The 144,179-nt window shown below is 39.9% G+C and overlaps 3 protein-coding genes across 4 annotated transcripts in view; 2 read left to right on the top strand and 1 right to left on the bottom strand.

Annotated features, from left to right (window-relative positions):
* LOC132978164 (rho GTPase-activating protein 40) overlaps window positions 1-2,096 on the bottom strand; it is a 19,602-nt gene extending 17,506 nt beyond the window's left edge. The window contains exon 1 of the mRNA XM_061043264.1: window positions 1,925-2,096. Within this exon, the coding sequence (XP_060899247.1) occupies window positions 1,925-1,998 (74 nt within the window). The 5' untranslated portion in view covers window positions 1,999-2,096. The remainder of the gene's footprint in view (window positions 1-1,924) is intronic.
* Window positions 2,097-22,915: 20,819 nt separating this feature from the next.
* On the top strand, window positions 22,916-116,526 carry ppp1r16b (protein phosphatase 1, regulatory subunit 16B). Of its 2 annotated transcripts, none has more exons than XM_061043259.1 (11): window positions 22,916-23,064; window positions 54,685-55,129; window positions 84,121-84,191; window positions 95,846-95,991; window positions 98,313-98,416; window positions 104,361-104,485; window positions 110,042-110,167; window positions 110,392-110,467; window positions 111,538-111,667; window positions 112,082-112,229; window positions 113,072-116,526. In XM_061043259.1, the coding sequence occupies exons 2-11, from the start codon at window positions 54,862-54,864 to the stop codon at window positions 113,534-113,536; spliced, it is 1,659 nt and encodes a 552-aa protein (XP_060899242.1). In that variant the 5' UTR covers window positions 22,916-23,064; window positions 54,685-54,861; the 3' UTR covers window positions 113,537-116,526. The 2 variants fall into 2 exon arrangements, with proteins under 2 accessions (XP_060899242.1, XP_060899243.1); XM_061043260.1 differs by lacking the exon at window positions 22,916-23,064 and adding an exon at window positions 53,213-53,410.
* An 8,554-nt stretch (window positions 116,527-125,080) lies between these two features.
* Window positions 125,081-136,984, top strand: fam210b (family with sequence similarity 210 member B). The gene is made up of 3 exons (XM_061043258.1): window positions 125,081-125,766; window positions 131,361-131,560; window positions 136,014-136,984. Exons 1-3 carry the CDS (start codon window positions 125,257-125,259, stop codon window positions 136,228-136,230), a joined length of 927 nt encoding a protein of 308 aa, XP_060899241.1. The 5' UTR covers window positions 125,081-125,256; the 3' UTR covers window positions 136,231-136,984.
* The last annotated feature ends 7,195 nt before the right edge of the window (window positions 136,985-144,179 follow it).

The raw sequence follows: 144,179 nt of genomic DNA, 5'->3' as shown, positions 1-144,179 counted from the left end.
GCCTGATGGCCATCTTTCTCTCTGTTTCAAACAAGAATGTTCATCAAGAATGATACTATAGGCTACATAAATTAGTTAAAACAATCTGGTATCAACACAATATCAGTTCTTGTGTTAGTCAAGAGGACAAGAGCGAGGAAGCTTCTGGCCAAATAAGTGAAATGGAAAAATATGACATTATGACACTTTAGGCACTTTATTGGCCATTTTAAAGAAAGCTACACAACTCAACTTGAGTTGATTAATCAAGTGTTAAGTGTTGAAAAGGTGAGACAACTCTTCAACTCTTTAGTTTGCTGTTACTGTGCCAGCCGAGATTTAACTTAATCAAACAGATCAAAGGATGAAGACAATTGCTCGAGTTTACACTGCAAAAGGAAATCCCAAATCAAACAGTACATACTTGTTGTGTGGATTGCAAATCAAATCATGCCTTATATGCTGAAAAGACGGCAACTTATTGCACCATTCATGCCCTTAAAACTACAGTGCTGGTTCAACTTCATACCTGATGGCTGACATACAGTAAATACCTGTCAGGAGGCTGAGTTAGAAGCACATTTACGTGCAGTAAAAGAAAGCGCAAGTGCAACTGGTTTGTCAACATTGCCTGTGAGCCCATTACCCAATCAATCTGACTCATCACCACTGTTTCATTCTTTCTTGTCATGCTGATGACAGGCTATACATCAGCTGAGGATGTAAACAGAGACGGTAACACCACCACCTTGTAATGGAGAAGTGAGAAAAAACTGTTTTTCTGTGATTCTGGTTAAACCCATCTGAAAACTGTTTCCCCTCAACTAACATATGCATCTTTCAAAAACATGCAAATCTGACTCTGTTAAATGTCTTTCTTTCTCTTTGAAAAAGCTATATGAACAACTTAGAAATTAGTAATCATGTAGATTTACTGAAACCTTCCAGCTAGGAAGTCCCTAGCCATCTAGTTTATTCCATGCAGTTTGAGTCGCTTTTTTACCTTAAAATGTGATTGAAACTTCAGTGCAAGACTCAGAGCAACTCAGATCATACTTCCTAAAATTACCTTTACTAAGAATACCAGAGCCCTTACTTACTAGATTTTCCTCCAAGGGCAGGTTACAAGCAGGAAAGAAAGCTTTGAATCTCTTTTCCCGGGCTTCTTTGTTTAGCCTCAAGTACAATGAGGAAAAGCAGCATTGTTTTGTTCTGAATCTTGCTTATAATACTTGCCAGAAGGTTAGCTCAGCAACAAAACAATTCACATGCTCCATCCTACTACTGATCATTAGTGAAAATAGGCACAACTGTGAATGTCAGACTGATTGTTTTTCTTTTTGCTCAAATTAAAACAAAGAATCAACAGGAAACTATCCACTGTGAGAAAGGAATGGGCAAAATATCAAACTTTTCTCTTTATATTCAGCAGCACTGTGGGAAATAACACAAAGTAACCTCGACCAATGACCATGGGGAATGTCTAGAGTAAGCTACTTGAAAAAGTGGCTCCTGTTGAAAGCAACAATGTTTAATCCTCGTGGTTGGATCCAATTGCAAGCCTCTTATCTTGCAGGGAATGCGACAAGTTTGCTCATTCAGCTCTTAGAAAGTATTTCTTAAACTCCTGTCATTGTATCAATAATCTGTCCTGTTATAAATCTAAACAGGAAGGTATGTTTTTGAATCACAGCATGTCTACAATGACCTTAAATGGTATCAAAATAAAGCCAAATATTGACACTCCTTGTCCTAAACCATCACAGAATGAAACTGTTGCCTGTAAAACTAGCTTCCCGAAGCAAATTATGGAGTCACACAATATTTTTCTTTAACAGCTTTGCACAGAACCCATCCCCAGTTTAGTTTAAGAGTAGAGGATAATCTAATCCACATCAGCCTTAAACCCCCTAAAACCACAGCAGCAGCAGAGGCCTAATCCTACCTGGCCTTGGCCCGTGAGATGACTCTGCCCGAGAGCAGCAGCAGGGCCGCGGAGCCAGCTCTCCCCCACGGCATCCTGCTCCAGTCCCCCCAAAACGGCCACGAGCTGTAGGAAACAGCAGCTGCCTGCCCCAGGCAAGCTGTTTCCTTGTAATCTCTTCAGTGCCCAAATACATTAGAACAGAAACAGTCTCACTGTGAGGGTAGGCACGTCACTATATCACATCCTGGGGCAGGAAAGGAGGTCTGCATGAGGAAGGGGCCGGGAAAAGAGAGGAGCTGAGGGGATGAACAGCTGACTGGGATGGTTGTTTGACAAGGCTGGAGCTGGGTGTTGAATGTTTGAGGCTAAGGACACAACAGCTGCATGCCCGGCTGGCTGGATGGCCTGCCTTACTGTTAGGATAAAGTTACGGTGTGGCTTCATCATTTCCATCATTTGTAAAAGGGGGAGGGGAAAACATCCTTTATATAAGTGGCAACATGCTAACTTATTAATTTTCAAACTACTACTCTGGCCTTTTTCTTCTTTTATTCATTATCTTCCTTTAATAACTGAAGGTCATAGTCAAATTCTCTTTCTTTTAAACACTGGGTAAAATACAAAGTATGGCAGCAAGAGCTCAACTTGGTCTAATTAAAAACAACAGAGATAAAAATGAAACAAAAGTAGCTCTTGAACCTTTATCAGGCCCATAAGAGTAAGAACACAAAGCAGACGGTGCCCAAAAGGCCACAGGGTGCTGCACTGAGCTGAGACAGATGTTTTGTTTGTTGTGACGTCATAATCTGCTTTAAAGTAACATTTGAGAGAGATTTACAAAATTTGTCTCATTAGGAGAGCGTTAAGAGCTCAGCATAAAGGATTGGACTTTGTTACATGGCTGTGCTTGGTTGAGCTTACAACAGCAAATCTATACAATGTGAGCTATGGTGCAAAACTATGTTAGGCACGGACATGGAGGAGGGGGACCTTTTTTTTCTGAATCGTCACAAATGTCATGACATCAGACAAAATCTACCTTAAGAAGCTACTTTCTGTTTATGGGGGCAACATAATAATATCTATTGTGATAAATGATATACTCTGTAAATATGACCCATGTGCTTTGACAGCTAACTACACATTAGCTTTAACATGTTCAGTTAAGGAGCTTTGATAATTTCCTCCTTGTCCACATTGTAATACGTTTATTATGCATTGGCCTGCCAGAACCATAACAACACATTAGACATTACTTCAAACACAAACAAACCCACTCTTTCCCAAATTACTCCATTTAAATTAAAGCCTTCATTGTGCCTTCTGCCTAGTTATTGCTTTATAGTCAATCTAATCAGTAAGAAAGGTTAAAATAAAATTAGGTTCTTCTCTAAATGTTCTGTGAAATACTGTAAGTCTGATGGGATTGGTGGAGTCTCTGTGGCAGGTGTCAGCTCTCTGGCGTTTTGCCCAGTCACTCCATCCACTCTCTAACCAGATCAACACAGATTAGGGATACCACAGGGATCCCTCTTGGGATTTCGCCTTCGTTGCCAGCTCTCTCTTTCTACTCTTTAAATAACTTTACCTCTCTGAGCTCCATGGTTTAAGACAATTACATGAATACATCTCTGAGGTCTTCTTAATGTTTTGACTAAAGTCTTTAAAACACTCTCTTCCCCCAAACCTTGAAAATCTTCCTGCTGAGTCCAGGTAAACCTCCAAATCTGCTCTTCTGTAATTTCATGTAATTGTCAATAAATCAACAATAGCCCTTCTCGCTCAATTTTCAAAGGTTCTGACATTTTCTCCAACCATCCCTGGAGTCAAGCCCTCCCTCGCCTTCCGTGACAATCCTCCTTGGCCCATATATGCCTGGAGGAAAAAGTAGAGTGTAGAACGTGACTGCATGTCACTTTGTGACACTGCAGATGGCTTGTGACAGCCAGCTTAGCCTCATGCCCTGCCCATCCAGATCTTAGCAAACAGTACCTGTGTGCAGTGAAGGAGCAGCAGAGGTGAATAGAGAAAGTGGAGCAGAGTAGAGTACAAGAGACAGAACAAAAACAAAAAGATAAAGGAGGTCAAATGGTGACAGAAAAGGATAAGGCAGGAGAGGAGGTAACAGGAGAGGAAGGAAGATGTGGGGAGAGGGGGGGCTGTGGCTTCTAGGGTATGGTTATAAAACATCTATAGAAATTAAACATGCTTCCTTAATAGTAAAAAACGTTATAACTGTATATAGAAGGGCAGCAGTCAGGTGGTCTGCAGTTTTTTTCCCTACATGTGAAGTATAACATGGAGTTCACAAACATTTGAAAAGGGGTTAAAAATATGACTTATGATTTGTAGTTTTTTAAAGCCACAGCACTTTTGGATACTATTAACGATTCAAAAAGTAGTTTTAAAATGTGTGGTACCAAAAAGTAAAATAATATCGAAAAATGTGATGACTTTGCACCTCACCTCTTGTGCCTATTGAAGAGCATCGGCTAGATACAAATATTTTACTTTAAGCAGCTTATTTTCATGTCTTAGGCAATTTTGAATATACTAACTTTAAAAACAGATTATAGCCTTAAAATGTTAACACATTAACCATATGTTTAACTACATTATCAAGTTACACTAATTAAGTGTCTGAAATCTGGATTCCTCAGGCCTTTTTCATATGGATATAGCTCTCAAATTGGCAGCACAATCAAATTCAATTCAAATTCAATTTTGTAATAAGTGAATTTGCTAAAATGCCCAGTCATTCCTCATTCTAATAATGCCAAGTAGAACAAGTAGTAGTGGAGAGAGAAGCTGCTAAATGTTTATTGTGCAGAAAGGGAAAGAAGGAAATGTGAAATGTTTCCATGGCTGAAGTGATTACTGACACTTCATGATGGTTTGTCTAACAAGCAAATCGTGACAGAGAGAAATGATGCAAAATTCCGCACACATGCCAATAATGCACACAGCTCATTTCAAGACAGAGTTGAATACCAGATTATATATGCTCACACATGGGTGCACAGAAGCACACAGAAACAAACCCGGCGTATGTCATGCAGTGAATCATCAAATGCTGAAGCTAACTTAATACAGCTGAGGCAAGCTTGTTTTTTAAATGATCGCAACACTATCCAAACCAAACTGGTGAAAATAGCGTAAAGTGCAAGTCAGTTGTGAGCAGTAAAGTCACGAGCACAAAATATTTTTATGTGATGAAAAAACAAGTCATGCACGTTGGGGATATTTCTCTTACACATGGACATGGCTGTGATGTAGCGATCAACTTCCTGCACCGTTCCCAACACAACATGGGTGGTTCTGCCCATCGTTATTTATGGCTGCAACGTTTGGTTCATTAATTCCTCCGGGAGGTGTGGCTGAACCTGTTCTAAAAGCACAGATAGGTAATTAGAGAAAGCGTCATGGATCTGGTCATAAAACAAATTGATTCATTGTTTACAAGTTACAACCCACAACATCCATCCCACCTTGGAGCATCAGTAATATTGACCTTTCATCATAGATGGGAGGGTGAATTTAATTTTATTAGTGAGAAAAAAAACACTCCAAAAAGGTTGTTCTTGCTCAGCATTCTATAGCAACACTAACTAACATCTGCCACTAAGAACCAAAAGATAAACCTGCCTGATATGTGTAAGAATGAAAAAGTAAATATCTTACAGGCCTGATATCCAAAGCTTAAATTCACAACAAACAACGCAGCACTTGACAATGAGATCTTTGTTCTATACCTGCAATCCACCTCTCATGCCACAAATCATGACTGCCACACCTCACTTGACATTTTAAACACTGTATAAAACTACTGACAATAAAAAGTAGGCAGTAAAGCAGTGATCATGTTTTCCATTGAAGAGCTTTAAATAAATGCCTGACCTTGAAATGTGACACGAACGTGATCATAACAGGCATTTCAAACGATTGAAACTGGATCTATAGTATGTAACCATATCTCTTCAAATGATCAGGTCAAAACAACTTCCTTGACCACATCTCTTTCAACGAGCCGTTTCACAAATACTGTCCTTCCTTTCTCATTAATTGATCAGAGGGACATCATAGATTATTTTTATCATGTTATCATTGACATTGTTATGTACATGTGTGACTCAAATTCCCTCTTTTGGAAGAGATGGCATGCTGCATAAAACCAAAACAAACATGTCCTCACCAACTACAGTTGTCACCTGAGCAGTGCTGGGTTTAAGCTGCTAACGATGAAAGCTGACGTAAACTAACTTCTCTTCTCTCAACCATATGGCGCAAAAGTGGATTACAAGAGCAGTCCTGCTTTGCACTGAATCTTATCGTGGGACTTGGAAGCACACAACCCTGGCTCTCATGAGGTTAAGTTCTACTTTCTCAAAACAGTCAAATTGGCCGTGTATCCTCATCAACGTACACTGAAGGTTTGCTGAAAACCTGAGATTCAAAATTCAAAATTCAACAATAATTCCAAAAGGCCTGGCCAAATCTGCAGCCTCATTATAGAGCATGGATGCCCAATAATTGGAAAATAACAGTATCAAACAGTAATACTCAAGTAGGCCTATATTTTGCAGAAGATAATTATATGACTGAAAAAAATATATCCAAAATCAATGACATGAACTGAAAATGTACCTTGAACTAATCATTCATTTTAAACAATTTAATTTGCTGACATGAATTAAAATGATTTTTTTTCTGAAACAGATAACTCAGCCAAGTGACAAAATGGCTTATCTGTGTACATTTACCATTTAGTCAGAAATTTAATTGCAGATATATATTTGAGGTGATTTAGAAATTTCAACATGAGTTCATAAGTAAAGAGCTCAAGTGTCATGCCCCACATTTATTGGGCATACACCTATAAAAACTAAAATCTAGAGGTTATCCTGAAAAAAACATGAAACTAGTGGAAACAATAGGCTAATATCACCCCGTTTATTGACTGTTAAATATCAGTGTCTGCACTGCAAAAAGCAAACATTGGTCGGACATTTACAAATATCTAGCAATATTTCTTCTCTAATCTGCTGTAAAATCTGGGGAAAACTCGCTTTCCTTTAAAAACAGCAGACAATGCGCACAGCTTCACGTGCAGACACGCCCATAGCAACTTTACCCTAGCAACCACAAACGCTTTCAACACCGTAGAGCAGAAACACAAAGCCAACCATTACACAGCCTACACACAAAAAACTACACTTTAAATTGTGTCGCCTGTGTTTCTATGGCACCTCACATGTCCATGTTTGTCACATTTATCAGTATTTGTCATTAAAATGTTAAAATGTGACACATTGACAAATAGCATAGAGTAGCTAGCTAACTGCAGACAAAGACCTAACGGAACCACTGTACTTACCTGGGGAAACACCGCCGGAACCCCTGGCATTTGAGGACTCGACTGAGCGTAACAAAAGGAATTTTCCATGTAGCTACAAGAAGAAACAGCAGGGATGCAGATGGCAGAGAGATAGAGAGAGAGAGAGAGAGGAGCCCTGCTGCCTCCACAAATGACAAGAGACAAGCTGCTCTACTCCGCTATCCGTCCACGTTCCATCTTCTCACCTTGCGTTTGACGTCATCACGCAGGCCTCCACAACAACAGTACCATATGACCAGCTAAAGGTTCTGCAACATGTTCATCTTGGGTTTTGGCTGCACACAAACAGGAAACTCAAAACTTCAAAAGCTGCCACTTATATTGCCTCGTAGAAATGATTCATCGAACTAGAAGTCTTTGATGTAGGCCTGGCCTACCTGAAATGTAAACATAATTTACACACACTGCAACTTTCACCCTCGAATTGAGGATGATCAGTTTGACTTTTTTTAAATATATTTTCTATTAATCAATATTTCAATTAAACTCATTCGAATATTATTTCCAAGAAATACTTTACCATTGTTAGGAGTATGTATTTTAAGCACTTTTAAGACATAATAGAAATTAATATTTTTGTTGTGTTAATGTGGTTATCTATGAGATCGATTCCTGTCATCTTACACACTTTGACTCATAATAAATCTAATCCGAAAAAAAATCGAAATGTGTTTTTATATTCCAGATGGCATTGCAAAATGTTGAGTTTCAATGGTTTTATTAAGAGCTATAGCAAAGGCACCTCACCGCTTTTTCATAATCACCTATCTTAATGAAAGACTTAAGCATTTTACTTTGAAATACAACAATTTGTACAACTCTTGATGAAGCAAAGGCATACTTGGAGAGCAGCCTAACCCCTTATAGCTGTGCATTAGCCTTTAGGGTGTAAATTAAACCACAAAGAATGAATACAGTGTTCCGTACACAGTATCGCATTCCCCAATAACAGGCAGGTTATGAAAATGTAATCAAAAGAAAGTCATGATGTCTATCCATTTTAAAAAGTCATTTCATGAACAGAACGTTATTTTTTTCATATTTCCCTCTGGTGTAGAGAGACTGACAGTTCTCAAAAAACAGAAAACCGTCCAGACTCAGATCCAAACTTTAGATAGGCCTATAGGTGTTTTCAGTTCTGTACAGCTAATGCAAATTACAACCAGAGAGTGTACACACAGTACTTCAATTCTGTAGAGCAATTAACAAAACACTGTTTAGAAAGTCTTGTTACTTACTGTAAAGCCAGGGTCTGCCACAAAAAGTCAGAAAAACTCCAGTATGTGTTCATTTCGTTAAGAATTTCTCACCAGGCTGCTATTCCAATGCCAATAACGAACCTTCAAGCTCACAATCAACAACGAATCAAGCATTTCAAATGGCACAAGACCTTGCAAAGCCTTCTCTGATATTCATTTAGACTGCCGCCGGATTGATTTTCATCTCACCTGAGGGATCCCCTTACTCTTCCTGTAGCACCACCAGGAGCTCTTGTGTTTCATTCATTTTGTAAAATGTTTCATATCATGCCCAGTTTTAATTCAAACACCACTTTTTTTTTTTTGCCAATCATTACAAAATGTTTAATCTCCTTATCCAGCTCAGCTTTTCGTGTGTGTTACGAGCTGATAATACAAACAAGCTAACACTCACACCAAAGATGTGTTAGCATTTAGCTCAATACACCTCTGTGCATAAAGTACATCCTCCTCAGGTTGCTATGTCCCTTTATCTTGTTTAAAATAGCTGGTCTGTAGGCAAATGGATCATTTGTTTATGGACTTATAAATCAAAATAGAGTACAATGTGAACAACTAAAGGAAATGAAATTTTCATTGAGTTTAAGTTGTTCACATTTTCCTATAATCACTGATATCAAACATTATCACCATATCATTTCTGCTTTCCCATGGCTCTCATATAACTCTTAAAAATAAATCCACACATAAAGCAGTGGGAGTTATTTATTTGTAGATATCTAATGCCCAGCTCAGTCAGTCCACCCCTGCATTGTGTCTAGTTGCAGCTTTCGGGTGGAAAGATCATTCCTCCTGGACAGATAAATTCTATCTGGCATCCTGTTTTTGTTTTCATTGTCCTCTCAGCTTTTCTTGCAGACAGGCCGGTTCATTCCAGGGCTGCGGCGTATGAGCACGTGTGTTTGGTAAGTGCGCGTGGGCGGGAGATAGAGAGAGAATGTGAGGCGGGAACACACACACACACACACACACACACACACACACACACACACTGATCGACAGAAAGAGACACACAGACACAGGAGAGCACAGAGGCCTTGTAAAGCAGCCCACTCTCTTCCTGCCATTGTCTAATCTCAGGGACCCACATGAGGCTCTGCTGTCGCGAAAGCCTCATGGACATCAGCTGGCTCCCCCTCCTGTCAGCCCACTCCTCCTACGGCTGCACTGCGTTACCATGGAGACAGAGAATATGCCTGCAGATGATGCATCCCCTGCTGAAAGGCGTTCATGCAGCCGATTATACAGAACAAACTGCAGCAGGCTGTTTTACATGCGACCAGCAGACAGTTCATGTGTCCTGTCACAAAATAAATGTTAGAGCAGTGCCGTTCTACTCTGCGTGGTTTAACTGCTAAATCATAAAGAAAGCTTTGATTTAAAATGATAAACTTTTCAATTTGGCAGTGTCACTCACTTCTGTCATGTCTATAAATATATCAACGATATGTTATATGGATTGCAATTACATTTTGAGGATGCGTTTAGGTCCACAGAGATAGATCAGACAGATACATCTTTGGTGATTCCCTGTCTTTTCATCCAGCATCAGATACTCAAAGTCCTAAATAATCGAGTGAAATATCTCAGCATTAATTTGATCGAAATGAATACAGACATCCATGGTCCTCAGAGGATGAATCGTGAAGTTGGGTATAATACCATGAATAGCCTACTTTCTCAAAAAAAAAAGTTTTTTTTTAATCCAATGCTATTATTGGCCCAAATTTGATCCATCCAGTACTTTGGTTTGTGAGTAAATACCTGCAAAAGTATAATGTCATTGATATAATTCTCAGTTGCACGTTGTTTACAGTGCTGATTTAGGCACGGTAGAGCACTAGCTGAGATAGCTCAAAAAAATCATATTAGCATTTGTCATTGTGAGCATGCTAACATTAGCATTGCCTCAAAGCACTGCAAGAAGTTTAAGCATGGTTAAGACTTATTTCTTAACCTCAGACATAGGATAACTGTGTGAAACCACATTTAAAAAATGAAAACCTATTGAGTAGGGAGAGGCATTTGGTTCCAATGGACAGTAATTGGCTTTAATGTAATTCTAGGTCAAAGGCAAACACATTGATCGATACCGAATGCACTTTAAAGCTCACATGAAACTCTTCTATAAGCATCTACTTTTAAATATCTTTGGCATTTGCACACTGTTTTGCATCTGTTCACTGGGAGTGTTGCTGTCCATGCCTGCATGACCTCATTGCAAGTTTGACAAATGGCCAATGAAACTGTCTGAAGCAAGAAACCCTATCTGTGCTGATTATCTCGTTAACTTCCTTTAACACGGCCAAATTACCTTTGACAATCGACTTCACGCACGTGAAGCATTGCAGCTGTCACCAAGTTTAGGTCAGTAAAAACATAAAACAATAGCTTGTTTGCACTGAGCTGAAAAAAATGTTGATGCACAGGTTCCTTTGTTTTGTTTTACACTGGCTTAGACACAGACATGTGTGTAATAAACAAGATTTTTAAATTCCTTAAGGCCTTTAGCTGTTGACAGTTGTAGACCTGGGAAAAGGGCCAGACACCTGCCGCCTTGCTTTCTCTGTCACACTTCACAACTGCACGTGCCAACATGCCCTGCTTATGTTATCTAGCAGATTCACTGAATTAAGGCTGTTTGTGTCAGTGCAAAGACTGAGTCGACAGTTTGCTGCCTTTTATCAACAGCACTTAAAGTCCTTATAATGAGCTTCCTGCGTTTCACAGGTTAACAACGCACAAAATGAAGAGGCAATATGACATATTGTGTGTTTTTTAATAACACTTCTGTTTAACAAAACATCTCCAAATAGAGTCAAATATAAAACGGATACTGTTGAATATCATTCATTTCTTCTTTTTCAGATTGTGAGCACAGCTTTAATGACTTAATTGTGGATTTATTTCTGCTCTAAGTTTACACAAAATAGTTTTAACATGAGTGGGGCGATTACACAAATTCACAAACAATGACCACTATTCAAGCAGGGCTTAAGTGGCTAGCTATTTTTAACCACTTCTCCCTATTTCATGGGGATATCCTGCTTTGGGATTAACCCTGATTTGGATAGGGAGACACAGGACCAGTGTTGGGATGTGAGCTCAGCAGCACGAGTTGTGATGACGTTTGGTCGGGGAATTAGATGACGTGAAAAGGGGAAAATAGAAGAATAAAGTGAGTAAGTAATTATATAATGTTACAAAGAATTACATTGTTTAAATACCAGGACCTGCTTGCTTCACCAAATTTACAGAATTCTGAATAAAGTCAATGATACAACTAATTTATTGACAAATATTCATATCAAAATAATAGCATAAACATTCACATTTTGGTCTTAAAATATGCAACTTTTTATGGTCTACTATCCTGTTGCCAATCTTTTCTTTACCCTTGGAGTATTTTTTTTTCCAGTAAATTAGTAATATGTGTCACTATGGTGGATCTATGGCGCATGCTCTGCTGCGACAGCACCACTTGCAACTTTGGTTGGTATTGTCATAACAGCAAGAAAGAATGTAAGGAACATTATGCAGCAAATACAAAGAACCTTTTAAGTTTTGTGTTTAAGTCCATTTCATATGAATGGAAATGTTCACTTTGACCATTGCAGCAGAAATCACAGCTGCCTGTGACAATTACCACACAGTGTAAAAATGGCTGTGGTCTGTGCTAATTTGGGCTTTAAAAGCCTTTGAAAAAACACTGGTAACAAGAGAAGTAAAACAAGAGCACATGAAAGTTATATTAAGTCTCATTTTCTTGTATGGCAGAGATCTGTAGGCATGCATGTTGTTCTTTCTGAACCATATTCAGTAGATTTAAAAAGTGGTCTTAATGGGTGATAATGGCTTCTGTCCTTCCCAACATTATCAGTGTACTTACTGAAAAGAGGAAGTCATGTTATCTTTATGCTCAGATCTTGCTGAGGTAAGTAGAAATTTTATGAGAGTGTATTACCACCTTTATAGCCACTTTATTTTTCCAGGGTAGATGGGAGTGCAGTACAAGGTATAACACCATAACAGTGCCCCTCTGTGTCATAATGAGGGTACTACAAAAGACAACACATTTACGGTAATTTTTTTTTTTTAGTTTTATTTTCCTGCAGGATATGAACACACAGTGACATTAAGACAGGCAATTGTTTACAGTTCTAAAGATACCTATTTTTATTGTTCAACTGTCTATAGCATTATTTTGTCAAATGTTGTACTTGTAATTGCCTCACTACACCACGAGAGGGAGCTCCGACCTTTCTGAATGTAGTGTTTCAGAGGGTTCTTGGAGGAAAATCAGGTTCAATAGCATCTTGTTAATTAAAAGGGACAGTCTTCTCCTTGCAATAATGTTATCTTGCATTAACTATCATTATGTAAACTCAGTAGATGTACTGACTTTCATGTCATTTATTTAAATTAGAGTGTTTTCTCAGGCTTATTCTGTTGAAGTGCTTGCTTGATATAGCCTACTTTTCATCAAAGTAGAGCTGATTAAAGTCTCAAAGTCTTCAGGCAGTGATGTAGAGACCAGATACAAATATAAACTGTCTAACTTTGGATCCAATTTAAGTGTCTTGATGGCATACACATTTCCAAAGTAAAACTTTGACCTGCAGGAATTAACCTATTGAATGAGTAATGCAAGACCAGCTTGAATTATTTTAGAATAACCTTTCTCTGCCTTGCTTAAAAATATTTAGATTTTCTTTTGGGAGATGTTTTCAATTTTTCTTGCAGTTTTCTTCATTTCCATGTCAGTGATCTGTCAGAGTCAAAATAAAGTTTTCTAAGCTTGACTTAAACTGCACTGTGAGGCATGCTCACCATCTCAAACCTCTGTGGAAATCCTTCAGTGGCTCTTCTGCAGAGTCAGACCGCAGAATGCCTCCAGCACAGAGTGAATTACCCCTCTGCTGGTATACGGTTGTCGAGGCTTATTGAAGATCTGGAAAGCTGCTGAGTCATTCATTTTTAAAGAAGCAGAATTTCCCCCCTCTATTTACTTCCAAAACTGCATAGCGTTAGTTGTTATTATCCATAAAGATTTTGCATTTAATGCATTCACAGTCACTGACTGCACCAGCGATAAAATGCCAAAAAGAGAATATATGGATGAAAGAGACTTTTTTTGTTGCTGCCAGTTCAGATGAAAGAGGAGGACGGTATGATGCCTAAAAAAAGGAGTCACAGTATAATCTGGTTTACTGTCAGATCCTTGGAAAGAGCCCTCAAAGCTTCAGGTCTTCCTTCAGAGCTGTGTTATTGTTCCTCTCAGCGTGACGTGTGTGCGATAATCATTGGCTGCTATGAAAAGATGGAGAGGAGCTCAATACTCTGTTTGAGTGGCAGGATGCAAATGACACACACTGAATCACTTGCCCGCAGCAGCCGCGGATGGAAAGTACATTTACTGAAATCTCTAGAAGAAAATTAAGGTTTTAATAAACTAAGCGTTTTTTTGTGCTACTTTAAGACATCACAGTAATTTAGAGAGAAATACAAAACTTTTACATCACCATACTGTTATCATGACCAGAGTCACTTTTGAGATTCTTATTTAAAAAAAAAAAAACATGATTCACTTATAAAATAGAAGGTTATAAACAGTTTCCAGTCGTTGTAGTCTGTGACCTCTTAATGAAAGCATCATGTAGTTTGGTTTCTGATCTCTATGAAGACATGCCCCCCTCTAAACCCTTTCGGAAAGTTTCACTCAAATTATTGTTTGAGCTTCAGCATCAAAAATCTTGCAAAGAAACAAGTCAAATATTATTGGTGACCTTTTGCATGTTTCCTTCTCCAGGTTTTAACAAAGTAATCATGTAATCTTGTTGTTCACATTTGTTTTTGTGTTTTTTAAGGTGTAAATAAAATAAATACATGAAATTAACTACTTTGAGTAATTAACTGCATACAAACACTGTCTAAGTCAAAACTCACTCCAACTTACCTATCTCATAGAGAAATTAATTAAAGATACTAAATGCCACAAACAATCATTACTGTCACAATAATGTAATTTGCTTTGATAATAAAACTGGTGTAGGTTTTTTTTTTTAAAGCTCCACTGTATGACGTCTCTATTTTTTTTCTTTAATCTGTCCACCTCTGTTCTTGTGTTTGCATTGATGTTTGAAACAGATTTTTTTTGTGCTTATATGTTTCTTAGCAGCTGCCACATCCAAGTTGCCTAACTTCGACTTTAACATCAACAATATGCAAACATCCTGGAGTGAGTATAATACTCCCAGCAAATCCATGTATCTGTGTCATTCCTTGTCCTCCAATCTAATAATGATGAGACAAACTTCTCTACTGTGAAGAATGGCTTGCAAAGCACAAGTCTTGCACAAAAAGGAATGCACTACATTTGGATTTTTGCCACTGAAAATGTAATTTGTAGGTGTTCAGGTTTTTTCAGGTTCAGGCCTGATGTCATTTTTCTTTCTGCGTCTTAGCAGAAAATTGTGTGTAGTAAATCCTCTCTCCACTTTTATGCCAGAGCTGAGAGAGTAGGGGCGGCCTGGATGAAGTGAATGTAGAGATTTATTTTCAGACATATAGAAATTTTCAGCAACCTGCAAAGCCATGTTGAACACACATATTGAATGTATATTTCCCATCACGGTGCATTGCAGAGTATGCGAGGGTAACCAGAAATGAGACATGGGTTTTATATATTCATCTGCTTCCATTCTCCTGCTTTCCCACTTTATTCAACTGCCTCTGTCTGTCTTCTCCTGAAAAGTGTTGCTGTCCCCAGGAGATGCACCCCTCATTGGACCCCCCAGCAGCAATACAACAGTGAACACTATTTCAATTTCCTGTGCCAGCCAAGTGTTCTTATTTCCTGGCTGAATGAAGCCCGAGACAACAAGTGTCATTTCCAACTGTCACATTTGCATCTCTATGACGCGTATGTTCTCTTCAAGTGTGTTGCTTTGAGGGTCTTTGCACACTTCAAAGTCCCTCTTCTCTTAAAAATGTGATTCATTTGTTTCTTCACTTAAAGGTGTGACCTTCACTGTGTGCTCAATGAGTTATGTGCAGAGTTTGAAACTAAAATGATGTTTTTGTGGGAAAGCTTGTGGGAAGATTTGTGGGAAATCTCTCTGATCCTCTTAAAGCTCTTGTGTGGAGTTTTTAGCAGGATATGAACAGAATTAAATTCATACAGATGACTCTTGGTGAGTCACAAATGCAAATGAGACCATCAGTGATGAATGATTATTTCTATATGGTTATTTTGAATGCCTATAACTGCTAATGCTGAGTAGGTATCAGACAAGGTGATTCACACCATGCAGCACAAACAGCCTTTGTTTACAGTTTTGATGGCAATGATTCCTAATCAGTGGTTTGACTGTTGTAGAAAACAGGTTGTAGGTTTTTTTATTTATTATCTATGCATGTTACAGAGCAAGATCAGCAAACATTACAAAAAAATGCTTTGTCCACAGGGGGCGCCAAAATCGACACCAACCTGAAATTCTTCACAGGAGCTTTAAATCTGAGTTTAATATTAGTTCATACGAGCATGATTTGTGACATCAGCACCAGACTGGATTACACCTTACTGTAGTTCAGTATCCACTTTACAAACCAGATGTGAAACCTGAAGCTGTGAACACAAACATACACAGACAATGAACTATTCCTTTCAACACTTTTGCCTTTAGGACACACCTTTTGTTTGCCTGAACATCCTTTCTTATACATAGATTCTGTATTTATCATAAGAGGGAGTAGATGAAATTAATATTATTTATGTGCAAAAACAAACATGTAGGCACACATTGTTATTCTGATGATTTAAAACTTCACCAGTCGTAGACATTACATTTCTCAATCAAACTACTTACTTACAAATTTCACAGCATAACAGGCAGACTTCTCTTGCTGAAACTAGATTTGATTAAATCATGATCATGCACTCATTCTGACATTTTTGAAGTCTTTCAAGTCTGAAATATCAACAGAAAATATGAATTCACAGACAGAGTTGTTTTGGATGTCAAAGGATGCACATATTGACTGACAGAGTCAAGAAAACACCTGTCTGGAATGATATGAAGCACAAATATGATTAAAAAAAAATATCATAACGTACACTTAACAACATCTCTGTAAAAAGTAAGAGTGGTGCATTAAAAATATAACGGCAAAGAATAAAAGCATCATTGACTAAATTGTCTTAAGATTAGTGTTAATTATTCTCCTGTATTATGTAATGGCTTATTGGATTATTGCTCACAGTATATTGTGTAAGCAGGATTTCTTAAATCTTCATTTACAAAGGGATAATTTCGCTCTCTGAGAGGCTCTGAGCTGTCCGTTTGTTCATATGGTTAGGAATGCCAGAAGGATGAAGATGATAAATAAATAAGGTTAAAACATACAACACACAATACAATACATTAAAACACAAGAACAGTAAAGGAAGCCAAAAGGACAATGTGTCTACTTTAAGAGTAGTAAAGTTTAAAGGTGCACTATGGAGTTTTGGTAGAGAAATGTGAAAGTTGGATAAATGTACAGATTCTGTGGTTTATGTTCATAATACTAAACACAAACTGTCCTCAGAGGAAAATGTGGTCCTTGGGTCACTGTTTGAAGATAAAATGTTACGCGAGAAGTTATGGTGGTGGGCCCGCAACAGTAAAAACATGACTCTCCTGGTAGCTTTTTAGCTCTTATCAGTGTCCAGGGATACATTTTTTCCTTTGAATAAAGTTTGTGTATTTACTTCAGAAAATATAACATAGAATTGTTTCACTTCTCCAACTTTCAAATGTCACTACCAAATCTCCATAGTGCACCTTTAAATAAATACACAAATACTAAACCTTATTGTCTTCATGCATTCTGTGATACATACAGACACTGGTGTATAGGATAACAGTGAATACTTATATGTTCTGAGGTTTTACTGAATCCAAATAGGAAACACGTTTTGCAGAGAAAGTGGTAAAAAAATAAACTTCTTGCACAACTCAAGTAGTCTGTAGAAAACAATTTATATTATTGATGGGCATGGCTGTTCAATCAATACTGTTAACCACAGGATGCAGCTCAATAATACAAGCTGCTGCTGCACCTTGACATCATGAAGTTTGATTGATTTAGGGTTAGGGTTAGTGGTTTGTAATAAGCTCATACTCCATCCTGTTGATTTGCTTCTATCTTAATGTGAGGATTTCACAACATGGACTCGTTTCTGGTAGCAGCACATTGGTGCTGATCCAGTTTTTTTCCAGCACAGAGGGATGAGCGAGACAGAGATGAAGGAGAGGGTGGATCAATGCAGGGTGGGAAGACACGCTGCGTATTGTGGAGTAGATTCATAATACAGTTTTTAATAGCATCACACAAAGACAGATTGTCTCTCCTGAAGGGGGAGGATATTTTCCGTCTGTGTTCTCATCTCGTTAGTCACAAACACTGAGTCTTTTTGTCTGCTCATTTCAACCATAAACACTGATGATGGAAAGCTTCTGAATTTTAAACTCACTTTCAAATCAAGCATTTAACGATCAGATCAATCATTTCCATGCACATTGCAGTCAGCATCTCGAGCTTCTCCTGGTGAAAAGTTAAAGGAATATATTGAATTGGAAACGCCCATACTGTGCTCTCTTGACAAGCCTCTAATGAGAAAATGAATACTAGAAGATTTATTTCAAGTCATAAGAGACAGAGCTACAGCCAGGGGATGTTTCGCTTAGTGTAGCATAAATAATAGACAGGTAAACAATAAGACCGCTCTGTTCTAAGGTGACATATTAGCAACTCCTAAGGGCACTTTCATGCTATATTGACTTAGTCAATTGTTTATTTTCAATACAAACAACAGAAGTGTAAAAATGATTTATGGTACTTCATGGCAAAGTAATGTTTAGAATAAGATCTTATTACTGTTTCAGCATGTCTCTTAGACAAATATGATCACCACTTAAGACCAAAAGCAGATTTTGTCTTAGATCTTAGACAAGATCTTAGACAAATGACACTACAGCGGGCTCACAGCTAAGAAATAGATGAGTCCAAGGTTCTTTAAATTGTCTTTCGGTTGTCTCATTCATAGATCTGAGCTTAAAGAAAAATTAGGGAAGTGTGAGAACTCAGTTTAGTCTCAATATGATCTGCTCTATCCTCAGGACCCACCACTCACTCCTCAATGAGAAATCACTACCCAAATGTCTTTTATTTTTCAAACAATCAGATTTATTTAATAAAAAATGGTGCAGTTTGGACCTTGGACGGTACAAAACATCTGACAGAACAAAATAAACTGAACAAAAAAAAGGGCGTCTCATAGACTTTTTGATGCAAGTTTTTTGCAAGGCACACAATCACCACCTATTGAAAATAACAAAGTCCATAAAGTTCACTACAGAGGCTCTTTAAAGCGACACAAAGAGCAATGATTTTAATTTTATCTGCATGTTGCGGCTTGCCTTAACTTTGCTGTGTCTCTGAACAAACATGAGAGAAGGCCCGATCCAATCTGTGGAACTACTCTTCAAATGTCTCCAGACTCAACACAAGGGTCAGAGTGAATGACCCTGCAGAGATCTTAGCCTCACTTTTGAAATGTTACTTGAGGTCTTTGTTTAGTTGTGCCACTCCCAGCAAAAACAACGACTCCTTTCTGCTCCTCAGGAGAAGTGGGGCAAGTGCAAATCCATGAAATATGTAAAGGGTAAGTCTTAAGCCTGCCTGTCATTTCCAACTGCCTTGGGACCAATGAGATTAGGGTTAAGAGGAGAAAGAGTGTGTATGAACAAATACTCCATCAGGCTTTACTGCTGACCCAGATTCTCAGGTCGTGAACTTATGTTTGAGGCGTTGTCATTTTGTGCACATTAGATATCATTTTGAAGTTGATATTGTAAATCTGGAGACTTGAATTCTGTATAAATGTTATGATCATTAAGTTTCCCAAGAGGACAATTAATCATAAGAATTGCAGATGGAATTTCCTACTTGTCGTATGTTTGAACCTCGGCCATATCTTCATTTCGAGTCTTTTTTACTCCGACTGAAAGCAACTTGAAGCGCACAGTTCTTAATGATCAACATGGCTGGGAAATACGTTTCTTCAGAAGCCTGCAGGGGAAAATAAAGCATTCCTCTATACTTGACAATAATTGAATCATTGAATGATTAATAATTGAAAAGAGACAAGACGAGTGAGGCAGCGTCTTCACTGACTCAGACAGCTTGAGTTATTCAGAGTCTCTCTGGGGCTCCTAAAGACCTCTGGTGCTGTGGAGAGAATTTTAACAGGAGGGATCATGAACTGGTCTGAGAGCTGCTCTGCTGGAATTATAATTCAATCAAACTGAAAATCATAGCATATGAATGTAATTTGTAATTTAATTTCTCACAGACAGAGTTGAGAGTTTGGTGAATCATTTGCACCTCCCTTTATTGATTAAAATGTACAGTATAGTTTGCCGTACATAATCGACCCATTTGTTTTTTCTATTCTTGTGTTTGACTCTTATCATTCTTTGTTAACCCCCCCCCCCCCCAACTATGCCAGTCTGCATTTTTCTACACTTGAGTTGAGACAACACAACATTTCAATCCTAATCCTTAATATTCTTCCTTTTTTTTAAAGAGTAGTCTCATCTCATGTCTCATACATAGTTCAGAATACAGTGAAATATCAGGTTTTCCAGCTGAAGCTTCAATATTTCAAAGTCATCATGAGTCATTAATAACCTTGAAGAGATCAAGAGGTAGATCACTTTTTTTCAGTGGGTTGGTGATTGCTCGAGGTACAACAACGAAAAACAGACAGGAGAAATGGGAGTAAAACCAAGAAGGGGATATAAATTACAGAAAGAAATGAGACTCGAGTAGACAGAAACAAGAGATACAGAAAGAAAAAAGGAAGAGGAAACCCCAAAGAGTGTCAAAGAAATCTCAGAGATTTAGAGACAAACTTTCTTCCAAGGTCTGCTGTCTCACCAGAGAGGCAGTACAGATACAGAACTCATTTTATTTTCAGCCTCAGTTTTTTAAAAAGCTATAGTGAGTATTAAGATGAAATAAGAAAAACTTAATAAAATATGACAAAGAAGGTCTGAGAAAAAAACATTCAAGAGGAAAAGTGTTCAAAATATTTATTTCAATCATAATGGCAGTGGCAGAACAAGAGTTGGAGTTATTAAATCTTTAACCGCTGGCTCATGCAAAGCTATCAACATTATGTTGATCATTTAGAAGGGCTTGTTGTTTCTATCCCTTATGGTTTTTTTATACTGCAATTGTCTTGTGTGGGATTCTTCTTGAAGGTGACAACCAAGTGACTTACCTAAAATCCAACAGGTAGTTGTCGTTGCTGTACTTACCCATAGGAGTTGGGAGTCTATCCTGGGAGAGACAGAAAGGTTCAACAATCAGGAATGACAACATTTGTCCCCAAATGTATTCTTTAAGTGACCGGTCCAGCAGAGGATAAATGGGCCTTTTATATTTGCACATTAACACTTAACCTCCGCTGCTTGACTTAGGGGAGTATAGGGATTGTTATGAAATGAACATTAGCCCCAGAAGAGGAGCATATGTGGGTAACTAGCCAACAGACTAATGGCTGAGACAACTACTGTACATAGGTATGGATTTTGAGTGAACTATTTCTTATTAAGCAGTGTTGGGGGTAATACATTACAAATCAATGCACTAGTGTCTGATTACTCTTTTGTTGTAACCAGTTACATAATGCATTGGTTTTTCACTTAAAGTAATCAGTTATTATTTAAAAGAAGGTAGGCCTATACCCTTATATGGCAGTGGTTCCCAAAGTGAGGGTCACGAGACACTGGGAGGGGGGATCACAGGATGCCTTCCAAAAACAAATACAAATTTGAAATGACTTAAAATTGCATAATACCATTATTGTGAGATAGTCATTAAGTGAGATTTGTGCTGGAATGAAAGTTTGACTGTAACAATGTAGGCATCTGTTGTGCTCTTTGTAAATACATACAATACACACAGCACTTTAGTGTTGTTCTAAGGTCAGTGTTTGGATAGGCCTATTAGTGTGTGCTGCTGTGCATAACCACTTCCAGGGACAGAGGCCGTCTCTCGCATCGTTATTTTGGGGTCGTGGGATGTAAAGTTTGGGAACCCCTGCCTTATGGAGACTGAACACCTTAAACCTGTGTGTAGGCCTACCCTGCACTACAACTGGTGTTTCCCCTGGCAAAAGTTGGGAATGGTACCAAAATAATGAATCCATACCTTCCCACTTTTTTGCTACCATTCTGTTGCAATGCCAAGCATATAGATCCGAACCAGAGTAATTTCAAGGCTGTTATTGTTTTTTGCCATCTGCACAATGGACAAGCTCAGAAGTGCAGACCTCTGCTGGACGTTCTCCATTGTTGTCCTTTGTTTACTGTATCACGATATTTCTTCTTCTTCGTTGGCGGGCAACAATGTGTCGCGCTGCTTGAAGTCATGCTATTACGTAGGCTAGCTGACGCAGCTATCGCCATCTGGCTTAATGGTGTTCTCTGGTTACCATGTAGCCTAAGTGTACGGTTGGCTGTGAAAAACGGAAATCGCAAGCAAGATCAGGGTTTACCGTTCCAAACTAAATTGAACCAAACTGGACCACTTGGCGGAAACAGAGCTATGGTCTACTGCAGTGGTTCCCAAAGTGGGGGTCGGGACCCCAAGGTGGGTCGCCAGCCACCAAGAGGGGGGTCGCAAGATGCCTTCCATAAAAAATTGTGCATAAGTATATCTTTTTACCATTTTTGTAAATATACAAAAAGTAGTCCAATGTCATATAAGACAGTATCATTAAGTGAAATGGAAATGACATTTTTAATTCTTTTAGGCTGTTGTATAATTTTGAGTTACTAGTTTTTGGATAGGTTTATTAGTGTGTGCGTGGCCGTCGCTACGTTATATACCTAACTAACCACCTTAAAGAATAGTGGGGGGTCCCCAGTTTCTGTCACCCTTATTTTGGGGGTCACAACCTGAAAAGTTTGGGAACCCCTGGTCTACTGTATGTAGAAATGAGATAGCTATTCTCGGCTCATCTCAGTTTCTATCCTAAATAGCCTTTTGCAGACACAACATTTTTGAGGTAAAAGAAAATGTGATTATATGCCCCCCCCCCCCCCCCCCCCCTCAATATGCTAGTAAATTACATTTATAAAGTGTTCATCTGATAGGGTGACCGATGGGGGGGTCTGGAGGCCCCACTTTTGAGCACTCCTGCCAAACACATTGCGCTTCAGTCTCCTCCTCCCGCTCTCAGCCCCGCCTTCCAGGAGTGACTGGAGAGAGAGAGAGAGAGAGACTCTGCAGACACACACACACACACACACACACACACATACACACTCAGCTTTTCTTAGCAGCCCTGCTGGCTCTGTACTAACGGGACAAGTTTAAACCTCCGGGATATCTCTGTAGGTTCTCCGCTTTTTCTCTTCCTTCATGTGATCATCTCGATCCGGAGTGAGGTGAGTGCAGAAATGTGGACGTGTTGCCAGTTTTGAGGGCTGAGACGCCGGTTGGTTGAAACTAAACGCGGGGCAAAAGGGGATTTTTTTTTTTTTTCCTCAGCGGAGGAAAAAGCGGCAGGCAGAAGAAGGAGGAGGAGGAGAGGCATGTCCGACTTCTGTTCTTTTTGGAGCAGTTGTAGCTAGCTTCCTTTGTACGGTCACTGAACCTGTGCGTTAACCCGGTAAACGCGGTTGTTTCGGTGCCTGCGTAAAGTCAGCTCCACGGTTTGAGATTAACAGAGCGGCTTCTACATCCTCCCCGGGATGTTGCCATTACACCGCTGCTCTGTTACACACACACACACACACACACACACACACACACATGGCTTTTCCTACATCCGCTACAGCATTTCTACACCAGACACTTTTGGCCACTTGAACACAGTTTTGAAACATTTGAAAGCTGCAGTGATTTACTTTGTTGATACTTTAAATGGCACTCTGCCGATTTGACTCGAGTTCAGTGAGGCACTGAATATTCTCAGTTTGGTAAACTCATTCAAACTTTTGAATGCAAAATACTTTCTGAAAATAATTTCTGAAGAAGTTTGATGTGTTCAGATGCGTGGATGTGTTGTGGAAGTGCTGCTGACTTGTAGTTTTTTTCAGTCTTGATTGATCTGGCCATCGATTATTTGATCAACTAGTTGGTAGGAATCGGATATGCTGATACAAAGTTGTGGGTACAAAGTGCTTGCTATATCTGACAATGACATAAAACATAGAAACAAGTAACAAGACACGACACATTAATGGATAGAACCATCATGACCTATCGATTGACAAATGGCTCATTGATTGTCTAGCTGTTGTCCATCTGTCAACTGGCCAATAGTCCAAAACATAAGAAATAGCCTATTGATTAGAAAATGCCTGAAAACAGCAAATTCTCACATTTGAGAAGTAGGAATGTGCTGAAAGGATTCCAATAAATCTCAAGTCCAGGTTGATTGTTAATCGGTCAAAAGGTTCAGGAAACATCATTCAAATGTCGAAGATGTTAAACTAAAAATATTAAGTAGCCTATATGATGTGAAACAGGGATCAGCTGGGACCAGCAAAGAGTGGTTGACCAAAAATATGTTTCTTGATTAATTTGTTTAATTAACATTTTTTAGGTAATGGGTTTAAGACAGTTTAAATCAGTGCAAAGGCCTACTAAGGAAAATCACCTTCAGTGAGATACAACATCTGAATTCATGCCATTTACTTGCTGTGGCTGCTCCAAATCTCGTGCCCTGGTGAGTCTTTCATGTTCACTCACTTAGAAGGCGGACAACAGTACTGGCTTGTTAGTTTCACTTTGTTAGTCTGCCAGAGGTACACTTTGTTAAGCTAGCTGGTGTATCCCTGCCTGGCTGTGTTGGCCTTTAAATGTTTGATGTGTGGAGACATCCTGGACGCTTTCTCCTGCTGTTCCTCTCAGAAAATGCACCCGGCTGTCAGCTCGTGTTGGAAGAAATGAGCCATTAGAGAGAGACGGTTCAATCTGTCTTCACACACACACACACACACACACACACACACACACACACACACACACACACACACACACACACACACACACACACACGCAAGTGCACGCACATGCACAAACATACACAGGCAGGTACAAACAAAGTAGACAAGAGAGGAAGTGTATATCTGTGCATGCAAACATGCATACGTGAAATCATCCTGCAGGCCTGCATGACAAACGAGCATCCAGACTGTAAGTTTGATTACATAAACCTTGAGTTGAATGCCCAAGGCTTTGAGCTATACTGTGTTTGGTTTCAGCTTTGTCATATGATGTTCATAAGTGAAATCATGACTCTACACATAGAGAGGAGTTGGAGTCACCAGGGGCCCAGAAAAAATGTTTTTTTCCCATAATGCTTTAGTCATATCACAATATTTTTTTGATTTCCCAACAAATGGGAAAGCAAAGCACACCGACCAATCGACCAACTCGGTTCTAAAAACCTGCAATAACTTAATTTGTATGTAGATGGCCCAACATTAAGGAATGTAACTGTTTGGTCTACTATAATCTCACAGGTATGTTGAACAATACAACTTAATACAGTTCAATACAATACAGTTCAGCAGCCCCTTCAGCAGCTCAGCAAAATAGAGATTGCCTAAAGTTTTGTTTGTTCCAACTCTAATACCTCTCCTGACCTCACCCAAGAAAAACTCAGCATATCAAGTGAACTCAAAAGCTTTACTTTTGATCATTTATGCCATAAATCAAGTGCTAATAGTTACATTGGTTTTTAGCAATATTACTTTAAAAGATCATGCAGTACAGAAATGTAACCCAGATACAATATTGCCTACTTTAACATTAAACACAACATTTAACAATTAGATTTTTTTCACCTCAAATCAGTTACTAATAAGATGTGTCAGCAAACTCTAAAGCTCTTTACACATTTAAAATGATCTTTGGTGCATTGGCTTTACGAGATTAAAGGAAGAATGTGCAACATTTAAATCAAGTCAATCCTATACAGGCCGCCCCCCTAATATAATGGTAGGGGAAACACTGCTATATGTATCTGTGTCTCTGAGTCATGACAGTCAACAATGGGTGAGAAGCACGAGTCCTGTCAGCTGTGTTGTTGTCGGAGCCGTGTTTACATCAAGTTTAAATCGACAGGAAGACCGACTCCACCCCTTGCACATAAAAGCTGTTTATGTCAAGGACGAGAGAAAAGTCGTTTGATGATCACGGTCATTCTGTGTCAATTTATATGCAATATGAATGTGAAGCTACGAGCTAACCAAAGAATAGTAACATTAGCTATGCGTGCCACAGGGAATTGCAGCTTGAGTCAAGAACAATTTTGTCAGCCGCTTGCGCTCAACTCCTTTGTGCAAACGTGAATGGAGGAGGGTTTAAGGTGTGTCACTTGAGAAGCAAGAAGGCTTCAGAATAGCCGAGGTGTCGCCAAACAGCAGTTTTGTTTGTTTTGTTTTGGTTTCATGCTGGGACTCAAGGGTGACATCTACCGGATCAAAAAGTCATACATTCTTCCGTTAAATGAAAAACAGGAGAAGAAAAGCAGCAAATATTGGCTGTTGAAGTTTAAGCTCGCCATCTGAAGGTGAAGCTATTAGAAGAGCCGCCGTTAGGGTAACATTTTAGCAGGTATTCTTCACCATGTGTGCTAGGTAGCAGGAAGGCTAAGAGACTGTTTGGACTGTAAAATAGGTATTATTTCCTCATTCAGAGAAGTAAAACTTGAACAGAAAAAGGGCTTGGTTAGATTAGAGGTCTCCACATCAAAGAGCCCATATTATGCCCATTTTGGGGTTCGTATATTTAATCTATGTACCTACTAAAGTATGTTCACAATAGCTAAACTTAGAAAAAAGTGTATGTTTTCATGTACTGTCGCTCCATGCACCGGCTCGCTTCTGACTCTCTCTCTAAGGCTCTGAAGTGCCCACGTTCAGAGTCCCCACGTGTGCCAAGTCTGCTCTGATTGGTCGGCCTGACGGCTCTGTCGTTATTGGTCAGTTGCTCAGCACGGTTCTCGGAAATGTCCCGCCTCTTTTACCATATTGGGAATGCAGCCACTTTGGCTCCGTCCGAGGGGAGCATAAACATTAGCACCTTAGCACCTTAGCACTACTGTGCTACTGCAGGCTACGGCATATCGTGGGCGTGCTACAGAAGTTAATGGGCGTGCAACATGAGCTGCTGGGCTTGCCACAACGAGCCAATGGGCTTAGATCAGTGATCTCACACTGACAATGACGTCGGACTGACAAATTTTTATCGAGGGGGGCTAGAACCGAGCGTTACATGCAGCTAATGCTACAGCTAACACTTGGAAAACACACTAAAGGGCATATAAAACCAGAAAAAGCATAATATGGGACCTTTAATTGATCTTCACATATTTATGTTTCTTGACATTAGCCTGGTTAGCTAATATAGCCAACAATAGTCTACGTTACTTTTGAATGAAATTGTAACGTCTTTAGCAAGTTGTCAAGCTAATCGTTGGAGGAATCATATTTAGCTGCATACAAAGCTAAGTCACTGATTTTTTGTCATGCATTGCAAAATATTTCACTCAAAAACATCGGCATTGTCTTGTTCCCCTGAAGTTTGGAGCTATTACTCACACATTAACACACACACACACATTAACACACACACAGCCAAATTACCACTCCTTCACATTACAGCGGGCCGTTCCTCCGACAGTAAATCATTAGTGTGTGTAAAGTGTGCTGTTAAAATGAGACTCCTGTGTGTGTGAGTGGGCTGCTGGTGATCTCTGAGGAGCCCCTCTGCTCTCCTTCACTTTTCCCTCTTCACGACACGCCGCCTCCAGAACATATTCTCTGTAGTTGTGTTTCCTAACTGATGTTTAATTATTCCGACACGTTGATCTGGCTGAGGCTCATAAAACAGAAACGGCTCAGGAGGCGCTCTGAAGACATCAGCTTCATTTTATCCTTAAAAACGGCCGGGTGCTGTCTGTAACAGACATCAAAGCAACGTACAAGTTCCTTCATGATATTTCTGTTTGAATAAAAAACAACCTCTTTCCCGACCCTCAGGGGACCCAAGTTTCTCATGTTTGGAATTGGAAATCTGTCTGTGGACCCCCTGCTGGTAAAGATGTCTCGCCTAAAACCAGTGTGCTTGTTTACAATCGGAAAGCGATTACACTAGATCAGCGCTGTGATTCCAGCTCGCAACTGGGCAGCGCCTGATAATCTGCACTCTTAAGACGGAGACAGGCAAATCTCAGGGCAGCTATCAAGGCTACTTAGGTGCACTTTAAGTCCAATGTCCCATTTCTTCACCATTTTGTGATCAGGTTTCTCACACTTGTTGAGTTCCGCCTTCTTTTAATGTGGAATTTCATATGAAGGACGGACTTCTGAATTTCCTGATTCACAGTTGCTCCAGTAAACCCGGTTTCAAAAAGTCACAAAATTCATTTGGGGAAAAAAAATTGTTGATAAGATGAACATCGGCCTAATTCATATGTTTCACCTCTATGGATTCATGTGTTTGTGCTCACAAGGCTGTTTATTGTAACGTGTAACATTCCTTGCAGGTAAAATCTGCAGTGCTTCTTAACTGTTTTGAAATGTTTTTAAACTAAATAGTTGGCTTGTAAGTTATTCTTCGTAAGGTCCCTGAAATGGATTATTTAATACTTAAGTGATCAGTGGATCTACAATGTGAGGGTTTATCCCCTGCTCATGGATGCTGGGATATCTGATCCCCCTGTGTGGCTGCTCACTGAGAGGATAAAACCACAAACAGTATTGTTTTCTCAAACAATTGTTTGTGTGTGTGTGTGTGTGTGTGTGTGTGTGTGTGTGTGTGTGTGTGTGTGTGTGTGTGTGTGTGTGTGTGTGTGTGTGTGTGTGTGTGTGTGTGTGTGTGTGTGTGTGTGTGTGTGTGTGTGTGTGTGTGTGTGTGTGTGTGTGTGTGTGTGTGTGTGTGTAGTACTCAGTTAAAAGCACTTATCTCCGAATAGTTGACTTAAAACGTTTCAGATAAATTCAAGGATTACAGCCTCCTTAATGACTTCAGACAGTTTCCAGACGAGGCCCAGTGAGTCAAAGTATTTCTAATGTGAAATGCATTCAACATTTAAAAGCATCTGATACAGTACATAAACATCAATAACACATCTCAGTGGAACGTCTGTACTTCTGTGATCATGGGATTTGCTGCAATTTTTGTGCTGCTTTTGCAGAGTTCAACTTGAGGGATGTGATTTGCAATGCAGATCAATAGAAAAAACATCATACATAACCAAATCTGAACTTCTCTCAGATCATCAACCATCAAAGCTGACATGACAGACCTGGACACTGGTCCAAATCAGCAATTAAGAGAAACAACAATTTGTAAAAAAAAATAAAAAAAAATCGATTAGTTTAATAATAATACAAAATAACGGCATCTTATTTTTTTTGGGGGGGGAGGGCATGGAGTAAAAATAGCATTCCCTGTAAGAAGTTGTTGTTTACATTATTTAGTGCTTTTCACTGTTTTAGAGCTCAGTAGAATGAATCTTTCACAACATTTAATTTGGCATTTCGAGGTAGCATTACTAATCTAATGTCTGTACTGTTTGATTTTTACGGCGGCTGTGGTTCAGTAGTAGAGTCGGTCGTCGCTCAACCAGAAGGTGGGGGGTTTGATCCCCAGCTCATGCAGCCACATGTCCGATGTGTCCTTGGGCAAGACACTAAGTTGCTCCAGTCTGCAGACTGAGCTACTGCCAATAACTGATTTAAAAAAAGCTTTACATGACTATTTGTCTGCACATATTTGCACACGCTGTCCAGAGGTGTAGTTGTATTATTGACATCTCAGACTACGTGATGACATTGTGGGTAATTTTGTAAGACTATGATGAAATCTTTTTTACTGGCAATAGTGTATTTTTAAAGGATTTTGGCAATAATCTGAATAATCTCCTTTAATTAAGAAGGAACCTAAATTCACCCTTGTTGTGAAGTTATCAACACAAACTACCTCAATTAGTTTTTCATAACTGATTTCATGTTTTTTCATATCACAGTACAGTTTGAACAACCCATGGCACTGAAGTATCTAGTAATCTGTATTTTGTGAGGAGGAAGAATGAACTCTGCTGTTTTCTGGTGTTACTCTGCACTTTGGATTTTACAATCCTTGAATCCTTGTTGTATTGTTTAATAAGTGTAACCAACACCACCAAGCAAAGAGGAAAGCTTTCCTTTTTTAGTTCAGGTTTGCATTTTGATTCGACATAATGTTCACATTTCTAATTGTAATCGAAAAGTGTGCAGTCTGATATCAAAAAAGCACAGTATGTTGTTGTTCAAGCAAAAGTCGCTCATAAACAATCGTCTGTAGATTCGTTCATGCATACAGCGACACATTACGGCCATGTGCTGCATGTTTCTGTCTGTGTTAAAACCCCACACCTTGTTCAGACCGTGGCCCTTTCCGAATATCCACAGTTCAGTAGGCAGTACGTACTTTTCAGTATGGAGTTTCAGTATACTGAACTTTCGTGGTCATTCAGTATGCATATTTTGGGTCCACCTCAGTATACTGAACATTTCAGTATGGATACTAACTTCCGGGTTTCATGCAGTATGGATCGGATGCGTGCTTACAGGAAATGAATTGTATTTTACCACCCACGAAATTAAATTAAATCGTCACGTCCGCCTCCAAATCAAAACAAACGAGCGTGGATTAATTGAATCAATTTTTAATCTAGAGTTAAAGTCCCGACTGAAATCACTACTTTTAATTAACAACAGAAAATATAACAATTGTCTGCATTATTATAAAACCTTTCCCCCTCTATTGAAATAATGATTTCACTATTTAAATGCGTCTTTATTGGTTTATTTTATATTCTGTATATTACTGTCTTTCATTTGTACTTTTCTTTATGTACTGTATGTTATTTAGTTATTTAATCTGTCTTTTACTTGATTTACATTGTGATATTGTTTTGTTTACCTGACTGTATATGAGCATTACTCTTCTTGAATAAAGCTAAACAAAAAAACAAAAAAAAAAACAGGTGAATGCGGCCGGTTCGGGAAACGTAAATGACGTCACTTCCATACTGAATGAATCAGAAGAAGTAGGGACAAATATCTGCCTACTGTGTGTGCATACTGAATAGTAGGTACTAACAGTATACAGCACGGATAGTACGTACTGCCTACTGACAGATTGAGTAGGTACTAGGCAATTCAGATACAGCCCGTGTCTCCACCTCCAATCAGAGTCAGTGAAGTGTTGTGAACAGGAAGTGAGCTCATAGAGTTTGTGCTCTGTCTGCACCCTGTGTTCAGGAAGGGGTTTGTCTCAGGACGAGGAGGGGGCGGGGGTGGTATTGTTGAGGCTCTTTCCTTACATTGTTTTGGAAAGCACACTGAGCCTCTGTGATTCTTTCAAATTCAGCACATGGCTACTCATATGTACACCAATGTTAAAGAGTTATGGTTCTCATCATATTGTATGTAAGCATGTGCATCTGTCCTTCTTACAGTGTTAAATATTCTCTATAAGACCTGTGAAATTTAACGAACCTCTGAGGACTCGTGCGTTTATTCCTCTCTCAAAACCTCTCTGAGATTGGACCAACACAGCTATTGAACTTCAAAGGCAAGATTCAGGCAACATTGAAAGTGTGTGTGTAGGTGTGATTGTGTGTGTGTGTGTGTGTGTGTGTGTGTGTGTGTGTGTGTGTGTGTGTGTGCTTTTTTGAAAGCTCTGCTTATGAATTCTGCCTCAGCTGTTTGAGATGAGGCCTTTAATGTCTGCTTTGCTGTGTCTTCCATCTCTGCCTGCGCTCTGCTATCATTGGTCCACACACTCTCGTGCTTGGTCGTGCCTGGTCGAGCCAAGGCTGCAGTGTGTGTGTGTGTGTGTGTGTGTGTGAGTAGTTTGTGGTTTCCCGTTGTGTTGCTCCTTCTGTATAGCTCCTTCTGTGTACACAAGGGAGGGCATAGCGATGTCTTCGAGTGTCATTTGTTTGTGTGCCCTTTTATGAATTTGTTTGACTCTTAAAAAAAAAAAAATGCACACATGCACACATTCCTGTCAGGAACACACACTCCACTTTCTGTTAACCACTAATGTTTTTCCCATGAAGGTTTTTATAAATGAGTGAGACCTGATGCTCTTCAGCTCTGACTCCGTCAAAGCTTTTACATCTGTTTCTGTTTACATGATGAGCACAAGTTAGTCTGACAGATTACTTTGAGGATTCCTAAAGAGAGACAGCATGTTTGAAGTGTTTTACTGTCTAGACACGAGGATGGTGGTTCCCCCTGCCCGTTGTCTTTGCTGATCTGCACTTGCAGCATTGACTTAAGTGGATACGGTTGTTACGATCCAGAAACGGATGCAGTTTGTGGCTCTCTGTTGCACCAGTTCTGAATCTGTTTCAATTACCCGTCTGAAAGAGCGTTTGGTTTTTGGTGACTGTCAGGAGGATGTCTGATGAATCGTGAAATGGTTTCATAACATTGCACAGTGAATCTCCTCTGTGTTTTTCTAAAATGTTTATCATGAATTATTGCATGTATATTCAAATGAAAAGTATAAAGTAGGTTTATCCCATGGCTATATGTGACAGTGTTTAAGGCAAGCAGGAGATAATATGGAAATGAGACATGGAAATGATACGTTTTTCACACACGGTTTGTTTGATGGTAACCTTGAGTTGTCCCAATTTCCCTCCATCCTGCTAGTCTGATGTTTATCCACCGCTGTTCCAATCTGTGGTCTGTTTGTATTTTTCTTTTCTTAGCTAAGTGCAGGTGTTGACAATGTGTTTACCAATTTATGTAGCAATCGACAGGAGATTGTGTTTGGCAAACGCAAGAGGTGGTGCCTGTATAAAGCATGCAGAAAGAGGTTTTGATTTGTAAAGAGATATGAACGCTTAAATGATACCATTTGATGCATTGTACCAGAGTTAGCGTTTTGCATTTTCATCTGCAGACCATTAGTGGATTTCAAATACCTTGGGTCTTTTTGCCTCTATTTGATAGGACAGTGGATAGAGTATAGGAAACAAGAGAGAGTGGGGAATGACATGCAGGAAAGGAGCCACAGGTCGGACTTGAACCAGGGCCGTCCACCTTGAGGACTTTAGCCTCCTAAATGGGCCGTGACCTGACCACTGGGCCATCTACGTCCCAACAATTATTAATTTTATGTTGATTTCCAATGGAATATGTATTTGTACGTACCCAGGATGTCAAAACAAATGCATACAGGCAAGCAGAAAAGAGTTAAGAGACTGCAATCTGGGCAATGATATCAACAGATTTCTTCAAGAGTTTGGCCAATTGATGACAAAAAAACCTTCATTGACAAAACACATAATGTCTTTGTAAAAATAATCCTATCTGTTCAAACATTGGCTCAAACAGACATTGCCTATTTTATTTCACAACAGATGGGGGAAATGATAAAATCTGTTAAATATTTGATTCCAAAGACATTGACACTCGAACATAACGTGCCGCTGAAACATGCACTCAAACCTTGAACGTATCAAGATGTTACTGCAAGCGTATTTTAAGAGCAAGTGCCAACCTTGGTGTTAAAGGCGGCCTCCAAAGGCCAAGGAATCCCTTTAAGTTCCCATGTGAAAAAGCCCAGAAAGAAAAGTTTACTACCTGGTTCAAAAAGCAGGTTTGGTCTACTTGGCTAATTTCTTAATTGGTTAACACTGAAGGAGGTTCAACATTTTTAATATCGCATCTGGTTTGATTATATTGAGGACTTGTGCATAAAGTCGCATAATCAGAGACAGGACTGAGTTGAGTGGAAGGTGAGCTCATTGTAACCTTTTGCCAGGAGGCTTAAGACACGCCTCTACACCATCTCTGTGCCTGTTTCTAGATTGATCAAAGGTTATATGGAGTCAACGTTTCCAATATGGTGACTGCCATTGTTCAGCTTCAGATCGCATCTTCAGAACCCAAGAGGCTACGTCCATATTTAATACAGTCTATGCTAAAGATGAAAGGAAAATGCTCTGCTTCCACCACTCTCTTTAGATGACAACACTGTGTGGCATCAATGTGGTCTTGCATCATTGGGCTTAGTGAAACATTTTCTTGCAAAATGTGCCATAACTGATCATTATATTTTGACTTATGCTCTGGAGTCTGGACTTATTTCTACTGCGAGAACAGATTTAATTTTCTTTTGAATCAGGAACTCATCCCAACCACTTACGACATTAGATTTGAAAGAGGATTTCATACTTTATATGAACTGTCCCAGATTAAACTGCAGTTAAAAGTTAAAACTGCATACGATATGAAAATTTTAATTTGTTGAAAGAAAATTTTAAATCCACTCCGGAGTTTGTGTACGAGTTGTCAGTGTTGCGTAAGTGCAACTTTTCTATTTGACCTTTCCTTTTTTTTTTTTTTACGTGAACTGAACCTCGATTGACACATAAGCCCGCTAGGCTTACGCTCAGAGAATCTCCAAATTGTCCTGCAGGAAAAAAACAGACTGTGGGGATCTACTGTTCCCTCGTCTGTTTTCTCCCTGCTTTAGCTTTTCTGACACTAACAAACCCACACGGCTCTTTGTTCCGTCGTGTAGTAGTAAAATAGCTCTAACTCTGCCGACGCCTGAAGAAAACTTGGGACAGTGCAGGGCTCACTGTGCACTCGTCTCACTGTAGTAGTGGATTAGAAGTGACACTGACTGCAGGCTGGCTGAGTCTAAGCCGTGTTTACTCCTCCTGGATCTTAGCCAGGGTCTCAAGCCATCATTAGGCAGCGAAATGACTCAACTGTAGGACAGAGCTGCAGACAGGGAGAGCAAGAGAGCAGACGGAAGAGAGTGGGAGGAAGAGTTCAGAGAAGAAAAGGAACACAAGAACAGAGGATGTTTCTGAAGGTTGCTGGAGATACAGAGAACCGGATGACTGCAGTCAGCTGGGTAGTTAGGAACCTGCAGGCGAGGGCGTGCTGTGGTCAAACCTTTTTTTGTAAATAAACGGAAAAATGGGTCTAAAATAAACATGAAGCGCTCGTGTCAGTGCAGAGCAGATGGACGAGTAAACCCCACCCAGAAGAGGGACAGGACAGCAGGCTCTAAACATGAGCTGCTGCTGTGCAGAGAGGCTGCAAGCCAAGTTTTACCCACACGGAGGTTAGGGCCCGTTGTAAAAAAAAAACCATGTACACAAACCAGGTCACACATGTGCAAGGCTCTGGAGCTTGTTTGAAAGCGACCCTTTCGCAACTTGACACTGAACATTTCTGGTCAATTTCAGGATAATGAGGTCCCGGAATCACCCATCACACGTGCACCACACAGCATGAGATTGTCAGGTGGCCGTTTCATGCATGCACACAACTCCTGCAAAAATTGCCCCAATTGGTTTTGCATTTGTGAACGAGCATCTCGGGAAGATTTCAGGGGCAGACTGGTCGAAAGTCTTCATCAGTGCATACATGTAAAGGGACAGAGTCTCACACTATCCCACAACTCCAAATACTCTGTTTTACTAGGTGAGGCTGAGTAGAGAATGCAGGAGGAGGAGGAGAAGGAGCTTTCCGTGATCACTGTTTCAGTGTTAATATCACAACAACTTGTAACAGGACTTTCCCACAATACAAACCCAGCTGAAGACAACATGATACAGAAACATGTGCGAGCAGTAAAGAGTATAAAGCAGTGAAACTCTGCCTGAACGAAGTCATCAACTCACCCTCTTGCTCGTGGTTAAAGTTCCAGACAATTGCTTGCTGCGTTCACACTCGGTCTCGCCTCTACTTCATGCAGACTCTTCTGCTAGAGGACTGACAGGATTTAGTCTGCATTAAGTCAGTGTAAACAGATTCTGCTGCTTGTGTTCACACATGCACCTCTCCTGGACAATGTCAGGAAAGGGCAGTTCATGTTTGAAAAGGACTGCAATCATCTCTCCTTAACCTGCGCACCGCTCTGCTGATGTAACAGAACGCAAAAGGCTCACGGTGGCACGGTGAATTAAAAGCCGTCGCTTTCTATGAAAAAGCATCCAAAGGACTACACTCGCATAACAACAAAGCAGAGGCAGACGAATAATTAAACAGGTTTTGGACATGGCAGGGCATGAATCTTTGCAGCACAGTGCCTTCTGGGGAGAAAAGGTGAATAATATGTCTTTAAAGTCAGCCTAATGGACTGTGAGACAGGAATACAGATGACTGAGTCTAAGGGAGGAGACATCTTACACACAGGAAAACCTGCAGCTGGGAAAATAAGATGTTCACATTAGTCCAGTCGCATAGGTCTTCTTCTTTTGTGCGCCGTTTCATGTCTTTGACCACATGGTGTTTCTGTGTTGGATAGATTACGCAATACATGTGCAAGAAGTGGTATGTGGCTCGTGAGACAAGGTAATGCGAGAGTTTAAAGGTACCCTGTGGAGGTTTTGAGCACCAGCAGCTCAGTGAGGCTGTGCTTTTTAGAGCTTCCTTGTTTTTTTTTTTTGCATTATGAAAGTGTGAGCACATTCCCGCCGCTGGATTCATGCTGTTTTTCTGAATGGAGTAGGGAAATGTGCCTGCTAAGGAAATGAAGAAGAAAGCTACAAACACTGATGTAAACAATCCAAAAGATTAGTCTCAGAATTGATCGGTTGGGATGGCACCATTTCCCCATCAGGATTTGAAATTAGACAATGGTTAGTTGTACCAATTGTCTGGTTTCAGCTTCTCAAGCATGTATTTTTTCTCTTCTTTTTGTCTTCTGTCTTCTAAAGCCCCGTTTCCACTAAGCAGTCCGGGTTGGTTCAGTACAGTTCGGTACGGTAAACCCTGAGCTTTCTTGCGTTTCCAAAGCCAGACGCACCCTTATTTGGTTAGCGGAATGTAAGTTAGATGGAGATAGTCGCGTCATGTAATAGTGTGACAACATAGCAGCCCAACACGGTGTAGCCCGCTATTAATTAAGTTCAACGTTGAAGAAGAACAGGGACCCTTTAGGGTTGGATCGGTACCCTTGGCACCCCAACAGAACATAGCAATTAGAAGTTTTAAAGTCTTGACTGCTGGTTGGTTGAACTCAGACATTCACATTTTTCACAACTTTCTGACGTTTTTCAAACCAATCAATTTGTCAACTAATCAAGAAAACAGTCCTCGCACAGCCAAACATGGAGATAATCAAGGACACACAATGTGTTGAATTGAGAAACAGTAAAACATTTCTTTGACATGATTACACGACAGCTATACTTGAATTCTCATATCAGTGGCACACTTCTGCAACATCAAAGGAAACCATGCAAGAAAAACCTACATTTCTTCTTGCATGCTTTGCCCGGGGCTTCTTTAGCCTCCACTGAGCTGTAAAAGAAGACTTGTGGTATTTTCTACAAGGTCTTCAACTATATAATCAGTGGTGTGTCACATAAAAAATGCAACTTCTGTTAGCACATAAGGCAAATACATGGAAATATAACAATAGTAGTATGCAAATTAGAGGCAGAACATCCCTAACATATCAAAAAAACTTGACAGGGTTTCCTCCAGATTTTGATCAAATGGATGATTAGGGTTATCTGGTCGGTCATCTTGGGTTTGCAAAATTCTGTTTTACTCTCTATCTTGATTTATCGTCTCTGAGGTAGTGTTTAATCCCCGGACTTGATAGGACAGACTCTGACCTCATGTCCTGCCTAAAGTTAATCTCTGACTGGTACATTGCATGACTTAAACCACTCTAAAGGCAAGTACTATTTATGTTACATGCCTCTTCAGCTGATAAGACTCTCCCTGTGAGAAACCTCAGTCTACACGTGCAAGATAAACAAGAAGCTTACGAGGTGTAAGAGTGCTCTAAATCCTTCAGTTTACTCGCAGTCTGCGGCTAATCTGAGGCTTCGGCCTCCCTCTGACCTGCTATGACTCTATATGCTGGGCCTGGTCAGGGATGAGAATGGTGTCTTTACGTTGGAATTATTTGACCTAGATTTAAACCATGACATCATTGATGCTGACTTCATTGGCAGCTCGGCTAGCAGCCCCCTCACCGAATGTCCTGTGTTGGCCGAGGAGATTTTTTACTCGATGCTTTAACATACTGGGCAAGTATGGCTAAGTGAAGGTGTCAGATCATTTCTGCTGTTGTGTGTGTTCCCGTGTCTTTTAGGATGAAATATATTACGCGCCATTTTTCTCTGCCGCTTTCTCCTTGATGCAGCAGGAGAAAAGAGAAGCCTCACACAGGACCTTTTACAGAAGCCGGCTGCAACAAGCAAAGCTGAAATATGTGATGACGTCAAACAACAGATTTTGTTTGCTGGAGTGTCAAAGCTGCTTCTCTAAATAATTAAGTAGCTTTATTAGAATTGGCCAAATACAGCACAAACAGAGAATCACACATGCTGCCTCTGCTAGGATACAGTTAACATGAGAAATACTCAAAAAGAAGAGGAAATATGTCTAAAGATATGCAGTGTGAATGTATTATTTTAGACTTCTTAAATCAATTGCAACATGTTTGGCTCTCTAATAAGGAAAGGGCTTAAATTGGAACTAACATTTTGGTTGCATCTTCCCTATAGCGACAATGATTTGTCGTTGAAACCCTCCGTCTGTTGTTCGGAGGCAAGTTATCTTTTTTCCATTTTTCCTAAATTGGAAAGACACATGCAATGGCGGGACTGCTGGTCCTGCAGTGTTGACATGGCTGGAGGTTAACAGTTATAACATGGACTGTGCATGAATGCAGGGCCTACAGTGTTGTGTATAGTAGTGACTCATATGTTGGACTTGCAGAGAAAAAAAGGTAACATTTCTGGCTTACATGCATTAAGTAGACAGTAAATCTATAATGTAACACATGTTGTTAGGAGCTAATGCTATTTGTTTATCACTCTGGTATGGAAATAATGACTTTTGGGCTACAAAACTACAACCAACAGTTCTGTATGCAGCCGGTCATTCGTAGCATCCTTTAGCACCCCGGCCCTTCCCTTGTGTCAATTTGTAGTCTTCTGCCTAACACCGCCCTGGTTCATTACGACAGGGGAGACAATGACCCAGAATCAAGTTGACCTGAGTGCTTTAAATCAAGGCTCCACCGGAGGAAATAAATTCTCTTCGCACCAGCACACCCAGAGCCAACTAGGACAAGTAATCCAGACAGAATAAAATCGTCATCTAAGAGGACACAGGGGGAGAGAAGTATGTAGCAGTGAAAACAGTGGCAGGCTAAGAAACAAATATTAAATAGAGAGAGCGAGAGCAGCTGGATTGTTGACCGTATCAACATGGAGAAGTGATGTTCTGCTGCATCAACAGAAAGACAAGTTATCTCAGGGGACACAGACTGGAGTAGTTCCATGGAAAGTAAATAAGAAAGTTAGATGAAGATACGGCACACTTTTTCATCAATGCACAATTATTGTAGGGCTGTTTATCCATACAATGTAAAAAAATGCAACAGGTGGTACTGAATATCTGTGCACATCTGTCATCTTGTTCTTCTTGATCTTGTAGATCCTGATTCAAACCGTACTTGTGGAGTTTCAAGACTTGTATTCTTTTGGGCTCTGCCTTCATTCTTAAGGGCCATGTGAGGCAGAAAAGAAATCAGAACAAGAGAGTTAGTGGACCTTGAGTTTCATAGGCTATGATTCTTTAGCCAACTGTTGTTTGAAGTAAAGAATGAACAATGAAGCTAAAAACAACAACATTTGAAGTTTGAGGCTGTTTAATGAAGGCCATCGTGGGGATTAAACAAAAAACATAGAAATGTGTTAATTGGTGAGCTTTGGAGGTGATGTAACGAGGATGTTGTGACCTTCGGACTGAGCCAGTCTTACTACTTTCACCCCAGTTTTTATGCTAAGCTAAGCCAACCGGCTGCTAGTTGTAGCCTCATAACTACCATGAGAGTGGTACTGATGTGTTCATCTATCAAAGCATTTTTTTTCAATTGTTTTAATCAACAATCTGTTAATGTAGCATTTCAAAACTGAAGCTTTAATCATAACGTTTTTTTATGACTCTCATAGTCAAGATGTTGTTATTGCACCATCAAACTGTGAAAAACACAGTGTTAGTCAACTCCCTGTATGAAAATGGTTTAATTGAAAGACAACTAGTTCACTCAGGAATCTTGAGTAGTGGGCAGCGTCACTACAACCCCAAAAATGTCATGTTACACAAGAGTGTCAGAGTGTTGAAATAAAATGCCTCATCTGTTTCTGTCTTCATATACTGTGTTCAATGTCACACACAGCACATGTATTTGGTATTACATTTGTGTGTGTGTGTGTGTGTGTGTGTGTGAGAGAGTGAGAGATTAATGAGCTCAGTGGCTCAAAGAAACCATTCTGTGTTGTTTATCTGTTTTCATACAGCAGCAGCTGCTACTCTGCTTGTTTCTTTTCATTCCTTTTCTCCCCTCAGCTGCTGAATAAGGCGTATTTCTTTTTTCCCTCATTTTGTAAAAATAACACAGCATAGTACTTATTCGTAATAGGTCATTCACATTTAATTTAATTGATATAATAGTAACATAATAAAACTTTAACAAATTAGTTATATCTCAGTGGAACATGATTGAGAAATAAAAGGACACGTTCTTGAAGAAATGTCATTTAAAATGTTCTTATTTGAACTTGATGCTTCTCCTGGTGTGTAATAATGAGATGAAGGAGAATGTTTTATATGAAACTCCCTGTAATTCATTTGATTACCACTTCCATTAGATAAGAAAACAGGAAGGGAGATGTGAGTTAAACCATCTATATGATTACTTAAGTGAGCGGCATAATTATTGCGTGATAGGTGAATATTAAAAAAACATTAATCTGATTTGTAGTGTTTGAAAATGTGTATTCAGTTCAAAATACTTCACAGGAGATGACGGAAATCATATGCAGCATTGAAAAGGCAACAAAAAAAAGGCAAATGTTCTGAAGGGAGTTGCAGCAATACTTCAAGCTCTGCACAGCAAGGGTTAAATCTCATGTAGCACGTGTGTGTGTGTGTGTGTGTTCTGTCAGTCTGACTGCACTGTCTTTAGTCTGACTTGGCTGTGGGGTCGTGTTTAGGTTAATGGCTATGGCTGTCAGAAAGGTCAAATGTCACATCTCCGTTTAGCCATCAAAACCAACTGCTTCCTGTTTTAATGACCGTGTGTGCAGCCGTGTCATTAGCCTTTTGCGCAGTGTTTCTTCAACACTGGCTCAAGACCCAGAAATAATTGCTTGTGTTGGATAATGAGGACTTTCGGGGTGAACCTGAAGCTCTGACATTTTGGTCTGCAGTGAAGTTACTTTAAAAGCTTCCGACCGGTTCAAGATCATTCTGTTTTTGTTACTGCTAAGCTCTTTTTTCTCGTAGTTTGTCTTTATGTGGGATAATGGTCTTCAACAGGTGATGAAACCTGAGCAGAGAGATAGATGATCATTGAGCTTTCAACAATCCAACAGGTTAAACAAATGTTCTCACAGGAGAAAAACCAAAGCAAACAAAAACAGGAACTTCATAAAGAATGACAAGAGTTTGTGTAATGTATCATGACACCAGGATTCAAGACAAAATAAGTGATCCGAACTGCCACGGTATGAGACGAACTGCTGCAAGTATTTTAAAATGGAGATAAAAGGACAAATGTATAACCTGAAAGTTATTTATGAGTGTGCATATAGTTTTTCACACTGAAAAGTGTGTCTTAAAAGACAAATTCAAACCATCGCTCGTTTCTCACCTCCTGAGTAAATGCTGGTAGAAGTTGGCGCGGACATCTTGTCTCATTTTTTGTGTGAAGTGGGAAAACGAAGTGTCCAATGAGGGGATGTTTCATACTCCTTTAGCAACATTTCAGGTCACTGTGTTCACTTAGAAAAAAAACGATTTATATCTAAGGTGTTTCAGCTTTATCACATAAACTCAACTACACCTGAAGTCACCAATCGTGCAAAATGTATTTATCCAAATCTATTGTTATAAGTGGGTGTTTAATAGCAGGGTTAGTCAAGATGATTGTAGATATTATCTTGACTTTGGCAAGCACCATTTTATCACACTTTAAATAGAAATGATGACCCAACTTGCAAAAAAAGGAAAAATGATCCAAATAAAAAGCAAACATTTTTTAAATTAGATCCATAGCCTGAAATAACAAATAATCATTGATCTGGTAAAAGTTGCCTGTTAAGAATGATAGCACATTAAACATGGAGATATTTCCGTGTTCTTCATTCTTCAAGCACCTATTAGCATGTGATAAATAGCACACATTGTAGAACTATCTCTGGTATGCACAGTGAGTGGGCCGTGCATTGATTTCTCCTTGAGTCAAATAGCTCTGTTGACACTCTGTCGTCATCTCAGCACCAGTGACACAAAGTATGAGACTATAAAGTCCACAGTCTGATGTCATGTGCTCAGTTTAGTCTCTGTTTCCCTCATCAATTTGCTGGATTATCAAATCAGAGCAGGCCTTCGCTGAGCAGTAGCCTTTATAGTTTAACCAACCCATGACATAAGAAGAAGTCATTTCATTTTGTTGAGAGAGGTTTCTCTTTGCTCATTTTACACATCAAATTGGATTGAGCTCTTTCATCGCAAATGTCTTGACAGAATAATCCCATTGTGCTGTTACAGAAGTGGTATATGAAGTCCAAATAGATTGAAAGTGCAGACTCACACAGCACCATAATCATTTTTCAAAGAAGTCTTGAAATATTTTCCCATTTTTGAATGTAATTAACAGTGAAGTTGACTTCTGTGATTCATAACCTTTAAATCCCTCACTGCACACGCTCAACTCTGTGGTTGCATGTGGGAGGACGGGGCGGAGACTTCAATCATGGTGACTTGTTTCTGTGAATCCAAAATACCAACACAATAGTTGGAAACAGACAGGCAACTGAGGCGAGAAGTAAGAGAGAAACAAGAAGCAAAACTCTGCCCTATATGAACGTCATCAACCTTCACCCACTCGCCTGAGGGGAATATATTCCAGACTGATACCTGCTGCATTCACACATCTGCATACACCGACCTCACAATCGTTTACTTGGGGGCTGGCTGGAAAAAAGTTCAGATAAAGTTAGGATCCGGTTACACAAATGCATTCCTGATAATTTGTAGTACATTTCAGGCAGAAATCTTCTTGACTTGGTTGTTCACAGTCAGACACCTCACTGCGGACAAGGCTACAGAGTGACACTATGATGACACTAGTATATCAGTGCTACATGTAGTTCAACATGCCCATTAAATCTGTAGTCATCCACCAGTCCCAGGATATGAACATCACCCCCCCCCCCCCCCCCCCCCCCCCTTCATGCTCGCTAGCAGGGAATTCTCCTGAATATTTCCTGCTGTGTTGCCACATCAGCAGACCCCTACCTCACATGGAGAATGAACTATCGGGGCTGGTTGGAAAAACTGCAGCTAAATTTAGAAAAAGGAAACACTCGGCTGTTTTCGTTCACACATGCAGCTCACTGCAAATCTCTCGTGAAGTTTTCTGGAGTTTTACTGTTCACCGCTCAAAGAGCATGTTGTGAGATTTTTCAGGATGGCTGTGCGTGTCTGAAAGGAAGTATTGAGGTGACAGCGAAGACCAACATTGCAGTGCAAGCAGAGAGTGTAGCGTAAGTCAGAGCTAACAAAATGTCAACAATCTGTTTTTCCACCAATGTTATGTTTCTTTTTTTTAATCACACTTGTGGCACAGGGGGACTCTGTGTTGGCACTTAAGTCTAGATATCAGAATCAGCATCAGGAAGGAAAAAAAAAAAACAAGTCTTATCAGAATATCTTCAAGCACAGCTGTATCTCCTGCTCCCATCAGGCTGGATGGTTATGGGGGGCTTTTAACCAGCTGCTTGGCCCGTCCTCCTTATTAGTAGCTGATTAAATGTATTAGCAGGAGCTGGGAGTATTAGCACTAGAACAAGGGGGTCTCAGGGACTAAGGAGGTCAGGATTGGATAAGGGTGGTTATGAGAGGGGGGGGGGGGGGGGGGGGGGGGAGTGGATGTTTTGTCCTTGTGCTGAGGCCACAGTTTAACAAGCGGGCATGCATTGCATACAAAGTGTACACATCACACTTTCTCATGGCATTGAGAGGTTTGTACAGCTCACATGAGTGCACACACATGTTGATAAAATGCAGACACACACACACACACACACTCTCTCTGTCAGACACATGGGCCATTGTGTGTATCACTGCAGCCACTGTCTCTGTGGTGCGTCCTGACACAGCACACTCCTCCTTTACTGACTATAATGGTGGTGCAAAGCTGTGTGAGTGTGTGTTTGTTTATTTTCTGTTGTTTAAGTTCTGCATAGTTTGCAGTTTGACTAATAAAAACAGGACATTTTTGAGAAGTTTAACATGTTTTGGCATTTTTATAGTTTGCTTGTATTTTGAAGATGTGATTCATTCATGTACAGAGAAAAACAACAGCAGACATTTGATAATGAAAATAATGTTTAACGTGGATGATAAATGGACTCGAGCTTGTATAGCGCTTCTCTGGTCTTCTGACTACTCAAAGAGATTTTACAACACCGCGTGTCACACCTACACATTCACACACTGATGACCATCATAAGTAACTAATCCCATTTATACACATTCATACGCCGCTGACGTATCAGCAGGAGCAACTTGGGGTTGTGCATTGATTTAGCTGCAACTGGCTATAATTTTTTTCAATTCATAAATGATCTAGTAATCAAACATTTTATTTGATGGTGTGTTTCATCTCTTTGTACCAAAGTCTGTCGTTAATGCTGAGATTTTGAGTTTTGAGGATTGATAATGAACCGTTTAGTCTGAATTCTCTTCGTCGATCTTCAAATCTTCACTTTTAATATGCGTGCTGAATGCGACCTTCACTCTTAAAATATATACTGACAGAGAATATGAAACAGAAAGTTCAGTTGGGCACTTTTGCTTGAATAATAATTCTAACAGTCAACACATCATCCTGTAACTCATTAACTCTCTATCTTTAATAACTCATCATTTCAGCTCTGTTTATTTGTAGGCCTCTTCTTTCCCCTGATGTCTCTCCTCCTGCTGCTTGGTTGTCAGTCTCTGACTGATTTTTGTCTTCACATGCTTCTTACAGACAGAGACTGACCGCAGCATCAGATGTCTCCTCTTCATAGTGTCAGATGATTGAACTGTGACAGAAACGGAGAAAGTAGAGCAGCAGCACACGAGCAGAAGACATTCACTTGTTTGTGCATCAGTGTCTGCCGCCTTCTTCCTGTACCTCGACTACTGTACTATCTCATTTCTTTTCTTCTCCCTCTTTTACTATTTCTACTTGTGTACCTTTACTATGCATTCTCATGTCTTCTTCATCCTCTTTCCATTTACTTCAAAAAATTTTCTCTACTTCTCCTTCTCTTTACCTCCTCATCCTCCTCCTTTCTCTTCTTCTCTACCCTCTTTTTCTTATTCTACTTTTTCCTAACCTTCTCCTCGTCCTTCTTCTTTCCTTTTCCTCTTCTGCATTGCTTCTTCTTTCCCTTTCTTCTTCTCTGTCTTCTCTCTGATCTTCCTCTAATCCTTCCTCTGCCACTTCTTCTTCTTTCTCTTTTGCTCTTCTCCTCGTTTCTTGATTAATGGGGTCATCATCATGGGTTGGCGTCTTCTACATTTGGGCATCTCGCTCCTGCTGGCTGTAATAGCTTAGAGGGTAACTGTGGCAATTCTTTAAACCTTTTTATCCTTGTCTTTTGTCAGAGTCAGAAGTTGAACAGCTGTAGTGATAAGCTGTCAAGGTGATGATGTCACCACTATTGTTGTTATGAAAAGCATATCAAGAAAGGGTTATTATGACAGTTCTAAAGACATTTGACATTTTAAATGGGATTAAAGTGAGTGAATGGGAAGTTTTAAAAAGATATGCTCTTTAATGAAGGTGTCTTTTGTCAGCTGCTGAATAGACGGATAGCTGGGATTTTGTAATTGAACAAAAACAAAACGTAATTTAACTTTTTTTTGTCAGTTTGGGGTCGAGCTCTATCGACACAGCTTCGGTTATCTTTTTTCTTCCTCTTATGTTCTCCTCTTAAAGTAAATGAGATTAAATTAAGTGTTTTTATGAGGCCATGCCAGGAGTTCGAGAGGTAACATCAATTTGAAAGCTTTTTGATGTTTGGCAATTTTTGTGCCTCATTTTGAGCTTCCTGTCTTATTAGTTTTAATGTATTCACTCTGCATGAAAAACACTCGCTCTGTTGGCTCTCGGACAGAAATGTTAAACACAAGTGGTCGACTTCTACTTGAAAACTCAAACACATAGAAATGCAGTTTTAAATGCCGAGGATCTTAACAGAGGAGGCTGCTTACCTTGCATTGCTTTCATGCTCGGGGAATTAACTTTGTGTTGACTTGTTCAACTCCTCTTGAACGGTCTTTATTGAACCCATAATGACGGTTTGGTTAGTGGGACTTTTTCTAGAATAAGAGAAAGTGAAGAGTTTAATTAAACATTAAGCATACGGTTTGTGACCAAACCCTAACCCTACCACTGTAACCATTAATAAATAAATGTAGGATAGGACCCGGAGTGGGGTTGCTGTTTTGTGGGGCAGCTGTCGCTCAGCTGGTAGAGTTGGTCGTCTTTCAACCGGAAGGTCAGGGGTTCGAACCCCAGCTCCTGCAGCCAGATGTCCAAAAAGGTGTGCACAGCCTATCACCTTATCCTCCTTGTTCCATCACTCGGTCATACTGGACATAAAAGTCTAAACTGCACAATATGTTTAAAAATCCTTAAGTGAAGCAGCTTGTGAAAAAAACAGGGATCCCGTCTTTATTGATTTCTTCCTCCTGACATTATCTCATTATTTCTCTCTGCTCCCTCTCTCACAGCTAATGCCAGATAGTGCAGAGAGTGTGCTGATCGTTCCGTTAAAGTGCTGTAGTATCTGAATGAAATCATAAGGCACATTAACATAAAAGTCCCCTCTCGTCAAGTGACAAATGTCATCACCGTAACAGATGCTGCAGAAGTGTTAAATATTCCGTCTGAGAGTGCTTCAGGGAAATATCTGTCATCGTACCTTTTCCAGAGCTTTTGAATGTTCAGCAGCAGTTTAGTAGATACTGCGCCCGCATGTCATCTAACTCATCCTCATGCTGGCTGCTTGGTGTTTGCCAAGTGAAAGGACATTTTATTCTCTGTGTGGTTGAACAAACAGGTTATTAAACAAGAGAATAATGTAACTTTGGAGATGTTTTTGCAGGATCACCTTTAGTGTTTAGAAGAGCTTTCCATGACATCTTGTCTGTTTCATAAACTATGGTGTATCTATCCTGTACATGTGCTATATTGTTATCTCTGCCAAACCTCCTTGGCAATGATGATGTAAGGTTCAGACTGACCTCAATCCAGCAGGCATGTGGAGATATTAGTGAATTAAAGCTGATTAAGACCTTTCTCTGTGAAAAACAGTCTTTTTGTCCTGTATATTTTTAAGATGCTAATTGGAAGCATTAATGTCCTGAGCAGGATTTTAAGGGTTTATTTTTGGGCTTTTTAGAGATAGGACGGTTGATAGTCAGAAATGAGGGAGAGAGGGTGTGGAATGACATGTGGGTCGGAGTTGAACCTGGGCCGCCGTCTGCTTGGAGGACTATAGCCTCCGTACATTGGGCGCGCACACTAACCATTAGGCTACCAGCGCCCCCTTTCCTCCTGAGCATTTCATTCCCTTCTTTAACTTTCCTCAATTTTTCAATCTCCAAGCTCATTAAAATAAGTAAAGATCTGCAAATCCGTCACAGTTTGAGTTTAATGTTTGAGGTTCCGTTAAGTGTGGAAGCTCAGGGACGCACAAACAGCTGTGTTATAGTATTCACTGAGGTGGAGAAGAAAAATGGGCCCAATATACCCAAACCTGGACCTAACACAACCTGCATAGCGATCTGTAAGGCAGCGATGACGGGAGAAATGTCCAAAATGTCAAATGTTCTGAATTCTTTGGGCTGTCAGAGTAGTGACATACAGCAAAAGGCTACGAGCAGGTAACAATTCATTCTGAAAGCTGAGGTATGAACTTTATTTTTGAAGCCTTCTCTGGCAGATTTGTTGAAAATCTCTTTACATCATGAGAGGGATCAAAAATCTCACACTCTGACAAAAATATAAAAGGGAAAAAAAAATCAGATTGTCGAGGTGCTCACACATGACCACAGTCTTCACCAAGGCTAGCCAATCAGCCATGTAATAAATGAAAGCCATCGAGCTAGTTGTACATGATTAGTAGGGTTGGGAATCTTTGGCTGTCTCACGATTCGATTCAATTTGGTTCTTGGGGTAACAATTCCATTCTGAATCGATTTTCGATTCAAAACTATTCTGGATCCAAGGATTCAAAGTCTAGTTTTGAATTAGTTCATACTTCAGGATCTACTCCAGTCATCTGTGAGACTGGCTGAATTTCTTGCTGCTCCATTTGGCGTTCTACTGAGTTAAAGACAGGCAGGGTTCAGGTTAATAATATTTGGGGATTCTTTGGGTGTTACATCCTTTCTGAATGAAAGTCAAATGTGTTGGTTTCTTGAAAGCAGCCTAAGTCTGAGTCAACAAGTTCACCTCAGACGGTATGGACTGATTTGATAGCATATTGTGATTGTTATCTGTAACATTTAAGACATAGCTTTTTAGTCATTTTCTGGTTTAGCTGCAGATGATTTTTATGTATTTTTACTATAAAGTCATTTTGACTGGAGGCTGAAAGGTAAATGGAAAAGATGCTGTGTCTGCTCATGTGTCTAGACTACTTATATTTTATTCATATGTGTCTGAGTGGAATTTATTTTACCTTGTACCTACAAAAAGCAGGTTTTATTTAAACAACTGCCATTTTTGAAAACTTAAACCTGAATACAAAGTAATAACTAAAGAGTCATTGTTAGTACGTTGTGTTGTAATTCAGATTCTTGTTCTTAGCTGCACCTGCTCGATGTCCAAATGTCTAACCTACTATTTCAACCAATCCGTATAAAAGTTCCTCTGTGCCTTTTTCTCAGAAAACGGTGAAATGTGGGAGAAGTGAAACGTTCTTATCTTCAGCCGGGGAGCCGATTGAGGTCAATCTGTGATTTGCTGCTTCGGCCCCGGGGACTGGCTGTGATATCACCAAAGGGCTTATAGTTTCCCCTTAGCTGCCTGTGTTGTACATATCTTCAAACAGTTTGTCTTTTCCTCCTGCTAGGACATCATATCAAGTGTTGATATTGTCTATTTATCACACACTGTGGAAAATGAGCGAGACGATCACCCCTCGGGGCTGCACATGATTTTTTCTTTTCATCTCCAGCTGTTTCAAAACAGAAAACACTGCGCTAATGGGGTTCTACTGTTCACCTGGTGTGATGTTATGGAAAACGAGACTACCTATCGGCATGAGGCCTGCCCCTGCTGTAGCGTCACGATCATCTGTCAGAGGGTTGTCAGTCGATATGTCAATCATGAAGTCGGATGGAAACTTCTTCGTAATGCCCCTCAGAGTGATGCATTTCAGAAGCGTAAGATGGCAGTCTGTGAAACCACTGCATGCTTGTTCAGGCGATAGTTTCCCATCAAGAGAGAGGTGTTACCCAACAGTTTGTCGGCCGTCTCTCACGTGTGGTTTTGGGGATTTCAGGGGCCTCTGAGAATGTAGGAAAATGCAATCAGCCTAAAAATTGGAGCTGTTTATGCTGAACCGTATCTCAGTCAGAGCAGTGCAACAATGCTGCTATGGAAGGCCTCTTCAGATGAACAACCAGACATGCGCCCTTTAGTGTAACTAAATCAAGGGGATATCACAGACGGATCCCTTTTGGCTATAACTTCCACGTAGATTCATAATAGACTAGTTCTCTCTCCAGTAATTAATACAGCTTCCAAACCTAAAAAAAAAAAAAGGCTAAGATGCGTCATGTTCTGTTGGTGAGTCTTCTCCATTTCTCTACAAGACAAACAAACAGATTCTGGCTCCCAGGTGTGTCATTGTTATCAAGTGAAGCCGTGAAGGGTACTAAAAGACGGCTGCAGCATCAAGACAGAAGGGTAACAACGTTACCAGCCGCTGATGCAAATCGAGATCATTCACAAACCTCACTGTTTCATTTCTTAGTGTTATTTCATTATCAATTCATAGTTTATTCTAAACTGAAACCGAAATCTTTGAAAAATGTTGTCACCACATTATGGAACATGGCATTGACGTCACACGTCTAACTTTAACAGCTTAATGATCCACAACCTCAAATATTCCATTCATGAAACTGTAAGACAAGAAGCTGTGATTCCTCACATTTGAGTCCCTTAAATCACAAATTGTCATTGGTGATGCTTTATAAACAGTTCTTGGCTTCTGTTCTGCCTTTATGTTAAAGAACATGTTTCATATTTAAGCCACCCAGATGAATGTTTTTATCATGTAATTGATTCCCTCATCAGAACAACAGGAGCCTAACAGTCTTAGGACACATGTGGGTAGACTTTAGGGAGTAAATAAAAGTAAAAGTATAAAAGTAGAGGAGGCCAGTTGGGTACAAAGGTAACAGGATTTTTCTGAAGTGCAGCGGTAGTAATTATTCTACATGGAACACAAGACGCCTTCAGTCATTCATGTTTGTCCAAATGTGTTTATGTGTCAGTCATCTCTTTGACAGAACATGTTCGGCATGATCTGCTCAACAGCAGCTCCTGGGTTTCAGATCGCCGCTCTATCGCCATCGACCATGAAAGACGGCTGAAGAGAACAGTGGGCAGTGTTCCTTGTTTGTCACACATTCTGCCTGAAGATAATTCACTTTTACCTGCTGCACTCACATCTCATCGAGAGAGACAGGGACATGTTGTGCCTGGAATCATCCAGGAGGCATCAGAGGAAACTGTTACCTTGTTAAACTCAGCCTGCTGGGGAAAAAAGCATTTTATGTAAAAAGGAGATTGTAGATGTTTCCAGTTTGGTCATCGTTGTTGTCAAAGCCAGTTTGCTCAGTGGCCTTTTTCTGGATTGACTCATTAATGTGATATATTTTTAAATGGAAATCATCCGGAGGTAAAATGTGAAAATGTCCCTAACTTCACTTTTATAATCAGTCACCCTGTGTCCTCAGAGAACACTGTACAACATTGATTAGTCAGCTGGCGCAGGTGATTAGATCTGACTGAATCCTCAATTGACAAATCAATTCATCGCTTTGAATAAATAGTTAAGAAAAAGGAAAAGGCTCTGATTAGAGCCTCTTCTCTCTGTAAATAATCCCTGTTTTCTATACTCCTCGAGGACAGTAGCCGAATAAATTCAGGTTGGGGAAAAAATAAGACCTTTCCATCACGTTCAATGATGATATATTTTTTCCATCCTTTGTCTTATTACAGACTAAAAAAACTAATTGATCAAACCAGAATCAGATTCACAAATGACTCATAAATAAAAAGAACAATTAGTGTAACAAACTATGTAGGAAAAGTTCGAGACAATAATAACTTCCGCGCTGTAGCGTAGTGGTTGATGTGCACGCCTCCATGTGCGGAGGCGGGCAGCTCCGGTTCAAATCCGACCTGCGGCTCCTTTCCTGCATGTCATTCCTCACTCTCTCTCTCCCTGATTTCTGACTCTATCTACTGTCCTGTCTCTCTAATTAAAAGGCTTAAAAAGCTAAAGAATAGTATGGTAACTTTCATGCACTAAGAACACTTCAGTTCTGTCTGTCTGAGTCTGTTACTGCACATATCCTCAACTTTACAAGTTCTTTAAATTGACTATATCTCTTTTTGTGAAATGTCCTTTGAGACTTTTAGAATATTGTTTTTCCATGAGCGTTTATCTCTTACGGCGGCAGCAGTGGTTAAGTTGTGGCCACCTCAGTTTAGTTTGTGAGTGTGCATGAGTGTTTTCGACTCGGTAGAGCATTTATTTTTTCATCAGTACCTTCAGTAAAAGCTGCTCTTAGAAACCACAGAGAGGAGAGGATGACTTTTTGGCTGCCGTTCAGCCAAGTGCACTTTCCCTCCTCTGATAAAATAAGGCAGTAAATATTTTACAACTAAACCGTTATTAATCGTAAACTTTAAAGTATTTTTATGATCTTACCAATCAGGACTGCAGGTTTTTTCAAATGTATAACAAAAAGTTATAAGTGAAGTAACAAATGCGCTCCTGAACATGTGCTTCTGCACGTAACCTTAACTTTACTTCACACATCATCCAAACAGTGTTCATTTACTCCGACAGGTGTGTCCCCTGTTTTATCTTTGATGGTGCATTAAGAGGAGCGGAGGCTCTGTTTCCTGTCAGGACCTTAATGGATGTTCTTTTTCTGTTAGAGGGTTCAGTGTAAGGAACTGGTGATACTTTCAGAACAAACTACATCACAGTGTTTATGACCCTGGTTGATAATACCCAACTATTCTGAGGACATCTAGCGTATCACAACATATTTACCTGCAAGACAGTTCAGTATAATGAAGGTAGATTTGTTTTGTGCTTGTTTAAATGGTGGAATTTCCCTTTAATTAACCCTGGACGACCAGGGAGAGACAACATATGAGCTGGACTAAATATTTGATTATATTATAAATATATTTAATAATCCTGTGTGATGTGTGTATCTGTTCTCTATTTAAAACATTTCCTGTACTAAATATTCATAAAAAATACATGGTTTTATTTTTTATAAGTGATTTTTTTCACTTTCTTTTTGAGAATTACTTTGAAACAATATTTGAACTCAAAATAACCTAGTGAAAAAAAGTTTGATCACAATTGTGTTTTTTTTCCCCTTTAAAACCTCAGCAGTTTTTACAGAAACTGGGTGTCACTTGTGATGAACAAAATCAAATCAAAGTTGATTAAAAAGCTGAAAAAAATAAATGAAAAGTACCACATTTCAACCAAGTCATTTGATGAAAGAGCTTAAACAACACAACACAGCTTGATACTGTAAAATCATCAGAATTGAGGGAGTTTCAAAAAGTCCTGTTGAGTTCTGAGAATCTTGAACATCTCACTGCCATTCCCAGAAACATTTGGCACACATTTTCTTATCACCCCAGAAGTTATTAAATATTTACAACCCATCATGCAAATCAGCAAATTAAACCGTGCTGAGAGTGGGTTAAAAACTCCACACTTGTGTGTCTGCTGTCTGTCTTCCTGAAAAGTCTGAGTAGGGGAAAAAAAAAATGTGCTGACAGCTTAAGTCTGAAATGGGTCCAGAATAATTTGAGACCCTGCTGCTAATCCTCTTTGTGATCAACCTTTGGATGCTGATCCAGCCTTTACAAATCATTAGTTTTAAAGCAATTTACTTTGTGTTAAAGATGTTTTTAGCTTGTGCCTCTTTTCACACAAACTTTATAAAGAGCTTATGTTTGAGAGAAAATGTACTTAAATCCTTGTCTTGTTCCGTTTGATGCGTCTAAAGGTGTCAAAATCAGCAGCTCAGAGATTTAAATGTATGTTGGGTGCTTTTTTAATTTTTTTTATTAATCATGCAACTTGAAACAGACGAGTTTCAACGGACATCCTCTGTTCACACACACAGACACGCACTGCTCGAGTGACGCGAGGACCGAGAGAGATGCTGTCGGAAGTGATTATTCCGCTGGTTTCCTGTCCATGTTTTAGCAGTTATGAAGTCGTCACAGCTGCAGGGGAAATGTAGCTTAAGGTCGGTTTGCAGACAGACTGCCAGTAGCAACAGGTTGATTAAGCGAGGCGTTTTGTAAGGCCATGCTGCTCAATGCCAGGGAGGCAGACCTGAGGAAACATTCCCTGGCATTTACCAACGAGTAAGTAAGAACATGCTTCATATATAAAACATGCAGATCTAAGTCTTTTAAACTATGGAGCTGTGTGTATGTGCATCTGTTTGCATACTAAGTGGTTTGAAAGGGCTCGACTTTTACCAAAAGGTGATTTAGTGTTTGTAGCTGTAATACAATAAATGTACATTGTTTAGTGCTTAACAGAAGTGGTCTGAATGAGCTGAGAGGCTCAGTAGATGATGTCCTAGAAACTACACAGTACATCTTTCATAGTTGGTTTCACATGTATACGTTTCTGCTTTGGTCGTGCTAATTGATCACCGTTCGTTTTTTCCTCCTCTACGAGTTCATTTTTTAAGAAACTGTCAGTGAGTCACGTGTGCTGCATTCTCATTGGACGTCTACAAAAACAACAAACTAAAGGGGGGTGTTCTTGCTTTTCTAACAGTTTTCTGACGCTTTCAATTGTAAGAGGGAAATAGAAAAAGCAGGGTATTTGTTCATGTTTTAAGAAAGCGTGGCTTCAGTACATCAATGTAACAGTGACATAAAAAAAAAAATCCCCGCCTCAGTTTCTCACCGGCTTGCTGCTTCTTTCTCTCCTCTTTATCAGCGGCTCGTCACGCTGGCGTCTACCAGTAGCATTCAGGAAGCGGTTAACCTTGTTGGAGGATTTGAGAGAGAGCACACACAAAGCAAATGGAAAATTCAGACTGCAACACCTGTTTGGACATTTTAATAAATAAATTGAAAAAATGAAATTGCCTCCATTCTTATAGAACCGTAGTTGTCCATTTTCCCCTCGAACACTCAAAGGCATCATTTTGATGGAGTTTGCATCGTGTGAACTGAAGAAAGTGGAGCCGTTATGAAAATGACATTCGCTTTCATTTCTGTGTCACCTTATTGTGAGGAACAGAAATGTTATTTTATTGACATCTTTAGGTGCTAAATTGAACTCACATGAGCAGTATCGGGTTCAAAGAGTGGAACATTTAACGAGAAAAAGCATTCATTCAGTGCTCGGTTGGTTGGTTGGTTTTATCTCCTGTCTCTTAAACTAGGCCACTAAAACACATCTCTGAGCACTTTGATGTGGTGCATCACGATGATGCTTACTGTTGAATGTCAGTGTTGCCTCTGTGCATCTTTCCAAGGATTTACAGGAAGTTTTACACAGCATGAAACTACTTCTGCACCACTTTTTATTGGCTGATGTATTTATTGAAGTTGCAGGTCGTAAAAGTTTGTGGCTGATATTTTACGTACCTTCTCCCCCTCTCTGTCTTCTTACCCAGACTTACTGCAGCTAACAGGATGATGAAGAAGATGGTGATGGGAGGAGGCCACTTCGGAAGGTGCAGCCCTCGCTAGACTCCTGATCTCTCCCCCAACACCCCCCTTCCTCCCCCCCCCCCCCCACCCCTCCAACCATCATCCATTCTACTACCCCTCCCCCTCCTCTTCCGGGCTCCATGGCCAACCACCTGGAGCTGATCCAGGAGCTGCAGCAGCTGGACAAGGTGCCCAGTCTGGAGAGGCTGCGGGCTGCCCAGAAGCGGAGAACGCAGCAGCTGAAGAGATGGGCCGTGTACGAGAAGGAGATGCAAAACAAGAAGCGGAAGGCCGACAAGAAGGGACGCAACGCCAACAACCTGCAGCAGTCGGACATCAAGAGGCGAGTGTCGTTCGCTGCCAGCGTGGCTCTGCTGGAGGCGTCGGCCAGGAACGATCCGGATGAAGGTAAAGAATGTTTATGGCTCTGGCAAATTAGAAAAACTCAAAGGTAGATTTATGGACTCGCCAAGTTCTTTGTACACAAGTGACCAGTGCACAGAGAATATAGCCACTGTAGATTTATACCTGTGTAACAAGGCAACGCAGTGAAAGTATGTGCCCGGGGTTTCTCTCATCCACTCAGAGTCAAACCAAGTACAAAGCTCAGTGACGCCACACTTGAATAATTACTCTAATTTCAGCCTCAACTCTGCTACTTCAGCGAGATACAAAATGCCAAGGTCAGGGAAACGATTAGCACGGCCGGTGTACTTACACCGCCGCTGGAACTTAGTCCATTGGAGCCGAGTCCATTTGTTCTGCTCGGAGAATGTTTTATCATCGGGAAATAATGGAGTTGTCACAGGGAGATGAAACTCTGCCAGTCTTTTAATTAAAATTTTTTCGGATGGTGCCCCCCCCCTCCAACCCTCCTATTTGGAGATAATAATTGTTTTTCTCCAGTACAAACAGTCCCTCGATGCTGTGCTGTGCTAACAGTGTGTCAGTGATGCAGGAGTGATAACAGGCTGCTTATCCTGTTGATATGACATCTAATTTATCTTCGCTTCAACTTCAAATAACAATGAACTCTTTTCATAGGAACAAATGGAGCCCTTGGCTGTGCTGCTGTACTTTTGTTGGGTTTGCAGGCTGTTGTTGCAGATATAGAAGCAGCCACAAGGCTTAAATATGTTCAACTTATTCTTACTGAGCAGAACCAGCAGAAACACTTGCGCACATGGGAAGTGAACTTGCTTGTTTTAAAAACCAGCTGGGAGTGAGAGTCAGTGGAAGTGACGGGATCTGTGCCTTTTTGGATTTTACCATAAGGACTTAACTTAAAAAGAGTCCAGCAGGATGTCACTTAAATAGGTAAATATGAAAGCTGTTCTGGTTTTCGAGACTTTTATCAGTGATGCGTCTGCTGCTGCTCATTCTTCACGACACTCTGAAGGACGTGGTGTTCTGTTGGAAGAGTTGTACTTCTGAGAAAGTCTGCTAAGCCACTTCTCAGACTCAGGATGTTGAAGCCGTTGTTGATCATGAAACTGTTAAGATCTCTTCATTAAATCACATCCAGTATCTGTCATTATGCAGCATAGCGTGTTTTATATACTAACTGTCACATCCAGGAAATGTGTATACAACAATCTCTTATCTCATGACAGGATGCTGATGAACTATTTGTCTCGAGTACTGTCACTTTGGTGCATTATTGTCAACATATTATCTTATCGTCTGCATATTCAGGATCAGATGAGTACTTAAATGTCGGCAAGGCGTTAATACGTGCGTCTGCTTTTTTATCCAGTTATGAGAATACAGGAAGCTTGAGTCTGCAGTCTGCAGGAGTGCATGGAATCTTTTTGACCTTTACAGCAGAACAGCAATGTCTTTGCATCTTACAGGACCATCTGGCCCTGAGATTACTGATGACATCTTGATCATTTTCTTTTCTTTTATTAGGATAAACACTTTGAGATGCACCGTCTGGTTTTTCAAGAGATCCTTACAGTAATCACAATCAGTGTAAGAGTAGAGAAGGGTTTTCTGGCACAACTTCACCAACTACCAAGGTGCATGGAGAGTGAAACCAATACTCAGTGTAGTAACTAGTTATAGTTAAAGTTACTACTATCAAAAAGTTACTGAGTTTCTAATGGAACTACTGCTTCATAAGAGTATCTTGTTTCTGGGGAAAGTAACTCGAGCATTACTTTTTTTTTGCTTCAATCCTCATATGAATGTTCACATTTTCAGTATTTTCTGCGGCAGAATTGAGACAACTCGCTCTGTCTGACCACTCGCAAATTTCAAATAACACTGTCGTCATTTTTCACATGAAGGTAATTTACCAGTTAGATCTCTGAAGGCAACAGACTCAACAGTTGAGATGAAGCACATCGCCATCAACAGACCAGTCTATCGGTCTATAGTCCGGCCGACACAACGTGGAGCAGGCGGTGTTTTAAATCAAGCTGGCTGTCTGTATGGAGAGTCTCCTCCCCGGTCTGCCGAGCTAACGTGAGCTGAGGTCTCCAGTGTTTGCAGCACGGGGCTCTCTGACAGCTAGTTTAGTAGAAGCGTGTTGTTGTGTAGCTCGCCGCTAAAGAGACGTTTTCCTTCCTGCGCATAGACGACAGCTCACTGCTATATCATTGCCGTTAAGCTCGAGCAAAGGAAAATGAGTCTGTATTAATGAGACAGAAAGCTCACAGCTCAATGATCACCTGTGTTTGTTTACAGCGTTCTTTCTACCAGGATGCTACTGTGCTGACGTCAGTGTAACCTCGCCCGCTTGTTGTTGGCTGACATAAAGTAACGAGTAATAATACAGTCTAATAAAGGGAATAAAGTTGATATTTGTACTAGAAATCACTATTTCACTATTGTTAACCGTTGCCACACACTACAAAATTTTACAACATGTTATCAAAATGACAAACAAAGTGAAAATAGTATTAAAAGAAAAACACATTGTTACCAACATGCAGACAGACAACAGTAACAACACACAGATAACAAATAAGAAATTACATATTTTGCAATCACAAGATGGCCACTTGCAAAGTGCAACACTTTCCAATGATTCAGGCAAATATCTCAACTGTTGTTTTTTCAGTCTGCAGCATTGTTCAAAAAGAGCGATATGTTAAGTATGATAGGAAGATTTACACAGTGAACAGAAGGCTAAGCAAGGAGAAAAGTTCTACACGTGTAAAAAGTGTAGTATAAATAATACTGACCCAGAGAATGAATCATATTAAATTGATCTTCTAATATCATTGACAGTTCAGACTCAGAGGTTCATGTCTTCGTACCTGCACAAGTAATCACATTCACCCTTCTGTCAGCTACTGTGAGCATGTGAAATTAAAATGTAAACTTTACTCATGCTACGTTATTTATATTCTACCTTCTTCTTTGTGATCATGTTAGCATAGCGACGGGAAGCCTCACAAAGCTGCTCGTATGGCTGTGGAATCCTGGTCTTGTTTCCATGTGGCTGCATCACATATGATAACCATGATTATTTAGTGTCGGCGTGACTGTTCACTTTAGGGAAATTTTCACACACCTCTATAAATAAACCAACCAGTTTTTTTTTTTTTTTTTGCAGTGCATCACTGGACACATTGAGGACACATTTCTTTACCCTGGTTTGAGCATGACTGATATGCAGAAGCTTTGCCAGTTTTGCTCTCACTGCAGACAGTGCCAGGGCGCAGAAACGTCAGCATTCAGGGCTGTTTAATGAGGGTGACCATGAAAGGGGCAGAGAGATAAAAAAAAAAAAAAAAAAAAAGAGAGTGAGTGCAGGGTGTAGTGTTGCCCACACAGCTCCAGTGGCAGCTGGAGTCTTATAATCTCCTCTCTCACTCCCCCTGGTCCCCAAATGCTCCTTCAAGCATCATGACTCCACACGCTATACTGCTCCAGGCACACTAGTCACACTCTGTGGGCTTCTTTCACCAAAAATGTAATGTGACATCATCATGCACTCTCTGTTATAGTCATTCTAAAGGAGGTTATGTTAAAACAGAAACGAAAATAGAATGAAGACATTGGGAAATAAATCTGAGCGTCCGACTCCATCTCCTAAATCACAGCTAAAGTTTAGACCCAAAATGTGCAAAAACAATTACTTGCAAACACAAAAGGAAATGTTTTTTAAAATCTAATAAAGGGAGCCATCTATGGATTCTTTTTTCCTACATGAAGAGAAAGTGAAAGAGCCAGGGAGAAGTGAAAACATAAACACAGAGACAGACATTGACTCTGACCTGAGGCTGACTCTGCCGGCCTCCAGGCTTTGAAAAAAAAAAAACGAGAGCCGGACACTCTGCACTTTCTCCAGCTTAATCCCTGAATGGCTGTATCCAATGAGAAGTGTCCTGCGTCTTCTCTGTGGTTACAGTCAGCATCACGCGGTCCACTGGAGGCAATGTGTGTGAGCTGTGTGTGTGTGTGTGTGTGTGTGTGTGTGTGTGTGTGTTCATGTGTTCATTGGTATGCATGTTCTCCAGACGGAGTGTTTGCTTTTAATAAGCTTTTAATGGTGTCATTGAAACTAGGATTCACATAGAACAATGCATGTGTGTGTGTTTTGTATCTTGTGTTTGAGTGTGTGTATATGTTGTGTGAGTGTGTGACTCCTTCCTCTCTGAGGCTGGAGCATCCCTGTCATTATGACTTCCTCGCTGGGAGCTGTGGGAGCAGACTCATCAGGCCGTGAGGAGATGCAGATATAGTGAAGCCGCAGAGGACACTATGTCTACTCGAGCTGAAGTTTGTGTGTATGTGTGTGTGGGTATTTCATGATGGAGTAAGCAAAAAGAGTAACATTGGCTTTTATGAATATTTGAGATTGCATGATAATTGGGATAATTTTATGGAATGTGATAAAAAAAAAAAAGAGAACATTTTTAGTTTTACAAATTAGTCACAACGTTACAGTTTATCAGTCATTCTGCTGTTGCACCGTCTTTTTCACCTGAATCCAAAATAATTCCAAATAATTCAGCCACGGGGTCTTCCCCCGATTGGCCAAATTACGTGTTTGCATGACCAGTGTATGTAGGGTCCATGCATAAGCTGTCGGATTGGTCAAATGTCCATTGATATATTATTCACTGTGATTCAGGCAGCCTGTTCCAGTGGTTTCATTGCGACTGTTAGTTTTCTGAAGAGGATAACAAAATAAGATTCATTCTTGAGCCTCAGTAGGTTGGAAAGGATTAGACGGAAAGGATCCATTCCTTTACCCTCCGGCTGCCTCCGTCATGAACCCTAGCCCCGTCACTGTGATGAGGGTTGATGGCTGTGAAATTACAGTGAAGCACCTCAGTGTCTCTCTCTGTGAACGTCTCGCTGCCTATTGAGACTGATAGTTTTCTCTTCCCCGGAGAGCTGCTATTCTGCAGAGAGGAGCAGCCAGTGGGTCAGGAAGGACAGCCAATATACACACATGGACACACACACACACACACACATACAGACACACACACAGAGTATGGACTGACCTGACACTTCCTCTTCACGTCGCTGTGTAATCTGATGAAGTTGTCAAACAACTCGGATATGATTGAAGGAGCAAAGAATCCCCGTGGAAAACTGATTAAAGTGTGAACAACGTCAGTGTGCTGAAAGTGTCGGATAGTAAAGTAAAAATCATCATCTCTTTTTGTTTCTTGATGTTGCATTTGAAGGAGCTTTACTGTGTATATGGTATATGTTGATGTTTATTGAATTCTTGCAAATTTAAGTGCACATACTCTGGCAGACTCCCCTCTTTAAGTAAACACCAAGTTGACATTGAATCATACAACTTATCAGCACGACTCTAAGTAGGCTAATGTAGTATTGATGGAAACATTGTTCAGTAATCTTAAATGCTTGGCAAAGAATTATTGAGAACAGCATGGAGTTCAGGCTGCTTCCAGTGAACGGCATGGATAGAAATGGATTCGCTTCTAATAGGAGCCCATTTCTTTTCCTCCAGCAGCGCCAGCCTTTTGTCAGGGTCAGCATTAGCCAGAGAAGAACTGGTTTGTATGACTAAAGGTAAAAGCTTTGTTTTTTCATGGCCACACTCAAAGTCAGAGTAAAAAGCTTCCTGTCACAGAAAATGGCGCTATAACTGTTTAAATATGGGGGTAACAGCAGCATAGTCTGTCCTAGAAGATAGTAACAGAGTTTGACTCTGTTGTTCAGAACGAGTGACAAAGAGAGCTAAAGAGAGAATGTCAGACCCTGGCTGCTTTCGAACCTTTACAGCTGACTAGTCGATTTATTAAGTGGGTTTTGAATGTTGATTTGTCATTTTTTTGGAAAGCAAAAACATGGTAAGACACTGCTACATGTTGTTTCTGCATTGTAAAGGGATTAGTTTGGGGTTTCAGCAGCACTTAATTCATCCAGTAAGCCGCTCTGATCGAGTATATCTGTGCCTTAATGCTTCACACAGCTCTTATTTAAATGGCCCGTTATATAGTTTAAGTTTACCAAGTAAAATAATTATTAAGGTTGTAAAGGGTGTGCCACGTAATCATACTTCTACATCTCTACAGTAACACTTTGAAATCTTCTCTTCTCAGACTGTCGAACTGAATCATTTTGTCGATGTTTAACTTTCGACGCTACATCCTTTTTTTTGAGGATTCAGAAATAGTTCAAAAGATAAGATCATTCAAAAGCAATTAAACACGTGCAAAGGGAAGTTAAGACACCGACATAAAAAGAAGGAAGCTGCCTTTTTGATCGGACGTGATTAGCTATCCTAACTAGCTGTCCGTGTCAAAGCTCTTCATTGAGTCAGACCAAATTGAATCAGTAAAGATATGAATGGCATCATATAAAACTGTGATTCACAGTGTTGTGAAATATCTGGAATCTGGTTTTAACTAGTTTCAAATATAGGTCTGTTACAAAACATTGATAACGCCTCTTGCACCAATGACAAAGTCCGTTATAGCTGCTCCTCCTTCAATCTGTCTGTTGTTTATAGCTCTGTGTTTTTCCCACCCGTGGACTCTATTTATCCTCCCACTCGCATGGAAACACCCTGCACACTAATTGCTGCTTATTCCCCCCTTAAAATCATAGCTTGTAACTTCATGTTTGAGAAGCCTAGCTTCAAATCCTTGTTCCATTTTTAGCTTTGTGGCTTTTGCTTTCTGTTCACCGCCTGTTTTTCTGCCGTATCATCACCATATAAACACAAGGGAGGAATAACTCCTGATTTCAGGACAGAAAGATTTCTCTGGCAGCGATGAGTAACGCCTCTCAGAAGGAAAACTCACGTGGTTCTGTCTCCTTTTCTTCCCTTTCTAGTTATCTGTGTGCAAATTAGGTCTCACAGGAGCTTTTGTCTTCTTCTGCTGTCTTATTAGAGAGGTAAGGCCTTCTCCTCAGAGGCCTCAGATAGGCTTAGCTGCTGCCAGGCATATGGCAGCAGCAGAGTGGCATTAAAGAGACACACGAGAGCAAAGACAGAAGAAGAGACGTGCAGCACAAACAAAATGACATCACAATGGTCACCTTATGTTGTCCGGAAAACACTGACCTTCAATACATTGTTCTAGGTCTCTTTATTTCACGTCCATCTGTTCATTTAGACTCCAACTACCTTAAGCTGGAAACATATTAAGATCAAGTGTGTTAGTAAACCTTTATTCTTAATAACAAATGCCAGTGACTGATGTTGGGTTTGATTGGAATTGAGATTGACAGTCAATAGGACCAATAGTGTTTGTCTTCACAGTCACTGTGTCTTCTGTGTATTGAAGGTATTCTGTGGATGTTAGAGGTAGTCGTAGAACTTAAACACCATACTGCCTTTGTGCTATAGCAACACTTATAACTAATTATGATTTCTGAAAAAGAAATAACTAGGCTCTGGATTCAATTTTGGTATTTGGAGTCTCACGTAGGCTACACAGGAACCCCTGAAATATTTTATTTTGCCCACAGCAGTAAAATTGTTACAAGACAAACTCAGAAAAGTGCAGTGATTGACACACAGACTAATGCATTTTTTACTATGTGTGGTTTTAATGGTAAACAACCTGAGGTGCAGCTGTGGTTTTCTCATCTTGCAGTTGACATGTTTGTGGACATTTTCAGCAGCTATGGGATGGATTGCCATAAAATGCATTCATGTTTCCGAGGCTAAGATCCATCAGGTAACATATTTGTCTGAAATGTTGATCATGACCAAATACCTGCAAAACTGGTGACATATCTTTGGGCCTGAGGGCCAATGTTAATATGATAGCATGCTAATTTAATATGGCATGACATGGTAAAAAGCCCCATTGTCCATTCTTAACCTTGACATGTTAGCAATGTCATTGTTGATGTGTAAGCACACTGTCACTAGTGTTTAGTTTAAAGATAACCTAAGTAGAGCTTCACAGAGCTGTAGCGTGTGGACTTTGGCTTCCTCCAATAGTCCAATGACAAGCTTGTTAGGTTAACTGGTGACTTTAATTAACCCATGAGGGTGAATGGTTGTTTGTCTCTATGTGTCAACCCTGTGATTGACTGTCAACCTCTCCAATGACAGCTGAGATTGGCTTCAGTCCCCGGTAACCCCAAACAGAATAAGCAGTATTGATAATGGCCTGATGAAGGGATGGAAAAGGATGTCATTTTTCGTTGTATTACATCTAATTTAACTAGCAGTTTTTGCTTCAATGTCCTTTTTATTAGTTTTATAAGACAAAACATACAAAATCCTAAGTGTTAACCATTTATAAACAAATTACCATCTTAAACAAACTAGCTTCTCTGTTGCCATGCTCAGCAGAGGCGGTCATGTTTTTCAATACAAGAGTAATGAGCTCACACAGAAAACAGGCGAACTAATCACAGGTTACAGAAATTAGATCAAACCCTGCTGTGCAGTGATGATGATGAAGATGAAGGTTGCTCTGCAACATAATCAGTGTCACTGCTCTCTATGTTGAGCTGGAATAATATCTTTATACCAAGACACAAGAGAATTGTGAAACTCTGTAGAGTTTGCTCTTGCAGACATAAAAGGAGAGACATTTTCAGACAAGAAATGGTGCCTGACGCTTGTTATCCACCACTTCTTTCAAATTCTGTAAAACATCTGATCTGATTGTAAGACCAGTTATATGTCAACATATTCAAAGACTTGTTTCTGATATGCTGAATTGAATTTGAACCCGGCCTCCCTGTTCCTTTTTATCTTTCCTTTTTCTTTTTCTTTTTTTAATGAGTAATCTGTTGGTGAGAAAAGAAGCACACCAAAGAGACAAAAAGGGACTCAGCTCTTGTTGAATCATTTTTTGACACCAGTATGTCAACACTATAAAAGCAGACATATTGGTGTCAGAAATGATTCAACAAGAACTGAATCCCTTTTTTGACTTGTTGGTAGGCATATTTATTTTCTGACCAACAGAGTGCAGTTCATCAAAGTGAATAAAACCCTCTCATCTGCCTTCACGACTAATGTTTGGGCTCCCCAGGATAGAGTGAATTTAGATGCACAAAATCAGTACATTCTGAAGTATTGTGTCAATACAGCTCTGATATCTTTAAGTAACGTTGACGGCCCTGGCCTGCACCAACATGCTGTGAACAAAGTGGTCGAGTGCAGTGATACTAATGCATTAAAGATCAATACAAAGAAAACAGAGGAAATTGTGTTTGGTTTACCATCTGACGCTCACGACGCCCCTTTTGTAATTCATAATGAAACAATCGAGGAAGTGTCATCTTATACATATTTGAGTTTAATGATCGACTATTTGACTTTCTGGAAAGACCACATTAAATATATCTGCAAAAAACAAAACAAAGAACTTATTTCCTCTGCCGGCTGAGGTCTTTTGGGGCAAATAAATCAATTCTTGTTTTTTGTTGTTTTTTTACTTTCATGATTCTCAGTGTCCTACAGTACTGTAACACTACATGGTACATATGTCTGTCCACTACATTAAAGTCTAAGCTGCTCCACCAATTAAAAATCTGCTCACAGATTGTAAGACAACCACTTTATGAATCAGCCTACAAGAACAACATGTTAAGGATGTCTAACAGCATTGTATCTCACCCTTAGCACACCCTGAACGGTGAATTTGAAATATTACAATGAAACCTGAGATACAGGGTCCCATGCTTTAATAAGATCAGACTGAAACACTCTTTTGTTCACCAAAAGTGAATATGGACCTGAATCCCAGATCAAAGCACGTTGAATGCCTCTGAATATTTGTTTGGTTTGTGAATAAAGTGATTTTTGTATCTTTGTATCTTGTCTTTACATTTGAAGTTGCAAATGGAGCCGCGGTGAAGAAAGACACATTTCAGACTTTGGCTTACAATAAAGTCCAAACAGTCAGTCAATCAAACAATCAAACAATCAATCAATCAAACATAACACATAATCTGAAAACTACTGCTGGATAAGTTTTGTGAGTGACTGAGCCTTAACTTGTCTTTATAACTGAACACACAAATATCAACCTCTGTTTCAACCAAAGCATTTCTAAAAGCCACCCATTGGTACAGAAAGAGATTGTTTTGCTCTGTTCGTCAGTACTAACCGGTGTGCTGTGACAGGGGGTTGTTTACTCACATGTTCAGCTAAGCTGATGTGGGCTCTGACCTTTGACAACTCTGGTGTAAGCTGGGCCAGACTCTCTCGTGCATCATGTGTTGTCACACAGATCAAAACAAGGGTGAGCAGTCTGTTAGAAACCAGGTATGTGTACAGATCTGAAAAAAAACCCACTGCAAATACAGATGACAAATTCAAATACAGAAAGGCTGGAGATTACTCCGAACAAAGTAGTAAATATTCAGGGGATACAACTATTGCAGAAGAGATCATACATCTTAGTGTTGGGTAAATCAAACAAGCAAAATGTCTGCAGCTTCTGCATTTATGTGGTTTTATAGCATCTGCCTCTTTCTGCTGTAGTCATTCAATCAAACTGCCAAAGGTGAATGCGATCGGTTTTACTTTATCTCTGTCTCTCCTGGTGACAGAATTAAGCTGCTTCACTTCAAATCAAGGCTCCTTCTCTACAGTCTCTTTAGAGTTCTGCATTTTTCCTCTTGCTCTATCAGCGTTGATTTGATGCAACATCTCAGAGCCGCTGATTACTTAAGTGGGATTTGTCATTTCATGCCCTGAGTGGGCTGCAACAATGACAGGGTGAAGAACTGCAGATGAAGTGTATCCTTGTACGGGTAGTATCTTATCAAATCATTCTGTGATGACGAGGACTACTCTTTCTCTTCTGACATCAGTAGGTTCAAGAAGCTTTTTTTGTCTTTTGCGATGCTAATCCCCACCCTTGCCAAAGCATCTATAGGCTACACCATATTTACATGGCGTCCATTTTTATCCGATGTTATGCTCAGCATGGGAAGCTAATTTGCTGTTTAATCTCCATTGGACACTAAATCAATGTTCAGCTGCCCTTGACTACGGCTTTTAGCTAGCATTAAGCCACTTCCTTGCTATTGTTTTGTTTGCTAGAAAGTGGTACAAAAAGTCCTATTAAACATTACGTGAGCCAGGATGTAATTTCCTAGATATACACTAGCTACAGTAACAAACACGTTTGGTGTGTAGTTGGTTAGCAAGTGATTTAAATATCCTGTAAACATTTCATTAGCTACAAAGTAACTTTCTAACCATCACCATGCTAGCTTCTTTACATCCCTCCTATTGTTTTGTATGACACTATCAAATGGTATAGTTTTAACGTACTATATGTCTAACGCTAATGTTATTTAGTAATGGCTACATGCTAACATTAGCTATTTTCTGACTGTAGCTTATTGTTGAATATTATGTTGTTTTCCAATGTTCCTCCAGATTTTTTCTGCTCATTGTATTTTCAGCTGCTGATCGAAAGACAGTTCATAATATACCATAAATCTATATGACTTACAACCTGTAGCCCAGCAGCACGACATTATCACAGCATTTTAGCATCCCACCCTGGGCAGAGAATCAGAGGAAAATGGACCGACATATGAATGTAATCATTTGTTATTCTTCTGTCTTCTCTCCCCTGTCATCCTTTTGTGATAAGTGCAGTTTTCATTGAGTCTGAGGAGACCACCAGGTCAACAAAACTATTTTCCTGTCAGTCTCTTTTTCTTCCCTCTCTCTTGCTCTGTCTGTCTAAATTAACATTCCTCTACGGGCTCGTCAGACTCTCCTCCTCCTCCTCCTCCTCCTCCTCTGAGCGTTTGCTGCTACTCTGCCTGGCACACACTGGCACTGCTGTCTCTGTCTCGCCATGCTGGTTCTCGTGCTCAGCCTAGGCAGAGGGGACTGACTCATCCTAACCATGTAACATCTTACTGGATTTGTGGAAACACAAAAGTGGAATTATAGTGAAAGGAAAGACTTGTTTGTACAATGTTTAGTGCAGCTTAAAGTTTCTGATATCGTGTAACGGGTTGGTGTATTCTGTTGAAAGAACAGGATGCATTGGACTGTGGAGTAATCAGGTTGTTGGCTTGTTTCGCTTCATAATTGAACACATTTTTGGCCGTGTAACCGTCTCACAAATACAAAGTGATCTTTTATTGAATTTGAGCACTTCACTTCCTATCACTGTTTCATTTTCTGCTCTTCTCTCAGTTCTCTCATTTCCTCTCTTAGCCCCACCTCTTTCTAGCGTTCTTTCTGGCTCATATGTGCTGTTCGTCATTCTGTATAGCGTTTGTGATATTTTTCAGTGACGGCTTAGTCTTTAGTGAACCATGAGCCGGCAAAGATCTTCTCCCTCTCCTCTCTTCTACATCAGTACAAATATCTTGGTGAGCCCCGACTCTCAAGTTAACTCCCATTTCCATGGTTACTGAGGCAGACATGGGGAGGTCCAGGCAGCCTCGGCCCAGAGCTACTCGGCTGCAAAGGCACAAACTGAGCATGATCCTTGCTGCATCTGCATGGGACAGCATGTGGGAGACTTTATGATGTGGGCTATCTCGCAATCATGTAAAACTTTAATGAATGGGGAAAGACAAGTTTGTAACAAGTTCACTGAGAACAATTTTGGCATAATATCAAGGAGTGACCTTTTATATTATTAAAATGATAAACTGGATGCATTAAAGAGCAATAGGAAAGAGCTTAGTATTGACATTTAGAAAATGATTGGCTAAGCTTGTGGAGGATGCACCATACATCCAACTATTAACAGATTAAGAGACGACTCTCCTGCTCTAATCTTATATTATCCTTTATAAGGACCAAGGCGAAAAGTGGCCAGTTATATACAGTAGAGGTCAACTGTGAGGAATTCAATTTTTTTTTTAAATTTTTTAAAGGATGTGACTTAAGTTGCTGACGTTATCTGGAATAAGCATGACCACAATCACTCCCTTAGATCAACTCATGTTCTTTACTGAAACCACAGAGTTAAAGGTTTAATGACCCTGATGTTACGTTGACTCAAACCATGATCATACATGTAGCTTTCCTCTGAATGGGTTGTATCTGTGTCTAAATCTAACTCAACCTGAACCATAATGTTGTCAAGTACATATTTATTTTAATCATCGGATATGTAACAGGTTTTAAGAGAACAGACAAATTATGTTGTCCCCTAAATTTAAGAATCATTCAGGATTCTGTAATTTATCCATAAGGGAGTAATAATGTTTTATTAGTCACGTCCACTACGTCCTGTGAGTGAGACTGATTGAAGCCCACCTGCCTGCGTTCTGGCCTGCTCAAGGTTTTAGGTGATGAAAACACCAGCTCGTTATGTCTTCCAGTGTCTCCCCACCTGCCCACCCACCTCCCCCTCAGAGAGAATGAACAGCCCTCCACAATACAGTTAATCCTGCAAAAGGATTTTGGATTATTAAACAAGGATTAAGCCTTACTCACATTAGGCCCCCCTACACAGGGGCAACTTGTTTTATTAACAAACACTCAAATTGATAATTTTTTTGCCTTTGCAGCACAATGGTTGACCTTCTCATTGGCTGAAAGCGCCAACACACTTGAGAATGAATTTAACACACAATAAGGGAAGATTTTTAATAACCTGAAGGGTAGAAAAAGATTGAGAAATATAAAGAAGATAAACTCACATATACGTAAATGTTGAAATCATTTAGACATTTAAGGATTTGAAATTGTGTTTTTTTATTTTATTTTTAAAGGTCATGAAAACTTAACCCGAATAGATTTGATAAAGGGATTTGAGAGGGTCACAAAGCAGATTAGATACTTATTTCAGATTGCATGAAATCCCAATAATAACACAACCCTTCTCCCTGCCATTTTATCGTTTATTTCCTGAGCCATAAAATCCAGCGGAGTGGAGCTGAGCTGGGAAGAACAAACAGCAACAAGTGAAGCTGGTTAGAGACAGAAAAGCTGTCAATCAAGGCAACCAGTTAAGGCTTAAAATCACACTGGACTTTACACCTCAGATACACTTAATGGAGCAAAAAGTCACAAAACGCACCCTGTTCACATTGAGGGGTGGCTTCCTTCAGCTTGTTTATGTTTCACTAAGAGGCTCAAATATGTTTAATATGTTTGTCTACGAACACCCCTCCCTCTCCAGCCGTTAGCCCATTCACAATGTGGGGAGAGAGAGATGGCCTGTCCACTCAGGGATGCTGTATGAAGACGCACAATGTCGGAGTGTGTCCCAAGAGTACAATTCAAGGAGAACAAATGGACTTTCAAAACTAAAGAAAATCTCTTCTAAGGCCTATATAGACAAACAGATAACCGAATCAACTTTTGAGATGCATGTCATCACTTGAAATTGATCGCAGAATCTTTTAGTTTTTTTAGTTGTTTAGTAGCACTCATCTGCTGAAGGAGGTGTGTCTGAAGAGAGCATTGTTTTGGTTTGAAAATCTTCTCTGAAAGCAATACACAGCATGAGTGATAGACACAGAACGTATAGTGTACACATCAGCAGTTGTTACAGTGACGCGAAAATAAGAAAACACTCTTCCTGTCCGCTGCACTTCCTTGTCCTTACTCCCTGGCAGTCTGATTTTCATTTAGCCCCCCCCCCCCCCCCCTCATAATAATTAATGGAAGCTTGCTATTTAAATGAGGTTTAAGCAAATATATTGGAGCCAATTGAACGACGCACTGCTACATAATCCTGAGCATTACCGAGACAAACAATGCCGATGATTGTCTCAGTAAATTTAAGTAGCGCTCTCTTTTACGTTTTAATCCTGTAGATCATTAGTAGTGTACAAGCTTTAACACTGCTTTGAATGTATTTAGGTCAACAGAGTTGGATCAGAGTTTCTTAGTTATTAGAGTTAGGTTTGTAAAACAAACAATAAAACATACAAGAAGAATTAAAGACACAATTATAAAAGGTAATGTTTTGGTGGTACATTTTTTCCCCCCATCCCATCTGTTTCTGAAGTGTGATGTGATGTGACTCTGCACTGATCGGTCTGATTTTGAAGCCTTGATTGGTACCTGATCTCGGTCCCTAATGTTAGGCTGAGATGGAGACAGACGGCTGAGTGGATGGAATAGTTGGTCTGCCTGTTGATCGACCAATTTGTAACTGAAACAACTCAGCCACTGTTGGATTCATATGACATCGAGAACAGACTGGGTGTAGAACAAAATGAAGGACGGTGTAAGAAGACAGTATGTTAGGTTCCCTTTCTACTAGTATCTCTGTAGACCCTCCTTAAATGGGGGACCCAGTACACTTGGTCCCTTTTCCCCCCAGAATGAGACCCCTAGCACAAACACCCCTGGTTCCAATAAGGCAAATCTTACAACTTCTGGATCCCTCCTGATATTTCCTCTTGTGTAACCAGATGGTCAGTTTCATCCTCCTAGATGTCTACAAAGGTTTGCACAGATATTTTTGATGTCAGAGGATACATCAAAATGTAAATTTTCCCTGACATAGTGTCATCATCAGGTCCAAGTTTGTACTTTTAACGCATAAGCTAATTGCGTAACCTACGATAGTTGCCAATCAACCTCCATTGCACTTAATATTAAGTGGTTGCAAAGACTAACCTGCGTGCTAACTTCCTAAACTAAACAGTGGACATTAGTATGTTCGTTTTTTTTATAGCTAGCATGCTAGCATGCCGACGGCTCAATGCATTGCTGTACAGAACATGGCAGTACACTTTAAGGTTTGTGTTTATAAAAGGCAAAACAATGCTTTTCTTTATTTCTATGAAGTGGACAGAGCATATAGCTATGTTTGAATGATCCTGCTGTGATGTTTGGCCTAATTAGCTTGAATATGCATTAAAAGCTATGCGTCAAAGCTCATTAAAGAAACTAGGCATTGTTGGCAGTGTCCTATTAAAACAAACAGTGAGATGGCTCCATTATTTGATGTTGGGTTTATAGGCTATGAATTGTTAATCTGAGGAAATGTTTGTCTTGAGGTGAGCTTTATTTGTTGATTGTGTCAGCTAACCTTGATGAACCAAAATAACATTGTCTTATATTTGCCAGTGTTTCACCATTGTCAGGGGGCTACCTGATGGATTTGTCAGTTAATAACATTATTAAGAGTCGAGCTTGTAGGGTGACTTCCAATCATCTTTCCATTAAACCCGTTCAACAAACCGAGTTCATTGGAGTACGTAATGTTTATCTTATATCAGCATTAATTTGCTCACAGTGACCCAGAAAACACCTGCTGCATCCTAATCCACAGTTTGTCTTTTTTTCATTGCCTTCCTTACCGTGCTATCAAATTACATCTATTAAAGCAGCCTAACATACGATTAAATGCCCTTAATAACTCATCATGTGGATGATAATTATAACACAGAGAGGAATGCTAATTATACCAGTGATCTTCTCTCCCGACGTCCTACTAAAACCAATGTCATTTAGCTGCTACTTATGGACGTGCAGAGTGGCCTACTTTCTGCACAGCCCACAGGAAGCAGAGAAAGCTACCTCGCCTGAAGAGTGTTTGGATCATAATTATGTTTTTGGGAAACCGCTGCACTGTTGATTTGTTTGATGCACTTTGATTGTTTCAGGATTAAAGTGTCTCATTTGTGGGAAATGATGCGCACTGATGCTTGAGTGCAACATCAACCTTTTCCCATTTGCAGTATATTAGTGAAAAATGAAGGAGATTGGGTTTGTGCAAAACCTAATGATGAAAGAAATGAGCGCTAGAAATGTTTCGAGTAATTACCTCAGCGTTATGAAAAGAGTAATGAATATTCAAAGAACAAAGTGGCCTTTACGTCACTACTTACTGTGCCGACACAAAGCTGTAAAGGACAAATCATTTCACTGGAATTCAGTTAAATAAACCTTTAATCACTAATGTAAGTACTGTAGACATGGGTTAAGCCAACATAAAACTATGTCATTTACTAATTCAGGACTTACACTTTCATTACGTTTATTCAGATTTGTTATATTTAATTAAATGTCCTTTCTAGTATTCAAAATACTCCTCAAATGTGGTGGTGTGAGAAACATCTTCCATTTGTTATGATAAATAATGTTTGTCTTTTTTTTTAAATCAAAAATGTAAAGGTAAACTCCCGCACACTGTCTAACTTACAAACAAAAACGTATTGGCAAGGCAACGTTTACTTACTACACCTTCATTGCCTGATGAAGGTCTAGTTCCGATGCGTTGCTAATAGATGTTTGTTTGTACGTTAGAGAGTGTGCGGGACATTTTAGTTGACATTTAAGATTTTGATGGACACATTGCTCTCCTACGCACCTGTCTTGTGAAATGTGTGCACAAAGGTTATTTTCTATTTTGTGCTTGTGCAACGAATGGCCAACCTTTATGGGTTACAAGCGACTCTAGAAAAAGTAACTTCATCAAACATTTAATTTCAATTCATCACATGCCATTATAAACTTTGTTGTACCTGAAATTTTCTGACTTTCTTCCGTGTTTAATACAAAGAAAGCTAAACTTGCGTTGTTTACAGCCATATAACCAAAAAAAGGTCAGCATTAATAAAATTCATTTTACTAAAAAGAACATCCTCTTTGTCATCACAGACAAAACAAAAAAATGTTATGTAATGGAAAATGTGTTGCATAACTTTCTACAGATTTACTTAGGTAATAATAAAAAAACGAAAGCTTGTATCCAATTAAGTTCTCCTCTTGTTGCACTTTTAAAGCCAAGTAGGATTTAAAAACTATTTTTCTAAGAAATCAGTTTATCTTCAGTGATTGTTTTTATTTTTAGTAGCAGATTTTAAATGCCAAAAACAGGAAATGTATCTTTTTAAAAAAAATCCTGTATCCTGAATAGAGATCTGCTTTTACAATATGTTTGACATATGATTAATTTCTATTAAGTATCAGAAACTAGAAAGTTGCAAAAAACAAAAAAACAAAAAGGGTTTTATCCTCCCTGGAAATTAACGTTTCAGACAGCCTTTGGGAGCCTCTTCCTGTGAGTCACACTCATCTCTTTTTATTTGACCATCTTAAAATGTTGCACAGTGTACTTATGGACTGTAAAATATAATTCTCTCCGGCAGTATATTATAATCTGCCCACTCGTCAGCATATCTCTGTTTCTCAGGGATTACACCACAGTGACATTTGAGGTGTATTACATAAAGCTTTCTCTTACAGGTATCAGCCAGTCTGCGAGATTAAAGGGATTCTGTGGCAGCTTTTATTGCTGGACAACAAATATTTGCCTCTTCAATAACGCCGAGAGAGATAGTGGTGCAAGAAAATCAATTCTCTGCTTGTACTCTGTCCTGTGCTCACACAGCCTCTCTTGTATCACATCTTTACCTGATCCTCACTTCACTGCTTGTTCCCCTTTTATCAGTCATCAATGACGGTCAAATATGAGCCTGCAGGGGTGGGGGGGGGGGGGTTGTATGAGTCAGCATCCTGAGCTACTGTAACCCCCAACATTAACATCATCCATAATATTTTCTGTACCCTACTTACTAACAAAATGCTCCTTTTCAATCGCAGGAAGTCATATGTCAGCATTTTTTTTTCTCAACTGATTTGTAGCTCATTTTGTCTTTTAAGGAAATACTCTGAGATTTGAGGCTCCTTCATCAATTATCTGTAAAGGATTTCCTGAGCATGAATAAGTCAGCTCATAAAAATTAATCCTTTAAAAGAACTTTGAGCAATCTGTCTTAATACGTACAAACATGAAGATGGAAGGTTTTAATACTTTTACACCAGACTCAATTTCACATTTCGATCTGATTTAATCCATGATTACCCTTAGTGTTCATTGTGATAGGCTTTAAAAATAAAAGTTATGATAAAGCACGTCTATGGAGTTTTCTCAGTGATTTGATTTGCTCCCTGGAACTAAATGAACCGGAGATAAACGAGTCGTTTCCTTTAATAGGATCCAGTATATCATCGACAACTTATGACTATATTCAATAGCAAAGAAAAATCATTCACAATAAAAACTATGTGTGATGAGAATAACACGACTATTCCCTGTTTATAATGGAAACTACAACATCAGGTCATATAATGTGTCACATTATTGTTCTATTATTCAACCACAGGTTAGCAGAGTGCAGCTCTGTTTGTTTTCAGTGAGATAGGTTTAGCTGCAGTGGTGATTTTTTTTTTTTTTTTAAAGCATTATGTAAAACTTTTATCCAATTGAAAGATAAGAAAAAGGATTATGGTGCTGGCTTCCTGTTTGCAATGAGTTCTTAACAATAATAGAGTTTTATGGAGCAGAGGGGTTATTTCAGATGATGTGGTGTTCATAACTGGAGATTAATATTACACAGTGGACTCGATTCTACTGTGTTGATAGACATGAAACCCTCCTGAATTTAATAGCAATTCAAAACTGATGAGCAGCTCAATTAGATTATATAAGGTTCCTTTATAAAAAGTCAAAAGTATAGTAAACATGTGTATATAAAGGCATACAATTAGAGGCAAAGAAAGACTTCTGATTTGCATTTTATTTTGAAAAAATCCATATCAGAGCCTAAAACTGTCTTTTGAGCATCACTTCTTGAACTTGAGCGATAAAGGTCTCATTGATAACAGTTTAGGAACATCTCACCCATTTATTTTCTAAAAAAAAAGAAAGAAGCCGTTGGCTGATTTTTTTTTCCGTGGCTTCTGGCTTATCCAGTGGATTTCCAGATTGTGGATAAAGGATGTGTGGACTTGGAATCGAGAGATGATTGGATGTGTTTATGTGTTTGTGTACTCACAGAGAAATTAATAAAAAGCTCAACTGTCTGAAGATAGTCCATTGGTTGAGGAGTTGCATTTCTGCCAATGTTCTCTGCCTTTTCTGCTCTCCCAGTCTGTTCAGTGATTATTGGATGATGCTTCTCTGACTACAAACAGACAAGAACACTTCCCATTCAAAAATCTGGTCCCACAGATTCTGCAGTCTAATGTCGGCATCTCTATAAAAGAGATGACACAAAAATGACAAATCATTTGTACATTTGCTTCAAAAACAGCAAACTCTATCTAGCACCTATCATTTGTCTCTTCATGAATAGGATGGTGGCAAATACTGATGGGTGTTGTAGTATTTGAAGCAGTCCCCAACACAAAGCTGAAAGAAAGCCATGATATCAGTGCCTTTAGCGGCCATAACATAAACAATGACGTTGGTCTATTCCTGAGACAGTGCTTTGTTGCTGTGTTGAAAGATGTTGAGGATATCCTCAATAAAAGTTTAAATAAAATTTCCGATATTTTTCTGATTCAGATTTTCTGATTCAGAAAAGATGAATGTTTGCATCAAACAGAGCTCACTGCAAACATGAAAACTACACTCCAAGTTCACTATTTAAACATGTTACATGTAGAAATTATATATATCTATATATATTATATATATATATTTCATTTTATTTTATGAAAATATATAAAACAGTTATTTAGTCCTAACTTAGCTTGTCACAAGAAGTCACATTTTGGGCTGCTGCTCTGTTTCTTTATGTGCAAGAATTTCTCTTACAATTTTTTTTGGCCCAGCTGGTATAAGGAAGTGCTGCAACTTATTATTTTTGTCATACCTCGCTCATCTAGCAATTATTTCCTCAATTAATTAATAACTACTTGTCATGATAATGTTAGAAAGCAAAATATACAAATTATTATTACTATTTCCTAAGGTGCAATGCCCCACAATGACCTTTTCATTGTGTTGTCGTAACTTACTAATAATCTAAAAATGGATCCAAAATTTCTCACAATTTGGAAGATGAAATGTGCAAGTCACCATCTAAACGGTTTAATAGCCAGTCTAATGACCTCTCTCCTTTGTTTGAATGTACCTTACAGTAGCGAGGATGTACAGTTTGAATCAGAGCTGACTTATAAGACTATATAAACTTTAACACAGTATTAGTATTCATGATATTCATGACCCTGGTTCCACTTTGGAGCACACATAGCTGTTCTTGAATCACCCTAATCAGTAGTTCAGAAAAGTTTCCACCTAAATAACTCCTGTCCAGTCAAAGTTCTCTCACATGGGATTTGTTTCCATTACACACACACACACACACACACACAGAGACACACACACACACACACACACACACACACACACACACACAGTCCTATCGAGGCACAGTAAGATAACAGGAAGGAAGGGTGTGTTCCTATTCCTCTCTTGTTGTTTGTTGATGTATCTTTTATCTTTTTCGAAGCATCTCGTGCGGCTCCATGTCCTCCCTCGATGGGAATTTGTTGGACCTACCCAGGAAGACGTTCATGAGATTTTCTGCAGCGTTCACTTACTGGCTTTGTGCTGATAGATAATCACCATGGCGACCCTCGGATGTAACGGATTGCTTTCTAAAGATTTGTGTATGTGTCCGCTGGTCCCTCGGGGAGGTGGTACAGACAGATAGGGATCACATTCATGGTCCGTGTCACCAGCTAAAAGCCTGTTCTACTGTCTCCCTCTTTCTCTGGGTCTCTTACTGTAGTATGTGTCGGAGTGATGTAAGCCAACATAACCCCCTGCTGCTTCACATTTAAAAATGGGATGAACTTCAGACCCGTTGTGTCTTGTTCCTAACTATAGGTCATTGGACTAATGGAGTAAACTCATTTAGTGAACATTATCATGCTTTGATGTAAAAACAACCAACTAAGCTTTGAGGGCTTTGTTGGTTGGATTTTTCAACCGTCACGCTCTCCTCCACACATTTCCTGTCTCTCTTCAGCTGTCCTATTCCATAAAGGACAAAAAGGCAACAAAAAAATAAAACAGAATTATGCTAAGTGAATGTTTTGTTAAATACACTTGGAGAGATACAAGAAGTTTTATTTAGTTTTTCTTTAATATGCCCAGAAAGTTATCTACTGATTACATTTGGCTAATAAGTGAATGTCTCTGAAAGAGCGGTGTTGATTCTTTTTTCTGCTTTGATATAATTTGTGTTTTGTTTTTTATTTTAACAGGCTTATTTTAGACTTTGATCGTTCAGCGGGGATTGTGTTTGTTTGAGTTTGTGTGAAAACTTCAGCACCCATAACTCTCACAACAGACATGTGATATAGATCACAGAACATGAATGTGTGACAGGATTAATCCACACAAAAAAGATAAAAGCATTGAACTGAATGGATAAGGAATGGACTTTCTTTACTCACACATTATGCTGTAAGATGTGCAGAATGTAAGAGATACACTTTTACTTCAGAAAATGTAGTTTCCAGTTTGCTTCTTGATTATGTCTGCTGAGGCGGAACAAAAATAAAAACAAAATCTGGCATCCTGCACACACACTCTGTCATACACACACCTCAAACATATATCCACATTCACACACCACTATCACATTGTCCATCCATCCATCCATTTTCTTCCGTTTATCCGAGGTCGGGTCGCGGTGGTAGCGGGCGCATTACATCAGCCCTGACTTCCCTCTCCCCAGCAACGTTTTCCAGCTCCTCCTGGGGGATTCCGAGGCGTTCCCAGGCTAGACGGGATATATAATCCCTCCAGCGAATTCTGGGTCTGCCCCGGGGTCTCCTCCCAGTTGGTCGTGCCTGGAAAACCTCTAAAGGGAGGCGTCCAGGAGGCATCCTTAACAGATGCCCAAAACCACCTCAACTGGAACCATGGCCTGGGACTTGGAGGTGCTAACCCTCATCCCAGCCGCTTCGCACTCTAATGCAAACCGCCCCAATGCCTGCTGGAGGTCCCAGCTTGAGGAAGCCAACAAAACCACGTCATCTGCAAAAAAGCAGAGACAAGATTTTGAGGTCCCCAAACTGGAAACCCTCCTCCCCCCGGCTGCTCCTTGAGATCCTGTCCATGAAGATCACAAACAGGACCGGTGACAAGGGGCAACCCTGGCGGAGGCCAACACGCACTGGGAACACAGCTCCCACTTTGGTCAGGGACCGGATGGCTCGTACCAACGGCCCCGGGGCCCCATATTCCTGCAGTACCTGTTGAAGAAATTACTAAGACTTGACTCCACACAATAAAACTCAGTTGACTCAGGTGGCTTACGTTGATGAAAGTTTATACATCAGATGAATACTCATCAGGAGACATGAGTCAACATCACACTTCTGTACTCGTGTCTTGCTCAATCACATCTGCCGAACTTATATCCTAAAAGACATTATCATTATCAGGGTCATGTCACATTGACCCACCTAGACTAAACTGTTACGTCTATAACACTGGAGCAGACAACAAGTCTACCAAATATCCTTGCAGATATCAGGAAGAACAGTTGACACTCTCTAAGCTGTACTTAGAGAGTGTTCTAATAACAGCTGAACTCGTGAATAAACCTAATGACATCTGTACATTATAATCTAAATAACTACAGAAATTCCACCACAGTACCCTCCACATGATCCCCCGAGGGACACGGTCAAAAGCCTTCTCCAAATCCACAAAACACATGTAGACTGGATGAGCAAATTGCCATGCTCCCCTCAAGGAGCCCTGCGAGGGTAAAGAGCTGGTCCACTGTCCCACGGCCGGGACGGAATCCACATTGTTCCTCCTGTATCCGAGGTTCGACAATCGGCCCGGAGCCTCCTTTCCAGCACCCTACAGTAAGCGTTCCCCGGAAGGCTGAGAAGTGTGATACCCCGATAATTGGAGCACACCCTCCGGTCCCCCTTTTTGAAAATGGGAACCACCTCACCGGTCTGCCACTCCACAGGCACTGTCCCAGATTTCCACGTGACATTGAAAAGGCGTGTCAGCCAAGACAGCCCAACAATGTCCAGAGCCTTTAGCATTTCACTATCACATTGTAACCACAGTAAATTGCTTAAAAGGTAGGAAGCATATGAATTCCATCTGCAACTTATTGAACATTGTTTACCCAAATTGGTTTTGTCAGAACGAAAGATTGAAACCAAAATCAGATTTCCCAATGTTCATAAAAAAAATTCAAACGACAGAACAGAACATAAAATATGCATTAAAAGAGAGCAGAATCCAAACAGACAGACTCATAAATATTAAGTGAGAATGCAGCAATATGAAAGTGTCTTTTTTTTCACATTGAGCCATCTCTCTCTTTTTGCTGCAGCTGTTTACACTTCAGTCCCCCTGCTTCACAGCACACATCATAACTGGGATCTTTTTTCTTATAATGCATCACCGCCCGCCATTCCTGAGAAAACAATTCAGCACCAGCGCTTATAATTTGGTGCATGACTGCCTAAAAACCAATCAAACATCAATCCGTTTGGTGGTTGTGAGTGTGTCCGTGCGGCCTGATTGTGCTGCTCGTGTTTAAAAATAAATGATTTCCAGCCTGAAGAGCGGGCACAGCTGTCTGACTTCAACCTCTGACAGACGCCATTACACACCTGTCACCTTCTGATTACTTTTGCAGGCCTAAACAATGTGAGAACAGAGCCTCATGGCTCTAATCGTGCATTTGGAGGGGGATCTTTACACAAATACAAACGCACATAAATGAGAACTAACAAGAAAATGTGATATTTTCTATATACCTGCTTTCAGGTGTAATAGTTTGCTTATGTTGGCACACAGGTGTCCGCATTCGCTGCTCACAGAGCTCTGTGTTTTATTATCCGTCAGTACTTAATGGAGATTAATAGACGGGTGTCCAGCAGGGTGTGTGAAAAGTGACAGGGTAGTGTTTCTGTAGTGCTGCTGTGCCCGCAGCCTGTCACTCATACTGATTTTTCTATTTTCACGCCACTGAACTGCAAAACCTCTGGATACGTTTCAGTCATAGGGAAATATGGAGTTTGTTTTCACGCTTGTTGAAACAAAAAATGATAGAAGAGAGATCTGATTTTCAGATACCAAAGACCTGTCTCGCAAAACATGTGCCCACCACTGCAATATTGCAACCATTATACAGAGACTGTTGCAAAAAAAAAACACACAGTGCATTCATTTGGCCAAATTGAAGGCTTAGCTAAAATATATTTAGATTGTCCTCTTCTGTTGTTCTGAACCTCACCCTGCTATCCTCCTAGTATATAGAATTAACATACTGCATTAAAATGATAAACATTAACTTATCAATATTGTATAACTTTCATGTAAAAGTTTGCACATATGCTCTTCAGATGTCCTTCAATAGCAACATATAGCATAACCCCTTTGACCAACATCCTACACTTCATGTTAATATGATAATTTGAATGGAGTTAGTGATTATTGAGGCTCAGCCTACTCTGGACGATGAAAGGTTTGGTACTAACAACCTATCACTAAATTATGCATTAGGCCATAATCTTATTAAACTGGTAACTTATATAAAGTGCATCCTATTGGGGGATGAAACACTTTTTTTTCATTCCAGTTTGTACACATAACAGGGATTGACTCACTTATGGAGTCTGCCTTAAGTGTCCATTAAGGAACTGCAACTTGTGGCAGACAGTGCATGCTGTAGGCATTTCTGAATGTACAGTAACTGAAGTGAAACAAACACTATGTGTGTTTAGGACTTCTAACTGTGGTTTACCTTAACTACCTGGTCAGATTTTACCCATCTATTAGCTCTTTAGTATAAGCTAAGGTTGTTCAAATAAGAACAGCCATGAAAGACTATGCAAAAAATACTGAGAACAAGAGGGAACAAAGGTGTTACATTTATTAACAGGCATTTCAATCCTCTCTCTTTTAAAGCCTTTGTGTATTCTCTGTGTTCTCTCGTGCTTTTTTTATTTGTTTGTGTGGTTGCTTTCTTTTTCCTGTCAGGCACAGATGTAGTTACCTAGACATGCTTATTTCTTACAATTGTATTTGACATCAGAGCAGATAAAAACACTTTTGTTCTTGTGTTTCTAAACCCCCCTCTGGGCTCTTAAATGGCCTGGTATCTCTCTTGCTGTGGCTCCATTGAAACAATTACTTCATGTATAAGGCTACAACGGTTTAAAGACCTGACAAGCCTCGAAACTAAATCCATACAGATTTAACATTCTAATGGTTTTGGATGGATAATCAATGTGAGGTACAACTTTGTTGTTGTTGAAATAAATATTTTTAACAAGGGGAGCAACAGAGATGTTTAGAGCATCATGCAGTTTGGTCAGTTTAGATATTACAGATTACAGATTCAGATAATACAGTGAGCATGTTGCATTTCTATTACACACTATACAATATCGAAATTCTAAACATGTTTGATTCCCATACTCCTGTCCTAGCAGATTTCTGTATTATTTAAGTATCCTTTAGTTTAGCTGTAGCTTCACTCTGATAACTATCCATATGACAGAAAGAAAAAAAAAAAGATGAAAAATACACAAAGAAGACTGTCATGATCCTTTGGTGTCCTCTCATTTTAAATATAAAGTCACACCAAGCCTGTAACCTCTGGGTGTAGTTATTAAAATGCTACAGGAAATGAAGAAGCAGGAAAAACAAAGAAATAGCTTTTAATTCCTTGTTTTATCAGTTTCCATTGGAACAGCAGAGTTCTGTATAAATTATCTTTCAATTAGAGGCCTGTAATGTGTGCTAAGCAGCGGTGTCAGGAAATGAGGAGTTCCTATTACATCCTGAATACATTTATGTCTTGATTATCTGAGGCATTTTTCTTGACTCTCAAATGTAAAAGAGAAGTTGATTCCCAAACAAGCGGCCTGGCTGCATCATTAGGAGAATTATGAAAACTAAAAACTAACTTTAATGCACATTTATTTATTTTCATCTTCAGCATTCCTTCCTGACTAACACTGTTTCTGAGCAGATGAATATTAGATAAAGTCATTCTCTTCTGTCTCAACTTTTCATGTGTTACTTTGTTGAGTAGTCATTTTGACATATCAGACATGTTTTAAAAAGCTGCCAATATTATCCAGTGCATCTTTGAGAACCTCATAGTGCATGTAATAAAGTTAAAAGAAATCTAAAATATTCAGTTACTATCTTAGAGTCTTAAATGTCCAGAGCATTTATTTGTCTCCTCTGGAAATGGATTTTAAAAAAATGCCATCAGTTTCTGGAAACCTTGAACTTGATGCCTCCTTGAGTAAGAGTTTTATTTAAATGGAGTTCTCAAGCCAATTTAAATGAAATGATAATCTCCTTAGGAAGTGTGATGTGACATTTAAAGATCCCCCGAGAATTGTTAAGTAGGGAAAAACACCTCTGTGTCTAATTACAAGAAAATCACAGATGATTCAGCTTATGTCAGCTTAGTGCTGCAGCTCCTCAGAGATGTGTTGTTTACAATCATCCAGGTGCACCATTTATTTACAACATAACTGAAAGGAATACACAGAGGAGAGCGGAGATGGTGTGTGACTTTTATTAGATGCAGCCGGGCGGATGTTGTACTGTATAACCTTGGGTCCAATTCTCTCAGCACTCACGGTCATATTTCACCTTTTCTCTCCATCCCCTCTCACAGGAGGGCACGAGTCCAGCCTCATGCAGCTGTTTGCTTTTGCTTTGGTGGCCTTGGATTTTGATGAAGCTGATGATGGACATGTGACTTGAAAAATGTTTTGGAAAAGATAAAGACAGTGATGTTCTCCTGAAGTCGAATAAAGTTCTAATAAAAGCCATCAGTGACTCTTAATAAAGGAAGGAGGTGCATTAAACTAATGATTATTATCCGTTTTGGTTCATCTGCATGCTCTTGGTTAATCATTTGATCTATATAATGTTCAGAAATAATGAGAGAGGTCTTAATCCTACAGAAGCCCCAGGTGAGGTCTGAAAATGTTGTTCCAAATCCAGAGATATGAAATGTACCAGGGCATAAAACAGGTGAAAGCAAAAGATCTTCTCAAATATGAAGAGGAGTCGTGTTGACTTAACTTTCAGAACTCTTATCTTTCTATCAGTCTATGAGTGATTATGTTGTGTAACATCACCTTTAAAGCACCTCCTGGTTTGAACGGTAGAAACCAAACCTGCACCAGGGATGTTGTAAATCCATCCACACTCTACTCAGATTTATTGCTGGTTTCTCCAGCAGTGTGAGTGTGTGTATGTTTATTTGTCACAGTGTGTGTGGTTTTGTGTTTGTAGTTCACGTGTATTGGGCCATTTCTGAGAGAGTCTGAGAGACGGATGTGATAGTCATCTTCCCAAATCTCTCTCATCTCCCTGTGAGCACTCGTCTCTGTAACCTGATTTATCCTCTTGCACTGTTCTGTTTTTATTTTTTTTTGTTGTCTCTGTGAAATAAGGACATCTGGCTGCTCTGCCAAAAACAAGGGATTAAAATAACGTGGACAGCAGCCATACATGTCACTGCCACTTCCTGCTCAGGCCGGCAGGTTTAGCGGTGTTAGCGGTGTTAGCATTCCGGCAGTTGTCCAGTGTGCAGACTGTGGTAGCTGATATTTAGTGAAATGGGGTCCTGGGGCAGAGCGATTATCTGTTTGGACAATGTGGCAGACAAACAGTGTAATCCTGAACATTATTACATCATCCTGTGACATCAAAACCCCCCCATCCTCCTCTTCCTCACTCATCAATCATCCATAGTTCCAAGGTCAGTTAGGTAACATCCTGGCTGTGTTGATAATTTGAGAGAGTGAAGCTTCGGCAGGGATGATGCAGGAAGATTAATGGATTGCAGATTGATTGGTTGCTGATGTCACCGGGTAACAAAAGGTTAGGCTGATGTGCACCTGCAGGCTGTGAGAGCATTTAGGCTGGATTGGGTTGTTCTGAATCTCATCATGCTTCATTTATCCTGCATCTATTGTTTGTTTGCAGCATCCAGAACATCCTATTCTCTCTGAAATATTGATTATAACCAAACAGACGTATCATGTGTGTCTCTGAACTCGCAGCCTGAGACAGAAAAATTGATGTTTTTGTATTCTCAGCCACAAAGTGATTCATGCAGCAAAGCAAGGCCTCTAAATCTGCTATAATTTTATATTAGGATATGCAGTCACTCAAGCCAGCTGAACAAAATCCTGAATTAATTTTTGTACTTCCCAGTTTTTTTAGACCTTCCTCTTTGCTAATGTATTTCTCCATCTCTCTTTCCACCAGTACGTTACCTGCTCAAGAACAATGTGAGTCCAGATCTTTGCAATGAAGATGGTCTCACCGCCCTCCATCAGGTAAGACTTTTTTTTAGTTTTGACTCTCTCAGATGGCACTTTCCACTGAATCTAGAGCTCCAGTAGCTTATCAGTATCCCCCTTGGCACATCGGCTTCACTTCTGAAAATCCCCCCGAAATTCTCCGGATGAGCTGCATGTTGAACAAAGAGGGCCACATTTTTTCAGCCAGTCTTTTTCTAACATTTCCTGCCAGCCCCCTATTAAAATGTTGGAAAGAAGAATGAGCCGATGTGTGAATGCAGAAAGTAGTATACAGGGAAAAATCTCCAGCTGTGAGGGGAGGGGTGAGGGATACATGTAGGACTGTGAAAGGGTCTAGAGTTTTATCTCAAGGTGAAATTGAGGATAAGTGTTTTTTAGTGGTGATTACATAGTTCGGGTAACATGCAGTGCCAAAAATATGGAACAACAACATTCATTTGTTTAAGGAAGAATGATGGGCCTATTTGATCCAGTAGATATAGTCCCAGCATGAAACCAAAACAAACTGTTTGCCGACCCCTCCGCTACTCTGAAGCCTCCTCTCTCCTCCAGCAGCACACCTCCAACTCCCCTCCACTCTTTCTCGTACAAAGAAGTAATCAATTAGAACGCACCATGATTAGGCACCATTAAGTGTGACGGACAAAATTATCCCTTGCTCGAGCTGCATTGTTGTGTTAGCAGGCTAATGTTAGCACACTTTGGTTAACTCGTAGATTCATATTGCACATCAGTGTTTCCACTACCATTATATTAGGGGGGCGGCCCGCCCCCCTCAACGCCCCACCTTTATTGTAGAGATAGGATAGTGGATAGAGTCGGAAATCAGGGAAAGAAGTCATTTAAGGATACCTTTCCAAATGACAGCTGTCATTAAAAGTAACGCATGAACACCAAGATTCCTTCAAGTTTCTCGTGTCGGCGTGTCCCCCCACCCCCCCAACGCTGTAAACCGAGGGGAAACACTGCACATAAATTGACAATGAATGCCCGTGATCTAAAAACACTTAGGTGGCATCCAAATAAGCAGTGAGTATGCCATTCTTATTTTCTCTAGTCCTTGACTAAAACAGCTTTAAACACAAGGCCTTCCCGTCCATGTAAACATGATTTTAACGTAATGTTAAGTTCGATGAGTCCATGTGAAGGGTTAAAATGTGTTTGTTTTTTTGTTCTCCAATTCCAAATTTGATCTGTATGTCATAATAACCAAAGAAGTAGCAAAGCCGTCATGATGTCATCCAATCCATGCCCTGCTCTGGTTGAAATAAAAATGGACTGAAACGTGTTTAAATACTTTGTTGTTCATTAACCTAAACATCTAATAAAGACTCTTCACACTGATAATCCAGCCCCGTGTCTCTGCACCACAGTGACTCACTGAAAGTCACAAAGCATGCTGGAGCTGAAACTGCCTCCTGTGGGCAAAAGGAAATAAAAGTAATGCAGTCATTTATTCTCTTAAAACCTTCTGCATAACACATCCTGGTGAATGAACTCTCATTTATATGCAGTTTTGAAGCCAATTTGAATCCCATTACATTCTCCTTAGGCAGCTAAACATACCATTCAGATGTTTATGCACAAAATATCTGACAAATTGTGCACAAAGTAGCGTGATAGCAATGAGGAAACTGCTCTTTAAAAGGATTTATTTGTCTTTTCTGATGGTTTCTTTCCCCTCATTTCACTGGCTTTTTTCAAAGTAGCTCAAAGCTTAAATGTTTGGTACAGCGGATGACATCAGTGCATTATTTTATTCAGATAACGGTGTGCTGGATAAGAGGACAATAGGATAGAAAACAAAACTTATTTTCTCCGTTATTTTGCTGCAAATTGGACAAAAGCACCTTTCTTCTCCCACAATGACAGCCTTCTACTCTTCTGCATCACAGTTAATATAAAATACTGAAAACATAATGTCTTTTTCAAAGGTTGCAAAGCCTGCCTTTAACTTGTTTCATTTTTGTTGAACACATCTCATTATTTTTGCCTCTGCTGAGCACTATGACATGACAACTCTCTCTTTCTTTTTTTTTACTTTGCTAATAAAGTCCAACTTTACCATTTGCATCTCTTCCTTAATAGAAATAGAATTAAATCATTTCCTGTGTGATTAGTCTGCAGCGCTGAAATTAAAAGCCTGTGTGTTGAGTCATTCGCACATTAAAAAAAAAAAAGAGGAAAATGAGGAGGAAATGAGTTCTGTATTGGGGGGAAATTAGTCCATTTCGATGTTGGGAACATATATGGAGGAAATCAGACCTATTATCACTTGTTAATTAGAGCCATTACTGGAATGATAAGCTTCCACCTCACTGCAATCAATGCTACACATCACTCTTCATCCAATACTGCTCTGCTGTCTGTGTAAATAATTGATCATTGCGTGTCTCATTTAATCACCAATCACTCAGCCTTTGATTTAAAATGTCTATTCTGCCTTTTATTACGTCTCCATGTACCCAATTTCGACTCTAACTAGTTGTGAGACATTATAACTCCAGTTGTTGGCTACTCTGTTGAACTAATTTGCAATGTTTTCTGGGTAGCAAGAACAATTTTCAAACCCCCAAAAAGCACGTCTGACTGAGCAGCAGCTTCACACTGCTCCGCTCGGCTCCAGCAGAAAATGTTTGCCTTCGGGAAGAGTTCAACAGTTACAAGAACATTTTACAGGGAATATACAGCAGAGAGTGCAACGCTACAAAAAAAAGAAAAAGAAAAAAAAAGAAGAAGCTTCCAGGAGTGTAAAATCGTAGTAAGTTTCAGACCCGTGACAGAGCTGAGAAGCTGTGAATTTTAAATGTGGAGGTTCTGGCTGCTGCTAACTCATCAGTGTGACTCTGGATTGTTTCTTTTGACAATTAAAAAAGATGAATGGTGTCTATACACCAAAGATTCTGAACAAACAATCTCGTAACCCATCTGTTATTGTCGGACAAAAATATATATAGTGAATAATATAACCTTGGGAGGGACAGCCTACTTTATGGGGCTTCTAGATATAGCAAGCGCTTTACAATAATCTTTTCAGTGTTGGGTTCCAGGTTTACAGCAGATTGTGTTCCATCCCTTTTCTCTCAACACTGACTGTTTTTCTTCATACAGCCAACGCTGGGTGAAACACTAGTGATTCATTCTACTCAGACTGTAAACAAAAACCAGTACACTTCCAGCATGCAAATCCAGGCCTTGAGCAAATCTGTAAATAGAGATAGTGACTTCACACTGTTAACCAAAATAAAAACAAATCCGACTCTCTGAGGTTCTTCTCACATTAAAGCTTAAAAAGGACGTAATGCTCATATAATACATCAGTTTCTTCTCTGCTGATCATCCTTTGTGGCCTCTTTTTTTTTTTTCTCTTCTTATTTCTCTCTCCATAGACCTCTCACGTCCTCACTCCTTCTCGCGTCTCCTCGCTTTGCCTCAACAAACACCCGCTGTCCCTCTTCCCCTCTCGATTGCTCAGAGCCTAATATTCAGGCTCCTGCTGGGAGGCAGAGAAATGAACACGAGGTGGAGAAAATTGAAGCCTATCAGTCACCTCCGGCGTGGCTCGTGTTCTAAAAGCTGTCGGCCGTTTGCTGCCAAGGGATCAGATTGACCTTTGGGCTTTGAATGTGTGTGTACCAGATAATCTGCTATTTGGATGGGTCAGCCTGCACACTGTCCTCGAGATGAGACCTTTACACTTCTGCTACCATTTCAAATATAGCACCACGTACACAATACAGACAGAAACACACATGTGGAACTCATACATGTGCACACAGACAGACACATAATGACATAGAGGCAGAGGGTGAGAAAGATATAGAAAAGTGGGGCCCATGTTTCTCTAAATGAGATGTCTTACCTTTTCAGACTTGGTCTCACCTCACTGATATGAGACATTAATCAATGGATGGCCTGCTGTGGGTGAAAAAATACACACACACACAAACACACCTATACACCTTTAATATTTATGGTAAGCCCTTGAGAAGAAGTTAAAGCTTTTTGAAAGCACCTTAGCAGCTTTATTTCACTGTTGTTGTCTGAATTACTTTGGAGATGAAGAGAGTGATGAATGGAGACCTTGTGTTCAGTGACAAGGTTATGCACGCACGTGTATGTTTGGATGAATGTGTGTAAGGCCAAAAAGTACGACCTCCTCCGTCATTCATTTCAGCGACACTGCTGAGTTCTTTTAGGGGGATCCAAACATGACAGAATAAAGTCATTGGTTCAAATCTTGCAGCAGGACAACGTGTGCGTCATGCAGTTTAATGGGTCGCTCACAAAGTCCTTACGGTAAGGTCATGAGTCGATTTGTGCTGCAGGGGCAGCTTCAGTGCAAGTTGTCAAGAGTCAACAGTGTCTGAACTCTACTGAAAGGATAACACGCTGTGATGATGGTGTAAAGCTCCAAAATCAAACTCAGGGTTTCAGGTAAATTGAGATCTTTTGCAGGATTACCTCTTATTTCCTGTGCATCAATATCTTTGCTGACACCTCGTGTCCTTCAGACGGGGGCATTGTCTTCCTGAGAGACCACTGCTAACTGAAGAGAAACATTGCATCATATGTTGGTCACAGCAGAGCAGAGTCACTAGATCCCCTCACTATAGGGATCGAGCATTCAAGTTATTTCTTTTCATTATCATTCATTGGTGCATTGTATTCTCTATGGCTGCTCTACAATAAAAGCCCCCAATAAAGGGTACAGTGTTCATCAAAAGGAGCCAGGAATGTTAGGTTTGTATTCATGTTTGGCTTGAGCTTGATTAGCAAATCTGAAATGAAGCACAGATATGTCTTAAGATTGAGATATGTCTTATATCCAGGACCTTGATGTCTAGATTTGGGTGATGATAATCGACAAGTGAAGGTGCTTTAAAGTCAGGACTTTCTCTATAGCTGCCTGGTGAGCTGATCGGTTAGTTACATGTTGTTCCCTGGCGCGGCCACAGCAGCGTGGACTTGAGTGTCTGTCCCCTGCTGTGAGGCCAAAGGTTTAGGAGTTGTGGTGAACTTGGCTAAATATAATAAAAGAATACAGCCTCCATGACTATTTCTTTTCTCACCTGTTTGGGTTGTGACACCACAAGGACAAGGGTGACCTTAAAGGTTGACAGAGACGGCAACCCTGCCTGTGGGTTTTTTTCAAACACACCTGCCTCCTGTTGTCTCAGGGTTGTGTCGAGTCACAGTTGCTATTTTTACTCCAAGCTCTTGTGTTTTCCTTGCAGATTGTGTGAGATTTTGCGGTTGGTTGAGTTGGCACAAAGACCCAGAACATCAACTTCGTCTCGACACGTTTAAAAAACATCAACCTCAGTGATTCAACAACTCAAATATTTATGCAGAGATGACAGAGAAGCATACAGAGACTACTGAGGCGGGCTTTTAACTCGAGCTTTAATGATCATCTGCAGGATTTCAGCTGTGATGTTTTGAGACCGCATTCATGTGTGGGCCCAGACTTTACATTCAGTTCTTCAGTTTTTTTAGCCTTTGAGGTTCTTAAAGTCAGACCAGCACGCCTTTCAGTTCCATTTTCGTACACCCTTCACCTTTAAATGTAGTATTATTAACCCAGGAGCTGTTGCATTGACCCGTATCTCGTTTTAGTAGTGTGCTTTGATTCATTTTTTTCAGTGTGATTAAATGTTGATGCATTTTAATCGTTTCTCAAAAGTATTGTTCATCAACTCTTTTTCTTTCTCACAATTTATATAATAGGATACTTTTTAATTTTACATTCAACCGTATCACCTAATTTTCTGATTGTTTCTCAGAGGTTTTGCTACTATGTCAATGAGTTGAACATTTAGGTGTCCTAATCGAGGTTCCTGTTAGCCAGAATGTCAAGGAGAGTGACAAGTGAGGTAGAGAAATGTCATGCAACAGCGGCTCAGGCTGTGTGTGTCTGAGCCAGGAAATCAGCCACAGTCCTCCTGGTTTCCCTGCTGCCTCGATTCAATCTATGAAACCTTTAAGGTCTAGTTCCTAACGGCTGAACCCGTCATTGTGCGTCTTTACACACTTTCCTTCTTCATGATTTGCATCAATCCCATCAGCTCTGGCTGAAATGTCAAGCCTTTTTATCCGTTAACCTCCTGCAGTCTCAGCCGTGCTCTCAGCCACCTGGTCCTGGTCTGGACTCAGTTAACCCCTTCAGTAATTTAGTCTCACATAGTAGCAACTTGAGGTGTTATGATTGGGTAATCTACTTGTTGGGCTGGATTTTATTTTTTATTTTTTAAGCAGGGGTTAAAGATATTTGACCAAACAAACTATATGAAATAATATCACTACATAAAAATGACAGTAGCACCAACCAAATTTCAGCCCAACAGTCTTACAGCCTTAGTTCCGTGTAGTTTTGCTCTTCAACCTGGACCACGGTCCTCTCAGCCCACTGCTGGATCCCTGAAAGACTGTTGCTGTTGTTTTCCTGTCACATTAGAAACAATCTGAGCCTTTGTTACAGCCTCGCTCCAGTCTTTGTGTGAATAGTTGTCATGAAAGGCACATTATTCCCATGTTTGCCTCATTGTCCTGTTGCCAAGATAAGACTGGTGGAGGCTGGTAAACAACAGATCTATAGGGGAAGGCTGGGAGTCTAGCTCAGTGGGTTAGTTAGCGTGCAGGTGGGCCGAGGTATGTGGGTTTATTCAGAAGGAAATTGGAAGAGATAAGCCTTGTTGTTAGCTAGCGTGTAGGTTGCAGCCTCTGGGGGTTTTCTGACGACATCTGTCATGCCACTGCTGCAGGCGTTAGCGTCAGATGTGAACTAATCCATCTCTGACAGGCTTGTGTCTCTTAAGGGTCTTGTTCTTGTCACTTTTATGAGGCGGTTCATGTCTGGTGAATACTTTCATCAAGCTTGCCAATTACCAAACACTGACACAAATTGAAATCTATAACTCACCCTCTGCATTACCATCTCTGTGTAATAAGATGTGCAATTTTCAAATGTATTACAGTCATACATACCAGCTCACAAACATCAAACTAAAGGGAATGTGTGACTCACTGAAGCAGGAAGTAGTTGACACAAATAAATCAGCCTTGACAGTGTTACACTTCTGCTTTTTGCAGCTTAAGCAGACGGTTATAAAGACACGCTTATTCTCTCTCTCACCGTCCTTATCTAATCATCACAGACAGTACAGGCCTCTCACACCAAGCCCAACTGTATTACTTTTCTGTTTACAAAAAGGGAAGTGTGCTTTTTTTTTAATCAATCAAATCAATCAAACTTTATCTGTATAGCACCTTTCAGACAAACTAAATTGCAGTTCAAAGTGCTTTACAAGAGTGCAGAAAAGTTATTGACGAAAAAGTAGTTTATAAAATCATTGAGAGACTAATGTGCAAGGTCATTTCATTTCATGTTAAGCACAGATAGAAAGTAAGAGACACCTGAACCTCCTCCTCTGCTCTGTGGAGACATTTATCTAAATATTTATTTAAAAAGCACAGAATAGCAGAGTCTCATCAGTGTAACAGCGCACACTTTTTCTTGTTAGTTGTTTGGAATTTATTGTCCACCGTTGCTGTAGTTGTCGTACACAAGTTGTCAAAGTGAGACTACATAACTCTCATTATGAAGGAGCAATTGCATGCACAAAAAGTAAGCTCAATAGAAAATGCAAACTGCAAAATGTCCTTCAATAGTAAAAATCAGCCTGCAGATTGTGACCAACTCATGTCTTCATCAGGACCATTGTCAGCTCTGGCATTCAGCCCTATGCTGAGTTACATTAATTAATAAACAAGTAAGTGATACTACATCAATAGAAAAGTGGTTGGAAATAAGCACAAGCTATAAGGTCAGTACAACCAATCAGAAGAGGAGAATAAAGGGGGGGGGGGGGGGGGGGGGTAGGAAAAAGTAGTAATAGGATCAGAATAAGCTAAATGGGACATATATGCTTACCAATACAAGGAAATTGACTTTGATAAACTGTACTCTGCATGTACAAAAATATTACATTAAATATTAACAATAAACAAATAAACAAAGACTAATATGTACAAGACAAAAAGAGAAGGAACTAACCTAAAACAAATATATATAAGAAAAGAAAAGTATAGAGATCAAATCTATGTATATAATAGATAAATTAGCAAGAACACTCAAAAGGTTATCTGGGTGGTCAGAAAATTGCCTTAAAGGTTTTTCCAGTCAGTCATTGGGTGTGTGTTTTTATTTTTTTTGTGTGTGCATCCATTTCACCTCATATCTTCTCCTCCTGCTATCTTTCCTCTGCGTCTGTGAAGTAATTTAATTTCCTCTCTTGTGTTGTGTATTAATTTATGTGCTCCCCCACACTCCTTATCAGCCTCGGTCGTCAGAGCTACAAAACTCCAGAGAATTCACACAAGTCATTTCTCCTTTTGTCAGCGTGGTCCAATGGTCTCTTGTTTTAAATCTTTGAGCATTCACTTGTTGTTTTTTTCAAGATGGAGTTGGAGAGGAGGTGACTGAGAGGAGATCTGTGATTAACACTTAATACTCATTACCACAAGAAAAATGTATGGTCAGAAATGAGTCAGAGCGCCGGTAGAGTAGTGGTTAGTGCGCACGGCCCATGTACGGAGGATATAGTCCTCAAACTGGAGGCCCAGGTTTGAATCCCACCTGTTGCTCCTGTAATTTCTCTCTTTCGCTCTCTCTCTCGCTCTCTTTCTCTCTCTCGCCTTCTCTTTCTCTCTCTCTCAGATTTCTGACTCTTTTCACTGTCCTATCTCTCCAATTAAAGGCACAAAAGCCCAAAAATAAATCTTAAAAGGAAACAAATATATCACAGGAGTCATTTTCTACTCATTCATTTTTGATAAACCGGTCTGAAACAGGACCATGAATTTTGCTTAAATCACTTAAAAGGAAGGGTATAAATCTAACTGACATAAAGGATGAGAAAGGCAGGCTGCTGATGTTGTTTGCATTTTCCAAAGTGACTTTAATCTGCCTTTCAATCTGCCCTCCACTTCTCCTTCTTCACATTTCCATCCTGTTGGTTTATATTTGTGTTTGTGCTCCTCTCTGTATTACCGTCTGACTCACTCTCACTCCGGCTCTCAGATACTTGAAACCTCTAGAGATTGCTCTTGAGCTCATCCGCTATGCAAATCCTCAAACAGAAGGATTCTACTGAAGGTGTATATGGTGAGCATTCACAGATGGAATATTTGAAGAAAGGTGCAAGAGGCAGACGTTGTTATGAAAAGGAAGTGTAACCGCAGGTTTCCACCATCTACAGGCAGTCGGGGCACATGGTGACGAAATAGCAAAAAAAGCCAGTCATCATTAGAGCTGACAGGAAGAACTACACAAGGTTTACATTTTGCAATCCTTCTCTTTAAGTAACAGTGGATCTCTTCATTCACCTGTGCATGTCATTTATTATTAATGACAGTTTTATGTATCATTGACAGTCCCTTATGTGTCACTTTAATATTATAGTGTTACAGTAATGGATGCTGTTGTTGGTTGTAATTTTCCAGAAGGGTTGGGACTGTGTAAAAAATCATTTAGCTAATTGATACTAAGTGAAACTCCAGACTAGTGTACTTCCTTATATTCAGAGCACCTTCATCACAACCATTATCAGAGCTCGCTGAGCCATAGGTTTAAGAAAAAGGTTGTGTTTTAGGGAGTCCCTGCTTTCATATTGCTCATTCAGTCAATAAATCAAACATTATTTGCATAGTCCCAATTCATAACAAATGTTATCTGGAGACGCTTTACAAAAGAGCACATGGGATAACATGCAGGAAGGATTTCTCCTTTGTATTCCTCGCGTTCCTGTTGTCCACACTTCCTTGCCGCTGAGGTGGTGTTGACGTGGTGCATCATTGTGTTGCACTCGGGCCATGGTGCAGTTAACACAGGTTGTTCATGTAAGCTACTTCTTAAGTGTCCTCCAACTGTGAAACGGCATATTCATAGTGTGGTGCCTTTGTTTAGTTCAGGCACCATAAAAAGAGACTACAACCCTCATTGCACTTGTCACAGGTTTGATTCTTCATCCTGAGGCTATTTGCTGCATGTCATCCCTCATGCCCTCATTTCCTGTCTATCCTCAGTTGTCCTGGACGAATAAAGACAAAAGCCCCCCAAAATAACCTAAAAAAAAACATTTTCATCTGGTTTGAATGATTATTAACAAGTTTAAGCTTGTATGCTTCTCTAAACATGAGTGAACAATTGCTGCCAAATTACTGCTCCTCACATTGATGCTGTAACATTTACAATATAGGAATTGTTTTGAGTTGGCAATCAGTCATTTGAAAATGTGACCCTCTTGTGTGTAAGCCCTGTGTCAAGGTTATACCTGACCATTTAAAAATGAATGGACTGCATCTCCCTATAAGCCTCACAAGGAGAAATAGTAATCAAAACTTTAGAATGAATTTGTTCTTTTCTTTACCTATTTCACTTCTTTTTGTCATCAACATCGTGTCGAATCCTTCTCGGCATCTTTTAAAACCTCATAAAATGACTTTTCTGGGGGCGGAATATTAATGTGATAAACAGCAGTTAAATTGTCAGAGCATTTTAACGTGACAGATGTCTAATTTTCATTTCAAAACACTCCAGTGTAGCCTCACATCGTGCCCATGCTCTTTGGTACAAACATGCATCTGTCTCCTGGAACAAAGGAGGGATTTGATGACTTTAATGTCCCTCACATCGGAGTTATGGGATGTTAGAACAAAACATGTGATGGATCAGATTTAAACTCACATTTAATAACAAACACCAGCTGAAATGCCCGTGACAGACTTTCAAAACAAGACTTTTGCTCTAAGACCTCCAGTTTTCTGATTCTATCTGACCTCCTACTGTGACAACTTCATCCTATTTTTGTACTTTCTACTTCTCTCGATGTTTATCTCAGTTTCTCTCTCTGTGTCTTTACTCGCACAGTGCTGCCACATTCACACCAATTAGCTCTGATGGAGAAAACTGCTGTTGCTGAAAGCAGCTAGATTGGAGGATGGTTCTCATGGAAACATTTCTCCTTCCTCCCCACCCTGTAATCACACCCAAGTTTAACGAGGAAAATACTCTCTGTCCCTCTCTGTCTTTGTTTGTCTGTCTCTGTGGATGGGCGTGAGATATGGCTGCATTTCTCATTTTGTCTATGATCCAGGGAACAACCCACACAGTGGGCGCGATGTCGGGAGGACGGTGTCCAAATTGGTTTCATGTGCTCTCAGTTCTGCACCCTGCAGTAAGATATAACACGTCTTTTGTAGAGGAACAGTTTGACTTCTCTTTTTGCTATTTTTAACAAATTAGTTTCTTGTCAGCCTCGTGATTAAAGAGCTGAAGCGTGCAGTATCATGGAAGCGAAGCTGAGTGCTCCCAGTGTATTTAAAATGCTACATCCGACTGAAAATGATCAGACTTACATTTCTTGTTCAGCCAACAAAAAAAAAAATTGTGCATCTCAACAGGTTGCCAAAACGTTTCTTGACAAAAACAATCATGTCCTGCAAGTTGGTAACAAAGTCATGCTATATTTATTTTCATATCAGCCTCATATTTATTACATCATATTTTCCTTTCTCCTTTTTGTCCAGGAATTTCTCACTCCCTTTAACCCTATGTACTTCTAGGAGTATACAAATCAAACTAGTTTCTTCTTCTCTCTTTGTCACAGTGTTGTATAGATAACTACGAGGAGATGGTGAAGATCCTGCTGGACCGAGGAGCCAGTGTCAACGCTCAGGACAACGAGCTGTGGACGCCGCTGCACGCCGCTGCTACCTGTGGCCACGCAGGACTCGTCAAGATCCTCATCACACAGTAAGACATGACGATTTATTTTATTGCATTTCACATGTTTATTTAACAGGGACACAGCTTTGCTTCATGCAGACACGGCATGGCACCTACAGTGTACAGTAGTACAGGTTTTTAGCCCGGGCTAATTTGCCACCACAAACAAAAGCATGAGACTACAGAAATACAGAAGCAGTGATACTATACTTTACAAATGCAGACGTTATAATGCAATACAAGAAAGACACTAACATTAGGACAAACAGTAGAATAAAGATTAAAGAGGAAGACCAGTCAATGCTCACAGACTTGTCTATGTTTCAGCCACTGTTTTAAATTTCCGATGGTAATGTGTTTCACAGGTCTGTTCCTCTTACTAGAATAATGACTGATTAAATTTAGTTCTGCGCGTTGGTGATCTACAGTTTTCACCCGGCGTAGCCCTCGTTCTGATTCCACTGTTTGGTTTATTAAGATTAAAGATGGATTTCTCTTTGACATGGACGTCACAAATACACTGGATGGACCAGATGGGTTGTTTGAGTGTTTTAGCTCACAGGTTCATTATCAACACTTGACCACTGGAGACTTTTGAGAGACACATAAAAGTAATAATAGTAATAGTAGTAAGCTGACAGATTGTTTCTGGAGAGAGGTTGTTTACACCCTTAAAACCAGTTTTATAAAAGAAATGTACGCAGTATATTTCTTTAGAATGAGGTAGAGGTAACATCTAACTGTTTTTTGATCATCTATTCTCTTCAGTACCTGCTCATATGATGACCTGATGGGTATAATAGTCGTTAAGATGCACTGGCCTCAAACACTTATCCACTATGATAAATGAGAAAATATCATGGCATGCATTATGCAACAGTTTATATATTGTCTGATTAAAAAAGTATTACAAAAGTATTTCAATATTTTATGACAGTTTTGCATAACTTCTTCACATGTTGGCTTAGTGCTAATTCACCTATCCATAGAAAAATGCAAAACTCACACTTATTGTATTAGAAAGAAAAAACACTACCATTGTATTAGAGAAAATAATTGAAGCTGTATTCAAATCATTTGAACATTACTCAGCCTTGTTGTGATACAGAAGAAAAACTACAGCTGTAATTCCAGAGTGTGCTTAGAGGCATACATTAAGAGAGCAGATTTAATAACGCTTGATAAGGTCACATAGAAGATATTACAGGATAATATTGAATCATCTTCTGCCTGTAGGACCTTTAATGATTGAGGTGTCATTAGCCATCGTTGTGAATTAAACTTTATTCAAACTTAATCAAACTCTCCCTGTTTTTCCAGAATTATAAAAGCCTTCACTTACACCTGAGCATATGGTGTAAGTACCATACAGAGTTACGTAGGCGTATACATTGTAGTCATGTTTAATTAAGACTGAATTATCTTCTGCTATTACAGCATGTTGATGGAGAAAGTGTTCATGCACATACTGATGTTGTTTCTGTCTGTGGGTATAAAGACATGACTTAATTACTATATTGCATATCAAATTAATTCAGAAAATATGCAGACTAACAGCTACCATCTGTTGACATGCAGGACCTGACAGCCCTACGTCATATCTCTCCGACTCATTCTCCAGAGTGAAATTACTGATCAAAAACTGTTAAATAATGCAGGACAACTTGTTCTGGACAGAAATCATTTAATTACCATCATCAGCGAGCGCTCTTACTCAGATTTATTTTGTCATTACTGCCCAAGACTTGACTAGAAGATCCTTTCTCAGCATTTTGTCGGCCTTTTTCTCATCAGAAATATAAAATGAAGGGTTTATTTGTTGGTTAGGCAAAAACATTGCTGATGTTAACAAAAAAGAAAATCAAAAAATATTGCAAACTCCATCAAACTGTTTTCCTGTCTTGTATTTTTGGATTAAGAGCTCATCAGTGCTCTTATTATTTTAGCTTTTGACCATCTTTTCTTATAAATCACAAATCAGAATCAGAATAAGAAATACTTTATTAATCCCGGAGGGAAATTCAGTCGTTGCAGTTGCACTAAAACACAAGCAGTAGAAATATAGTTATATACAAATCAAATATTAATAAAACAGTAATTACATTAAAATATCAAGCAATAAGAAATAAGTTGGGCTTTACAAAAACGCTGAGAGTGAGGACAATATGGACTATATACACGTTTTTAAGACTATTGCACAGTTTACATTTTGTATTAATGGACATGCCTTTAAATGTTACAAATGACTTCTCCTCACATATTCACCACATTAGCAAATGTTGTACATTTATAAGAGTAATTATCAGATGAAAATGAATATTAATAATTAATCTGCTCGTCTCCCACAGCGGTGCAGATTTGCTGGCGGTTAACTCTGATGGGAACATGCCCTACGACCTGTGTGAAGACGACCCAACACTGGACATTATTGAGACAGCCATGGCCAACAGAGGTAGGATATAAATGTTTAAAGATATAACATGACTGCACAAATCGAGCTCCGTGAACAGAATATTAAGTCTGTTGCCCTCAGCTGATAAGAGAAAAAAAGTTTCTGTGCTGCCTGGAACAAGTTTAGGAAGTCATCAGTCTCACAATGTCTGCAGACAGATGGAATGAAGTAGATAATGTACTGTAGCTGCTCCATGTACAGAAATCATGTTATTGTAGGGAATGTGCTGTATCTACCTTATTTCAGATTATGACAGTTTCTATTTGAATTATACAGCTATTCTTTTAACGCTAGTTTCACAGTTCTTGTACAAAATATTTCTGAGTCATATACTGGAATACGATGGGAGCAGGAGAACAACATGCACCTTTTAAAAGAAGCACCATTGTGCTGTTCTATGACAGCAGTGGCAGGTTCACCTCTCAAAACCCTCAGGAATATTTAAAATATAGTTTATGTCCTGTAATTCAGGCAAGTATTTTAAAAAAAAGCAGGCTTTGCATTTCCAGCATTAATTATTCTATATTTTAACATTTGTTACTGACAGGTTTTATGCCCAAGAGCCAGCTGGCTAAGTAAACTACCACCATGTCATTTCTAAAACAATGAGGCTAAAATAATACTTAACTGCTACGTACATGACTCTAAAAGTTAAAAATCCTTACAAGTTGATGTTCCTTGTAAAAGACATGTTGAAAAATAAAAGCATTCTTCCTTAAAATACTGTGTAGAGCTAAATAGTTATACTTGATTTATCCCTGTTATACAAGGGGAGGATCAGACTAATAATTAATTTTAATAAAGGTGATGAATGAGTGCTTAGCTTAAATAGTTAGCTGTTAGTAACATGTTTTTTATGACTTGAAAAAACCTTTTAGGATGAAGATAAAGTCATTCTTAAGCCAAACATGACGCTGACTTGTTCATCTGTATATAAACTTCCAGATATTCAATAAGGTCCAGAGCTAGCCGCCAACATTAGGTTAAACTCTTATAGCACCCAGGTCCTGCTTCTAAACAGAACACGAATATGACGCAGTGGATTTTACGGACGGGAACAGGTTGTTTCTGCTGTAACCCTGTTACCCAAATACCGTTCCTCAATCAAGTGCCTGCTTTGTCATGCCGGGTGGCTCCAGTAGATTGTAAGCTAATTAGCCGGACTTGCTACAAATGCAGCTTACATTAGACAGGATAAAAGACACAGTTTAATCCAGTCCGCACACTCTGGCTCGTCACTTGGCTCCTTCCCCACCTTGGCGTGCAGTTTTAAGGTTCTTTAACCTCTGCAGCAGCGTTAGAGAGTGATTGTAGCTTCCTGCAGAGTTAAAACTATGTGAACCACAAGAATAAATTGCTGAGGAAGATGGCAGCAGGGTTGTGACCTCAGGAAGCTCTCTGTGTCTCAGTTTTAGGATTGACACTTCAGGGAGCTCTGAGATATTCACAGTACTCTCAGTACCTATACAGATTGGAATATAGCATGTATTGCTGAATCATATCAGTTTGTCTGTGTGATGTGAACTATTAGAAAGAGTTCAAGAGATCAGCGATGACAGGCTCACAAATGCACATCAGTGAAGAAGAAGAGGGGACTCCCGCTGCGGGTTAGAGGTGTGTGCATTTCCATCTTTGTGTGATAGAAAGAGACACTGACACAAAGAGCGTCAGTGTGACACACAGCTTTTTTTTACACTGGAACTGAATCGCACTAAACCTTCTCGGCATCAGCTCCTGTCAATGTTTTGTTTTCGGTTTGGACTAACAGTTACATCTAGAGGCGGACGTGTGAGCACACAGTTGGCAACAAAGCAGTGAAATCTGTGTCTGCGGGGGCTTTGAGTTAAATACTGAAGTATGAAAGCCAAGATTTGCTTCTGAAATGTGGATTCTTGAAAAGACAGCTCAACGTTTTGGTAAACATGCTCATTGCTCTTTCTGGTTGAGCGTCAGATGAGACGAATGAGTCAGAAACTTCCATTTTTAGTTTTACTGGGTTATGTTGACAGTTAATTTGGCAGTCTGCGGCTGACAGTTCAAAAAAAGATAAGTCATGAAATAGTCGGTGTTGAAGCCTCATTGAAAGTGCTGAATCGTCAATTCCATTCACAAAGCATAGAATTTAAGCTAGCAAGCAAATATTGTTATGTTTGAAAAGAGCAAGGCTAGCTGTCACATTTCCTGGTTTTTATGCAAAGCTAAGCTAACCTGCTAGAAGTATCGATCTCGTTATTTTTACAAGAAAAAATTATCAGATATTAACTTTTGACTTATAACAGTTTTATTCAGACTTTGCTCTTGCCATCCCAATTTGCCAGACGGATCAAATCAGGACCTGATATGCTAAACAATGTGTTTCAGGACCAGCAGTTTAAAGCCTTTAAAATAAACTTGAGTTTAACATTTCTATAGCTTGTGTCTGAGGCGGACTGAAAGTACAAACAGAAGCTAACTACCTGCATTAGCTGTTAGCTAAATGCATAGAAAGCCTTTTTTATTCCCACGATTGATCTGCATTTCTTTCATTTGTCTCTAAATAAGCTCAATCGTACCTGGCATTAGAAACACAGCCCTTTGTGATTGATTCAACAGAATTGAAGATAATTGCTTTTGAACACAAAAACACCTTTAAACTCCTGTTAAAATAAACAAGCATGGTGATTGGATACGCTCTATTAACTTGTTTATTTTGCAGATGATTTCCAATAGCCCCCCCTCCAACTTCTTTTTCTTCTTCTGATTTCAGCCATCGTTTCTGCTGTCTTCAAACCTGTAATAGGTTGCTCTTTGTATGTGAGCCATGAGTCATGACGTTTGTCTTGTGGAGGCTTAAAAGTTGGGATTAAATGTTGTTCAAACCGGAAAAATTACATAAACTATATTGTTAGATTGTTTAAAAAAATACCAACTAGCACTAACTTCAGCTGTAAGACCATTTTTCACTGTTCTAACAAATCTCACTGAGATCTGCTCTCCACAAAGGTTCTTTTAAACGCAAAAATAAGAGGAACTGTCCAATTAGGATATCTAAAGGCTAGAAAAAGCAGAAAACGGGTTGAAATATTTCACTTCGTCTTGCTCAAGGTGCCCTTCGACTTTATCCTACATCCCAAATGCTTCAGTGGAGCTGCTCAGTGATTAACAGGGGGAGCTGTGTGGAGGCAGGCAGGGTGTTGCTGGAGAGAATCACGAGTGCTCATTTCCTCTGGTAATTAAAGGTCAAACAACACCTGTTATAATATGTGCTCTATCATAAACAAGTTCAGGGTTAAAGATTTTGGAAGTGCAAATAGACACCTGACACCTCGTTGTGTGGGTGTTATCCTGGATGTGAGACAATATGACAAACCCACATGAACAAAGATGATGAGGGACGTGGGGAGAGAAAGCACAGACAGACAAAAATGATGTTCTCAGTGTACAATAGTGTCTCTGGAGCAGCAGACTGCAGACAGCGGTACTGTAGGTGAGCAGAATGATTATTAAGCCGATCAAAGGGAGCGTGGTGCTGCTAATTGCGCCGTAATGTTTCCAGCTCTGTACTGCTGGATGACACTTGTGTCTTTAGAGACACTGCAGGGATTGGCACAAAATCTTTTTTTCTATCTCTCTCCCTCTCACACACACACACACACACCCACACACACGCACACGCACACACACAGCACCTCATATGCAGCATCGACTGATCTCGACTCTTCCTTGATCCTCCCCTGTAGAGCCCGGTTCGTGTGTAATGAGCTGCAGTGATAAAGAGGAACTCTAGCAGGGATTGAACTGTTGAAACAGAGCCGGGAATGCGGGCGAGTCAGACCCAGTGCACACAGAGCAAAATAAGAGAATGTAATTTTTACCCCCACTGATGGAGGGGAAAATAATTACAATTAGGAGGAATGCAAAAGAAAGCATTTGTCGTCTTGGCTCGTAGTTTGCTTGAAGTATGCTTGATGAAGAGTTGACATTCTTTATAAATGACTATGTGAATTAATTGTTCAGGCAATCGGTTGAGTGGAACAAAAACAAGTAATTATTGTTTGCACTCATTTAAATTTGACAGATAGCAAAGGTCTCAATTATTGTCAAATCAGTGTTGTTTTGTTTTGGACTGACATCATCATTGGCTGAAAATGGAAGATTGCAACCAAATTACATTTGTGCCTTATTGTGATGCTAAATCTATTAGACAGGACAACTGTCAATCAACAAAACTCCCAGGAACATGATTGATGTGGGGGCAGAAGTGGCTCAGTCTGTTTGGACTTGGGTTAGAAACCAGAGGGTCACTGGTTCCTGGTTTGGACATTTTGGACTGATCGCTGGAGAGATGCCAGTTCACTTCCTGAGAACTGCCAACGTGCCGATAAGCAGCCTTGTGTCTTGAAATTTGTATTTAATTTTGGTCATTATTCAACTCAGCTTTACTAAAGTGGTTATCGTAGGCCAGTGCTTTCTCTTTAGCAGGTCATGAAGAGAAGGAATCTCAGCTTAAGAATAACCGTTGTCTCTTTATTAATGTAAAGATTTATTGATATCTTTTGTTCTGTTTTTTTTTTTTACTTAATTTGTGGTAGCTTGGAAAAATTAGGAATATTTGCTCTATTTCACATTCATTAATCCTTTAGGACATTGTTTAGCTTTGGGGCATCGATGTTGCCGAATCAGAATTTGACAGAAACAAGGCATGCAACATGTGAGGCATCAGAACCACAGAGACTAATGCTTTCAGCGAAAACAACAGAAAACACACGCAGAGGAAAACAGAAGCTGGAGGGGCTTCACTTCATTAAAGCAGACAAAGAGAACTGCCATCGTCCTGATTCCTGTGTCTTCAAACAACCTCTGGCTGTGATTGTGAATACAGAGTGAGAGAGGGGGAAAAACAGTGTTTCTTTGCAACATTTTTTATCACCTCCTTTAAAACCTAAGGCCGTCACCTGTCGGTGTGGGCCATGGCCAAAACAAGACGGGGACATTGAAACAGGACTTTGAAATGATCTGGAGGCTGCAGTGTTGGCTGGGTGAATAGATTCACTCACACAGGTTCAATTTATGAGACGAGAAAGGTAGCAGGGCTGAAATACAGACGTTAATGCATGCACAGTCAGGTGAGGCTAGTGTACATCTACTTGTTATGTTGATTGAAAGTGTCAAGATTCAGTATTATGTGCTCTACTACCGACAACCGCTTTAATATGAAGGACAAAGAAGGCAATCGTTTCAACATGTACAGCAGGGGTAGTTTGAGGCCTTGTTCGTCCTTAGAGTCACTCCCATATTTAGTCTCACACAGACATTATAATAGAGAAGTGACAGGTCTGACAGTGCTGCAAAATAAAGTGTTCCTGCTGAGCTACGAGAGAAGAAGTGGAGTGTATTGGTCGCAGGTTGAGTTTGTGCCTGACAGTAAGGTGTTGGATTAAAAGAGGAATTTAGAGAGGTTGTGACAGACAGACTCACCTGAGCCTCAGCGTAGACATACAAAGCTGTTCAGTCTGCAAAGAGAGAGTAAAAAGGTAGAATTATGCATGGAGAAGACTGTCTTGTCCATTACCATTTAAACTATTTTTTTGCTTTTATAGATTACTATTGTCTAATTTTGGGACTAGATGAGTCACTGGTACCCTTTATAACTAGGTGCAATATGTTTGTTGCTGCTTTCCTTGAACTTCTCAATACAAACAGAGAAGGTGTTTTTATTTTTAGGACTCCATGGACCATTGCTTAAAAAAATAAATAAACCTCCAACATTATTCTAAAAAATGTTGCTGTCGGTATCAAAAAGGAAGCTTTTTCTCCCTAAAAGATTCATGCAAAGGTTTATGTAAAAGATCCATGCTTCACTATATTTAAGCTGCCTATCTTTCCCTTATAATGTGTCAGATCACATATAAATTGTTTCCCTCAAGATTAACGCGTTGGTTCTGCTTGTGCATTTGATTGACAGGCATCACTCAGGAGATGATCAACGAGACACGAGCATCGACAGAGAGGAAGATGCTGGGAGACATTCAGGAACTGCTGAGACAGGGAGAAGAGGTCAACCAGCAGGACTCTCAAGGAGCAACACTGGTAAGACAAATTTAAAAAAGAATTACAAATTTTAATCTAAAATAAGATGACTGAATGTTTTTTTCTTTTTTATAAATCAGACACTTGAAAGTTTTGCTGAATCACAAACGTTCCTCTCCTATAGGCTCGGGATTTCTAGAAAACTGGCAAAACATCACAAAAAAACATAAAAACAGTTGAGTTTGCTAAAAAGAAAAGTACATACTGTTATATAAAATACAAACTCACCCTATCCTGATGATTCATTTAAAGTCAAAGTTTCCTTGTCAAACTTGGTTTTTGCTTTTACTTTGCAGCCGCTGCAGGACTTAGTCTTGGTGTTGCTTTTCTTCTACTTCCTCCAATACAAAGCTACCAGTACCAACCAATACAAGGTCACATATTATCCAAAATCCACTTTGTCATTTTTTTCTCACACTAATATGTGTCCCTAGCCTTTCTACCAACCTCCCAATTATGACAAAAGTCCATCCTCTCCGTCTTTTACCTGCTCCACTTTTCAGAAAATGTGCTCAAACAGGCCGATTTTCCCTTTGTGACATCACAAAGGGCAGTAACCCCTCCCCAAGGTGGGTGACACTCCCACAGCTAGGTGTTGGTTCTGCCCCCTGAGTCTGTGTTTCCACAGTAAACAATAGGGCATGGAGCAAGAAAGCCCAAGCAACCTCCCCTTCCAGAGAGGGGCGTGGTCAGACACAGCTCATTTACATTTAAAGCTACAGACACATAAACAGCCTGTTCTGAGCAGGGCTGAAATAGAGGGGTTTATAGACATGCTTAAATAAAGGATCAGAGAGGATTTTTAACAAGAAACTTCAAAGACTTGTTTTAGGGAGCTTATTTAAACTCTAAAAGGAGTATGATATGTGACCTTTAGGATACTGGTACTATGAATAATTACAAAAACAAAATCTAGCTGAAAGTGTTTATTGAAAAAGGTAAAACAGGAAACCTACGTGGGTAGCAACATGTTGACATCACTGAATTCAGAGGTGAAAAAAACTAGCTGCTTGTTTTGACTGAGATTTGTGCAGTTTTGTTCACTGATGCATGCATGACATCATTAGTCATAAACTTTCATCAGTTTATTATCAGACCAAAAAACATGGTTTAAAAACTACACAGCTTGAAGTACGGCTGGGTTACTCCATCATTTCTGCCTCCAGGCCGGCTGATTCTGTAAGGGATTAAGGTTGTTATGTTGTGTTTACTGTGACACAAAGCAGCAGAAATGCTCACACCTCTTATTATGAGGCATTCGGTGAGAGGAAAATAAGGGAATAGTTTGTACATATTTAGAGGATTTTAATGATTGTAGATCCACCTTTTAATGATCGTGTGTGCTCATCTAAGTCTGCTTTATGAGGCTATAAAATCTTGAAAGCTAATCAAGCATTAACAAACTCTTTATGGTCTTCTTAAAGGATAATCAGCTGTGTGATTTCATAATGCTCTGCAGATATAAAAGTGATCTGTTGCTGAGCACTAAATACACCTGCAGTCATACTTAAAAACTATGTGAAGAGGGATTGAAAAAGATCTTTAATAATACATATGGATGCACAACACTGCACAGAGTGTGGATCCGTCTGAGGCAAAATGATCTATTATTTTAGGATTCATAACTAAAATCAACTTGGCTTAGAAATAAGAAGAAATAGAGACCCATAATAACAAAAACAAAAATTACAACGATATGTAAAAAACAATTTAAAAATCAGATTGGAAATTTACCTGAAGTTTCTTTTAGTGGTTTCATAACTTGTGTTTGAGGAAAGTTGTAGCTTTCTGAAATAAAACACAATTAACAACAAGTAGCCGAAAGCTTCAGATTGGAATATTAACAAAAGACTTACAACATTATGATCCAGGAATTAATCATTTTTGCACCAAAACACCATGGTACCAAGAATCAAAACATTTGATATGAAATTATCCGTGTTTTTTATGAGTAATGGTCTATCAAGAAACCGGGGGCTGGTCCCACATGAACCTGAACGCCAGATCAAGTCTCCCCTCATCCTGTGGTTACTTGTCTACAGCAGTGCGTAGACAGGAAGTGGTTGAGCAGGTGAGAGAGTTAACAGTGACTGCTTACAGATAAAAGTTAATAATGAAGTTGAAAAACAGGCTGTTGGTTGACATTTCAAATTCAACAGAGTTCAAACCACCGAAATGTGGCTATGCCACAAGTTATTTCTGCAAGAAGCTGCTTTGAGACTGCTAAAAAGCAAAATGTAAACATTACAATGCTACAACTTACATGTGCCTTCTGACTGAGTTAAACAATCTTTGCGCAGTGCAGATGTTGTTCATCTTGGCCTCATCTACTATAGCTGTATATGCTTGATGCTGACATCATCCAGCACTACAAGCCTGTGGCCCCTTCTGCTACCAGCTACTGCACACACTCACAACCTTCATCACCTTCTTGTCATGCTGGTACTTCCTGTGTGCTAACCCTGTGCATCTGTGTACCAAAGTTACTGCGTAGGGGCTACGGGCCTCTGCATATTATTTCATGAACCTGAATTAGACTCACACTAGAACAATAGTTAATCAATACTTGGTGTACATGGTGATCTGCTTTCAGACTTAGATGCACTAAATTATTGATGCCTTTTTTCGACATGCAAACATGATAAACTGGCAAACAGTTTCATTTCAAATCAATGGGTCAATCACGTTCTTGGTTTGGGGGCTGCTTTCATCCCTCTTGTTTTATCAGAAGTGTATGAGAAAATGACCCAGGCATATATGTAGATGATATTTAAGTACTTTGTGCCCCATGCTTCTGTGTGGATTATTCGTTTTTTAATTTTTTGGGAAATAGCCCCAGCTTAAGTGGTTAGTGAATTTGTTTTGTTTTTAGGCCAGTGACCTGATTATTTTGAAGTCAAGTAATCATCTGCGTAAAATTTCTCAAGCAAAGATGCCTTAATGAAGTCTTTATTATGTTATCAGGGATTTAGCTTTGCGGTAGAAACACAGGGACAGATCACTGGATCAAAATAGCCAGGGGACATTACATGGTAGTAGCCCAAAATAACCTGTTAAGCTTTAAAGTCTTACCACAGATTGTCTGATTGAGCTGCTTGTTTCTCTGCGCTATGCGTCCCGATAATCTCTATTCGAGCATGATGAAGCAAACTGGAGCATGCCTTATTAAAACTGCTGGCAGAGACGAGAAGAAGAGACCTGGAACTGGTAGGAAGTTATGTAAAGCTAATCTTTTGTTTTCTGCTCAAATACAATCTGAGTTCCAGTTTTGATGTGCAGCCAGGAGCACAGATTATGATCTCTTGTAGTTGCTGATCAAACTGTAGTGCAAACAAACAATCCAGCACTTCAACAGGGAGAGAGAAAATAAGGAATTATAACATATAGTGTTTTGGTGTGACAAACTGCAAGAAATTGGACAAAAGAGATACAAGCAAAAAGGTGGGACGCATCATCAGGCGATGTTTCCTGGGTTCCCTGGATGTTTCAGGTCTCTAAAAAAACATCAAACACCCTCACCAAGGTGACCCAGCCAGGGTTGGCATCGCTAGGCCATGGATCCCCCCCCCTCTCTATCCACAGCCACCTGGAGGCTTTATCTGCTGCTTCTATTGCAATCCTAATGGCTGTTCTCTTAAGCAGCCCTCTCATTTCCCAGCAGTTTGGATAGCCAGTGGAGAGAGCGGCCTGCAAAGCTTCTGTAGCCTATACTTCCACTGGATGGCAGTGTTCTGCCACCCCTGTTTCATTCCTCATAAAAGACCCTGGTATTTGGCAAGCTAGCTTTCAAAAGCCTCCTCTATGTAGTCTTCCCAGGGCCTATCAATCCTATCGAGGCCTCTGACAAGATGACGATGTCTGGTCACAATGATGTTGCTGTGATGTCTACCAGAACATTAAGTTGCTTGCCCAGTTTGGCCATAATATACCAGTCCTGTGCGTTGGAGAGTAGACCTGCCAGGGCTCTGAGATGTGGTTTGGTGATGACGCCACTGGTGAGAGACTGGTGTGATCGTCTTGAATGTTATAAGAGTGCTTAATCCTCTTTACTGCTAGCAAGTATGCTCTTAACCTCACATTTCTTTAGACTGTAAATGTATTCAGTAGGATATAGCATTGGAAAAAAAGGTTTAAAAAAAAAATGTCATCAAAGGGTCGGGCTCTGTGCTGCCTCCTGAGATCTCCTCCCCGTCTTAAAAAGGAAACTCTCCCGCTGGGAGGTGCATATTTGATCAGGCAACTCAGGAAGGTTTCAGGGGCAGCCTGTCCTGAAATCTTGTAGAAATTTTCAGAAGTGCATGTAAGACCCAAACCCCAGACCTCAGACCTCCTTACTTACAGTTCTACTTTTCCACTACACCTACCGGGCATGTTTTTAGCCAAAAACTGTATAAGGCAGAGAGAGCTTATCCCAGCATACTTCTCAGTCAGGCTGCCAGTGATATTGCGAGAGGAAACTGAATCGCCCAGAGGAAACCATAACATGGTGACACAATCCAGACATTATGAAACTTGTGGTTTTTGGCATTTGTGATGCTTGCAGCTTAGCCCTCATTTCTCCACTTTGGTCCAGACAGAAATATCTCAACAAGTAAATGAATAAACCTCCTGACTTCTGCTGTAGTGCCACCATGAGGGTATATAAAAAAGTTTGTTCACTAGCCTACTAATGTTTACGAAATGTTGACGAAAGTATTGCTAAAACTTCAAACATTTCCAACCGCCTTATCTTTACTTTGTGATCAGTTTGAGGTTATTGACACAGCAATCAAATGATGAATGAGCAGAACCAGACTCATGTTGAACAGCCATCTGCCCAAACTGTGCGGGGTTTGGAAAGTGGGATATAGGGAGATGCAGATAATATGATGTGCTGACATACAAGTGGTTCAAAGACGTATCTGTGTGAACAAGTGAAAATGTAAATGTCCTTGTGTGGATTCCAAAACAGAACTTGAATTATAAGAGAAAGACTTGAATGTCTGTAACAGACTTTAATATGATCAGATTCACTTCTGTTGTTCTGCTTCATACCAAATATAGACTTTGAGCACAAACAAGTAATGAGGTTAAGACTAAGAGTTAATAATCTGATAGACTAGATATGATAAAAAGAAAGATTTGCAGTGGTTTAATCTGATCAGCTCCTTGTGTAATTGTTTCCTTATACAGTACATGTGAGTCTGTGACCTGCAGAGCGGATTATCTCAGGCCAGCAGGATCACTTTATATCTTTTAATGGCAGTTACTCAGTATTAATTTACTGTTCCAGCAGAGTCCAGCATCTCATCAACCTGCAGAGTATTTAACAATGTTGTGGCGGAAACATCCATGAATGAATGTGCCAAACATGGACACAAGGGTTTATCTAAAGTATATTTTTGCAGGTGCAGCATGATGTCCTTATTATATGGACATTTTAAAGTATAATTTGACGTCTGAATTGTAACGTTAGAGTAAAATCCACCCTCTCTTTTATGCATAGAGCATGTCTACAGCAGATTTTGAGCTCTGGAGAAATGTAGCCTAATCCTTGTTCCTGCTCTGTCCTTGCAGCTCCACATTTCTGCAGCAAACGGCTACGTCCAGGCTGCAGAGCTGCTGCTGGAGGGGGGGGCTCGCATGGACCTGAGAGATACGGATGGATGGCAGCCTCTTCATGCTGCAGCCTGCTGGGGTCAGGTAAGGTGAACACAACAGGAAACAGGAAAGACATAAAAAAACACACACACACACACACACACACACACACACACACACACACACACACACACACACACACACACACACACACACACACACACACACACACACACACACACACACACACACACACACACACACACACTCACACTCACATTAAGGTTTCCTAACCCTTTATATCATTTGCTGCTGTTTTGTTTCAGATGCATGTGGCAGAGCTGCTGGTGTCTCATGGAGCCAGTCTCAATGCCAAGACCTTCCTAGAGGAGACCCCCATTGGTACATTAACACCTCGACACTCCTCAGTCTCACACTTATCAATACACCTGGTGGGGGGCTGAGAAAACAACATGTCTTGTCCCAGCAGGGTCTCATTTCCAGCTTGCTCAGTCATTGCAAGTTTTAGATTTACCTAAACAGAATTTAAATCATCATTTAAACAGAACAAACCCACAACTTGAAACTATCCTGGGCCATTTGCACTGCTAGTTGCTATAGATTTTATATTTTTGATCTTTTACAACCTAAGCTGAAGTTAATAGTAAGAATGAGAGACTGGAATTACAAAAATACAAATATAAATATATCTGTTTTTTTTATTATTATCTCTTACCTCTCATCACTATACAACCAGGCCCTGAAAATAATGGACAAAAAACCTGTCCGGTGGCATCACTGTCACATACTGAAAAAACACAATCTACTCAGTTTTGAGAGCTTCATGCACTTATGTTTCCTCAAACTTGTTTTTAAATGTATCAACAATCTGGCCCCTGAACCTCTCTCCAGATATGTTCGAAAACAGGACGGAAACAGGGTAACGAGAAGCACTGTGACTGGAGACTGTAGCGTACAACATCGTAGATCTACGTTTGGTCAATCAGCCTTCTCCATCAAAGGCTGCAAACTCTGGAACACCTTACCACCTGAAATAAAATTAATGTCCGACTTAAAATCTTTTACAAAACAGGTGAAATGCTGGCTCAAAGCAAGCCAGAGCTGTACCCACTTTTAATTAATATCTTCAAACTTTATTTTAAACTGGTTTATAGCATTTGTATTGTTGTATATGTATTTTAATGTATCCTCATATCGTGTTATGGGGTTTTATGTAACTGAATGTTGTACATTTTAATCTGTTGTTTACACAAAGGCCCAACTGGGGACACGAGTTGGAAATTAGCAACAGCTATATACTCTTTATGCAGCACATCAGTTTCATGCTTTGTATTGAAATTATGTTAAATTGCATTGTCCCTATTAAAATAAATAAATTCAAACAATATGCCTGTTTACATTTGAAAGTAATACATGCTGATATGTTCTGCTTTCACCCTCCTCATCTTCAGATCTGTGTGAGGATGAGGAGTTCAGAGCCATCCTGCTTGACCTGAAACACAAACATGACATCATCATGAAGTCACAGCTCAAACACAAGACCTCACTATGCAGGCGAACATCCAGTGCAGGGAGCCGCGGGTAAGTGCTGACCTCTGCTGGTGTTACACCTGCTACTACACGTGGTATTAATGGTTTGTTTTTCTGTTTGTTTGTTTTTTAAACAAAAAATATGCAGAGTACCGATGGCTACCCCTTAATTTAATTTAAAAGGGCAGAATATCAGTCTCACAGAATGATTTATCAGTGAAGGGAGTTATTGTGTGTTATGTAATCTGGCTTCTGGTTTATGTATAGTTTTGTATTGTGTATGTTTTTTTTGTTAATCTGCACTCTTTAAACTCTGTAAGAGCGAATACATGAGCAGATCATTGTTCATTCATTTCAAATGTGTCCATATGTATTTTCATTTAGTATAATCTAGAAATGTGTGTCATATAAAGTGTTAATGTGCTTAGATTATGCTTTAATTTATTTGTTTTCCTGGGTCAACAGAAAAGTGGTGCGGAGAGCCAGCCTGTCGGACAGACACAACCTGTGCCGTAAAGAGTACGAGACGGAGGCCATCGTGTGGAGGGGAGGGAGGGAGGAGGAGTACGAGAAAGAGAAGGAGTCAGATCAGGAGAATCACCAGGTGGTGAATGTAAGTACTCAGGTTTCATTTATTCTTGGTGCTTGTGTTCTACATAAGATAAGGGAAGCATATTAAGGTGTCAAACTAGTATCCAAGTTTAAAATCCTGTTGTTATGACAACCCTACATATACATTACATTTGTGAAGTCATCCTCCCTTTGATGTTTTTTTTCAACTGTACCCGCATGCTATGAGACCTGACACGACTCTGAGATCATTTTAGCACAGGCAGAAAGGTGTTTAATGTTCGGCATATAATCATCTCCCCCACACATCACACATCAGGAGTCTAAATGTCACATTCTGCTGTAGGCGTGTTTGAGATTTAAAAAAAACAGTACCTGAAAGAAAGTCAAACAGTAGGAAACCACAACGGAAAAATAATTCACACAGAATCTTTGACAAACAGTGGAGCCAGCACATACGAATGCAGCGCAGTCTCTTAGTTATATTCTGCCAGTAGAGGAAAGACAACCCTCACACTTTTAACTTTAAGTACTGTCTCGCTCTTATGAAGTCAGGAGTGTCAGCGGCAGCTCTATTAAGCTTCCACAGACTGACTGCAGCAAAGTTAGGCAATTATTGACTGATTATAAAAACACTTGAAACGTAATACACCAAGCTCTGACAAGTAGGACTGTGGAGGCTTTTGTAAAATTCAATTCTTTTTTCAGGTAAGAAACTGTTGATTACAATGAACTATGACTCCCTGTAACAGTTGCAGTAAAATATTTTGTTAAATATTCTTGCCACCAGAAGAAGTGTGATCCTCTTGGTACAGAGTCTGTCTTTGGTTATTTAAACATCCTAAAGAGAAGGGGGTTAAAGTAATCATTGTTGATGTCCTGCAGGTCAAGCCGGCTGTAGCTGTGGAGCTGCTGGACAAGCCCATGCTGCCCACCATCCTCAAAGACGGCAACGGCAAACAGAACGGCCTCATCTCCACGACGACGTCCGTGCCGCCACAGCAGCCATCCAATGGCAACACGCCATCGGCCGATAAGTCCGGGGTCGTCTCCACTCAGGAGGAAGCCTTGCCTAGGGAGCGCGCTCAGACTCTGTCAGAGCTCAAGAAACAGAGGTCCGCCGCCAAACTATTGAATCACCCGCTGTTCAATGGTCACTTAGGGAATGGCTCCACAGACTCCTTCTCTGATGCCAAAATCAACTCAGATGACCCCCGCATGCCGCTGGTCTCCTCCAATGGCAGCGCAGTTTACTACACGCCTGCCAGCGGCGACCCGCCCCTGCTGAAACTGAAACAGCCAATAGAAGAGGAGCCTCCGAAGATGCGGACCTGCTGCTGCATTTCATAGCTGGTCATGTGACTGTTAGACAGAACAGGAAGTGTTTGCACAGAGAGGAAGGAAACAAGGACGATGCTGTGAGGAGGAAGGAAGGAAAAGGGGGTGTTTTCCTATCTTTGAGTGTCCCCTCGTCCCCTTCTTCTAACTTCTCCTGGCGCCGATGGTCGGCCTGAAGAAGACACAGAATCAAATGACCCTCTCCCCAAATGCAGGCATGTTTCAATGTAGCAGAGGAGAAGAAAGAAATGGAGCAGTGCCACTTTTTTCCTTTAAGATGACTCCTGGATTAAAATTCCTTTTCATATAAGGAGCCTCCCTGTAAGAAATGCCAAATGGATAGAAAGAGTGCGAGAAGCTGTTACTCTGCTCTCTCTGTGCACCTTCAAGAATCGAGATGTGGACAGTTTTTTAAAACTTTTTACCCAGAAACAGTGAAGAATTTGTGATAAAGAGAGCAGCAAAAAGGTCTCAAGGTACAAGAAGCATGATCTGCCTTCAGGACTGATGACGGAAGAGTCTTATTACCCCACATAAGGATGGTTATCATGTAATTAAACAAGATTTTTCTGCAAGACAAACTCACGTTTTTTGTCAAACCACATTGTTCTGCTTTTAAGCCACATTTCTCATTGTTTTCAGAAGAGCAGGAATGCAATATCACAAGGGTCCAGATGTTTGTTTGTTTTATTCATCATGTCAGCGACAACGAAACGAAGCAACAGGAGAGGAGTGACGTCTCTTTTCATGTTGAAATGCTGCCTGCATAAGCAAAGGGAAGGAACGTCATGAACAGTATTATAATATTCAGGAAGTGTACTTGTACAGCGAGAGATGACAGGAAAGATAGAAGTAGTGAGTTAGTATAATACGTCACCTCACCGTCCTCTCATTTCAGAGCTGAACTGACAGATCATTTGATGCATAATGTTGCTCTCTTGTTAAGATAATTTAAGCAAAACATGGTTACAATGATCATTTCTTTATTTATGAAATTAATGTAATATGGTAAAAAAAAAGCTAAAAAAACATATGATGGTTCCTAAAGTTGAGTGTATTTATTATTTGGATGGTGTGTGGAGAGAGTGAATGCAATATAAGAAGAGCTGGGGAGACTTCCAGCGAAGCACCTTCTGACAGCGAGAATCAAACGTTCAACAGATGAAGTAGATAAAGGTTACTGTCAGCTTAATGTACATGTTATGAAATCACACAAAATAACCATCCTGCTGGGATGGTTATTCAGATCTGTGTCACTACAAATAACAGTGTTATTTGTTTATGTATTATTTTTCGTTTGTTTTTTTTGGTGGCCATTGTGTGGCTCTATCTTCTTCCAGTCACTGTATTTGTCTCTTTAACAGAAATTGTAAATGTTATGTAATGAACTGTAAGTATAGTATGAGACTCTATGCTTGCTAACACATTTGGTTGTAGTGAGCCCATAGCATTGTGACCCTGAATGCATCATGAGTTCAACAGGAAATATAGACTTACCATTACCCGAAATAAGGACCAGAATTAGCTTCTCTGCTGAATTAAAATGTTTTTTTTAAAAACATTTTGGGAAATATGCTATTTGCTCTCTTGCTTGGTGTTACATGAGATGATTGATGCTACTCTATTGCCTATATGCTAACTATGTAAATGGAGCCCGTAGCTGGTTAGCTTAGCTTAGCTTAGCATAAAGAGAGTATCCTGGAGCTGCCCAAAGTCAAAAACCCTGCAGAACACATCACAAACTTTTTTTCTTCTTTGCATCATCAACTTATTTCATTGCATCTTCAATTACTTCCTGGACTCTGCACTGGTTACCTGGCAACCCATTTGGCACATACCCTGCTGTAAGATGTCTGTTGTTAGTACAGATTAAACCAGCTATTTATAACATAATAACATACTGTGGACACTTCAAATATTAACAATGGCTCTGTTCCATTAAGTATTTTTAACTGACGGATCCGCTTGTTGTGTCAATCTCCTCATCTAACGCTCTGCAAGTGAAAATGCATTTTCCCTACAAAGTTGAACTCATTTTTTCAAACAGTTTCTTCAGTCTCCTTGTGAGTGCCAAAGAGTCTTCCATGATTTCAAAAATAACTTTGAAGGACATTCAAAGCCTTTGGGGAAAGGCTTTCTCTCCCAGTGTAGAGATCATTTGTGTTTCTTTTAAACATGTGATTACCCACAATGCAACGACCACTTTATCCCCACATCATTGACTGTACAGTGTCAAATATTTGTACAGGTGTGTTTGTAAATCTGTTTGTATCAGTATCCCCTTTATCTGTTCCCATGAACTGCATTTACATGTCTGTGTTGATACTGTTGAGGAACTTGACCAACACAACGAACCGTGTTAGTAGACGTGACGTTGTTGAGGGGAAACTGTGATTCTGTGTAGACTCTATAAGTATTCCAGCAGTCTAAAGTATATCAGTAAATTGATGCATCCAGGTGTCAGGATCATAATCCCCCTCCTCCGCTTCTGTTTCCGAGGTTGCATATTTTTGTGGAAATTTCTGCAGAGGTCCGTTGTGAAAATGTTGCTGTTAATTTTGTTACTCAACTCAATATTAAGTCACAGTTAAAGAGATTTCTATTTCCCCTATTTCTGGTTCCTTCTTTATTTTAAGAAGTATTAAGAAGTTAGTGACATCATCTCGTTTCGAGTTACCTGAAATTCATTGAGGTTACCCAAGTTCATGTGAGTCCTGGCCGCTGCAATCAAGCCAATTGAAATTCTGCCTTCTTACTAATGAATAACATTAGGTATTAATTCTTAACTACTACCTGGTCAGTATTAGCTCAACGTCACCTGTTGAAAAGTACCCTGTGTTTTCATGCTATAAACAGATCAAAGCTTTTGTTTGTCTGCAAGCCTTGCTGACTATAAGGATATGGTGTTAAAAAGACAAAAAACTACTGATTTTGTAATTACTGGAATATATTGATGGTTGCATTAACATATTTTGAATAAATTGTATATTTTGAGAATTTTATATTGTCTCCTCTGAGTTAGTAAATCATTTTTGTTTGCAGGTTTGATGAATTTGTTACAATAAGACTATACTCTACATGCTTTAACATAATTCAGAAATTCTTGTCATTGAGTTTGATTGTTTAAACGCTTGATTTTTTACTCTTTATTGGATAACACAGAGATTGGATTAAACAAGTGGACGCAGCCTTCTGGTGAAGAAAGATGAAGCTAATATGGACGTGTCTTAAACCTGCAATCACTCTAATGACCAGCAGGGGGCGACTCAATTTGGTTGCAAAAAGAAGTCCAAGAAAGTCAGAAAGAGGCTCCTTCTTGAATGATTGACCTACATCATATACCATTCAAATCTTGCTCCAGCGGGCGATTCTAGAGTCTGTTGGGGCCCTCCAACCAGCGTTAATGACCATCATGTCTGCCAGCCAACGCTTACTCCTCTCTCTTTTTTCCTCCTACAGACAGCTAATTCCTCTTCATTTTTCTTTGTTGACTTTCATTGACAAACTGGTTTTCACAGCAATAATACATGCAAAGTTTAGCAGGACAACAAGAGTAAGTGCTGTCAAATGGGGCCCCCTTAGGGAGGTTTCCTTCTGTCATTGCAAAATTTGCACATTTTAGGCTACTGCTTGGGTTTAAGTTTGTGATCCCTCAGGGGCCCCCTACTGGTCTGGGGCCCCAAGCAGTTGGCTGCCTTGCCTGTTGACAAGCAGCGCCTCTGATTGCTCCCCCCTATTGCGTACAAAGAAATAATTTAGTGCTTTAATTTTCTTGATGACATTGGTGTCCATCTGTCCTCCAAACAAGAAGATACAGTACAGAAACAAAGCAGGGTGTTATTTGGGAGGCGCCACCTTATGATAAAGTTTTGACAATAGCAACCTGGATGTCAGTCAGGCTCAACAATGTGTATCACCTCCTATTTAAAGAATACTTTTGAGTTAAGGATAACTTCATCTCTTAAACTAGTTTTTAAGGATGTGTACCAACTCTGTGGTTCATTGGTCATGTCAGATGAGCACAACAAGGAGTTCCAGTCCAATGTTTTTTTCTTTGCATAATTCAGCCGGTTCGTTACTTAAACTAAGGAAAAAGGGTACCAAAGAGTTAACATGAGCATCATCAGCAGCCATATGAAGGTCGCTTACGTTTTATTTCACCCTGAGATGTCTGCTTTCTCTGTCCTACATCTACAGTTCCTCTCTGTTCTGAAAGGCAGAGGCTGGACCGTCCTTCAACACACAGCTGTCAGGGTCTTGGCCCGGCATCAATTGCTTCCTTCAATGATTCTCTGTTTTTATTTCCTGCTGCTCTCTCTTTCTGAACTCCTTCCTCTCATTCACTGTCTGCAGGGTCAGTGAGGTCAGTGTTTTTCTTCAGGCTGCCCAGCGGTCATTGCTCAGATGAAAGCAGTTGGGTAAGAGAGACAAGGAAAGCAGACAGTCTTGTAAAAGTAGGATGTTTCACAAAGTTGATTCTGAGCTACATTTTGGGGACATTTGGACCTGACTTTTCCTTTTTCTAACTTTGTTAAAATACTGTACCCCCTCTGCTTTCACATTATTCTCAGGGAAAACCAGAAGCCACTGGCTGTTTGCTCAGTCTCTTCAATCTTCTCTTTCATTGCCGTTTGTTTTATGGGGCTGACCATTTGGCTCTGATATAGTTGCCTGTCTTTTATGGAGAAGCTTATCAGTACTCAAATAACCCAGCACTTTCATAAAACAGCTCGCCCAAACTATTTGTTGACACAGAGATTCAAAGAGCACACCAAAAGTACAATCATGACCTCACTCAACAAACATCTACATTAGGTTACTGTTTCGTGTCTCAGCTTCATGAGCAAACTTAAGGAGTAACCCCTCTTTAATGTGAATCCCCCTCTGTGCACAGTCAGGATGTCTAAAGCATATAGACAGAGCGGAGGACAATGGAGCTGAAAGCACATGATCAGGCCTGCATCAACCTCCTCTGCATAGCCTGACTTTACTATTGTGCCTGAGCTACACTGAGTGTAGGCCAGCTGGCTCTGGTCCCAGTCCTTCAGTCCTCTTCAGTGAAGGGTGAAGTGGACCAGTGCCAGGGAGAGCATACAGACACAAACTGACCACCATGCAAAACACAAAAATGGAGGGATGCTGATGGGAGGCAATGAGGAGCAGTCAGGGGGAGAGAGGAGGATAAAGTAGGACAATCAACCAGTGCCAGGAGTTTTTTTAGACAGTGATGGAGGGATGGAAGGCAGGGGGTGAAATAAAGACGGCATGCAAATGAAGGCAAGATGGCAGGACTGAAAGCATTGCGTTGTAAAGAAGCCACAGCTATTGACTATCTTGCCAGCGTGTCTGAAGACGAATAGAAAAGCTGCTCAATAGAGTGGACAGATGGAGGGATGGCTCAGTGGGTCAGAACCTGTGCCCGGTTCCCAGGATCTGCTGGACTTAACATAGCGTCAGTGTCCTGTTTGACCTGAATTTACGATGTGTGAGAGGGGCGAGTCGATGTCTGTCTGTCCTAACTGTGATAAAAGTATATCCACTGGATGATTTCCATTCAGACAAGTGATTTACTTACTCTAATGTCAGTTCAACAGCTACTGACATTTTGACTGAATGCTGAGGAATGTATTCAAAGTGTTATCAAATGTTAGTTATTTTAAGCGACACAAGTGGCAAGGCAACAGAAGTATAGTTCTTGTAGCAGCTAAAAAATGCATTCATTCATGTTCATTCATGTTCAGTTCTTGTTTAGTGCAGATACAAGTTTAAACTTACATCAAGATTGCACAAAACTCCCCCCAAAAAATGGTATCAGGGACTGGTGTGCAAAGGGTCTCAAAGTATCAATTAGCACTATATGTCATGATTCACATCATGGCAGCCCTTCCTTCCCCTTTTGTTGTGTTGTTTGTCATTCCCTGTCTGTTTAATCCTCATGTGTCTCTCCCCTGTCTGTGTGAGTTTGGTGGGCGGGGTTCATGTTCTCAGGCGGCGCCAGGTGCAGCTAGTTGGTCATCAGGATCTCGACTACAAAGACTTCCTTCTGCTTCACCTCGGCGCCAGATTGGCTGTTTTCGAAACCGCATACTATACTACTAGTACATACTGATTTGGCCAAAATGCAGTATGCAGTATGCAGTATGCGAACAACTGCGAGATCCGCAGTATGCCAAAAATACCAGGATGTCATACTGATTCGGGAAAAATGTACAGTATGCATCGGACCAGTCTACCTCGCGTACTGTTTCCCACAATGCAAAGTGCCAGGTCAGAGATCAAAATGCCGGAGCGCAGCTGTTTGAACTCGTCGGTGGCGGTGACTGAATATCTGGCCACATTATGAACCAATAACAAATATGACATGTTCATATATTTATATGTTTTTACCACCTCGTATTGTCCTGCTTTGTAGACTGTACAGTGTATGTGTCACAGCTGGACAAGCAGCTGCAATTACAGGGTGCTTCGCTTGCTCTATTACTACAAATTATTCACAACTGAGTAAGACCAGTTTAACCGTGCCAAGCATACTGCAAAATAACCGACGACTGGCTGTCATACTACATACTACTGTTGCACTCAGTATACAGTATATACTGCATACTGATTTAGATAGTAGTATGTAGTACGCGGTTTCGAAAACAGCCATTGTGTCACCTGCTCGCATGGTACTGTACTCTCTTGGCTTCTCTGGATTCTAGTGCTCATTGTGATATCTATGTAGCTAACCCCGTTTTTCTTCTCTGCCTTGCGCCAGATTGCTGTTCGTGTTTTTTGCTTCATCTCACCTGTGCTTTTTTGGACACCACTCTGGGATCACGGACATTGCCACTGGGAACCTCGTACTACCCCCTCCTCCTTGCACCTTTTGAGTCACTTTTTGGAATAAACCTTTTTGTTATCAACTTGATCCTGCCTATCTGAGTTGTGCTTTTGGGTCCAGAATTTGTACTAACCGTAACACTGTAATGCGTTTGTTGTTATATTTTGGCCACAAGAGTACATCACCACTACCTCAAAAACATAGTTAATTTATTTATAGTATCATATATTTATGTATTATTATATATGATCCTGATGGAGTCACCACACGCAACAACTGGCCCTGACTCTAAACAATTACATTTTGAACAAACATGGATTAAAAGTTGTGTGGACAAACCTGAGAAACTGGTTTTCTGAGTATGACACAGGGCTGTGACACTTCCTCTCTTCCTGCAACAGAACGTGTCGACCTGTAAAATGTGCTAAATACATAACCGACGCTGTGTGTGTGGTTCTCAGGATGTCTTCCTCTCTCTGCATCATTCACTCTTAGCTACACGGCCTGCTGCTGAGTCAGGGTGCAGCTGATCCTTACATCACACTACCAAAACTAACAGCAGTTAAAGACCTGATGGAAAATAACACTGGAAACATACTTCAACCTCTATAATTAACATACTTAGCTGTTACTGCTAATACATATACTTTTACCATTATTACTGACATTGCAGCTTTAAATGATCCATTGTTGTTGTTGCTGCTTTGTTTGTCCCTATCCATCTTCCCGCATCTCCCTCTATCCCATTTTTCAAGCCCAGCACAGTTTGTCAGACGGCTGTTCATCATGAATCTGGTTCTGCTCGAGGTTTCTGCCTCTTAAAGGAAGTTTTTTCTTGCCACTGTCACTTTGCCAGATGTTGCTTTGTGCTCATGATGGATTAATGTTTGATCTTTATATGGATAATATAACAAAGAGTAAGGTCTTTTACCTGCTTTTTTTTGTAACATCATATAACAAAGAGTAAGGACTTACCAGCTTTTTGTAAAGTGTCTTGAGATAATATTTGTTATGAATTGGCCCTATAAAAATAAAGACTGATTGACTGATTGATTAAAAACTGATGAATCAAAGATCAACATGATGTTAAAGTTGTCATGAACATACTGTGTATGTACGCTGCGGCTGTGAGGGACATGTGTCAATAAGGAACTCAGGAAGATTTCAGGGGCAGGTTGTCAATTTTCAGGAGTGCATTTATGAAAACAGCTGAGGTGACGGAATCTGTCAGCCAACAGCCTGTCAACACAGCACTTCTGTGATGACGACTGTTCTCCATGTTACAGCTGTGTTTCTGCTACTTTAAAATCAAAACTTCTTTACTGAATGGAAATTTGTTTTCAATATAGTGGGCCAACCCTTTTAGAATCTCTATGATCCAGCATAATAGCATATATCACAAGCAAATGTCCAACTTTACAGCTCACTATGTGCGAGTAACCACCAAATGCAGCATGCAGCTAAATGTAGTATAAAGAAAACTCTAGGTTACATGGCCTACTTCTGACACCTGGTAGAGTCAACAGACAAAAAGCAGTTCAACCGAGATTCATTATCAATCACAAGTTGTTGAATGTTCATATTTTTTGACAAAATAAATGTATAGAAAAACTGGTAAATATATGATTTTTACCGTCTCAATATTTTAACCATCATCATGAAACCAACATTTGTACAATTGCTTTTTCAAGAGCTTTTCAGTTACTATATATTATGTTTAAACGTAACATGTTAATATGTTTTGAAGCATGATTTAATAATTTAATGTTAACACCTGCAACACTTTCGATCGTAAGCCTGATTTGGCTAAGTTTAACCAAGAAGTCTAAATGTTTGACTCCATTTTCTTTCCCTTTGTAGAAGGGGTTTCACATGGCAAGCAACAGAAGAGCAAACACAACAAAACAGAGAGACACTCAGAGAGCACAGACTGCTGCCAAGGCCTTGGTCCTGGCTCTGACCAAGAGGCAACTTCCGTGGTTGAAATATGAAGCTGATGCTGAGAGTGCAAAATCCTGCAGTTTGTTGAGTGTCCACTTAAGGCTGGCTGCAAAAGCGCCGGAAGTCACAGACACACCCATTCAAAAAAGCATATTTTTACAGCAGAAAGGAACATGTTTACAGTATAGTACAAAAAAGGAAATTGGTCTGATTAGCTCATGCCTCGATTTTTTTTGATAACCCGTCTGTTTTGATTTTATGAAAGAGAACAGTTGTTAGCTGATAATCTAACCATTTGTCAAGAGGCTTGTCGACCACCATTAACGGGACTCAAAGGCCTCTGCAGTAACATATGGGTGACGTCAGTCAGGCTTTGTCCATTAATGATTACAGTCTATTGTTTTGACTCAAGCTATTGCTAACTTGTTCAGAAGGTGACTCTGGATCTGCTCCAACATGAATGTGTTCTTCTCTGGTTCATGCTGTATCATGAATATTGGATTGTACCTGAATTTGTTCCAATTATTTTTTATGATGGACTTGGCTGCCTTTAGTTGCTGTAGTATATTCACAGACAACATTCAACAATTTTAAAACATTCACTTTCAGTATCTCCCCCAGTGGTAGAGTAATGTTTAATTCTGAACTAAGAAAATTAGTTTTTTAAATCAAACCCAAAAATATAAACAGGGATTAAACCGAGCAGCTATTTCAAATCAGCCCACACGGTGATCTTTGGGTAAATGTCAGAGTCTCTGCTGCTGTGTTGACTGTGGGACGTTTTTTTTTTTTGTGGCTTCCTGCCAAACATCCACCCTCGTCTTTATCTCACATCTCCTAACTCTCACTGCTCTCTTCTCTCTCTGACTTCTTACCCTGACTGTGTTTATAGTCACGAACTGGCTCAAAGTCGGTGACAACGAAGGGTATCACATGTGAAACAAGGTTTAAAGGAAGTTTATTTATTGTGAACTAAAGTTAAAACATTCATAATCATGCAAGTTGGATAAATCAGCCATGCGTGCAATGTATGGATTGGTGTAGTGTTGTGACCACTGGAGACCACATGCAAGACGCCAGGACCCATAATATGATATTTTTCACTGCTGTTGCCGGTCACTGTAGCTCCACCCCCTTTAAATTTCAAATGCACCCTAAGTCATTTTGATCTATACCGGGCCTGGAGCGAGGAGAGAGATATGTTAAAGTGGAAGCCACATAAATAAGATGAGACGTGATTAACTCAGGTGTACACACTTTTCTGATGTCCTTCCTGCCTCTGCCTATTGGCTGCTGAACCACGAAGTTAAACCAAACCAACCACTTACAGCCAGAGAGGTCCAGGAAGTCACATTATGCATTTCTGTACTTGAGGAAAAGATGTAAATGTCAACGAAAAGAATTACTCTTGTGCATCTGAAAGCAGATCATGTTCATCACATGCTGCCAAAACAACCACAGACTTTTTTTTTTTATAAGTGAGGGAATGCTGAGCTGTGAGTTTTGAGGAATGATGTTGCTCTCTCTCATATTGAGGAGGAGAAGGAACAAAATTTCCCATTTTGTGTTTTCCAACCACTTCCTTTTTGGGGTAGGCTTTTGTTAACTCGTCTGTTTGGTTTTCTACACTAAATATGCTCATGAAATTTATATAAAACACACAAAGAAGAAAAAATATGCATAACTACACAAGTACAGAACCTGAGTACACTTTTATAAACAGTGCTTGACTTCTTCCATTTTATGCTATTCTACATCCAGCTTCATTATCCAGATAAAGTTATTTCATTATTTAAAATCAGATTTTACAAATAAAATAAAGATTAACTCATTATAATGCTAAATTTTTCAATTAATTATTCAACAGTATTTTGACATATTTAAATTAGTTCAACTGCAGGCAGCTTGACCTGAGAATGCAACAGTAGTGCCTTGTTAATGTATGAGTATTATAGTGATTTCAGAGCACTTTTAACTACTTTATAAGAACATTTGAGGTACATCTTACTTTTTTGAGAACAGTGCTACAACTTCCAAACATTTATCATGTGTTAGTACTTCTTCTGAGTTATTATCTCAACAGCTCTTTAACTAGTAGAAATGTGAAATCAACAAGTAATGCAATAAATAATGCATGCTACACAGTTGCAATGTGTCTGACCTTGACATATGGTCAGTTATGGAAGCTCATGCTAAAAGTTCAAAACTTTTGGATATCGTTTCTTTCTGTTGGTTGTTCAGGCTTATCTCCTCACAACACACAGTAACATCCAACGAAACACCGGCCAACAATGAAAACTATTCTGTTCTCTACTGTGCATTGCATGAAGCACTGGCAATTGGGTTGTTTTGTTATTAATTATTGGTGTCCATCTTTTTTTTTTTTTTTTGTTCATGGTATGCCATGATTTGACTTGTTTGTTTAATTTTAATTTCTTGTAATGCCCGTGCAACTTTGACCTCCTTCCTCCTCTGCAGATCTTGAAGGTCAAAACAATGACTCAGGTTCATTAGGTTGCTCATTAGTGGATAAATATTGGTCCTAAAATATACAATATAAAATAATGAACGGTCTAGGCTTGCTTGTTATAAAAGTATCATGGGATTTCTAAGTGAGTTGAGGCTGTAGCCTAATTGACAATAGAGTGACTGTTGACATGCATTAACCGGGATAGGTTACAGGCTTTGAGTGATGCCCTGTGATATAACTCAATTGTGGTGTTTAACACGGTTACACCTTTAAATCCCCCCTCCCTTTCTATTCAGTCATACTATCTGCGGTTGCGCGTCAGTCCTCATTGGCTGTCGGTGATAATCGGTCAACAAACGGAGCGTAGGGAGGCAGGAGGGCACAGTGCAGCATGTTTACAGCCTACATACACAACTAGCTGTCCTCTGCGATTACAAGCGTTATAAGAGTTTTTTTTTTTTCCGGAGAAGCAAACTCTTTCCAGGACGGCTGAAGACGATGTTGCTTTGCCGCGCGGGGAGGCTGTCTGCGGCAGCTTTCAAGTCCGCGGGCTCGTCACTGGTGCGAGTCAAAGCACACAGGCTTGGAGACGGCACTTTGACGTTACGCAAGGGCCACACGGTCTACCGGTGTTTCTGCCTACCAGCCAAGGGTGTCTTTTCAACTCCTGTGCGTTTTGGGGAAGAGAAACCTGACACGCAACCAGCCCAGAACTGGCACACGCAGGCTGGTCTCGTAATCACGGACTGGGCTCACTCGGACCGGGTTTCTGCCATAGCTGTGACTCTTTCGAGAAGCGTGCAAAGTGAAGGCGGGTTTTCAGATACTATCAGGCATCCGAACAGGAGCTGTAACAGCAGAGGAGAGCCCGCGGGAAATGGTTTGTTTACAGGTAACTGGAGGGTTTCAAACGGGACCATGCAGACCAGATCCTTGTCCACCGCCGCGGCCACGAAGAAGACGACGAGCAGCGCCGGAGAGGAGCAAACGGGTGACAACAACAAAGGGGTAATTTATTACTAATTTACTCAGTTTGAGTGTTTGTTTAACCCCAGTGACCAGTTAATAAGAGCCCACAGCTTTAGGTATATGCCTATATGGTGTTCAACTGGTGGGGGACACCCCGTACTGGTTTCTGTGTCCCTGCGGCGGGAGGATTCATCTCAAAATCATAAAATATGCAAAAAAGCAGCCCGGGCCTGGTAATGTAAGCTGGCAGGCTGCTTACACAACAAACAGTGTTTGGTGACGTAAGTGTGCGCTGTATGCACGTGCAAGGGAAGACGACTTCGTTTTTGCCTATTCGATCTAAATTTACAAGTTCACTCAGAGCAAGCAGAAGTGTCAGTCACAGTTCACATGCTGACACACACACAACACACACCTGACGTTTACTCACTCACATTACTCACTCACACACACACACACACACACACACACGCACGCACACACACACACACACACACACACACACACACACATGGCTGCTAACTGCCTGCTTCATAGAAAGTCAGAATAGGACTGAGTCATTTCAGTCGAGTAGTCCATCTAATTTGAATAAGAGATGAATTCAGTGAGCACTGTGGCATGTGCCCTGTTTGTGGTGAGTCAACACAGTGATGTGAAAAAGCAGTAGCCTACTTAAAAATAAAAAAAGGTGGGTGAATTTGGCAATGCAACCACAATGAGCAAGCCCGGCGTGGAAGTTACAAAAACAGCCCTCTTCCTGAGTGTCCTGTATTTGCTTCATTTATACGAGACTAGCTGTAGTTCATTTCTCGTTATAATTTGTAATATTACACTAAAACTTGGTCTCAAGCCGTGCTAGAATATGTGTTAGCCTGTAGTAAAGATATGATATATAATGTTGATTAGAGATTCCCTAAGTCATAGATGATGTTGCCAAAAAATGTATTCAGTCCAGAACAGCGGTTTTAATTGTTTACATAAACAAAAATACTGATAGCCTTTGTTAGAAACTGCATTCAGATAATTCCCCTTTCTCTTAGAATATTTCACACTATAGTCTGAGACATATTGGCATGCTAACATTTCTCATCAAAAGAGTAAAGCTCAAGCTGATAAAATTACAAGTTTATCCATGAAGATATGTGATTAAACCAAAGTATTAAAAACTCTAGCTGATGCCTGAGGCAAAACTTTGATGCTACAAACGTCTACAAACTCGCTTGTTTCTAACTCATCACATTTGTTAACAAAGATGCAAAGTTGTAGTTTTCTTTCCCAACAGATGCTGACTCAAGTGGCATTGGAAATTGTCAGACTTTGGGGAACTCTATCTGAGCCATTAAAGACAAACTTTAATCTACATATGCAGATGACTTCACAGGAAAACAACATTAGAAGGTTCTTTTGAAGTGTGCAACCTGCTAGAGTTTTTTTTTTTCCAAGACCAGACACGCAGTAAGTTTTAGCTCCTGCTGTCTGTGTGCATTTGTCCGTGTTTGCATGCCACTGTCACTCTGCAGATCTACATGTGTTTCCCGCCTCTGAAAAGCTGTTATCAGACACAGCAGTCTCACTGTTCCCCTCCCATAACAGCCTTTCTGACACAACTCCCTTTGGCCGCTTGTACACATGACCCTCCCACACTGCTGCCTGCTTTTTCTTTAAGCCTGGCCTGAGTCGCCCCTGCATAGCAAAGGCCGGCTCCCTCGCCCACTCTGGCCTTTCTATTGTCCATTGTTGGCCGCTCAGTGAATACGTCACAGAGGCTATGGCTTCTTCCTGGAGGTCTTGGCTAAATTCAGCAAGACGAATCGGCCCAAAAACACAACATCAGCTTGTTTTCTCCTGGTCCCCTACTTCAGCTTTGTCTTTGTTTTATCCACTTGATTAGTTGTCTGTCTCATTCCTACAAGGAAACATTGTCTGAAGCCAGCAGCACATCAGTGCAGCATAACAGGATGTTAAAGGACATGAATAGAGGTTTCTGTATGTTAGGCCAAAGTGCTGTACAGTGTGTAGAATCAACAGCAGGCTTCATCTGTGTTTTACAGTCCTGGTTTCAGAAACGGCTCAAATTCTGATCTTTTCGGCTAAATGTCACTGAGGCAAACATGTCAAAGATCAAAACACCAACTGAATGTGGAGGTACTGTACAAGGCGGCTGTTTGAGCCCCTGCAGCACTTTGCAAATCAAGTGACCACACTTCAAACTATGGAACAGGTTTTGAAACAAATGTGCCTCATGCAGTCAAGACATTTAGATTTAACAATTTCACTAAAGTGCTTTGGCTTTGTAGTTTTTTTTTATTTTTTATTCCATTTTGAAAAAAAACTAAATTATTCTTTTCAGACCATATGTCTCTGTATACCATCAGGAAAAGTATGCTCATGCAGACAATTTCCATCAGCCTGCATTTTGTACTCTTCACTGTATCAGATGACCTTAACTTGATAGTCTACTATAATAAGAAATAGCCCTTTTAAGACGTCAGTCAATATTCTTTGCACTTTACTAAGATGTCTCAATAATCTCAATATATCGCCCTCAAATCAATCATTCCATGAAGGCCCAAGCTACTTCCTGTTTGTCTCAGAAGGATTTTATTTCCTCAGCAGTCAGACACGCACCTCCTGTCTGCTGATCTTTTTACCCTTTTCATTTCATTAAAGCCCTTATTTTCAAAATGACCTTTCAAAGACCTTTAAAAAGGCAATAAAGCTGAAATGATCTTTCCGTCAGGATCTTTAATCAGAATAAAACCTAATTAACCTGAAAGCTTCCATAAAACATAGTTTGTTGTTATAGCTTTACCAGCAGGAACGTTAAGCACCCAAAGTTTCGTGCTCTTAAAACTGGTCATTAAAAAACGTTAAGCACTGAACTGTGGCTCAGAGTGTTTGGTCTAATTTTTACTTTCATCAGATATTTCCTGATTGAAGTGATTTGTTGTCCATTTCATTGTTTTGTGCCAAAAAAAGGAGCTGAACATTGTCCATCTTCTTCATCAGGTCAGTTTTTACAGCAGTCTCTCTCAGGGCTGTTCTGTTCTTAAAGTAAATATGTTTGAATTCCCGAGTCTTAGTATTTAATTAAGTACTTCAGGGATTGAGTTTGTCTTTTGTTTGTGGTCCAGCAGCGTTTGAACTAACAGCTAGGTATGATCTTTAGACGTTTTACTATACAACTGCAATGACCTCTTTTTAATTAACATTGCTCATTTTATTCTTAATTTGCTCTAATGAATCATCAAATATAGACCAACATGAAAACAAAGGTCACATTAGCATTGTGTTTTAAAATCACTTGGAGGAAGGAACATCTGGCCGTAGATGTTCTGCCTGATGATGTGATTTTGACAAATACTGTTAAACTTATTCCGTGTCTTTTTCATGTATTATAATCATGTGTTTTCTTGTTGAAATCTGTATGACTGCTCGTTGTTTGTCACAAACTTTAACTGGGCTGCAGGCTCTCTGTCTCAGCCCAGACACTGGGCAAAAAGATCTTTAATCTCAACGAGTATCTCCTGGTTAGATATAGTTTGTTTTTCCAAACATAAATGTAAGAATATAGGTCGGCCAAGGATTAGTAGTTTTACAAATATGTACTTTTCTTGATTACACAGGTATTCAGTATCAGTTGTTACTCAAGTTCAGGTATTGAATCTGTATCTAGGAGGTATAATGGTATTGGGACACTTTATACACTATTCTACCAGTTGCACAGTCTCTACATTAAATATGACTACTGTAAAGCAGCCCTTTAGGAATCAGTAAGAGAGAGTATTGTGTTTATTTACATGCTGTAACATTTACACACCGCAGGCTTTCTCTGGTTATTCTAGACATCTGCTTCTCGTGCTGCTCTGCATGACCTTTACACCATCCATACTCGGTTGCAATTTGTCCTCTGCTGTAACGCTCTTTTGTTGTCTAGTCTGTTGTAGTTGAGCTAATCTGTGTTACTGTCAGCGTGCACTGGAGTGACCCGCTGCATGTCAGACGGCTGGATTGAGTCTGCTGCTTGTTCATCTTAGAGAGTAGTCTGCTGGAGATCACGAGCAGAGTAGAGTGTGTGGTTGTGCACTTATGAGAGGCCCTTTGTGTGTGTGTGTGTGTGTGTGTGTGTGTGTGTGTGTGTGTGTGTGTGTGTGTGTGTGTGTGTGTGTGTGTGTGTGTGTGTGTGTGTGTGTGTGTGTGTGTGTGTGTGTGTGTGTGTGTGTGTGTGTGTGTGTGTGTGTGTGTGTGTGTGTGTGTGTGTGTGTGTGTGTGTGTGTGTGTGTGTGTGTGTGTGTGTGTGTGTGTGTGTGTGTGTGTGTGTGTGTGTGTGTGTGTGTGTGTGTGTGTGTGTGTGTGTGTGTGTGTGTGTGTGTGTGTGTGTGTGTGTGTGTGTGTGTGTGTGTGTGTGTCTTGAGTGAGTGTTGGACTTTGTTAGTGTGTGAAAGGGTGAGTGATAAAGTGAACTACTTAAAGCACACAGCAGCAGTCAGGCCCGTGTAATCAGCTGATTTGACTACACAATGAACACAAAGAGCTCGTATGAAAATGTATCTCCTATTCAGACTTTGTTGGACCTGCATGGACAATATCGAGTTTGAACAATCATGACACAGTTTCCCCCATGTTTTGATGACTCGAGCTTCTCTAAAAACCTGACCTAGAAATAAAACCTGCAATAACCTTGAAATGTTTCAGGTCAGAGGACAGAATAGGGGTTCTTCTTGTTTACTGAACATCTAAATGCTTTACTTTAAAATACACATCATGTATCTCACATGTATATCTCTATTTATATGGTATCTGTGTTTTGTGGTGACACAGGTAGCTTATTGTCATTTATTTTATTTCACGGTTTTTGGATTTGGACAGATACAATATGCATAGACAAACTGGAAACAGCACAATGCAAGTGTCATAGTGATTATAGCGGATGCTAATTTGCAACACTCGTCCCTAGAAGGGCTTTTGTGTAAATAATAGATTGAAACCGTTAAAAAGGAATAAGAAAGAGTAAACTGGACACAGAAAGAACTAAGACACACAATTAGCTGTACTATAGCTACAAACAAATAAACATGAGTACGAGACTGTTGTTGAACTTACCAGGATTTGGTGGCTCTCTTGAAAGTGGTAAAGTTCACAGTAAGGTTCAGTGGATCAGGTAGAAAGGTTCAGGGTTTTACTCCTTTCACAGAAAAAGCAGTTTGAGCAGAAGATGTTTTGCAAAATGAAACATCATGCATCTGTCAACGCAGCAGAGTGTACAGTATACTAACACCTAACAAACCTCTTCAGCTCATCTTAAGCATATTTTATTGAATAAAATGCTTTTCTGCATCAGATGTCCCTTTAATCCCAAACTTTGACATCAAATAAACCAGATATGAAGACTCCTTTGTGAAGCTTGTTTGTTTGAGGGAGTCCTCAGAATACTAATGTCAAAAATATCAAGTTTATTCATGACAAGTGGAAACAGTTCCTGCGTGTTCATCAACTTCCTCTTTGCCATTCAGATCTCCTCTTTGTTTGTGTTCGTCTTCTCACAGACCCATTCTCCAAGGATTGATTTGTAAGTCATCCTCCTTTCTTTATTTAGTTCTGCTCACTTTCTTTTTTACTTATTTTTGTGCCAGGAGGAACAGAATTTAAAGGATGTCTCTACCGCCGCCTCTTCTACTGTAAAGACCACGGAGGAGCCAGAGCCAGAGGGGGGCAAACCCACCAAAGCCCAGCAGCTAAAGAAAGTCTTCAAGGAGTACGGAGCGGTGGGAGTTAGCTTTCACGTCACGATCTCGCTCATGTCCCTTGGAATGTTCTACCTCCTCATATCCAGGTAACACATACATCAGGTTGTTGTTTTTCTTTTCAGAAGGAGGACCAGTGAGCAATAGTTCCTATTAGCAGCTGGATTGATTCTTTAAGACAACATTTCCTCTTATTTATTTTTTATAAACTAAGATAAAAGAAAGATCAGATGACTGAATAGGTGCAAAATGACTAAAACCACATCTTTCAGAAACACGTTTGGTAAAATGGGACCAATATTCTGTTTTTTTAAATTGATTGTTTGAATTCATGATGCTTCTAAAGCAGTGGCAGAAATCATGACACATTTTGGATTACTCCCAAAGAGAAACGGCATCTTTCTGGATATACTGAATCTAAGTAAGTGCATTTCTCAAAACAATTCGTACAAATAGAAAAACACCATGGATTACCTGCAAAAGCCAGTCTCTTGCTCAAAATCCTTAGTTCATCTCTCAAAAGTAAATATCTGTGTCAATGAACATGTCAGTGCCATCAGAATGACAAGTCCTTGTGTACAGATAAGACAGTCAAATTGCTTAGTCATGTTGTCAATATAACAGTGTACTCTGGAGGGGTGTTCTGATATAAACTATGGCTAAAGTTCTGATGACAATTATTGTAAATTGTAAGTTACACCTTAGTGTATGTGGGAGATTGATTGCAAGAGACTGGACAAGAGTCACATTTACGCTTTTACTGTTTGTACTGTAATTTGTTGACAGACCATGTCATTGCGATACAGAAAGGAAAAGACAGCACTGCATAGCACAAAGAAAAAAACAAAAGTAGAAATGTGAACATAGGACAATCTCCTTAGGGAAAACTGTACATGCAGTGCTGTAGGAATTACAGTGTAGTCTTCCTACACCTCCTGACGTTCCTGTCTGTTGGGCCACAAATTCTCATCCACATCACAACGAATATCTTCTCTTGCGATGCAGCGTGGAAAGAATCTTTTAGAGTGTCTTATCCAGCCTCTGCGGGCATCTGCTGTGATGTCATCACACGCTGCATCCATGGCAGCCAGAAGGGTCATCTGTGTATGTGGCTGGCGATCATATACTTTCCATCTCCATGCTGAGAAATATTCCTCAATGGGGTTGAGGAATGGGGAGTAGGGGGAGAGGAACTCCATCAGCATCCTGTTGTGGGTCACAAACCATTGCATGATGATACTGGAGCGATGGAAACTGACATTGTCCCAAACTATCACGTACTTTGGCAAGTCATCTCCAATCTGACCCCTCTCTTGTTCAGGGATGAGATCCCGGTGACAAGACGCTCTGTATTATATGGCCCAATAATGGGAATATGCATTAGCACACCATTCTCAGAGATAGCAGCACCCATGGTTATGTTCCCGCCCCATCAACTGTAGCTCTGTGGCCGATGATATTTCGACCACGCCTTCTGCGTTTCGTTAGGTTGAAGCCAGCCTCATCCATGTAGATGAAGTTGTGCGGTGGGTCACTTGCTTCCAGTTCCATTATACGCTATATCCAGAAGACACAAAATGAGTTTTATGAATTACATGCATTTTCATTTTGGACAAGATACAGTTACATCAAATGTATACAGCACATATTGCATCTTCTTTTCTACAGCCATAGCAAATGTGTAAAGGTCACACTTACTGTATATCACTATACGATGTACTGTTTACTGTGAGGTACAGTTACTGCATGCTCATACATGTTTTACCTGTACATACTGGTAGCGCAGCTCCTTCACTCTTTCACCATTTCTTTCAAATGGAACAGTGTACAGCTGCTTCATATTCATTTGGTGTCTTTTCAGCACCCTGTCAGTGGTTGAGATGCTGACTGTTTGGATGTTTTCAAAGATGTTGTTGTCCTCTATAATGGCACTCTTTATCTCCCTTAGCCTTATGGCATTGTTTTCTACAACCATGGTGCAAATAGCCTCCTCCTGTTCAGGTGTGAAAAGGGGCCCTCTGCCACCCCTGTGAAGTTGTCTTGCAGTCCTATGTGGAAAAAATATAGTAATGCAAAACACAAAATTGAGTAAGATAAAATGTCACTGTATAAAGTATACTTACTGTATATTGTAAAATGCAAGTGGAATACTGTAATATTGTATGAAGCATTACAGAAAGTATACAGTATTACAGTACAGTGCCTATTGTTAGATTACATACCTGTTCTGTCGACGACAAGTCTGAATGACTGAGGACACAGTTGTTCTCCCAACATTTGGCTGCACCCTTCGACCAGCCTCGGCCATTGTAAGCCCATGATTGAGAACGTGGTCTACAAGTGTGGCTCTTCTCTCATCAGGAACGCACACATGTCCTCGGCCTCTTCTGCCTCTTCCTCTGTTTTGCCTCCCAGCTCCTCCGCCACGCAGCCTCACTCCTCTTCCTCTTCTTCTTCTTCTTCTTCTTCTCTCTGGCTGTTGACCCCGTCCAATTCCTTGTCCTTCCATTGTCAGACATTGTAACATTGTGTTGTGCTCCGGCTATATATATATACTTGCAAGTTGATGGTTCATGAGATGCACCTTTGAGCTATTTCAGAAAACTGGTTAATCATTGGTTGATCTAATGCTTCACACATTTCCCTTCGTTAGAGAAAGTCAAGATTCACCTGGGAGCAATTTACCAATTCAGGACAGATTTAGAAAAAAAGTCTAATGGAAATGTATAGAACTATGTTTGACATATTATGACAACTTGTTCAACCATTTTGCATGTAAAGACTTATGCAATGAACTAATGCCTAAATGCTGTGAGGGGTGAGACTATTCAACAGAGACCCATTATAATATATTTTGATCAACATGACATAAGCAATTGATAATGTAGGAAACAGCAGAGAATTGTACATAATCATTTACATGGATGTACCAAAGCATTTGCAACTTGTTCAAAGAAATGAGAAACTGCTTTTCTGATGTGCACAAGTGACACAATGATGTGAAGACTGACCAAGTAGTTTTGAGAATTTCAATTCTGATCTGAGAAATGTGCCAAAGCGACTGAGAAAAGCTGTAAGGGATGCAGCCTGAAGGTAAATAAGTGAAATGCAAAATGACAACAAACACAATCTCTAACGAACACTGACATGCTTCAAAAAATGACTCATTTTTTTATACAGAGGAACGCAAAACATCTGATGCAGATTCTCAGCAAATGGAGCAGTTATGAAAGAGAAATATAAAGTACTGGCTCTTGGAAAATGTCCGCTCAGGTCTGTCAGACACTACAGTACACCAGACCTGCTGTTTAAACGTACTGCTGGCTGAATCAGACACTTAAAACAAGTTTAAATAAAGCATGAGTCCACTTTCTTATCTTGTTAGTTTGTTTTAGAAATTCTCAGAAACTGATTAAAGTCTTTGACACTTCAAACTCTCATCAATTATTATAACTCTCTGTTGATGGTGACAGGCAGTTAAAATATTTAACCAGGGCAGCAAGTCTATCATTCAAGACACTTTTCCCAGCTTTGTGTGGCCATGTGCCAGGAGCTGGAATACCAGAGAGACTTGGCAGGGATTATTTGACAGCCTGGGGATTTCCTCATAGCCGATAGTAACCCTTGAGGTGAAAAGTGATTCTGTAGCTACCCACCATAGAGCATTAGCACTGTGTGTCCACAGAGCCCAGGCATGCGGCCTGCTAATACAGAGCTGTGTGCTGTGTAAACAGTTGTCAGGAGGCAGATGGATCTTTATATTTGGCTGACTTAAGTTCGCTAACAGAGCTGTGAATGTGTGTGTGACAGAGAGAGAGGAGAGAGATGCTGTATTGATATAAGCAGATCTAAGCCTCATGTTAGCATATTCTTCATAGACTTTTTCCTTGAATAGCTCAGATAAACGACACAACTCTCCTAACGTGTCTCACAAAGACAGTGATTCATGAAGCTGTAGTTGAAACCTCTTTGATTTGTGTGATTTTGTTCTTGCAGAGCTTCCCATGCTAACGATTTTAAATGGGTCAAAATGCTGCAAAATAAACTATTATACAACATTCTCTGTTGAACGCAGCTCCCTCTGGTGGACATGAAGAGACTTGCTCCTCTAGCCATTTCAGCAGAAAGGGACAAATGGGAGGAACAAAATCCTATTTTTGACTTTATGTAACTATATCCTCTGTGTTTAGGTTGTACAAATTTGATTTGATGTGATTTTTATTTTTGTTATAACACACAAATAGCTTCTTGTAATTAGAAAATCTCATTATGGAATTAAAAAAAATCATTAACTTTTAAGTTTGTATAATCCTATTTCATACTTTCCAAAGTAGTTATAGAATTATTTTTACTTAGTGCATTCAGATGAGATGTAAACAAGAGTGAATTATTGAGGGATGGTCATTAAATATTTTTAGTTTTTACAGCTGCATGTGTGTGATTATGGGCAGTCGATCATTTAATAAAATATAGGAAGAGAAGAACGAGTGATTGCCAAACATGTGAATACTAACCTGCTTTCTGTGTCCTCTGTCTCCTCAGCGGGATCGACATGGCGGCTCTGCTGTGCAAAGTGGGCTTCAGTGAAGCCATCGTCCGCTCAAAAATGGCGGCAGGGACCAGCACGTTCGTCTTGGCCTACGCCGTCCACAAGCTCTTTGCGCCAGTTCGCATGAGCGTCACTCTGGTGTGTGTGCCTCTCATAGTGCGCTACTTCAGAAAGACTGGTCTCTTTAAACCTCCCACACCTGCACCCTGATGGTCCCCCTCGTCTGCCTCATTAAACAACAAACATTCTGACTGTTAATGGCCATAATTAAACCGCCTGTATATCTTTACTCATTGCCTTCATCTTGAGATGCCTCGTCTGTTGTTGTTGTTGTTGTTGTTGTGAATCCAGGTGAAACAGTTCCTGCATTAGTATCAGTTGTAACATAATCAAAGTTTTAAATTGTGTTACTGTAGGTTTTAAAAGTCCATAAAACAAGGGCAGAAAAGCCAAAGTATTTATTTACAATCAGAAGTTGCGATCAGGGATTTCTTTGTTTCTGTGAGTAGGCAGGTTTTTCTTTTAATGCTGTCAAAGTTCTCTGTAGGGGCAAGTGGGAAAAGCTGATCTGTCCTCCTCCACTGTTGCCGATAGCTGACTCGTCCATGTTCAGATGTTACGAGTCAGCAGAATATATCGGGTTCTTTCTGTCTCTCTTTTCCTCTCTCTCTCCTACCCTGTTGTTATTTCCTGCTGTTGTTTTTACCCTCCTCCTATATCTCTCCTCAGCATCTATTTTCTTCCCCTTATATTCTCCCTTCCTATATCTCCATTTCCCCTCCCTCTTATTCCTGATTTCTAAAAATGAAACTGGCCAAGGAGTTACTTCAAGCACATTAACCAATGAGTGAAGCTGACTGTGGTTTATTGCAGGTTTTGGATAAAAAAAAAAAATGGTCTGTGATGGTTTTTTTCAGATTGAATGGACCTTATTTAACTATTAAAAAAGGAATATTGTCTTTTATATTTGGTGTGTTTTTCTTGTGAATACCATCATCACTAATTAAGGTTATATTTGATAAGTTAATTTGGCTCCAAATAAGTTTCAAGTGGCAAAACAGCTTGTTGTGACAAACCCACGGCAAATGATGGCCTCTGAAGTTCCCCTCAGCTTCACCCTTTAACTACACTTTTGGGAGTTCAACAACCCGCATCTGAACTGTTCAGATTCACCCTCACTACACTCAGGAATTATTTTGGCTCGACTATTTTTTTGTTTGTTTGTAAATTTTATTTCATTCAAACAAACAATAAAGTTAGGAAAAAACAAACAAACATTAAAATCTCAAATTTTGAATGAAAAGGAGCAGAAAGAAGACTAATCTCATAATATCTGCCCCTCTTTCACAAAGTGTTAATTAAAACAAAACAGAACACTTAATTCAAAAACAATTAAAATTAAAATAAATTGGCTGCAGGCAAACACAGCCACTGGCAGCCCCATCATAGGTCCTCCTTAACAATTCATTTTACACCGTACAAAGCATATCACAATACATTTTTGTTACAGCATCATGAAAAAGAACAATACATCTCATTGACATATTTCTACATATTTATTCAACAAACTGGCTTTAATTTTTCTTCTAAATATCATGTTTGATTTTGATTCTTTAGTTTCTCTGTTGAGATTGTTCCACAAACCGATTCCTTTCACAGTAAAACAACGTTCCCTCAATTTGGTTCTGAATCTCGGTTTATTAAATATCTCTGTTCCTTTTAAATTATAACGGCTTTCCCTTTTTTCAAATCTGTTTTGGATTTATTTATGTTTTCTGATTAGATTTGCTTTGCAGAATACTGTAATCAACTAACTCATGAAATTTTAACAACTTTAACTGAATGAATAGAGGGTCATGGTAGAAAAAAGCCATATTTAAAGGTGATCATACTTTTTATCTGGCTGGTGGCCGTCCAACCCTGCTGTAAACTCCAATCTGATAATATCTCTCTTTGAAGGTAGAAATGGAAATAAACCAAAAAGATTGTCATGTTCTGGCTACAGATACTGAAAAAATGTTGCTGCAGCTTGTAAATTGGGTCCTCCTCCTGGGCTCACCGCCACCAAAATGCACGCCAACCACAGTATTGGCATGTACTTAAATACTGCCTGTAGCTACACTGCAAACTACCTGAGAATATTACACATGTTGTTATGGAAAATGCCATCATTTAGCAAGCTAGCACAAGCTAACTGCCAGTGTTTGGCATCTGTCTGTCTAACAGAAAGCAGACCAACTTCACGGCTGAAGGCTTACACAAGGATCCTCATTTTGGAACAATCCACTTGTTTTTTTTTGTTTTTTTTACCTCACTATGATTATGTTTTCTCTTTTATGTCCGTATCAGAAATATTTATTTGCTGGGGGAAACACAGCCGGGCTCCTCGCCCAGAAACATTCTGAGTAAACCAAGACACAAAACATCAAAATGGACAGTGTCTCTGCACACACAGTCATCACCACATATGTATGTATGGTGGCCCATAAGTGATGATTGCGCAGCATGACTTTGTATAAGTTTATATATATATGTATATATATATATATATATAATTTTTTTTTTTTAAAGCTACTGACTCTATGTTTAAGCATACATGTGAAGGTGTGTGGGAGAACGCAAGCCTCCCTTCAGTTGCACTTCTCCTTATAAGCCACACTGAGGAGCTCCTGAACTACAAATGCAACGCTGTTCTTTCTACATTACTTTCATCGGCCACTTCATTCACTTCTTATACGAGATAGAATGTCTGTGTACTTTTAATGCCCTCAAAACAAACACCAGCTCTTTAATCCCACAGAAATGATAAAGTCAAATGTTAAACTTGCTTCATTTTTTCTTTCATTACACAGAAATGTAATGTGAAGAAAACACAAAGTCATCTTTTAAACTGTGTCAAATTACCTTAAACACAAAGCCATAAAGAATGCTCAATAATACTTTAACCTCAAACATGTGCCATATTGCCAAAGAAGCGTAACTAAAGCTCTGTCATGGTGATGCTGATTGTTTCCTGAGTGGTTAGGTCATCATTTCATACCAATTCATTGTTTCTGGCTGAATTTAAAACAGCAGGTATTGGTGCTTTTCACTCTCACTATGGTAGCTGCCATGAACAAGACTTTATCTCCTCTCTCTCTCTCTCTGTGTGAGTGCGTGAGTGTGTGTGTGTGTGTGTGTGTGTGTGTGTGTGTGTGTGTGTGTGTGTGTGTGTGTGAGTGTGTGTGAGTGTGTGTGTGTGTGTGTGTGTGTGTGTGTGTGTGTGCGTGTGTTTGTGTGTGTGTATTTAATGTTTCTTGGCCTGGTGAATAATACAGCCAGGACATTTTTGTTATGAGAACTAAGAGTGTGTGGTGGTTTGTGCCAAGATAACAACCCTGGTGTTTTCAGGAATAGGAGCTTTAGCAGGACTGACACAAGTTGATACAAACTGATCTCACACACCCACACCCACACACACACACACACACACACACACGCACGCACGCACCCACGCACACACACACACACACACACACACACACACACACACACACACACACACACACACACACACACACACACACACACACACACACACAGGAAGCAGGAGAAGCCTGGGCCTCATTAGCCATGATGAGGACAGGGAGCTGCCATCGCCTCTCCATCCCCTGCATGTCCCCCATGGCTAGGAACAAATTGGTGACAGCGCTCCCAGCCACTCTGTCGGGCTACCTGCGATGCACTGGTCTCTGTCAGGCTGTGTGGACCGTGTGTATGTGTGTGTGTGTGTGTGTGTGTGTGTGTGTTGAATAAAGCCAGATGCACATGTTAAAAGGAAAAGAGAGGGCTACTTGGTCACACTCCCTCATCCCTTTTTGCTTAGCCTAGAACGGAGTCATGATACAAGTGAGCACTTCATCGTGTTGATGAGGAGGGAGGGGGATTGGGGGTGGTGTGCCTTCCATCCTTCTTTCCTCCCCCAGCATGAGGGGTTCAAGGGGGTTCAAATCCCTAACTCAGCTCCTGACTTCTGCCTGCCGCACCTTTTTTCATTAAAGTCAGAAACACAGTCAGTGGCGCCACTGTCACAGTGAATCCATTATGCCTGTATATTCAGGCTGCATTTTTGACACAGGAGTTGGAAGGCATGTGTGTGTGTGTGTATCGTAGCTGCAAAGTGCTGATGCATGCAGGGATATATATATACATATCGCAACAGCACACTAGCTCGAACTCGCTTCCTGACTCCGCTGCCTTTTTTCCCTATGCACTTTGTATTTATTTCTTTAATTGTTCCTACAACTTCTCCGTCATTTCCTTCACCTGCTCATTATTTCCACTTATTACCCTTTCAGCCACCTTTCCTCTCAATCTCCTGACCTGCTCTGCAAACTTGTTAGCCCTTCAGAGTGTGTGTCAGTCTAGACGGAGAGGGACCTATCCTGTCAACCTCACAGGTTCAAAGACACCCTGTGAATTTCTTTACAGGAAAGGGCTGGCATAAAGTTTCAAGGTGCATGCAATCAAACACTGCACACACACTTATTCCTTCTCTTACATACTCATCCTCCACCCCCCCCCCCCCCTTTTTTTTTTTGATGCTTTAAACCTCTTATCCCTCATATTTTTTTTTGGCCACTCCTCTCCTCCTCCACTCTCACTAAGACGTTGAGCATCTTTTTCCTTTCGCTCTCTTCGCCTCCCTCTCTCTCTCTCTCTCCCTCTCTCTCTCTCTCCCCTCCTCTCCTCTTCGCCTCTCCTGTCTCCGAGTTAGGTTTAGCAGATGCACCTGATGGCAGCATCATCCTGGAGCACCTGTCAGCTGTCTTCCTTCATCACGGCTCCTCTGCTGCCACAGGGGCAACGGGGAAGTAAACCTGGAGACAGTCGCTACTATCAACAGCTGCATCTTATTATTTTAAACATCGGTGCCAGTCAATTTCCACCAGAGATGCATGCTTTTATATATTTAATTCTTTTTTTGTACATGCCGCCCCCTCCTTATTTTCTCTGCTCCTCAGGATTCAGAAGCTCAGCTGTTAAATGTGAGCAATTATAATGGAGCAGAGAGGGAGGTGAAGGTGGAGATGGAGAGGCAGGGAGTGGATCTAGCTGGTGAAGGAGGAGTAGGAGGAAGAGGAGGTGGAGGAGGGAGCAGGTATAAGTCGTCAAAGTGTTGCTGGCAGTTGTGGATTATGTTTTTTACTGTCTGTTACTGTAACTTAGTTGAATGCCTGTCAGCCGTCTAACAGGCAGCTGAGTCATTCAGTTTGTGCTTTGCTAATGCAATACTTCACTTTATAGTAGATAAAGTGAACCGAGACAAGCAATAATAAAGAGCTTCTCAATCCTTCTCAGTCCAATTAATGCCACAGACATCGTATCACATGCTACAACTCACCTCACCTCATAAGAAGAATTTTCTCTAAATCACACAACAGGGTTTTTAAAACCACTTGTTCATGAAGATCGGCTTTTTGCCAAAAAGTGGTATAATGGTAATGTTTCCATCCAGAATACGTTGAACTGACATCTCTTTTAACTGGTCATTTAAGTGCTATGAAATAAAACGTGATTCAAAGATAAGTGCATCTCATCAAGAACGAGCTCTTATAGATATTCTGTGGTGAAATGCGTCTTTGTTTGGACTCTGATCAACATGAATATGTCATATGCCCATACTGTCAGCCTGTGTGGGCCTATTAAAAAATAAATAGGTAATATTGGTATTGAGTGGATGATTTCCAACATGCGCTGATATGAAAACTTTAATGAACATTTAATGCTGAAAACATTATTTTGGATGAATATTGAATGCTGTCATTTTGTTTTTATTTATGTATCGGGTGCATTATACAAATGTCTGCAGATGTTCTTTTTTATTTATTTATGTTATATTTATATGTAAAGAGACCATGTAAACTATTACACTATATTGTCATTTAAAGCATTGTACCAGCGTTAGCTTGAAGCTAAGTTTCCTCTGCACTTCCTTGGCAGGTTGCAGTTAGAACTGGATAAACGAGACAACACACAAATACCACAAAGTAACACAGAGCGTTACATCACACGCATCTGCAGCAAGAATATGTTAAGAGCAATGACATAAAATCAGTCATTACAGAGGTGAGTATATGTTTTATATGTTGACCGATTTTTCGTTTGGATTTTGAAGCTGTAGATAAAATTGTACGTCTTTAACGTCATCTTCATGACAGCAAAGGTCTCAGGGAATCAAATTTCATATTATGGCCAACATAAAGAAAACATGAGGATGGATTTCTTTGTCTTCTATCTTCAATTATTCCATTCTTATAAATCACACTACCTTACTCCTTGACAGAGGGACAATAGATGCTCATTAAGTTGAGGTCAAAGGTTTGCACTGTGTTGCTCAAGGACCCTGACAAAGATGGAAACTGCATGTGTGACCTTCAGATTTCAAGTCCACAAAGATCATGGTTCCCTCTAATTGCTTGGACCATATAACAATGAAATGCTACATATCGATAACAACTTGCAGTAAAAGCGGTGATAATCCCAAATCAGCATTTATTGAGGATCGTGGTGTGAAATCTAGAGCAATATGTCAAACCCAAAGAGCCCTCATGATCAGTTGTAATCAGTATGTTTGCACTCTGGGAGAGAGGAATGAACCAAAACTACAGCAAGTGCAGAAGCAGCGCTGTAAACCACCGCTGAGCTGCCATTACCGATCGAAGAGTGTTCGCTTGTACACACTTCATAATGAATGCATCTCATAAATCCTCCCTTAACGATTCCTCCTTAAATGATACCCACAGCTCAGACTGTCTGCTCAGTGGAGGGCGCTCATGGATCAAACTATTAACAGGGAAGCAGGTCGGAGTGACGAACCGAGTTCAACAAGCTCGGGCCCCAGATCAGCGCCCCGCCTCGGCCCACCACCCTCTACAAACCTAATGGAAAGAAAACAGACACACAATTTCTTTCAATTAGCTCGAAACGGCCGGCCCAATAAATTGTAGTTTGTTCCTGAAGACATAAGGGCCCTGTTGCATGTCCTGCTGAAAATGAAGACTAATGGGGTGTTGTGGAGCTGCTGAGTGCTTGATTTTGTACCACTCGTCCGCTCCTTGTTTTGGTTTTTTCCTTCTTCTTTAAGCTAACCAGAGTCAGTGCTGACCAGGCACAACACAAATATTTAATACATTTATTCACGACTTGGATTCATTTTCTGTTTTAAGCATTAGTAGTAAGGCGAGCTATTCATCACAGCTTGACAACAGCTGTGAACGGAATCATTGTTCACCCTCGATGTCAGCTCCAGTGATGGCCTGCAGAGTGAGACTCAGACACTCAGCTCGCTGCTGAACACCTTCAAGATTTCTTTTAATCTAAAGTCTGTGTCATGTAGTGGAGGACTGCAATCCTGATTTAAAAGTAAAACTGAGTGTAGAGGTTTAATATCTTCAAGTCTTTTTTTCTGTGACGGTGTCTAGAGAGAGAAGCATTAAGATCCTGTAGCTCCGAGAAACTTTAACATTTTTATTTCAGCATTTTGTTAAAAAAAAAGGTGTAAAGTGCTCTATTACAGATTCTCTTATTTAGAATATCTAACCAGAATCCAAATATTATAATTCAATTTCATAAATGTTTGATTACAAATTGTATTTATAAGTTACAAAGAACTACTTTTTATTTTATACAACATTTCAATCAATCAATCAAACTTTATTTATACAGCACCTTTCAGACAAATTAAATTGCAGATCAAAGTGCTGAACAAGAGAGCAGAAAAGTTATTGACAAAAAAGTAGTTTATCAAATCATTGAGAGACTATCATTGAGAGACTAAACTAAATTTAAACTATTCGTTAGAATTCAAGTCACAGAATTTTTCAGCAAATGTTTTATCTTTTGAATACATATTGAATAATAATACAAGTCTGTTTGACTTTATTGTAATCAATTCTACTTTTAAAGCAAACACCACTTAGGTTGAAATATACATATTACACCAATATCCATTTAGATTACGTTAAAGGATGTCATAGAAGAGGATTAATAATGTCAATTATGTCTTATAAATGCGGAATATCAGGGGTTTCACTAAGTATTGAAAAAAAGGATCAAAAGTACTGATTGAGCAGTAAACATGATTATTAGATTATCAGAGAGAACGTTTTACGTACCTA

This window comes from Labrus mixtus, chromosome 7 (assembly GCF_963584025.1).
Source record: "Labrus mixtus chromosome 7, fLabMix1.1, whole genome shotgun sequence".
NCBI lineage: Eukaryota > Metazoa > Chordata > Actinopteri > Labriformes > Labridae > Labrus > Labrus mixtus.
This window is presented reverse-complemented; position numbering and strand designations above follow the sequence as displayed.

Coding starts and splice junctions, on each gene's coding strand:
- ppp1r16b (XM_061043259.1), top strand. CDS start 54,862: ATGGCCAACCACCTGGAGCTGATCCAGGAGCTGCAGCAGCTGGACAAG. Junction 104,486..110,041: donor ACTCTCAAGGAGCAACACTG/GTAAGACAAATT, acceptor CTGTCCTTGCAG/CTCCACATTTCTGCAGCAAA. Junction 110,168..110,391: donor CTGCAGCCTGCTGGGGTCAG/GTAAGGTGAACA, acceptor GTTTTGTTTCAG/ATGCATGTGGCAGAGCTGCT.
- fam210b (XM_061043258.1), top strand. CDS start 125,257: ATGTTGCTTTGCCGCGCGGGGAGGCTGTCTGCGGCAGCTTTCAAGTCC. Junction 125,767..131,360: donor CGGGTGACAACAACAAAGGG/GTAATTTATTAC, acceptor TTTTTGTGCCAG/GAGGAACAGAATTTAAAGGA. Junction 131,561..136,013: donor TTCTACCTCCTCATATCCAG/GTAACACATACA, acceptor CTGTCTCCTCAG/CGGGATCGACATGGCGGCTC.